This window comes from Papio anubis, chromosome 8, assembly GCF_008728515.1.
Source record: "Papio anubis isolate 15944 chromosome 8, Panubis1.0, whole genome shotgun sequence".
Taxonomy (NCBI): Eukaryota; Metazoa; Chordata; class Mammalia; order Primates; family Cercopithecidae; genus Papio; species Papio anubis.
Window position 1 is genome coordinate 18,146,818 of NC_044983.1, and position 144,179 is coordinate 18,290,996.

General features: G+C 43.5%; 2 protein-coding genes and 1 pseudogene across 3 annotated transcripts in view; 1 reads left to right on the forward strand and 2 right to left on the reverse strand.

Moving 5' to 3' along the window:
• Positions 1 to 55,050: 55,050 nt before the first annotated feature.
• Positions 55,051 to 64,262, reverse strand: LOC116276433 (annotated as a pseudogene).
• Positions 64,263 to 87,330: 23,068 nt separating this feature from the next.
• On the reverse strand, positions 87,331 to 120,927 carry SLC18A1 (solute carrier family 18 member A1). 2 transcript variants are annotated; one of them, XM_021942090.2, is made up of 15 exons: positions 120,276 to 120,927; positions 118,232 to 118,595; positions 117,540 to 117,598; positions 114,224 to 114,307; positions 112,890 to 112,982; positions 111,285 to 111,374; positions 110,983 to 111,026; positions 104,405 to 104,465; positions 104,227 to 104,322; positions 92,783 to 92,861; positions 91,798 to 91,849; positions 90,191 to 90,254; positions 89,787 to 89,906; positions 89,442 to 89,575; positions 87,331 to 88,349 (listed from the first exon to the last, which is right to left on the reverse strand). In XM_021942090.2, exons 1-15 carry the CDS (start codon positions 120,397 to 120,399, stop codon positions 88,236 to 88,238), a joined length of 1,578 nt encoding a protein of 525 aa, XP_021797782.1. In that variant the 5' UTR covers positions 120,400 to 120,927; the 3' UTR covers positions 87,331 to 88,235. The 2 variants fall into 2 exon arrangements, with proteins under 2 accessions (XP_021797782.1, XP_021797784.1); XM_021942092.2 differs by lacking the exon at positions 89,442 to 89,575.
• A 16,351-nt stretch (positions 120,928 to 137,278) lies between these two features.
• The window catches only part of ATP6V1B2 (ATPase H+ transporting V1 subunit B2), a 24,081-nt gene continuing 17,180 nt past the window's right edge, over positions 137,279 to 144,179 (forward strand). The window contains exon 1 of the mRNA XM_003902489.4: positions 137,279 to 137,495. Coding sequence (XP_003902538.2) covers positions 137,360 to 137,495 — 136 coding nt within the window. The 5' untranslated portion in view covers positions 137,279 to 137,359. The remainder of the gene's footprint in view (positions 137,496 to 144,179) is intronic.

Sequence of the window (144,179 nt, forward strand, 5' to 3'; positions counted from 1 at the left end):
CGTGCCATTGTTTTGTCCCTTGTGAATCACAGACTCACCTGGCACTTGGCCTGATAATGTCTTATTAATACGAGGTATGAGCATCCACAGCATGTGAGGTTAAGGCGGGATCTGCCTCCCATCATTGTAATCTTGACAGGAAGTGGCTTTGAAAATGACTAACTGCCTCTAGAAAAATGTTGGCATGACACTGTGTTTCCCTCTGGCCACCCCATTCCCTCCATTGCCCTCTGGCTCAATTCCTATCCCCTGTGTCATAAACATGTTGTCCTTGCTCCCTTTTGAGTGCAGCTGGTGTCATCTCTGTCCAGGTTGCCTTCCAGGGCAGACATCCAAGCTTCAAGGACTCACAGTCTGCACTGGGACCATCTTGTGGGCAGCTGGGGCACATGCACATGGATTCCCCTGGAGTGGAGTTCTGTTGACCTTGAAGGATCGGCATATCAGAGGGGTATAATGAAACTTGTCTTCTCACAGCACGTTTGTGAGGCAAACCACAGTGTTAGCCAAGTAAGCCAATCACAGCATCAAAGACAAATGTGTTGCAGAAGAGAATGTGCACATTAGAGGAGAGAGAAGCTACTTATCCAAAACTCAACAGAAAATGCCTCATTATATCATCTATCCCATTATTCTAATTCTTTCATCAGGATTGGTGGAGGCAAAAAATTCTTACATACGGTTCAAGTCAATAAATGATGAATGAGCAAGAACCATCTACCAGTAATGTGTAACATGCCATAGGTGTTAAGAAAAAAAAAAAAAGATAAAGCCAGGTCCATCGTCTGTCTTGAAAAACAGCCCAGCTGCTCCAGTCGCAATCCTGCCTTTAGAACGCCATTGGCAAAAGCTCACATGGGTTTTCTCCCTTCACCTAGAGGTTATCCATTTCTTTAATGAATTTAGTTCCCCATGTCTGGACTCTTCCCATCCAGTGCTTTTAAGACTTCCTTGAGGTGCATTCTAGAACTATATACAGTCTCTTCGAGGTTTAGACAAAACATACTTTTCTATAAGATGGAGTCATATTTGCTGCATATTTCTCTTGGTTTCTAGACAATACCTAATGGCAGGTTGGCCCTTGTTGACTGTAGGAGCATGTTAGAATGATGCATTCTAGGCTGTACACATTCATTTCTTGGACTATATCAGGTATAGTCTAACAGCTTCAAATCTGGTTTGCATTACTTAAGACTAAATGTGATAAAAGTGTATTGACAAAGCCAGGCGTGGTGACTCATGCCTGTAATCCCAGCACTTTGGGAGGCCGAGGCAGGCAGATCACTTGATGCCAGGAGTTCGAGACCAGCCTGGCCAGCATGGCGAAACCCTATCTCTACTAAAAAATACAAAAATTAGCCAGGTGTGGTGGCACATGCCTGTGGTCCTAGCTACTCACATGGGAGGCTGAGGCATAACAATCACTTGAACCTGGGAGGCAGAGGTTACAGTGAGCCAAGATCACACCACTGTACTCCAGCCTGGGCGACAGAGCAAGACTCTGTCTCAAAAAAAAAAAAAATGTATTTATACATAAACACACTGAAGCTCTTAGGCCATTCTCCTGACTACTTAAATCACTTTACTGAGATACTCCTACACTGCATCCCTGTGTCTAAGAACTGTCTACTTAAAATCTCAATAATTTAAAGATAATTGTATTTTTTGATGAATGTCCTGATGAAAGATTTTTTGAAAAAGACAATGCCATGGTGAGAAACTGTAATCAAGAAATGTGGTATGCCAGCCTGGGCAACATGGTAAGACCTCATCTCTACCAAAAAAAAATTAAAAATTAGCTGGCATAGTGGTACACATCCGTAGTCCCAGCTACTTGGGAGGCCGAGGTGGGAAGATCACTTGAGCCCAGGAGTTTGTGGCTGTAGTAAGCCATGATCATGCCATTGCACTCCTGCCTAGGTGAAAGACTGAGACCTTGTTGAAAGCAAAGAAAGGAAGGGGAGGGGAGGAGAGGGGAGAAAAAGAGAGAGAGAGATGTAAAGAGAGGTAGAGGACCTTAGGAACCAGCCCAATTTAAAATCGAGCCCTACCTCTGCCAGGTACTCTGTACACGAACTTGGCCAAGTCACTGAATCCCTGTGAAATCGTTTCCTCAGCAGCAAAAATGGGGTAATAATACTGACTGTAGTGAGGTGTGAGAATTAGGAATAATGCCCAAAATATATTTAGAGAGTGCTCACAGCACTGTCTCATAGAACGTTCCATAATGACGAAAATTCCCTATTTTGTCCAGTTTTACATAGGTGGCTGACTACTTGAAATGTGGCTAATATGAGTGAGGAATTAATTTTAAAATTTAAGTTTAAATTTAAATAGTCCAATGTGGCTACTGTATTAGACATCACAGGTCTAGGCTGTGGTAGGTCCTCAGAAGATGGCAGTCATTGATACGATTAATAACGGGAAGTTTGGATATCCTGCCCAAGGATGGTCTAAAACAAAGAACAAAGCAAAACAAAAAAAAAACAACTCCAGAAAACCAAGAATTCTCACTAATGTTTCCTGAGATTATCTATGAGACCTTATGCATATTAACCTGAGAACATCTAGATACAGCCTTTTATTTTATATATTTACTTTTCGGAGACAGAGTCTTGCTCTGTTGCCCTTAGGCCATTCTCCTGACTACTTAAATCACTTTACTGAGATACTCCTACACTGCATCCCTGTGTCTAAGAACTGTCTACTTAAAATCTCAATAATTTAAAGATAATTGTATTTTTTGATGAATGTCCTGATGAAAGATTTTTTGAAAAAGACAATGCCATGGTGAGAAACAGGTTGGAATGCAGTAGTACAATCATGGCTAACTGCAACCTCCGCCCCTCAGGTTCAAGTGATTCTCGGACCTCAGCCTCCTGAGGTGCCTGCCACCGTGCCTGGCTAATGTTTTGTATTTTAGTAGGAATGAGGTTTCATCATGTTGCACAGGGTGGTCTCGAACTCCTGAGCTCAGGGAATCCATTTGCCTTTGTCTCCCAAAGTGCTATGATTACAGGCATGAGCCACTGTGCCAGCCTAGATATAGCCTTTAATTCCTCACTGTCTCAGGGCTCTGGGTCCCTCCCACACTCCTGAGCCCAGCAGTAATACCAGGACTTCCCTCCATTCTCACCACTGGTATGCCACCTTTGCTGCTATTATGTCAAATGTGACATAAGAAAGTGTCCTCCTATGATCCTAAATTGAGAACCACATAGTCCCTAATACTGCAACCCTTAAGTCAACCAAAGATACCATAAAAGTCCCTTAGAGAGAATGCGTTTTGTTTTGTTTTGATTTTTTGTGCTTTGTTTGTTTGTTTGTTTGTTTGTTTTTTGGTATTTGGGATTAGCTCTACCTAAAAGCTTATGGAAAAAATAAAAAAGGATCCCTGAATGCGTCAGATCCCATACTCCCATGCACTTTGTTCACCCTGTCATCAGATATAAAGCAGGCTTCAAGACTGTTCAGTTCAGCCAACAAATACTGCTGGAAGTAATTTTATCACACTCACATTTCTTAATAGAACTCTGTATCAGCTTCTAAAAATACCAGCCATTCTGGGCCAGGCAGTCTCATAGACACTGACGTCTAAGTGATTTGAGTCTCAATAGTTCCAATCTCTCTGATCTCCAGTGAGTGTCTGTCCAGGAAAAATATGATTTAAATTACGGAAATTCTTTTGTTTATCTTATAGTCTGGATCTTGATCTTATAGTCTGGATAATTAGGGTTGATTTTAAAATACAGCAAATGAAACAGTAAACTCAAGATTAGTCCTACGCTTTATAAACCAGACATAAAGAGATTGATATATTAGAATTTGCCAAAATCCCAGAAGGATGCAGAAAATAATAAATTAGCCTGAATCTTGAGAAAGTATGAGGGTATAAACAAGTTAGACATAGTGCTTTCAGGCAAACATCTTCTTTGTTACATGGAGACTGATAATAAATAGGCATAAAAGCACAGTGAAATCACAAATAATAGAATGTTAAAGCCGGAAGGATTTTATAAGCTGGACAAACTGTTCTGTAGGAAAAAAAAAAACGAAGCCTACGAATTGTTGTGATTTTCCCATAGTCACACAATTAGCTAATGATGGAGCTCAGAACTGGAATCTCCTGGCTCTCACTCTAGTCTTCTTTCCAGTATATCCACAAGTTGCCCAATTTATGGGTAAAACGCTTTTTTCCTAATGAGTAACAAACCCCTGGGCTAGGGAAGTCACCATCCCTATTCAAGAAGAGGTCCTTTATTCAGCCCAGGGTTTCTCAGCAGTCCCAGAGCTCAAAGGAGGGCAGCTGTGTTGGTGGACTTGTGAATCACATTAGCAAAAGCATCAGGAGTTTGACCTACTGAGTTCTACAAGATCAAATTTAGGACCTCCAGGAGATACCAAATTGTTCAGCTCCCCAGGGATGCAGAGTGTGCTGAGCAGATGCCTGAGAATCATGAGATGATGCAGAGTATGTTGTTTACTCTCTAAGGGAAGCCAGATGCAGTCACCACGACAGAATTCCAAATGCCCTGTGCAGGAGGAACACACTCCTCATGCACTCTATGCAAAGGGAAATTCCTGCTATAGAATCAACTAAGTTTCACAGACTTTAGAATCAGGAGTGCCCACCACATATCAGGTGTATTCCTGGCCTGTGAGGCTGGGATGGCATTAGTTCAGATGGCACTAGAATTGGAGAGTTGATTCGTCAGCCCGTGAATAATTTTTTGAGTATGTATCAAGTTCCAGTCTAGTTACTGTAAAAAATAAAAAAATCTGGATACCATTTAGTCCATCAGAAATATTTACTGAGCCCTAGCAGTGCTCTGGATGCTGAAGGTACAGCTCTCCTGGATGCTGTTACATTGCTCCCACCTCTGTGATCCTGTGGCATATGGCTTGTGCCTCTGCAAGGGCCTAGTTTGACTTTCGGTATTTAACTTGTGTATATTTACTTTCCTTTTTCTAGACTGTAACTCCTCCAAGGCAAGGAGTGGAGACTTTTTCATGATAGCTAAATAAAAGATAAGTAAATCTGTTAGCAGTTGCCAGATACCAACAAAACTGATGATACCACTGTAGTTCAATTCAACTTAACAAGCACTAGTTGCTTGTGTATTATGTTGGTAGCAAAAGTAATACTGGTTTTTGCCATTAATGGCAAAACCATGCTAGGTGCTGTGGGGCATAGACAACCACCTAAATTTGCATGTCTTTTCTTCCAGATATTTGCAATATTTTCTGGGGAGCAGAGAGGGAGAAAATATAAATATCAATGCAATCCAAGGTTATTTAACTAAATGAGAAAATGCAATAATATAACCAGGTAGATGGCAAAGGGGGAGAGAACAGTGTAGCTAAAAGGCTTTTCAAGGAAGAAAGAACCTCAGCTGGGCCTTGAATGCATCAGTGAATTACAAAGAAGGATGGGTAATTTAGGTAATAGGGAAGGCACAGAATTAGGAATGAAGAGGAACTGAGTCTAACTAATGATGTGACGGCTATGTATTAAGCACTGATTGAGATTTGATTGTTTTCACCACGGTTGCTAATTTCTGAGATGCAACAAAAGTCAAGTTAGAACCGTTTTCTAAATCTACCTGCATTTCTGGTTGTCTACATTTTTCAATAACTCATCTGGAAAATTCTAGTCAGGACTCTATCAGTCAAGAGAGTTATTTGAAGGATTATCTGTGCCTTCTATAATTCAGGAAATTGGGGAAATGTCTTAGTCTTCTATAATTAAAGCAGTGGTTCTTACACTTTAGCTTAATCTTAAAACATAGATTCCTGTGCTACTCCCTGAGTTTCTAGTTCAATAAATCTACGGTAGGGCCTGAAAATGTGTGTTTCTAAAAAGTTCCCAAGGATGCCAATGTTGCTGCTTGGGGACCACACTTTGAGTAGCACTAATTGAGAACCAAACTGAAGGGGGGTTCCCATCCCTGCTTATGAAACTTTACAGAGATGCCAGACACAGCCATGAGGAAACTGTTCATATCAACAACCTCAAATCTAAAAAGTATGTATGTGAAAAAATGAACTGCATTTACTGTTTGAGATGATGGGATATAAAATAATAAACATTACAGCCTGACTTCTAGGAATAATAAGCCTTTTAACTCAATAGTAAACAGAGTCATGTCAACTAAAGCCGGAAAAAAAAAAACAAATAATGTTGTCACCACTGGCTTTGTGGTTGTCCTTTAGCATAGCATAGATATATTAGTCAAGGTTCTCCAGAGAAAAGGAACCAATAAGATGTGTGTGTATGTAGAGAGAAAGAGATTTAAGGAATTGGCTCATGCTATTGTGGAAGCTTGGCCATTCTGATCATGGAGGTTAGCAGCCTGGAGATTCAGGAAAGAGTTGGCATCTTCTGGTTGGGTGTGGTGGCTCACACCTGTAATCCCAGCACTTTGGGAGGCCACGGTTGGAGGATGACTTGAGGTCAGGAGTTCAAGACCAGCCTGGCCAACATGGTGAAGCCCTGTGTCTACTAAAAATACAAAAATTAGCAGGGAGTGGTGGCAGGCGCCTGAAATCACAGTTACTTGTGAGGTTGAGGCAGGAGGATTGCTTGAACCCAGGAAGAGAAGGTTGCAGTGAGCCAGGAAAGAAAAGAAAATGGAGATAGAGATAGAAGTGATGTGGCCACCGGCCTAGGGATGTCTGGGGCCACTGGAAGCAGAAAGAAGCAAAGAAGAATCTCCCCTGGAACTCGTGGAGGAAGCACAGCTCTGCTAAATTTCAGACTTCGGGCCTCCAGAAATGTGAGAAATAAATTCCTGTTGTTTTATACCACCACGTTTGTGATTATCTGTTCTGGTAGCCTCAGGACTGACAAGAATTTTTCTACATCTGCTCAGAATACCAATTGGTGTTGGCTTCTTGGGGTCCTGGGAGGTGCAGCACTGAAGCTCAAGAGAGGTGTTGTAGAGGTGACAGACAGAGGCAGAGGCCATTGGCCACAGCGGCCTGGCAGTGGGAACCAAAAGCAGTGGTGAGGCCCCCATGCAGCTTCCCAGGTAGCAGGTGATCCAGTAGCTCATGTGGCCTCAGCACTGGAAGGCAACTTCCAGGAACCTTTGAAGTAATACTAAAAGAGAAGCATAGGCGATTCCAATTCCCTCTTGAGTTCCATCCAGGCCAGTGACAGAGGAAAGCCATCACTCCTTTCACCTGGGGCTGTATCAGTCCACCTAGAAGTGAGTCAGCTGCTGTATGTCTGAGTGCATAGACTCACATCTATTTGATCTTGGCATCCTCTTGCCAACTGCACATGAGTAATAGGCCACGTGCCCAGGCCCAGGTAAGCCTTGCTGAATGCATTCTCTTTACCTAGTCCTGCACACTCTGGGCAACTAAGCTTTGATTTGAATAGTTGGGAAGAATCCATTATACCCAGCCCACAAATGTACATACAATGCCTGGGAGGACTTGATGAAGACCACAGTCTATAATAAGAACCAGATACATACACTATATATAGTCGCATGTTGCTTAATGCCTGGGATACTTTCTGAGAAATGCATCATTCGGTGATTTCATCGTTATGTGATTATCATAGACTGAACTTACATGAACCTAGATGGGATAGTCTCCTACACACCTAGGGTGCATGGTCTAGCCTATTGTAATAGGCTGCAAACCTGTAACAGCATTTGACTGTACTGAATATTGTAGGAATTGTAACACAACAGTAGGTATCATGTATCTATACATACCTAAACATAGAAAAGATACAATACGGTCATTTTCACTATATTGATTCTACCCATCCATGAGCATGGGATGTGTTTCCATTTGTTTGTGTCATCTACAATTTCTTTCAGCAGTGTTTTGTAGTCTTCCTCATAGAGATCTTTCAACTCCTTGGTTAGGTATATTCCTAAGTATTTTATTTATTTTATTTTTTTTGCAGCTATTGTAAAAGGGGTTGAGTTCTTGATTTGATTCTCCGCTTAATCGCTGTTGGTGGATAAAAGAGCTACTCATTTGTGTATATTAATCTTGTATCCATACATTTTGCTGAATTCTTTTATCAGTTCTAGGAGCTTTCTGGAGAAGTCATTAGGGTTTTCAAGGTAAATGATCATATCGTCAGCAAACAGGGACAGTTTGACCTCCTCTTGACTGATTTGGATGCCCTTTATTTCTTTCTCTTGTCTGATAGCTCTGGCTAGGACTTCTAGTACTATGTTGAAGAAGAGCGGCGAGAGTGAGCATCCTTGTCTTGTTCCAGTACTCAGAGGGAATGTGTTCAACTTTTCCCCATTCAGTATTACATTGGCTGTGGGTTTGTCATAGACGGCTTTTATTACATTAAGGTATGTCCCTTGTGTGCCAATATTGCTGAGAGTTTTAATCACAAAGAGATGCTGGATTTTGTCTAATGCTTTTTCTGCATCTCTTGAAATTTGATTTTTGTTTTTAATTGTTTATGTGGTGTATCACATTTATTGACTTGTATATGTCAAACCATCCCTGCACCCCTGGTATGAAACAGACTTGATTACGGTGGATTATCTTTTTGATACGTTGTTTTATTCAGTTAGCTAGTATTTTGTTAAGGATTTTAGCATCTATGTTAATCAAGTATATCAGGTTTTTTTTGTATGTCCTTTCCTGATTTTGGTACTAGGGTGATGTTGGTTTCATAGAATAAACTAGGGAGGGGTCCTTCTTTCTCTATCTTATGGAATAGTGTCAATAGGATTTGTATCAATTCTTCTTTGAATGTCTGGTAGATTTCTGCTGTGAATCCATCTGGTCCTGGACTCTTTTGTTGTTGGTAATTTTTAAATTATTTCAATCTCACTGCTTGTTATTGGTTTGTTCAGGGTATGTAATTCTTCCTGATTTAAGCTAGGAGGGTTGTATTTTTCCAGGAATTTATCCATCTCTTCTAGGTTTCCTAGTTTATGTGTGTAAAGGTGTTCACAGTAGCCCTGAATGATCTTTTGTATTTCAGTGGTGTCAGCTGTAATATCTCCCACTGTGAAAATGACCATACTGCCAAAAGCAATCTACAAATTCAATTCAATCCCCATCAAAATACTACCATCATTCTTCACAGAATTAGAAAAAAAAAAATTCTAAAATTCACATGAACCAAAAAAGAGCCCTCATAGCCAAAGCAAGGCTAAACAAAAAGAACAAATCTTGAGGCATCACGCTACCTGATTTCAAACTACATTATAAGGCCATAGTTACCAAAACAGCATGGTACTGGTATAAAAACAGGCACACAGACAGACCAATCTAACAGAATAGAGAACCCAGAAATAAACCCAAATACTTACAGCCAACTGATCTTCTACAAAGCAAACAAAAACATAAAGTCAGGAAAGGACACCCTTTACAACAAATGGTGCTGGGATAATTGGCTAGCCACATATATGAGAATGAAACTGGATCCTCATCTCTCACCTTATACAAAAATCAACTCAAGATGGATTAAGGACTTAAACCTAAGACCTGAAACTATAAAAATTCTAGAAGATAACACTGGAAAAACCCTTCTAGACATTGGCTTAGGAAATAATTTCATAACCAAGAACCCCAAAGCAAATGCAATAAAAACAAAGATAAATAGCTGGGACCTAATTAAACTAAAGAGCTTTTGCACAGCAAAAGGAACAGTCAGCAAAGTAAAACAGACAACCCGCAAAGTGGGAGAAAATCTTCACGATCTATACATCTGACAAAGGACTAATATCCAGGATCTTCAACAAACTCAAACAAATCAGTAAGACAATCCCAACAAAAAGTGGGCTAAGGACATGAATAGACAATTCTCAAAAGAAGATATGCAAATGGCCACCAAACTTGAAAAAATGCTCAGCATCACTAATGATCAGGGAAATGCAAATCAAAACCACAGTGCAAGACCACCTCACTCCTGCAAGAATGGCCACAGTCAAAAAATCAAAATGCAGATGTTGGTGTGGATGTGGTGAACAGGGAACACTTCTATACCACTGGTGGGAATATAAAGTAGTACAGCCACTATGGAAAACAGTGTGGAGATTCCTTAAAGAACTAAAAACAGAACTACCATTTGATCCAGCAATCCCACTACTGGGTATCTACCCAGAGGAAAAGAAGTAACTATTTGAAAAAGATACTTCCACACACATGTTTATAGTGGCACAATTCACAATTGCAAATCATGGAACCAAGCCAAATGACCATCCAATCAATGAGTGGATAAAGAAACTGTGGTATATATATACACGATGGAATACTACACAGCCATAAAAAGGAATGAATTAACAGCATTTGCAGCCACCTGGATGAGACTGGATACCATTATTCAAAGTGAAGTAACTCAGAAATGGAAAACCAAATATCTTATGTTCTCATCGATGTGTGGGAGCTAAGCTATAAGGACACAAAAGCATAAGAATGATGCAATGGACTTTGGGGACTTGCAGGGGTGAGGGATGGAAGACTACAAATATGGTGCCGTATATACTGCTTGAATGATGGGTGCACCAAAATCTCACAAATCACCACAAAAGAACTTACACATGTAACCAAATACCACCTGTCCCCTGATAACTTGTCGAAAAATTTAAAAATGAAAAAGAAAAGATACAGTAAAAATACAGTACAAAAGATAAAAAATGCTACACCCGTATAGGTTACTTACCATGAAAAGAACTTGCAGGACTAGAAGTTGCCCTGAGTGAGTGAATGTGAAGGCCTAGGACATTACTGTCCAACACTGCAGGCTTTGTAAATAGTGTACACTTAGGCTACACTAAATTTTTTTCTAATTCTTTCTCTATTATTAAATTAACCTTCACTTGCCATAAAATTTTTACTTTATAAACTTTAAAAACTTTTTAAACTTTTTTATTCTTTTGGAATAACACTTAGCTTAAAACACAAACACACTGTACAACTGTACAAAAATATTTTATCTCTTTATATCCTTATTCTATAAGCTTTTCTCTATTTTTAAATTTTTTATTTTATTTTTTACTTTTTAAAACTTTTTTCTTAAAGCACAAACAGACACATAACCCTAGGCCTACACAGGGTCAGGATGATCCATACCACTGTCCTGCCCCTCCACTCCTGTTCCACTTGAAGGTCTTCAGGGACAGTAACAATCACAGAGGTGTCACCTCCTAGGGTAACAATGTCTTCTTCTGGAATACTCTCTAAAGGATCTACCTGAAGCTGTTTTACACTTAGCTTTTTTTAATAAGTAGAAGTATGCTCTAAAATAATGAGACAATGTATAGTACGGTAAATACATAAACCAGTAACATGGTCGTTTTATCACTATCAAGTATTATGATGCAATGTACATAACTGTATGTGCTATACTTTTATATGACTGGCAGTGAAATAGGTTTATTTACACCAGTGTCACCACAAACATGGGAGTAACGCATTGCACTATGACATTTGTTATGACAGCTACAACATCACTAGGAAACAGAAAATGTTCGGCTCCATTATAATCTTATGGGACAATCATCGTATATGTGGTCTGTCATTGACCAAAATGTCATTTTGCAGCACGTGACTGTACAATGACTGAGATATGGATTCATGGATTCCATATTTGTGAATTTGCCTACTTCCTAAAATGTATTTGTAACCTCAGAATCAATACTCGTGCCACTCCTGCAGTCTTTGTGCACAAGCACAGAGTAGCAAGACATTTGAAATACTGACATGATCACCCTGCCTGTTTCAGCTCTCATGATATAAACGAGTGTCCTTTTCATGGTATCATGGGTTTTGTGTGTGTGTGTGTGTGTGTGTGTGTGTGTGCTTTTTGTTGGTAATTTTGCTATTTAAAATGGCCCTCAAGTGTAGCTGCTCAAGTTTTGTCCAGTGCAGGGGTCTCCAACTCTTGGGCCTGGTACTGGTCTGTGGACTTTTAGGAACTGGGCCCCATAGCAGGAGGTTAGTGGTGTGTGAGCAAAGCTTCCTCTTTATTTACAGCTGCTCCCCATTGCTCACATTACTGCCTGAGCTCCGCCTCCTCTCAGATCAGTGGTGGCATTAGATTCTCATAGAAGCGCAAACCCTACTGTGAACTGTGCATGTGAGGGGTCCAGGTTGCACACTCCTTATGAGAATCTAATGCCTGATGATCTGTGACTGTCTCCCATCACCCCCAGAAGGGACTGTCTAGTTGCAGGCAAACAAGCTCAGGGCTTCCCCTGATTCTACATTATGGTGAGTTGTATAATTATTTCATTATATATTACAATGTAATAATAATAGAAATAAAGTACAAAACAAATGTAATAGGCTTGCATCATCCTGAAACTATCCCCATCCAAGTCCATGAAAAAATAGTCTTCCATGAAACCAGTCCCTGGTGCCAAACACTGCTGTCCTAGTGTTCCTAAATGCAAGAAGGCTATGATATGTGATAGAGAAATACATGTGTCAGATAAGTGTTTGCTCAGTCAGGAATGACAGTGCTGTTGAGTGTCAATGAATCAACAATGTTAAATAAAGCGTCTTCCAACAGTGAAACACATCAAACAAAGTTATGTACTGACCACTGGAGGAAATATTGTAACCAAAGGCTTGCAGATGCCTGTATTTCCATTAGGAGCAATGAGTCATTATTCACTAATTCAGTGTTACAGCGACTTTACAGACCATAGCTACCATGAATAAGAAGCAGCTGTATGCGACTATAAGAATTATTCAGTGTGATTCTGACATAAGTTTCCACACGTTCTCCTGAAACAGCCTTAACCAACCCCAGGCCAGATTCACTCAGTGCCCCGCTGCCTCGTCTCCCTCCTTTACATCCTCCTGCCCCAGAAGCAAGAAAGTGAATGTTGCCCACCTGAGGGAAAAACTGTTTTTATACTTGCAACACCTGTGACACCTAATGCAGAAGGTTTTTTTTTTCCTCCCCCACACACCAATCACCAATACTCCGACTCTCCAGATACCAACCGGGTGTCCAGTAATTCAACTCAATTCCGAAACTAACGACCAGGAGTTAGATCAGACCCCACTAGTGAAGGGCTCCGTCCCACACACAAGCCCCCCACTTCAGATGCCAGTAGTAAATCTGGACCTCCACACTTTTGGCCAGCTGGCTATAAATAAGGGGCCCCCACGACCCCATGCTTGGATTTCATATTTTGCCAGACTGCCTCAGAATCCAGGAAAATAGTCTACGCGTTTATTATAAAACACACGACTCAGGAACAGCATAAGGAACAGATGCTGTATTAGTCCGTTTTTACGCTGCTAATAAAGACACACCCGAGACGGGGAAGAAAAGGAGATTTAATTTGACTTACAGTTCCACATGGCTGGGGAGGCCTCAGAATCATGGCAGGAGGCGAAACACACTTCTCAGGTAGCGCAGGCGACAGAGAATAAGAAGCAAAGGCGGAAACCCCGATAAACCCATCAGATCTCAAGAGACTTATTCACTATCACAAGAAGAGCACGCACGGGAAAGGCCGACCCCCATGATTCAATTACCTCCCCGTGGGCCCCTCCCACAACTCATGGGAATTCTGGGAGATACAATTCAAGTTGAGATTTTGGTGGGGACACAGCCAAACCGTATCAGACGCCCAGGACAATGTATGGGGAAGGGCCGAAGAGCTTCCATGCCCTCTCCAGAGCACCACCATCTGGAAACCTCCACGTGTTCACCAGTCCAGAAGCTCTCCAAACCCCGTTATTTAGGGTTTTTTATGGAGGTTTTATTACATAAGCACAATTGATTAAATCATTGCCCGTTGGTGATTAACTCAATCCCCGGCCTCTCTCCCCTTCCACAGGTTTGGGGGAGGTGGGGTGATGAGGCTGAAAGTTCCAGCCTTTGATTCCTCTGGCAACCAGCCCCTAACTTGTTAGGAAAGACAAAAGAAGCTCCTCCCACTCCCATCACTCAGGGAGCTCCAAGGGATTCTTAGACGCTCTTGTACCAGGAACCAGGGGCAGAAATCAAATATATAGTTCTTAATTTCTTATAACACCCCTCCCAGAAATTCTGTCTTGTGGCACTATTGAGAGAGTCAGCGTGGCCTGCTTTGTGAGGGTTTTTTTTGTTTGTTTGGTTGGTTGGTTGGTTGGTTTGGTTTGGTTTTGGTTTGGTAAGCCAGGTGCGGTGGCTCACGCTTGTAATCCCAGCACTTTGGGAGGCCAAGGCAGGTGGATTACAAGGTCAGGAGTTCGAGACCAGCCTGGCCAACATGGTGAAAACCTGTCTCTACTAAAAATACAAAAATTAGCATGCGGTCCTATAGTCCCAGCTACTTGGGAGGCTAGGTGAAAGAATCGCTTGAACCCAGGGTGTGGAGGTTGCAGTGAGCCGAGATCGGGCCACTGCACTCCAGCGTGGGCGGCAGAGTGAGACGCCATCTCAAAAAATAAAAATAAGTAAATAAGAAAGCAAGAAAATTTTCTGTTCTATTGTGGGGATTTCCTCTGACAGCTATCCTTGCATGGTGCCATACTGGTACTGCATGTGCTCATATACTTATATACTGTATGTATTTCATAGGTTAAGGGATAAAGGGTGCCTCCGTTTCTTCCAAAAACTTCCTGGCTGTGGGTTAAGAGAACTATGTGATCAAAGGGAATCCAAGATTGAAGGGTTAGAGAAAGTGAAAGGAAGTTTGAGAAAGGACAAGGCATCCTTAGTGAAGAATTGGGATGCGATGTCAGAAGTAAGCTCTCCTGATGATGGAGAAACCAGAAGCAGTCTGTTGCCTGAGCTCTCCGTTATGTAACTTCAAGGATTCTCACACTCACTCGCACACCCGAGTCAGGAGGTGGGGCGTGGGAAAGTACATGGCCGTGGTCACTCCTCTGTAAATTGCAGCAAGGGCTGGGGACACAAAGGCCCTTGAGAAAGCAGCTGATTTCCTCCCCAGCACAGCCCAGCCAACACAGGGAAGATTCCAGAAGAGGAAATTTGCTCAGCTCATAACAAAGTTTATCAGCTTAGCAGATCTGTTTGTCAAATAAGAGTCGGCTTCTGAAGACTCCATTCATCAAATTGGCTCAAGCTTAGTCATCTGTGAAAAAAACTGCCAAAGACCCCACAAAGACAGCATACAGAAAAAACTTGTAGCCCAAGGTTTGGGAGGATTGGAAATAAACACAAAAATCAGAGATAAATACCAACTCTCTAAGACTACGAGCTGATTTCCTCAAGGGTGGACAGTTAGATGTAGAAGGAAACTGTCATTGCCCCACGGGTTCTTCCTGCTCACTGCCCAGACAAAACCAATTCATTGCAACCATGACACTGCATTAAGGAAGTTTGACACAAGACCAGCCATGCCACGTGGGAGATGAAGTTATTACCCAAATCAATCTCCCTGACAATTCAGAGGCTAGGGTTTTTTAAGAATAGTTTGGTAGGCAGGGGGCTGAGGGAATGGGTACTGCTTGATGGGATGCAATCACAGGAGTGTGGACAGTGGTCCTTATACAGAGTCGCTGCAGAGCCACAGGAGCAGAGTCCTGGGTCCGAGTCGGCCATCTGTTAGATAGAAATGCAAAAACCTGAAAGGACATCTCAAAAGGCCAATCTTTTTAGGTTCCAAAATAGCGATGTTAGCTGCAGGAGTAAATGGAGAAGTTGCAAATCTTGTGACCTCCGGAATAATGGCTGGTAATGGTTTATTACCTTGTTTATACGTAACAGTTTATCCTGCCTACATCTTAGCAGAATTCAGGCTCCTCTCATCTTCCTAACCTGGTAGTCTTTCATTAGTTTTAGAAAGGTAGTTTCATTTTGGGGAAGGGCTATTATTATTTAAACAATAAACTAAATTTCTCCCAAAGTTAGCTAGACCCAAGCCTAGGAATGGCCAAGGGCAATCTGGAAGTTAAAGGCAAGACGGAAACTGGTTAGATCAGATCTCTTCGACTGTCATAATTTTCACATTGTTAAAATTTTTGGAAAAGTGGTTTCAAAACTGTTCCATCTCTTGTTGGGCATGACGGACAGGAGGGAACAGGAACAACTGAGATACCTTGTAGGCAGTTAATGACAGAAGAGGTCTCAAGACTGGGTTGGGTCTAGGTCAATTATTTGCAAAAGTGTGAGTGCAAACCATGTTCTATCTAGGGACTGCCAAAATGCAAAACTGGGGAGATAAAATTCTGCAACAGAGAATTCAAATGTGAGGCTAGAAATAAGAGATAAAGTCAAGATGAGCAAAGACGGTACATCACAGCAGTGCCTGCACTTGGGTCAACACCAAGGGGTACAATTCACACTGCAGTCTGTACGAATGGTGCCCAGTACAGCTGAGCTGAGTGTACCCCACACCACTCCTTTGTAGCTGTGGATAATGAGATAAACAAACTGAGAAATGAAATGAGAGAGCCCTTGGATCAAAAAGATCCAAGATAATTGCTGAGGATAAGGCTTGAGCTTCCTCCTTTTTATTAGCTCTCCATTTTAAAAGCACAAATAGCCTGAAATAGAATCAAGATGCAGTAGAAAAAGCAACAGTCTAGAAATTAAGAGACGGGAGGTCAAATCACCCTCTGAGAAGTTGGTAATTTATTCAATATTCTTTGAGTCTGGTTTATCTCTAAAGGGGAGACAATGAGAACTGGTCTGCTTCTCTTCCTCTCGGTGTAGGACAAAGTTTGATCAAGGGTACAAGCAAACACTGAAAACGAATGCTTTGCAAATGTCAGGGGTTACAAATGACACAGTTGTCATGGTTTTAGCAGGGTGCTGAGACCTATCAATGGCCTACAAGACCCTGCAGTATCTGTCTCCTCTTGCTAGCCCCATCCACTCCACCCACACCGGCCCCTTTGCATTCCCCCAGTACCTGTCCCCAAGGGCCTTCCCTAGGGGACAGACGGTGGCTCTTCCCTCTGCTTGGCACACTCTCCCGCAGAACATCAGCTTGGCTGGCTACCTTCCCTCCTTTAGGTTTTATTCAAACATCAAGTTCTCAGTGAAGATTTCCCTGACAACACACTATTTAAAATGCTCACCTCCTAGCATTTTCTAAACCCTTCCCTATTTCATTTTTTCTCCCAAACACATCACTGTCTAATGCACAATTTAATTTACTTTTTCCTTTGTTTATGTTTTCTCCTCCCCCATCAGAATAGAAGCTCCTGGAGGGCAGTGATTATAATGTTTTGGATCCTAAACCAAAAATAAAGTCTAGAAAACTGGTAAAAATCAGATGTATGAAAAATCAAAAAAAAAATCAGATGTATGAAAGGGAAAAGGCTGTTCAAAGACACAGGCTCATCTCCTTACCAGGATGCCTTTTGCAAGTCAGTTGAAATGGCTCCACCCAATAAAACGTCTGTTTCAGCACTTTGCTATCAGTCTTGACTTTTGCTCCGATTCCTTTTGAGACTCCAGGACGTTTCAACGAAGTTTTAATTCCCCTTGCTTGCTGCCCAGGAAAGAGTATTGAGAAATGCAAGGTCAATTTCAAATAGACAATTTGCCAATTTGCCACATTTGCTGACCTACTAGTGAAATGAGCCATATTTCAGGGAAGGCTGTGAGTTCCCTGAGATGGGTTATAAGAGCCCCACAGGGGAAAGAACATGCGGAGAGTCCCATGTCAGACAATGGAATGTTTAATAGGCATTCAAAAAATATATGTTGCTTAGTGCAAAAGAAAAAACAAGCTCTCTCTTGAGCTTTCTTTGCTGTTGTTTGTTTAAACAAAATACATCCTCTGAACTCAGTAACTTGGAGAAATCTGCTGTTGCTGCAGAACTGGGAAGCATATAGAGTTCTGCCAACAAGAAATCTATTCCCCTTTGGGGGTTATATTCTTATCTTGAGTTATTTTCTCTTGGCCTAGAATGTAGTGCTAAATTATTCTCAAATGGCTTGCTTCTGGGTCAGTTCTTTATGCAAGGACACAGTTACCTTACTGTGATCTGGTCAAAGTCAGTCTCCGACCTGCTGGGAATAGAGAGGGGATGGAAAAGAGGCCACCTCTCTGCTATCTGAAAACAGAGGCTTGTAGATTATTTGCTCAAATTGGTTAATATAACGATGTTAGGACTTGAGTATATATATATAATTTTGAGACAGAGTCTCACTCCACAGCCCAGGCTGGAGTGCAATGGCACAAGCAGTTTACCACAACCTCTGTCTCCCGGGTTTAAGCGATTCTCCTGCCTCAGCCTCCCGAGTAGCTGGAATTACAGGCATGGCTAATTTTTGTATTTTTAGTAGAGACGGGGTTTCACCATGTTGGCTAGGCTGGTCTCAAACTGCTGACCTCAGGTGATCCACCCATTTCGGCCTCCCAAAGTGCTGGGATTTTAGGCGTGAGCCACCACACCCAGCCAGGACTTGAATGTTTTCACCATATGAAATTATCTAGAGGATTCCAAATACACTCTGCAGAAGCAATACATCACCATACTAAAGACTAGGCTTTAGAATGAAATAGTCGTGGTTCAAATCTCATTCGTTCTGCTTATGAGTTATGTAATTTTGAGCAAATTACTTAAGCTACCTGAGACTCAGTATTTTCCTCTCCAAAATGGCAATAATAATATATACATCAGTTTTTTCTGGGATGATCAAATGAGATAATGTATTTAAACAGCTCAACAAATTGTTCTTGTTTATAATGATTATTCGGAAAACACAGGAGCATAGTTTTGTTAACCAAGACGATTTACCCTTAATTGACGAGAGAACACAGAAGGCAAGTAGTGAAGACAACATAGTCCATCTGGTGAAACTTGGCCAAAGTGATCAGATGATGTCACTCTCCTGTGTAAAGCATCCTGCAGCAAACCAGCATGTCAACATCAGAGCTGTTGGTCTGCAGATGGACGAGAGGCCAGTGGGAAGGAGGATCATACACCCTGGGACAAGGAAAATGATTCTTCCTCCTTCTCTTCCCTTTCCTGCCCTCCTTCCTTCCTTCCTGATACATCTTTCTAATTCTGTCATTTGTGGCTGTCCTTTCCACACAGTCCCTATTGTGTGTCTACACTGGATGTCCTCAAGATTTGTATGTTCTAGACCCAGTTTGGCTCACTCACTAGCTGAGTTGGACAAATCACTTTTACCACAGAGTTGAACGGTTGAGAGCATGAACTCAGAATTAGTCTATCTGGATTCTAAAAGCCTGCTCTACCACTTACTGGCTGTGTGACCTTCAGTGAGTTGCCTAAACTCTCTGTGCCTCTGTTTATCCATCCATGAAAAGGAGATTTACAATAGTGTCTATTTCACAAGGTTGGTGTGAGAATTCAATGAGTTACTAATGTGAACCACTTTAAACTGTGCCTAGCACGTAAGCCTAATATCTCCTCATTATTCTAATAGATTCCTATTACTATCCGTAAAATGAGGGGATTATGCCATCTCCAAAGTTCCTGCTATGGTAGAACTAACACTCTGTGAGTCATCTGGGATCCTCCCTGAAGGGACTGAGTTTCCCACTACCTGCCTGCTCTTTCCCCATCCATCCTACTTCATTCACTTTCAACTTTCACAGCTTCCCTCCTTGGCAGAAATTATGGAGCTATTCCAATGTGCCATTGTTGGTTCAGTTGGGTGACACAGATGCCATCTGCTAGGAGTGTCCATTTGGGAAATCAGATGTTTAACAGATCACAGCGGTATTGTGTTCAGGAAAACAACATCATGTTCCTGCACAGGAAGGAGACTCCAGGAGGCTTGGTTTGGAACAGGGCTGGTACACATGTCTGTACAGTGGTTCCCCCACCCCTTATTCAAGGTTTTCTTTTCTAATGTTTGAGTTATCAGTGGCCAGTGGCCAACGGCAATCCAAAAATATTCAGTGGGCCGGGCGCGGTGGCTCACGCCTGTAATCCCAGCACTTTAGGAGGCCGAGGCAGGTGGATCACGAGGTCAGGAAATCGAGACCATCCTGGCTAACACTGTGAAACCTCGTCTCTACTAAAAATACAAAAAATTAGCTGGGCGTGGTGGCAGGCGCCTGTAGTCCCAGCTACTCAGGAGACTGAGGCAGAAGAATGGTGTGAACCCAGAAGGCGGAGGTTGCAGTGAGCTGAGATCGCGCCACTGCACTCCAACCTGGGCGACAGAGCGAGACTTCATCTCAAAAAAAAAAAAAAAATTCAGCGGAAAATTACAGAAATGAACAATTTCTAAGTTTTACATTGTGATGAAACCTCGTGTCACCCTGCTGTGTTCCACCTGGGATGCAAATCATCCTTCTGTCCAGCAGATCCACACTGTAGACACCTTCCACTGTAAGTCACTGGGGTGCTGCCTCAGTTATCAGATCAACCATCACAGTATCCACAGCACTGTGTTCAAGGAACTCTTATTTTACACAGTCATAGCCCCCAAACACAAGAGGAGTGATGCCGACAATGAGGATCTGCCAAAGGGAAGCCATAAAGTTCTTCCTTTAAGTGAAAAGGTGAAAGTTCTCGACTTAGTAAGGAAAGAAAAAAACAACGTCATGCTGAGGTCACTAAGATCTACGGTAAGCAGGAATCTTCTATCTGTGAAATTGTGAAGAAGGAAAAAGAAATTTGTGCTCGTTTTGCTGCTGCAAAAGTTACTGCCACAGTACACGGTAAGTGCTGGAGGTGGAAAAAGCATTACATTTGTGAATGGAAAACAGGAACAGAAATGTGTTCCCATTGATTACAATCAGGTTTGGTACTATCTGTTATTTCAGGCCTCCCCTGGAGGTCTTGGAACATATCCCCCGTGGATAAGTGGGGGAGATGCTGTGTTATCACCCCAGGGAATCAGTATGTACTGTATATTCCACCGGGCAATGGGAATGCACAGAGTACAGCCACCCAGCCACCAGCTGAGGCCAAGTGCCCAGTGGCAGCATGTCAGGGTTGGAGGTCAGTCTGGAGCCAGGAGACTCCAGCTTATGCTTCAGCTCTGTGTCAACCTGTGAGATCTGGGGATTGTCGAACTTCAGAGGCTCAATTTTCTCAGCTACTAAATGGGGATAACAAAACCAACTTCATAAGTCACTTTAAGAATTAAGGGAGCAATCGTGCAGTTTAGAGCTATCACGGAGGAGAAGAAGATACTTTGTAAAATGTATAGGCTTACACTGTAAGAGTCATAATTTTTCTCATTAGAGCTTCAATACATGGTAGGACTGGAATTCCTGAGTCTTCCTTAAAAGACAATAACCTAATTTGTTTCCTTGTTTAATTTCAAAATGTTTACTATTTCTTAGCTAAACAATACATTCAAGAAGTTGGAGAAGCAAAAATAATGGCAAAAGATGTCCCTTCCCCATCTTCCAAATTCCCACCGCCTCCTGTTACTAGGTTTTTTTGGTTGTTTTTGTGAGCTCTCAGATCTTTTGGATAAATATAGAAGGCAAAGGTATTTGTCCATTTCAAAATACATTATCCCCTGCCTTTCCGCCTTTTAACCACAAATGATGTCACACTATGCCCGTTGTTCCATACTTACTCCCTTGAAATCTTAGAGGAACTTCCACATCAGTACATAGAAAGTTTTCTCATTTCCTTTTCTTTTGCTTCTTTTTTTAACCACTGAATGAGTTCCATTGTATATATATATTCCATAATTTAACAGTCCCCTATTGATGGAAATTTAAATTACTTCTTAACTTTGTTGTTACAAGTTATTTCATATGTATGTGAGTGTATTTGTAATAGAAATTCCTAAAACTATAATTCCCAGGCAGAAAGCATACGTATTTACAATTTTAGTATTTATTGACAAATTGGCCTCTGACAGAGTTGTGCTAATTCACCCTCCCAAAAGAAATGTCTGAAAATACCAATTTCCTCCTCACAGCCTTGCCAACTATGAGTGGTATCAAATCCTGAAGATTTTACCAATTTGAGAGGTGAAAATGTTATCTCAGCATAGTTTTAAGTTGTGTGTGTTTCCATATGTGTGTTTAGCAAGTTTATTCCCAAATGGACAATGTGTAGGAACTTATTATTTCCTTTTTTCTAAATTGTCTCTTATTTTTCCATTAGGTTGTTTTTTCTTATTGATTTTTAGAGATTTTTTGCGTATTCGGGAGATTAACCTTGTGTCCGAGATATGGTTTGTAAAATATTTGTTCTCAGTTTGTCATTTATCAATTGGCTTTGGTTATGGCATGTAGTGTGTGTGTTTTATTTTGAACAACTCTTTAAATTGATGTGTTGCCAACTTTATCAATCTTTTAGGTCTTACTGATTTTGAGTCATATTGAGAAAGGCTTTTCCACCACAAAGACATAAAAAATAATTCTTCTGTATTTTCCTGTAGTCCTTTAATTAATCTTTTTAAAAAATATTTTAATATTGGATTTATGAGAAGTTAGTGGTTGAGGCATTTACCCCTAAATGATTCCCACAATCGTCACTCATTGAGTAGTACTTTTCCCCACTGATGTTGAGATGCTATTTTAATAATCGTATACTACATTCCCATGTTACTGATTCTGTTTCAGATTTTTAAAGACCAGATCTCCCAAAGAGTGAATCTGCCAGAGAATGTAATCTCATTGGCAGGGGAACAAGAACAGCATACCTGGTCTGGATCACTATTGTTAACATGTTCTTGCTTTAATGTCTTTTTTAGCCGTCTGAAGGAACTGTGATACAGAAAGTGGCAGTCTCTCAGCAGACACTTATTCTCTTTTCTAGAGAGTAAATTTACTATGAAATCTCTAAAAATAACAGTAAAGCCTCCCAATGACTGGACTGAGGCTTTTTGTGCCTGTCTGTAGAAGTCATAAAAAAGAGTCCAGGCCGTGCACGGTGGCTCACACCTGTAATCCCAGCACTTTGAGAGGCCAAGATGGGCAGATCACAAGGTCAGGAGTTCAAGACCAGCCTGACCAAGATGCTGAAACCCCGTCTCTACTAAAAACACAAAAATTAGCCAGGCATGGTGGCGTGCACCTGTAATCCTAGCTACTAGGGAGGCCGAGGCAGGAGAATCTCTTGAACCCGGGCGGCAGAGGTTGCAGTGAGCCGAGATCGCACCACTGCACTCCAGTCTGGCCAACAGAGCAAGACTTCATCTCAAAAAAAAAAAAAAAAAAAAGAGTCCTGGCCCGCATGTGGTGCCAGACACAGTGTCACCACCAATGCTCATGGTGTCCCTGGGAGACAGAGCAAGACATTTTTTTTTTCCTTGCTCTGTCACACAGGCTGGAGTACAGTGGCAAGATCTTGGCTCGCTGCAACCTCTGCCTCCCAGGCTCAAGCAATTCTTGTGCCTCAGCCTCCTGAGTAGCTGGGACTACATCCCTGGCTAATTTTTTTTTTAATTTTTAGTAGAGACGGGGTTTTGCTGTATTGGCCAGGCTGGTCTTGAACTCCTGGCCTCAAGTGATCCACCCACCTCAGCCTCCTAAAGTGCTGAGATTACAGGTGTTAGCCACCGTGCCTGGCGTTGATCAAGACTCTTTTTAATGTCATACTTCTTTACTTATACCTTTCTTTCTAGTCACCCTTTCAAAGTTCAAAGCACTTTAATTTAATTATAATAACTAAATGTCTTAAGTGCTTTTTATGGACTTAGACCTTACTAAATACCTTATTTACATTATCTCATTTGATCCCTACAGTACCCCCATGAAGGAGAATTTATACTAGGGTTCACTAAATGTAGGCAACAAAACCAATCTATCCAAGTCAATTACAAAAGGAATTTATTAGAAAGATATAGTAGAGTTCACAGAATCCAAGGAGAAGCCAAAGAAACAGGGTTGGAAAGCACAGGAAAGGGCATCCAGGGTCTGGGTAGCAGGAACTAGTTAATATACTGTGTTATACTGTATAGTTAATATACTATATAGTTAATATACTGCATAGTTAATATACCGTGATATACATGGTGAATTAACTTCAGCAATTTTCTCATGATTTTTACATCATTCTGTGTCTGATTTTGAGTCCAGGAACACAGTGGCTTGATGTGGTAGATGACAAATGGTCACAGTTTCTTTTTAGCTCCTCCCATCAAAATTGGGTCAATTTTCCCACCCTTTGAAACCGGGCTATGACTTGCTTTAACCAATAGAATGTGGGGAGGTGACATTGTGTGAGTACCAGGGCAAGGCCTCGAGAGTCTTGCAACTTCCATCTTTACCCTTTTGAAATCTGATAGCACTAAACTCTGAAAAGGTTCTGGGTAGCCTCTGAGTATAAGAAATCCCACAGAGGGAGAGGTTCAAAATTGCACAAGCCAGGGAAAGGCCTCTAGAGACCTTGCAACTTCCACCTTTACCCTTTTGAAACCTGAGACCACCAAGTTGCAAAGTGACCTGGGAGAGGCTCCCTGTCTATAAGAAATCCCAAGGAAGGAAAGAGGGGTCCAACCATCCCAGCTGAGGCCCGGACACTTGAGTCACACTGTCCAACATAAGCACAAACTTTATCCAAGAGAGATTAAGGCTTAGGGCAAGATAGAGACCTTGTTAAAAGCATCCAGTGCTGGAATGACTGCTTTAAGTTTGGCCGATCATGTTGATCCTTGGGTCCTAAGCTTTACCAGGGACACCCAGGCGAAGGGATGGAAAGCAGTAATGTTCCACCGAACTCCACCATCTCTGATGACTGGCAGTGTCATTTGTACAGCCTATAAACTCCCATTGCTGTTCCATCAGTTGACCGCAGGGGTCCCCTGGGGCAGTGGTGACTTCCTCCAGCACTGTCTCCTTAGATCCAGACTCCTTTCTAAAGGCAGCACATCCCAGTCCGCATGTCTCCGCTATCAGAGTCCAGCGAGAATAGGTACCTTAGAACGACAAGGTACATCCACATGACTCCTCTCTTATCCCCACTGTTTGGAATCTTTGCCAGCTTCCCTGCTGGCTGACTGGGCCTCCTGATGTGCTTTTCTGAACCCTGCCTGACCTTGACATCTATCAGGACCGTGCCTAGGGCTCTCTGGCTGTATGCTGGCTGGCACTGCCTCCACAGTCACATTTGTTTCCCCAGCTGCTCTCTGTCCCCAGCTCCCCCAACTCCTCCTGCTACCGGGTTCTTTCACTTCTCTCACCTGAGTCATGTGATTTTCCCTGAGCAGAGCCTAACTTCTCCTTGGTCCTGCGCCCAGCCTGTCTCACGTGTTCCTAGGGAGATGGCCAAGGACTGGAAGTCCCTCATCTCTGTGTGTTTCAGACAGACCTGCAGGCAGGTTGCAGGCAGGCAACACCCCCAGAGCATCAGGTTTACCAGGAAGCCTCTTTTCACAGCAGGGATTGGTGTGTGGGGGGATGGGTGGGTCAGGGCAGGAATGGACAATGACTTTCACTTTCTCACTCACTCTTCACTTTCCAAACCTCTCTTCTGGAATGCCACCATGCCACCAGCAAAGGCTTCTAATGACTTCTGTGTATCCAAGTCTTATCCAGCTAATATTCAGTCCTAGTTTTTAAAAATCTGCTCTGTTAGTTTTCTGGTTTACACTGGGCTTGCGGAAGCATCTCTCCAATCTCTGCCTCTCTTCACACGGACTTCTTTATAAAGCTCTCTGTGTCCTCACCTTTTCTCATGGGAAGAGCAGTCACTGGATTTAGGCCCACCATAATCCAATATGATCTCACCTCAATCTTTAACTAATCACTTCTACAAAGGCCCTATTTCCAAATAAGGTCACATCCTGAGTTTCTGGGTAGACATGAACTTTTGGGAGACGTTAATCAACCCACTATACCTTGTAAGCAACATTTAACAAAATTTCCCCATTCCGTTTCTTCATCTTTCTGACCACTCCAATATTTTTTCAATCCGCAAGAAATGTTTGGGAAAAAAATTCACATATACAGTTTCTCTTGAAAAATCTGAGCATTTCATTCCCCATGATTGCCTCCTTTAAATGGGGGCTATCCTCTCATTTTCAGTACCTGCCTGACTTTGGGAGCATTTGAGTTTGTGACTCCATTACATGTAGAAGCCTTTCTATAATCAGTATAAAATTTACTGAAATAGAAGTGACAGCATAATAAGATTTCTACCATGCTGGGCAAATCTGTTTATTAATTTCATTTGTCTATCAGATAACACCTATAAAATGAGTGTCTACTATAGGTTAGGTACTATTCTTGGCACTGGGAATACAATTTTGAGCAATTATAAATTCCCTTGCCCTTATGGAAAAAGGATATGAATCACATGAATAAAAATAATAATTATGACAAATCTTATAAGTGAGAGGTCCACAATGCTTTGAAAAGATAGAATGAGAGAGATTTTCATTAACTTTAAAAGCTAGGGAAGGCCGAGATATGAATGACGAGGGATCTAACTAGATAAGGGGAAGCAGTATGTGCAAAGGTCCTGTGGCTGTTGGGACTATTATATGGAACAAGAGTAAAAGAATGCTGAAAGAGGCAGGAGAGCTGCAGAGGCAGGACAAAGTCATAGAAACCAAGGGCGTGGCAGAGGCAGCAGCCCCATACAGAGCCCTCCTCACTAAACTGAGTTTTGTCTTTATCCTAAGAGCAGTGGGGACTTGTTAATGTGTGTTTAAAAAGAGAATATGTTAACATTTGTCTTATTAAGGAGATTATCTTCGATGCAATTTAGAATTCAAGGAGTGCAAGGCAGATATGGGTAGACCAATTAGGAGGCTTCTGTCAAAATCTAAGCATGAAAATGATGGTATTTTGGAATAGGGTAGTCAGGTAGAGAAGTGTGGATAGGCCTGAGAGAAACATAGGATTCCATAAAATCCACAGAATTTGGTGATGGATCAGAAATGGGGTACTAGGGAGAGGGAGGAGTCAAGGGTAACTCCTCAGTCTAGGTATTAATAGATGCTGTTCACTGCCATAGGGGACACTGGGAGAGTCTGGGATGGGGCAAGGCAGCACAAACTTCTGTTAGGACACGTTGAACTCAATGCGTTGTTGAGACACTCAACAGGAGATATTGAAGTGGTGGGTGGTGATCTGGGACTAGAGCTCAGAGGAAGAGTTTTGGTTAAATAAGGTAACATGTGCAAAACACTTCTGTCAGCATCTGGACATGAGCATTAGCCAACGCTATGATTTCCCAGCAATGTCTTTAATGTGGTCATGATTAAAGCTATATACATGATTAAATGCCTGAACTCAAGTTTAAAGTGCTAAAGCAGTGCCCAGCCCACCATAAGACGTTATAAAGGTTACGGAAGAAATAAAAGGGATTATATCTCTGAAGACATTTTTTATTTCTATGTATCAGTGTAAGAAATTATATCTTCCAAATTTGGTCCAGCTTTGGGAACTTCATAGCCAAGGGGAGTATCTCCACCTGTTATTTAGAAAACTTCACATTGCTTTCCAAGTAGAAATTTCTAGAAATTGCCCTTTATACTGTTATCAGAAAAAGCACTGAATAAAGAGTCAAGAAACCCAGTTCTAATTATTAGCCCTGCCTTTGCCACCTGGGCTGCCTGAATGAATTACGTGTTAAAATTCCATATTTGATTGACTTTTAAACATCCCAGGAAGCAACAGCCTCTTGGCACTCAGACCAAGGAACCCACAGAAGAGCCACAGAGAAACCACACCTCAACAAAGAGACTGGCCCGGCAGGCTCCCTTCCTTTGTCCCCAGCATGGAAATAGCCATCTGGAGATGGCACGATCATCTGATTAACAGTCATCTTGTATGTGCTTGTTATTCTCTCAGCGTTTCCTCTTAAGTCAAAGGTCAGTGATTTCCCCACTTCCTATCCCTGCGACAGACAGAAGGAGATGTGGAATGCAGATACACCAGGGGTCAGGACACTGGCGCTGGACACAAATCAGTCTAGGGAGCGAGGACGTGGGTGTCCTGAGGCACCTCTTTGTGCTTCCAAACCCTTGGGACCCTTGAGTCTTGGGAAACAAATGGGGCCACTGATGTGAATGGCTGAGAGCAGATCTAATATAATCTCACTTCCCACTGGACAGCCCGTTCCAAGAGGAAGCAAGTACTTAAGGGGATACCAAGGGACATTTACTGCCACAGAGGCTTACTGTATTCCAGGACAAAGCTGTGGGTCACAGCACTTAGGGGAGAAGAAAGATCTGTTGGGGAGGGAGGTGATGAATTCAAATCCCAGCTTGGCTACCAACTCACTCCATGGCCTTAAATTCAGAAAGACCCGCAGCTTTCTGAATTTAAGCTTCCTCGTCTATAAAATCTCTATGACTCCCCTACCCTACCTCACAGGATTGCCATAAAGATCATGAGATTACAGGAATGAGAGCAAGCACAGGTCCCAACACACAGTAAGGAGTGAGTTCTCAATACATGTTCCAGATGATCTCCGAAGCAGACGTACACTCTTGCTTCATAGCACTCAACAAGAAACTTCAAAGTGTGAGGGGCCCATCAGAGTAAATGGAAGACATATTGTCTTCCTACTCCTCTCACAGAATTCTGCTGGGATCAATTATGGAAAAGAAATAAAGGAGATAGAGAGAGACACAGCCTTTGGACCAGTAAATCCCAAACTCTGGAGACTCCAAAAGGAGCTGAGCTCAGTGGAGCATTTCCTCGCGTATTCTGCCTGTGTTTTCAGCCATGCAGAGCCCTGGAAATGGGTTCTGGGTCATGGGTCTTCCGGAATGTATTTGCAGGAAACTTTTTGCCATCAATCTCGAGAATGTGCCAAATCACAGACTCTACCCTAGGTCCAGGAGATGCAGGAAGAGAGATCGGATGGGTAAATGCACTGACGCTGTCAACTACATTAGTTCTTTGAAGACATAAACATTCCTTACAAGGCCAGGGGCGGTGGCTCATGCCTGTAATCCCAGCATTTTGGGAGGCCGAGGCCTGTGTATCACAAGGTCAGAAGTTCAGGACGAGCCTGGCCAACATAGTGAAACCCCGTCTCTACTAAGGATACAAAAAAATTAGTCGGGCGTAGTGGCGCGCGCCTGTAGTCCCAGCTACTGGGGAGGCTGAGGCAGGAGAATCGCTTGAACCCGGGAGGTGGAGGTTGCAGTGACCCGAGATCATGCCACTGCACTCCAGCCTGGGCAGCAGGGCGAGACGCCAACTCAAAAAAAAAAAAAACTTCTTACACTGATACCCAGAAAGGAAAAACATTTTCAGAGACATCTCTTTTACTTTCTCCTTAGCCTTTATTAAGCTCTTGCTATGCCGTAGGCACTCCTTTAAGTACTTTAAATGTGCAAATGTATTCAGCATGTAAATTTAACCTCGTTGGGGATGACCACATAGAGAAGATCTTTCCATAACCCCACTTTCCTCTCCCATTGTCAGAGGAAATGGGTGGGATATTCCCCTTGTCTCACATCCTTTGTTGGTTGTTCTGACAGTGAGCACCCACCCCCTCCCTGCACTTCCCTTGTTGACTGCATAACTGTTAGAGCAGCTTAGGGAAGATTCATAAAGTTCTAGTGCTTCAGTCAAGACCCCTGGCCCTTCCCCAACCCTCATAGCCTCACTGCCACAATCCTCCAGAAGACCACCAGGGCTAGTCTTTTTGTGCCCAGTGAGGGTCAGCCTGCAAATCCCCAGACGGCCCGTCCTGGCAGACCCCCATGCCCAGAGTGCCTGCACACCCTGCCAGTCTGGCGCAATGCCCTCTGCAGCTTGCTGTCATTCATCAGGAAAATACCACTTAATCTAAAACTCTTCCTGAATTGTGCCTTCACTGTCTTGATTGAACTCATGCCTTTTATCTTTGGCTGCCTATTATAACTGCCTGTAAAGCACTTTAAAAATGAAAAATATATAAAAAATCCATCTTCCTCTCCTCCCCAATAATTGAGTAAGGATTTGGGGGCGGGGGTGGGGGCTGGGTAGAGTTTAAGCGTGGGTATTTTTAAAACGTTTCAAACAAGAAAGGGGTTGAGTCAAGGCTCTCAGGAGATGTGCAGGATCTCCAGAACAGCCAGAACCCTGGCTGGGCCAGCCAGGCAGCAGAGGGGACCCTCCATCTCAGGGCAGCCCTGGAAATGGGGGAAGGGGGATGTCTCCATTGCCACCTTCACCAAAAATTGGAGTCTGCCCACCACACGCTCCCCCAGGGTACTTGCTATCAGTAAGCATTTTTTTTTTTTTTTAATAGAGACAAAGTCTCCCTACATTATCCAGGCTGGTCTCAAATTCCTGGGCTCAAGTGATCCTCCTGCCTCGGCCTCCCAAAGTGCTGGGATTACAGGCTTAAGCCAGCATGCCCAGGCTGGCTCACACGTTTGTGGAAGCTGGCAAATCTAAAATCTTCAGCATAGGCTACCAAGCTGGAGACCTGGGAAAAAGATAATATTGCAGCTTCGATCCAAAGGCAGTCAGCTGGTAGAATTTTTCTCTGTCTTGGAGGAGATCAGTCTTTCGTTCTTAAGGCCTTCAACTAATTAGATGAGGCCCACTCAACCACATTACAGAGGTTCATCTGCTCTACTCAAAATCTACCCATTTTTTTTTCGAGACATGGTCTTGCTCTGTCACCCATGCTGGTGTGCAGTGACACAATTTTGGCTCACTGTAACCTCCACCTCCTGGGTTCAAGAGATTCTTGTGCCTCAGCCTCCAAGGTAACTGAGACTACAGGTGCCTGCCACCTTGCCAAGCTAATTTTTGTATTTTAGTAGAGATAGGGTTTTACCATGTTGTCCAGGGTGGTCTCAAACTCCTGAACTCAGGCAATCTGCCCACCTTGACCTCCCAAAGTGCTAGAATTATAAGCATGAGCCACCGCGCCTGGCCTAAAATTGCCTTTTTAATTGAGGTACAATTGTATGAGTTTTAATACATGAATGCAGAATAGTTCCCTCATCCCAAGTTACCCTCTCAAGCTACCTCTTCATAGTGAAATACTCAGTTCCACTGAAACCCTGGGTAGCCACTGGTCTGTTCTCCATCACTGTAATTTTGTCTATTGGCAATGGGATGTAAATAGAATCATGAAGCGTGCGGCATTCTGAGACTGGATTCTTGCACTCAACGTAATGTACTTGAGATCACTCCAAGCTGCTGTGTGGATCAAGAGTTTGTTCCTTTCCACTGCCAACTACTGTTCTTTTGTGCGTATGTACCAGTTTATTTATCCATTTGTCTGTTGAAGGATTTTTGAGACACTCCCATGATACCACTAAGCCAGCAGTGCTGATTGTGGAAGAACATTTGGATTGCTTCTGGTCTTTAGTTATTTATAATAGAACTCTCAGGTCCATACTGTAGGGTGAAATTGTTTGGCCACGTGGTAAGAAACTAGCAAACTGTTTCCCAAAGTGGCTGCACCGTTTTGCAATCCCAGTAACCTTGTGTGGCCATTCTAGTCATTCCAAATCTTCATCGGAACTTGGTATTGTATTTTTTCATTTTATCCATACTCACAGGTATGTCTTATTGTAGTTTAATTTGCATTTATCATTGGTATTTTTTAATGTCACCATGTGATTTTAGTTATTTATTTATTTTTGAGATGGAGTCTCACTCTGTCACCCAGGCTGGAGTGTAGTGGCGCGATCTCGGCTCACTGCAATCTCCACTTCCCAGGTTCTCGCCATTCTCCTGCCTCAGCCTCCCGAGTAGCTGGGACTACAGGTGCCCGCCACCACACCCGGCTAATTTTTTTAAGTAGAGATGGGGTTTCACTGTGTTATCCAGGATGGTCTTGATCTCCTGACGTCATGATCCACCTGTCTCAGCCTCCCAAAGTGCTGGGATGACAGGCGTGAGCCACCACGCCTGGTCCACCACGTGATTTTAATATGTAGCTGGAGTTGCAAACCACTGAAAAAACTAGATCTTGTCTGCCCAGCAAGGCCAGCTTTTGCCATCAAATCTTCTACACATGTGTGCTATGTCTCTGCCTGTTACAGTGGAGTTACCTGTCCATGTTCCCACAAACTCCTTCATCTGCACTCCAGCTACACATAGGATTTTTTATTTTATTTTATTTTATTTTTTTAATTTATTTTTTAGAGGGAGCCTTGCTCTGTTACCCAGGCTGGAGTGCAGTGGCATGATCTCAGTTCACTGCAACCTCCACCTCCTGGATTCAAGTGATTCTCCTGCCTCAGCCTCCCGAGTAGCTGGAAGTACAGGTGTGTGCCACCACGCCCACCTAATTTTTGTATTTTTAGTAAAGACAGGGTTTTGCCACATTGGCCAGGCTGGTCTCGAACTCCTCGGCTCAGGTGATCCGCCCGCCTCAGCCTCCCAAAGTGCTGGGATTACAAGCATGAGCCATCATGCCTGGCCTCCATGCTAGATTTTCTTCCCTCTCCCTTGCCCAAGGGCATTACTTGTGTAATTATTCCTTCTATTTCTTGCCATCATCATTTTTCCCACCACTAGATCATTATTATCAACAGCATACAAAGATTCTGTAATTAAAATAACTTTTTCCCACATCCGTTCCTAGCCACCACTCCACTTCTCTGTTCCCCCTTACAGCAACAATCAAAGGGAGAGCAGTCTGTAAGTAGTGTCTGCAAGTCCTTCCCCAACTCCATCTTCCCTGCCTTTTCTTTTACATCTGCTCCAGTGAACCTTTCATCTACTCCAGTCCATGGACAATGCTCTTGTCAGATTCCACAACTGCTTTCATGTGCCAGATCCAAAGTTCAGATACTCTGAGATCTCAGCTTGTTCAACTATCCTCAGCAGAAGTGATCTCTCCCTCTCTTCCTTAATAGTCTTTTGGCCTGGCTACTGTGGGGGGTAGTTTTTGACCCCTTAGCTCCGTACCTACTCTGTCTCAGCATCCTGTGCTGATTCCTCATCATCCTTTCTCTGGCCCTGGGCTCAGTCCTCAGATAACTTATCTTTGCACTCATTACTCAGCTGATCTTACTCCATCCCTCAGCCTCCAATACCATCTACAGATCGGTAACTTTCAACTTTACCTCCCCAGTTGAGACCTCCGCACTGAACTCTAGACTCGCATAGCAAGCTATCCACTAGGCATCTGCACTTGTACGTCTAATAGACATCTCAGACTTAGCATGTGCATCTCTGAATTCTTGAATAATCTCCCAAGTGTGTTTCCCATCTGATCTTCCCCAACTCAGAAAACAGTAACTCCATTCTTCCATTTACTCAGGCTGAAAACCTTGATATTGTGCTGCTTTTTTCTTTCTCTCATATCCCACATCCATCCAACCAGGAAATCTTGTTGGCTCTCTCTTTGAATATATCCAGAAGGTGAATAATTCTCTCTATAATCGCTATATCCTTATGGCAGCCACCATCAGCTATCAATAAATTATTGCAATATCCAAATGGTCTCCTTGCTTCCACCTCTCTCTCTCATTTTATTCTTTATACACCTCTAGAGTTAATATTAAAAACATTTAAACTTAAAAAAAAAAAAAAATGAGCCAGAAGCTATCACTGAATATGTTCCTGGGGCTCCCCATCTCAGAGTGAATAAAATCCACAGCCCTTTTCTCCAGCCTTCAAGGCTTTCCACAATCTTACTGCAACTGTCTTGCTGACCTCATTCCTCCACCATCCACCTTCTCCTGCTCATCCTATTCATTCATAAGCAATTCCCACATCTGGGAGCTGACAAAAGATACGATTGCAGTTGTGTTATTAGAGGGTGTGATTTGGGGGAGCAAGGATGTACTTATATCACGTGATCATTGACCATCCCCACGAAGCTCCCTCTTGTTCTCCTCTCTGCCCGAATGTTTTTCCCCTGGATATCTGCTCTACTCCTTCCTCGGGGATTCAGGCTTCTGCTTCTCCTATTGATTAGGAGTATTGATTAGGGTCTACCAGTGAAGATGACGACTCTGTCAAAGGGGCTTCCTTGAGTGCACTTTCTAGAATCACGTCTCTCTCTTGTCACTCTCACCCAGCTGATTCCTCCTTCAAGGCACCTCTCACCCCCAGAATTATCTCATTTATTTATCATGGATCTCCCCTCTACCTCCGATGTGAATGGAAGCCCCATAAGACAGGGATCATTCTAGGTTTTGTTCACTGATGGAGCCCATGTGCCCAGCACAGTGCTGAGTTAGCACTTTGTAAGGGTTCAATATTAGTTGAATGACTAAATGAATACATCCTCCCTTACCTAGCCATTTTAGGATAGTTTTTCTTTCTAAAGCTTCCCTAACTTTCATCTGAGCTGAGTTTCAACCAGATGATAACTCCCAGAGGGCCCCATATGATGTGTTTTTCCTAACCAAATTTTCTAGTGATAACTCTGAGACTCTGAGGCTCTCTAAGGATGCACCCACTCTAAATTAGTTTACAATGGCATCACTTCAGGGGAGAATCCTATTTGGAAAATTCATGTGAGTGGAAATTAACCATAAATGAAATCTCTTGGGACAAAGGATTCGCACACACTTGCACATAAATGATTTGGTCTCTTTGGTAAATATTATATTTTGTCTCCAAGCCAAAGTTAATGTTCTATTTGTCTTCTGGAACATGTCTTTTGGCTTTTAAAATGTCTTAAATAAAAACCACAGAAGTTCATCTCCCTAGGGATTCTTACAGAAATTATTTGTCCAGTTCCATTTTTGAAACTAGGTCATCTGCAATTTGGAAATGACTCAACACAAAGCATAATAAAACAGAACCAAAATTGCACGCATTCACATAACAAAGAAATTTATACTTTTAGGATATCATTTTATAAAATGTTAGCTATATTGATTTTTTAAAATTTTCAAAGTTCTGAAATTTTATTTACTCATAATTATTTTAATAAATACAGAAGAACAAAATTATCTGCCTGCAAACATGTTCTGTGTAGGTAACAACTCCATAATTCAACTGGTGTTATCATTTTGATATATTTCTAGTTATATTGTATAAATTTAGTGCATCTTTGAACTTTGCATCGACTCCATCACTAAAGGAGCTAATCTACAAATAAAATCACTGCACTTCAGAGGGGCAGGCAGGCAGCAGATGTTCACAGAGTGCTCACCACTCTCTAGGCTACATAACACCTACGAAGAATACCTTGCATCCTACGAAGGAAAGGCAGACAATGATCAACAGTCAACACTCACGGGGCTTCTTACTGGGTGCAGGACTCTAAGTACTTTCTAAATATCGACTCATTCAATTCTCATAATGACCCCATGAGACGCATGCTATTATTTCCCCCGTTTTATAGATGAGGAAATTGAGGCTCAGCAAGTTTAACTGAAGGCATCCAATGTTACACAGTTAGACTTACTCCCGAGTCTACTCTTTTACTCACCGTGGGACACACATGAACAAATGCACAAGTTATCTTTAAGAAATGAAATGATATTCTAAAGTGTAACTGGAATTGATGCTTTCAAGACGTTAGAGAAGGGTCCCCGAGAAGCTGCCATCTGAATTGAGAAGGCAGCCCCCTGAAGACCTGAGGAGAGGTATGTGGTTGAAGAGTACAAGGGTCCCAAGATGGAAAGAGCTTGTTTGGGGAAGAAACAGGGAGCCAGTGTGTCTGGGAAGAGTGGAGCAGGTGGCTTAGCATGAGTGGGGATGGGCAGGTGGCGGCAGGATTCACAGGGCCTTGTAGGCCTTGCAAAGGATTTTGGATTTTATGCTGGATATAATTGGAACTCATTAAAAGGTTTAAACAGTGGAATGCTGTAATCCAACTTATGCATTAGAAAGGTCACTCTGTAAAGGGTGGATTGTTATAAGGGTCAAGAGTGGAAGCAGAAAAATAAACGAAGGAGCTACTGGGTTAATCCATGTGACAAATGACCATGGCAGATTGAACTAAGTATACGGCAGCAGAAATGGGAAAAGTGGTCAAACTCAGGATGTATTTTGGAATAGCTTTACTGATTCACTGGAATGTGTGCTAGCCGAGCCCCAGGACCTGGGCCTAAGCAACTAGGCGGCTAGCGGTGAAGCCAATGATTGAGAGGGGGTAGTGTTGATTGGGAGTAAACCACATTATTTAATTCTTGCTGTTTTGGGGCTAACTAAAAAAGATGTCATGCTTTATATAGTTTGAGAACTTGCTTCTTCTTTCCTCTGTAACATTATGTTATGAAGAGGAATTCATATTGTTGCATTTAGCTACATATCATCGTTTTTATTACTGTATAATATTCTATCGTATCCACAAAATGTATTAATACATTCTCTTCTCACGGATGTGGAAAAGTGGAACAACAGCTCCTCTGAAGAAGCCATGTGCTTGTCCCTGGAGCCTGGGAATATGTGAGCTGGGAAAATCCAGCATGTAGGCCAGTGCATTTTGAAGAGGAATTAACATTGCAGAGGGAATTAAAGTTGATAATCAGCTGACCTTGGAATGGGTTAATTATTCTGGATCATCCAAGTGGGCCCAATGTAATTATAAGAGCCATCGTGGAAGAGGAAGACAGAAGCATCTGTGTCAGAGGGATGCAGGATCACCAAGACTGGACCAGCCATTGCCGGTTTTAAAGATGGAAGTGGCCCTGAGCTGAGGAACATGGGTGGCCTCTATGAGCCAGAAAAAGAGAGGAAACAGATTCCCTCCCATGGAGCCTTCACACTTGGCTCTGCCAACACCTTGATATTAGCCAAGTGAGATCCCCTTTGGACTTCTAGAACTATAAGTTAACACGTTTGTGTTGTATTGAGTAACCAGGTTTGTGGTCATTTGTTATACCAACAATACAAAATTAATACAAAGGGCATTTTGATGTTTTAATTTTTTAAATGACTACAGGCAGAGCAGCTATGAACATGTTTGCACATTATCTTCTGATTTACATGTGCAAGAGTTTCTCTTGGCTGTATACCTAGGAGTGGAAAGGTTGAGTCCTTGCATACATGAAAGTTCAGTTCTATAGGATAATGCCAAATTGTTCTCCAAAGTGGTTGAACCCATTTACTTCCTCACCAACAATGTGTAAGAGCTCTGATTGGGTCAGATGCGGTGGCTCACGCCTGTAATCCCAGCACTTTGGGAGGCAGAGGTGGGGGGATCACAAGGTCAGGAGATCAAGACCAACCTGGCCAATATGGTGAAACCCTGTCTCCACTAAAAATACAAAAATTAGTTGGGCGTGGTGGCACGTGCCTGTAGTCCCAGCTACTTAGGAGGCTGAGGCAGGAGAATTGCTTGAACCAAGACCCGGGAGGCAGAGGCTGCAGTGAGCCAAGATCACACCACTGCACTCCAGCCTGGGCTACAAAGCAAGACTCCATCTCAAAAAAAAAAAAAAAAAAAAAAGCTCTGATTGATTAAAAGATCTTCTCTGGCACTTGGTAATGTCTGATGCACTGATGTATCAATTTTTAATAACCAAATAAGTATAAAATTATATTTAACTGTAACAGAGAATATATGGCCTGCAAAACAAAGTATTGATTTCTATTAAGGAGGGCATTGTTATATCTTTACTGAACAAATGTCTTCCTTTCCTGTGAAATGCAGGTTTATGATTTTTACATGTTTTCCTATCGTTTGTCATTTTCTTAGGAATTAGTAGATCTTTTATATTTTTATATTCTTCTTTTTTTTTTGAGACAGAGTCTGGCTCTATCACCCAGGCGGGAGTGCGATGGTGCAATCTCAGCTCACCGCAGCCTCTGCCTCCTGGATTCAAGCCATTCTCCTGCCTTAGCCTCTCAAATAGCTGGGATTGTAGGCAGCCACCACCACCCACAGCTAAATTTTGTATTTTTAGTAGAGACAGCATTTCACCATGTTGGCCAGGCTGGTCTTGAACTCCTCACCTCAAGTGATCTGCCCATTTCAGCCTCCCAAAGTGCTGAGATGACAGGCATGAGCTACTGTGCTGGCTATATCTTTTATATTCTTGATATTAGTGAATCCTTTGACTATTCAATGTGTTAAAAAAAATAAAAAAAGTCTTCTCCCAGTGTGTATCTTTTCACTTTGTTGAAAGCAGAAGTGTGCAAACTACAACTAGCTGGTCAAATCTAACCCACAGCCTGTTTCTGTATGGCCTTTAGGTAAGGACAGTTTTTATGCTTTTTTTTTTTTTTCTTTTTTTGAGATGGAGTCTCTCTCTGTCACCCAGGCTGGAGTGCAGTGGCTCAATCTCCACTGCAAGCTCCGCCTCCCGGGTTTACGCCATTCTCCTGCCTCAGCCTCCCGTGTAGCTGGGAGTACAGGCACCTGCCACCGTGCCTGGCTAATTTTTGTATTTTTAGTAGAGATGGGGTTTCACCGTGTTAGCCAGGATGGTCTCGATCTCCTGACCTTGTGATCCGCCCATCTCGGCCTCCCAAACTGCTGGGATTACAGGCGTGAGCCACCGCGCCCGGCCTTTTTATGCTTTTAAACAGTTGTAAAAACAAAACCACTACAACAAAAAGAAGGTAAGACAGGGACCATGTGGCTTGCAAAGACTAAAACTGTTGCCATCAGATACTCTTCCTGCTTTAAATCATGTTGATGAGCATACTTCTTTATTTGGTTAAACTTTCAGTCGTTAAGTGTCTTGTTCAAGAAATCCTTTGCTCTATGAAAGGAAAGATGTTGACCTATATTTTCTACTAAAAGCTTTAAAGATTTCCTATTGGCATTTGAGTTCTTAAATCACTCTAAGTTTCATTTTGTGTATGACATAAGGTAGAGATGCAATTCTATGCTTCCTCACCACCATTGAATAATTATTTAATTTTAGCTCCATTTATTTGCCTTTGGTCTTTCATCCCCTTCTGTCATATATCAGCTTTCTGTATTGGCCCTATTGCATGACCTTCTGTCCCATCATTCAGTTTGTCTATCCCCTATCTCTGTCCCAGTATTATACTTTGTTACTTAAGTTTCATAATAAGTTCTGAAATCTGGTAGGATAAAGTCCCTGTTCCTTATTTGTCTTATGCAGAAGCATCTCAAATATTCTTGGCCATGACTCCCTATTTTTATTTTCAAATCAGTTTGTCAAGGCCCATGAAAATCTCATTGGGGATTTCCACTGTAGTTGCATCCAACCTATAGTCTGTAAGCCTATCTAGAGACAATTGGCATCTTCATTGTATTAGGGTTCTCTAGAGGGACAGAACTAACAGGAGATATATATATAGAGAGAGAGATATATAGATATATAGATATATAGATATATGTAAAGGGGAGTTAATTAAGAATTAACTCACACAATTACAAGGTCCCACAATAGGCTGTCTGCAAGTTGAGGAGAAAGGAGAGCCAGTCCGCGCCCCAAAACTGAAGAACTCGGAGCCCGATGTTCGAGGGCAGGAAGCATCCTGCAAGGGAGACAGATTTAGGCTGGGAGGCTAGGCCAGTCTCTCCTTTTCACGTTTTTTCTGCCAGCTGATGAGATTGTGCCCACCAGATTAAGGGTGGATCTGCCTTCCCCAGTCCACTGACTCAAACGTTAATCTCTTTTGGCAACACCCTCACAGACACACCCAGGAACAATACTTTGTATCCTTCCATCCAATCAAGTTGACACTCAGTATTAACCATCACATTTATGATATTAAATAATACTACCTCTGAAGACCGAAAATCTCTCCATAACATAGATCTTCTTTAGTGATTTATTTTGGTCTTTAATATTCCTCCAGCCTTGGGTCTTCTCAAGCTGCCTCTGAAAATGGCTTTCAGGGTGGAAATCCCTTTTGCTATTCATTCAGTTTTCTCTCCTTCCCACTCATCACAAGGGTTTAAAGCCTTTCCAGGTGGTTCAGACACCTTACTCTTGTCAATGTCATTCTAAATAATAAATATTTGATAGGTACCTGTTTTTATAATACACTATTATGGGTAATACCCAAAGGTCCAGTGCACAGTCCCTTCTTTTAAGGAGATTTCAGTCTAATTGCAGAAAAAAGACATGTGAAAAAATCACTAACAATTTAAGACATTAGGTACTAAAATTTTTTTAAAAAATCAACTGAAAAGAAATGGCACATCAACTTAAAATCATCCCATTTTTGTGCCACAAAATGAAACTTTTTGGTCTTTATAAGGCCTCTGGTGTAAATAAACTCATGCCCAAACAAACAAATAAAAATACTCAGTTTTAGCTTAGGGACAAGAAGGTCATCTCAAAATTTCAAATGTACTTCCTCAGGCTCTGCCTGGGATCACTACAGTTATAGCAACCTACCAGGACTGGTATTTCTAGTGATGCCCCTTAATCGTTATGAAAAAGTTAGACTCTGCTCAGTATAGTCTGTACACGAGGCTACCGAGATGTATTTTAAGTTGATTTCTATCCTAAAACAGCTAGCATGTGTTCAGATGTTGGTGCTCAAAGGCACAGACTCAACTATTAAAATACAAAATAGCCCTGAGAAATAACTAATTTCCCAATGGTTCTGAGTATCTAAAATTCAACTATACTTTGAAGTTGGGGCAAAAATCCACAAAAGCTACCTTGTGGGGAAACGGAAGGGCGTTTCCTCCAGTGTAGGTCACCCTGAAAAAGCTTAGCTTGTAGCCTCTTTCCTATGTCTGGTGGACACATGTGGGTTCAAGGCACTGCTTCCTCTTTTTTCTCTAAATTATTTTTGGCCGGGCGTGGTGGCTCATGCCTGTAATCCCAGCACTTTGGGAGGCCAAGGTGGGCGGATCACGAGGTCAGGAGATCAAGACCATCCTGGCTAACGCAGTGAAACCCCGTCTCTACTAAAGATACAAAAAGTCAACCGGGCATGGTGGTACATGCTTGTAGTCCCAGGTACTTAGGAGGCTGAGGCAGAAGAATTGCTTGAACCTGGGAGGTGGAGATTGCAGTGAGCCAAGACTGTGCCACTGCACTCCTGCCTGGGTGACAGAGCGAGACTAAGTCTCAAAAAAAAAAAAAAAAAAGAAAGAAAAGAAAATCATTTTTCACTTTTTTCTTTCTTTTCAAGACAAGTGGCAGCATGATTCATGCAACTACTTCCTCCTCCCCCATTGTCTTAGAAAAGGATTTCTAGTGGAGAAAAAATAATGATTTAGTGGCAAGTCAGAATTTGCTTGCCAACTTGCAAAATTCCCCCTTCTCCCTTTTATTCTGTGTTTTTCTTCTAAAACAGGAAGAGTTGGGTAGAATCTATGTAAGCATCTAGGTTCTGGTTTATGTTCACCCTCAGTAACCTTCATTTCTTGGTGCTTAAAGAAGAGAGTTTCATCCAGTGGTACATTGATCAATGGCAGACTTAATTAAGATGTGGATATTCTAGCATTCATAAAATATTTTTGCTTTCTAACTGCTGAAAGTGAACAATTATTGGAAGTAAGACTACAAAAGAAAGAAATACATATTTAGAAAAGAGAAATGCTACAGTTCAGAGATGTTACTCTATGATTAGGGGGAAGACACTTAAACTCAGTGAGCCTCAGTCTCCTTATATGTTAAACAAGAATAAAGAGTCTATGTTTTACTTACCTTAGTGGCTTGTTTTGAGAGTGAAATGAGATAAAGCAATGTTCTGTGTGGTGGCTTAATTATAAGATTTCCTTGAGTTGCCTGTTTAAAAAAATGTAAATTTTCTAGATTTCTATGCTTTTCAGAGAATTGGGTAATTCTTCTCACAGGTAAGTTTGGGGAATGTGAAATAACAGGAGATCACAGAAATACAAGATGCTCACTTTTCTGATACTATCTTACAAGTATACACAAATTTTCTTGTAAAATTATTTTTCATATTTGTCCTTTGTCAGGGTAGAGACTGTTTTGCTGCTATCATTGTTTTTTGAGACCTTGGTTCTGATCTCAATTCTCCTAACTAGTTGGTAATTGGGTGACTCATTTCTCAGAGCCCACTTATTTGCAGAGTAATTGGAAGCCTTCCATTTTTTTTTTTTTTTTTTTACTTTTTTTTGAAATGAGGTCTCACTGTGTTCCCAGGCTGGTCTTGAAGTCCTGGGCTCAAGCAATCTTCCCACCTCAGCCTCCCGAGCAGCTGAGATTACAGGCACAAACCAACTCGCCAGGTCGGCTTGCATTTCTGATGTTCTCTTTCTTCCCTTGACAATTTCCCTTCCAATTTTCCATCTGTAAATGCCTAATATGGTGAGGTATTTGATCATTTCAGAATTTAACACATTTATATTGAATAAGGAATCATAGTCTATGCCTATCATTTGAAAACTTATGATTTTTATAACTCTACACCAGTATCATAGGAAAAGCAAAGGAGTTAAAAACATTCAACAATGTAATTTGCTGATAGAGATTTGTGGATAATTACACCTGAGCTCACAAAAGGTCACTTGACAATTAAAAATGAGAGATATGAGTGACATGTGCTGTAAAGACAGATAATAAGACGGCTTTCTTATTAGTATTAATGATAACAGTTTTATTTTTAAATTTAAAAAACCAAACACGTATTTTAAAACCTAATGGTATTTACATATTAAATGTAATATATAGCATATTACATATTATATAATATGTAACACATTATGTATTAAATGTTACATATTACATAGTATGTAACCTATTCATAAGTAACATATTACATATTACATAAGTAACGTATTACATAATATATAATATATCTTAGCTAGTATTACATGTATACATCTTATATATTTTTTTTAAATCCAAGATTAAGCAATGAAAAGCAAATCCTTCTTCCCTATTAAAGTCCCAGTCATTCCTCCTTCAGACGCCAACTTAGTGAATTCTGCATGTCATTTTCCAGAAGTATCTCATGCACAGACGTGCACACACAAAGACAAACACAGCCACACACCCTCACAGACACACCCCACGAACATGGCTTTACAACTTACGTTTTCTCTCCTAATACACCTACGAACTCAATCCAATCCATTTCAGCTTATATAAATTGGCTGCATTGCATTTCACATCCAAAGAGTGTTCAATCAATTGCCCAATCATTTACTTTACCATTTCTCATGTTGATGGACATTTGAAGGCTTTCAGATTTTTTGCTCTTAACCAATTACTAAATACTCCAATGAATATCTTTGCTCATCCCTCTTTGCACATTCATGCGGGTGTACCTGTAGGATATATTCCTGGGCATGGAATAACTCGATATGTGCATTTAGGATTTGGAAAGTTATTGGCAAACTGTTCTGCCTTTAATTTGTAGCAGTGTAAGGGTGCACTACGTCCGTACATTCATAAAAGCTTTATTAATAACCTTTTGACCTTTGACATTTTGATAGTAAGAATGGACACTTGTTTTCATTTGTTTCTAATAATGAGACTAACTTTGAAAACCTCAGATATTTACTTTCTTGTTTTTTGGAGTTCTTGACCTTTTTTTGCATTTGATTGGATCCTATTTTATTTTCTATTGCTTTTTTCTATTTGATTTTTTATTCATAAACTATATTATAAAAATTAACACTTTGTTGGATCACATGTCTCATAACACTATTGTCAATTATTTTCATCTTTTAGCTTTGTTATAGTATTGATAGGGTTTAACTGTGTCCCCACCCAAATCTCATATTGAATTTTAGCTCCCATAATTCCTACATGTTGTGGGAGGGACCCAGTGGGAGTTAATTGAATCATGGGGGCGGTTTCACCCATACTGTTCTCGTAGTAGTGAATAAGTCTCACAAGATCTGATGGTTTTGTAAGAGGAAACCTCTTTCGATTGGTTCTCATTTTCTCTCTTGCCCCAGCCATATAAGAAGTGCCTTTCACCTTCCACCATGACTGTGAAGCCTTCCCAGCTACGTGGAACTGTGAGTATATTAAGCCTCTTTTTCTTTATAAATTACCCAGTCTTGGATATGTCTTTATGAGCAGCGTGAAAATGGACTAATACAGGTGGGTTTTGTGAAGCACTATTTTTTATTCAATAAAATTTAAAACAAAAAAGTGTAGAAGAAGCTAGTCTACCTACTAAAAACAGTTCTGACATTTTTACTGGGATGATACTAAATTATAGATTATTTTAAGGAGATCTGATCTCTTTACAATGTCAAGTTTTTCTTTGCAAATTGTATCTTTCAATTTATTCAAACCTTCCTCGGGTAGCTGGAGAGGAGAGAAAAGAATACATAAAGAAGGTAGAATGATAAGATCAAAGAGCTGTGAAAGAAATGCTCTGGGAACTCTGGACAGATCCTTTTTTTGGAGTCAAAGAAAGAGTGGACAACAGTGGGATGAAGCTTCTGGGAGGAGTCAGGTTAATGAAGACTTTTGAATGCCAAGCTAAAGAAAATGGATCTCATTCAAGCAGGTGAAAGGCTTCCTTCAGGAAGTTTCTTTAGAGCTGCAGTTTGGTTCTCAACCAGGAGTAATTTCATCCCTGAAGGCATATCAACTTCTGGAGACATTTTGGTCAGCAGAGGGGGAGGTGTACCTGGTATTTGGTGGACATTGGCCATGGGTGCTGCTAAACACCCTGTGAGGCACAGGGAAGCCCCCACAACAAAGAACTATCCAGCCCCAAATGTCCATAGCGTGGAGGTGCATAGTCCCTCTACTAGAGAGACTGAAGGGCAAAGAGACTACCGTCAAGGAAACAATTTAAGTGGCCAGTGCAGGTCCTGTGGGCTCTGACCATGCCCCTACGTCAGTCATTCCAGTTAGCATCTCCCCTCCCAGCATCTGTGGTGCAAAAGCAGAAAAGAGCCAGTGAAGCCCGGGAGGTCCTGAGTTGGCTCCCAAACTCACTTCCTGCAAAGGAATTCTTCCTTAGTGGTTTATAGACTTCCTGTTTATTCACATGCAAACAAACACACAGGAAAACCTCAGTCCCTCCATTCAGAACATGTTTTGAGGAATTCAGGCTGCACAGCTTTCTTCAAAAATGAAAGCTTCTTTGTGTAAATGCTCAGAATTCATAAGCAATTAAATGAGGGATGGCGGGAACGAGGGAGGGTGGGAACAGGGGAGAAACCACATGGGGCTGACTTTAGAATGGCCATAATTCAAGGGAACATGGGTGGCTTTTCTGCTCGTGAGAGAAATAAACAGCATTTCCTCCCAAGGAGTCACATCCCTGAAAGCATTGTATCTCCCCACTCCTCAAAGCCGTCATGGCTCCTGGGCCTCTAATGCAACACTCGGCATCATACATACAAATGGTAGGCACTCAATAAATAAAGTGAGTGACTGTATAGTAAAGGAAAAATAAATATATCACTGTTTTATTACAGAGAAAGTAATTCAACAATATGAGTTTGTTACAACTAACATTTACTTTTACACATAATATGGGCAAACCCACTGAGCAGATTCTCTCATTGACTCCTCCCAAGAGTGAGAAATGAGTCAATAAATGTTGCTTGTTGTTTTGATTAACTCATTGTTAAATTACTTTAAAATTGTCAGTGAAATAGGTGGCATCATTATACATACTGAAGGTGCAAAACCTGTTATTAGTTGACAATTTCCACCGTCTGTCTTATTTGATCCCAGCCTTGAAAGATAAGCACATAAGACTCCGTTTTGTAGCCATGAGAGTAGAGGCTCAGAGAATGAGACCTGCCTGAGGCCATATGTCGCTGTGCTGGGCCCAGAGCCCAGCGTTCCCTGTAAAATGCCATGATCTGCGTCAGTTATCAATTTATTGCCTCTCAGCTCCAAATTCACCCTTCATTGTTCTGGGTCAATGGAGCTGGCCCTGTGTTTCTCCTTTGCTAGCTGGCACAACGTGGACCCTTGTTAGCAGAGGATGTTGGAAGGATACTGCTGCCAGAAGGGGTTTCTCTCTTTCGGGTTCCAGAGCATTCTCCTCTCTGGGCTTTTGCAATACACAGTCTGTTCAATATCTGAGCCCAGCAGTGAGTGACCACAACCATCTCCTGCAGAGCACCCAGCTCCTGCAGGGCCTCGGCGCCTCCTCAGGAATCTTTGCAGTGAGTCCTGAGACCTATCACCTACCTGGGACAGTTCTCCCTGGCACCTCAGAGGGAAGATTTCCAGCAAGTTCTGCCACCATGGCATCTCTGCAGGTTGGTGTCTGAGCAGTGAGCCACGGCTGGGCTCTCAAAGAGTTCTGGGTCTCAGCCTTAGGGACAGCAATTGCTCTCTATAACTGCAAATCCTGTATTCTTTGGGATTTTCTCTCCTTCGTACTGATCAGTTCCCCATGACTTCAGTATCTTGTTCCAGTGAATAATTCTTTATAATAAACTCTCCACATTCAAATATCGGTATGGTTTTTGTCTCCTGGTTGGTCCCTGATTGATACCTGTTGCTTCCTTTCTGAGCATCTTATTGCAGAGATTAAGGCCTGAAAATTACCTGGCATCCCACAAACATGAACAAGAGATTCAAGAAGCTTGGACCTGGGGAAAAATTGCTTTTATCTTATCTTCTTAGTTTCTCATCTAGGTTTCACGGGATGCAGGAGAAAAAGATCGACCACAACGCACTTTTTGGAAGTGGCACCTATGAAATACACCCATCTCTTTTCATGATCTAAAAACATTTCAGTCTTTTTAAAATTTCATACTTCTGTTTCAACTATAACCCACGTACAATAGCCAGCATCCAATTCTCCATCCCATTGGATTGATTTTAATCAGTCTTAAAAGCTCAGTGTAATTCCTCCCCCAGGAATGAGTGGACTCAATTATCAGCTCTCAGGACAGTAAGGCCACCTCCCATGCACACAGCAGCTCCATGTGTGTTAAGTCATTCAACTATCAAAGCTCTGGGATATCCAGGAGAAGTTTTACTGTCCTCCCCCTTAGGCAAGCAAACCTGACCCAGGAGGAGTTAATGGGTCTCACAAGGGCAAGTAATAAACAGCCAAAGTGTGTGCTAAGACTCAAATCCAGTCCTCTAACTTCATTGTTCTTTGAGCCATGGCTTCCTCCCCCACATCTCTCTGTTTCCTGGACAAAGGCTTTATCTTCTGCTAAAGAATTTCAAAGATCAGCAAACAGGAGTGTGCGGGAGGTTATTTTGAGGGGGCGACAGTGGGGAGTGTTCAGGACTTTTCTGGTACCTCATCTCTGCTGAGTAGACGCCATCTGATACACTGAACTGGCTCCAAGCCAGCCCCAGACAGAAAGGCAGGAACCGAAGGTAGGCGAGGGCTGATGTGGGGAGGGAGGGACAGTGGAAATGGTGTTGCACAATCAGACGGGGACTCGTGAGGTTGGCACTTCCCTAGCAGGGAGCCAAGGCTGCACAGAGGGAGAAGGGGGTGGGGTGGGGTAAACGGTGGCTCTGCCCATCCTGTTTGGACACTAGCTGTACGAGAGCAGTCACCCTATCTGAGGGTGCATGCCAGCGGCCTTCACATGGTGGCTTAGAGCTGGTTCGTTAGTAGGGAAATAACCCCGCTGTGTCCCTGTGTAGATGGGGTGATGGAATGGCCTGCTTCACAGCAGACTATCTCAGTGTACACCTGCTCTGGAGCCCTTAATTCCTGCTGATTCTTTCTAGCACTGTTTTTACTCTCAAAATTAAGTGATGTGGTCTCCCTAGTAAGTCTACTGCAGACAGCAGACACTGGAATGTGGGACTGGGGGCTGGGTAGTGATGCTGCCACCTCAAGTGTGGGTGTTTGAACTCCCTAAAGAAGCCCAGTCTGGGGAGAATGATTTGATGTTTTTTGAGTTACCTTCATTTTTCTGGAAAATTTCTCTCCTCTTTTCACCACTGATTTAACCGTGTCTCTGCGCACAAGCCCCTCCATCCAAGGTTTAGTAAAATCAAATTCATTTGGTAATTCTGGAGTCCTAAGATAGTTCTAAGGACATATTTATTTTAACAAAAAGAACACATAAATAACTCCTATTTTTAATTTCCTAGCAAATTGTGGTGGCGTTGAGTAAAAGTTTGCATTAGTCCATTTTTGTGCTGCTGATAAAGACACACCCAAGAGTGGGCAATATACAAAAGAAAGAGGTTTCATGGACTCACAGTTTCAGGTGGCTGGGGAGGCCTCACCATCATGGCAGAAGGTGAAAGGCCTGTCTCATATGGCAGCAGAGAAGAGTGAGAGTCAAGCTAAACGGGTTTCCTCTTATAAAACCATCAGATCTCATGAGACTTATTGACTACCAGGAGAACAGTATGGGGGAAACTGCCCCCATGAGTCATTTATCTCCCACTGGGTCCCTCCTACAACATGAGGGAATTATGGGAGCTACAATTCAAGGTGAGATTTGGGTGGGCACACAGCCAAACCATATCAGAGTCAAACTGAGTGTGTACCTAAGGGGAAGTAAGTGCAGATGGAACATTTCCAAGTGGAGTATGTGTGTCACCAGAGTACCCCTAAGCTTCAAGAGCTTATAACAACCCAAGATGACAACCATGGAGATGACAAAACAGTGGCTAGAATTTATTAGGCACATACTGTAGGCCAAGGACTGCTCTATATTCACCATTCTACTTAACCTCAAAGTAGCCACATAAAGGAGATGTGAATGGCAAATACTGTATTTAACTTAGTACCCAGTGATAATAGATACCAGCTTCTCCCTTTGGCACCTCTTCATTCTCCCACACATCACTGAAGACCTTCTCACCTTCTTCCACCCAACTCCCAGTTATTTCTGGAACCCCGGAAATCTCATGAGTACTTGTGTGTGGGGAGGGGTGTACATTTTTTTTAACTTTTTCAAGCTTTTCATTTTGAAATAATTTCAGACTTCCATAAAAATTGCAAAAATATTACAAAGAATTCTAGCGTACTTTTACCAACCCCCCAAATGTTAACGTTTTATATAACCACAGTACAATGATCACAATGAAATTAACACTGGTATAAATAACAGTGATAGAATCTACTAATGTCACTCTTTTGGGTTTAGGATCCAATCCATAAACATGTATTGTACTTTGTCATTTCTCCTTGGTTGTCTTTAGTCTGAAACAGTTCCTCAATCTTTTTGGCTTCCATGATGCCGATACTTTTCAAGAGTACTGATCAGTTATGTTGCCCAAGGTTCCTCAGTTTGGGGTTGTCTGATGTTTCCTCATGATTTGTGTTCAGGCTTTCTATTTGGGGTAAGAATAGCACAGAAGAACTATTTTGTCCTTGTCAGGGCATCATATGAGACACACGATTTGTCCCTTTACAGGTGACAGTGACTTCCCCTTATTAAGGTTGTATCTGCCAAGTTTCTCCATAGTAAATATTTTCCCTTTGGTGCTTAATAACTAGATCCTTTAAGAACATGCGAAGACCATGTTCTCATCATATCTTTGTCAATTAAGTTTAGCTTACACTGATGACTCTTGTCTGCAAAAATAATCGCTATTTTGTTTCCCTAAAGGTGATGTTCTATTTTATTAGCCCTTTTGTAGTTACTCATCAGAATTCTACCCCAAGAAAAAGCCTTTTCTTTTCCGTCATTTATTTTATTTTTTGAGACCTAGTCTCTCTCTGTCACCCAGGCTGGAGTGCAGTGGTACGATCTCCGCTCACTACTACTGATCTCCACCTCCTGGGTTCAAGTGATTCTCCTGCCTCAGCCTCCTAAGTAGCTGAGATTACAGGCATGTGCCACCATGCCCGGCTAATTTTTGTATTTTTAGTAGAGATGGGGTTTCACCATGTTGGCCCAGCTGGTCTTGAACTCCTGACCTCAGGTGATCTGCCTGCCTCAACCTCCCAAATTGCTGGGATTATAGACATGAGCCACAGCGCCCAACCTCCCTTCATTTATTTAATTATTTGTTTGTTTATTTGTATTGACATAGACTCAATAATTCTTATTTTATTCCATGAGTTCCAATTATCTCAGATGTGGTCATGGAATCGAAAACCAGTTTAAACTCACTCCTGTAATCCCAGCTTTTTGGGAGGTTGAGGCGGGAGGATCAGTTGAGGCCAGAAGTTCAAGACTAGTCTGGCCAACATGCATCTCTGCAAAAAAAAAAAAAAAAAACACAAAAATTAGCTGGGCGTGGTGGTGCACACTGTAGTCCCAGTTACTCAAGAAGCTGAGGCAGGAGAATCTCTTGAACCCGGGAGGTGGCAGTTGCAGTGAGCAGAGATCATGCCACTGTACTCCATCCTGAGGGACAGAGTGAGACTCCGTCTCAAATAAATAAATAAATTAGCTCCAGTAAGACTCATGTTCTCTCTCTGTCACCCAGGCTGGAGCGCAGTGGTGCAAGGATCATAGCTTACTGTAGCCTGAAACTCCTGGGCTCAAGCAATCTTCCCATCTCAGCTTCTCTAGTAGCTGGGCATGCATCACCACCCCCGGCTACTAGTCTCTTGAGGCCATCTCCTCCTGGAAGTCTGCGTCCGAAAGCCACCTTTCCAAGAGGCCCTTGCCACCACTCCTGCCTTTGCCACTGCCTGAAAACGGCCTCTCTAACCCTTCATCCTATGGGGTGTCCCTGCTGACTCTGTGTTCTGGTTTTCTGAGGGCCTGGGGCGCAGGGCAGGAAGAGAGACATTGCCCTATTCTGTGTGGTCCTTTGGCTCACCTGGGCCTCAAGTGGCCTTGACCACAGCCCGCAAGCGCATATGTTTTCAAGTGACTTTATCCACCTCTAAGTTCTTTACCTTGTGCTGAGAATTTTAGGAGGCCTAAGAGAGAAGTACATGGTGAGTTTAGGGGCTTGGGAAGCGCCGGAGCCACAGAAAGGAATCCAAAACAGGGTCATAGAAAATTGATCAACTATAGGGTGGGGGAAGTCTCCAAAATCAAATGTACCAGGAACCCGTCTATTGGAGAAACAGTTATTTAATCCATTTCTTCTATTAGAGTAACAGTAAGCATCCTTCATTCAGGAGCAGGTAATCCACTACTTCCACAAATAGCTTTTATAACCATGACATGTCTTGATCTTGATGTAATTTTGTAAAAAGAAGCAAAATTAAGGCTTTTTAAAAAACAGCTATTTCATGAATGAGAAAACAAAGGCCTTTAGGAGGTCCTACAGGCTCAAGTGAGTGTCTGTACCTGAAACTCAGGTGTTCTGATTCCCATTTCAGGTCTCTATTGATCACACTGACCGTCGCGTCACCTCCCTTCTCTCGGCTGCTTTCCTCTATGATACAAAGCTGGGCTGGGCCACAATTTTGTTATCCCAAGAGGCATAGAGGTGACGAGAGGTATGAAAACAAAGCAGAGCTGTCATCCGTTGCTTTGATCTGTTTTTTATTTTTATTAAATTTGTCATTAATAGCAATAATATTTTTTAATTTTCAACTAACTTAGAAGCAGATTATAAGATCATTATACTCCCTTGTCCAAGGGGACATGGAGAGAAGACACTGAGAAACACAGGAGTGGGTGGCCTTAAGTTCTTATTCAGCCTACTGATCACTGATTCCAATTCCATTAACTTGCTGATGCCACCAGGAAGTTAATTTGCATATGTTGACCCACATTCTCAACAACTCACAAATGTTTGTTAGCTTTTGTTTTCTAAAATTGTATTTACCTATATATGTATGTACTTATGCTAACATACCTCAAAAAGGGGAGTTAAATGTTTAAAGACAAAACCTGGTCCAGACATAGCTGCATGACTTGAATATTTTGAGTTTCTTCCACTTGCAAATTTTAGAAGAAAACAGATACCATCCCTGGAAAAATGTCACTGTGACAACTCTAGAGTATCTATGATTTGTTTTTGGTAGAAGTGGAACATGGATTGCTAGAACGTATTTCCAGGTTGGAGATTTAAGCAGAGCTCCCTATACAGAAACAAATCCAGTGGTCTCAGCAAGGGAAATGAGATGAAGGGGCACCCATTCTCCCTGCCAGCCCTTCTTCCTCCAACATCTCAGGGCCCCAGGGGGAATGTGAATGAGCTTTCATGTAGGTAAATGATTTAGAAACAATTCGAGGTTCTTTTGCATGTTTAGAGTGGAGAGAGGGAGTTGCAGGATAACTTTTGCTAAAAAATAAAGTGGTAAAGTAACAAATGAACTTCGCTTCAACCGAGCTCAGAGCTTGTCTCATTTCCTCATCTCCCGCTTGCATTGGAAGTAGCATAAAATCAGGCGTCTTTTGACTTTAATCATAAATGGTGATTGTCAACTGAATACAAATCAGGTAAAAATTTATTATAAATGGCTGTTCTAACCACCTTTTTATTTTTATTTTATTTTTTGAGATGGAGTTTCGCTCTTGTTGCCCAGACTGGAGTGCAATGGCGTGATCTCGGCTCACTGCAACCTCCGCCTCCTGGGTTCAAGCCATTCTTCTGCCTTAGCCTCCCAAGTAGCTGGTATTACAGGTGCCCGCCACCACACCCAGCTAATTTTTGTATTTTTAGTAAAGACAGGGTTTCACCATGTTGGCCAGGCTGGTCTCGAACTCCTGACCTTGTGATCTGCCCACCTCAGCCTCCCAAAGTGCTGGGATTACAGGCGAGAGCCACCACGCCCAGCCCATAACTACCATTTCTACAGGTTATTTACTCAGACAAGGAAATAGGTTCCTTTCACAGGGCCTTCTTTCTGGTGTTCAGAAAGTACTGTGGACGGAGGTCAGAAAATGGGGATTTGCATTCTGACTCTGCTACTCACTAGGTATGTGACCCAAGCAGGACGCTGAGCCTCCTGAAATGTCTGCGTCTTCATCTACAAAGTGGAGTGAATGATACCTGCCCAGTTCATATTGGATCAAATGAGGGGGTTTCTATATGTTGTAAGGTACCACATAAATTTAAGATGTTATTAGTATTATTTCCCATTAGAGGCTTCCACCTACATAACCTGTACAAAATTTCCATCTTTCTCAAGGCCAAAGGAGACTCTCTGGCTTAAAGTTTGTCTTTGACACTTGAGAAGACAGGAGGTTCCAGAATGTGCTATGGCTCTTCTTCCCAAGACTAAATGTGGCTCAAGCCCCCTCTGTAGAGATTGCCAGAAACTCACTCTTTGTCTGAACACAACTCGATGCGTAATAGAACAGGCTATTACAATGCTATTCCTCAAATAGACCCAGTTGTGAGCTGTACCCAAGATTTGGGCTGCAGGTGTCTTGTCAGCTAGCTTTCTGTCTTGGGGCTTTGCAGAACAAGGCTGACTTGACTATGGACCACATTCCAGGGACATCAGCTTCAGGGTCAAAAGCCACCATATATTTTTTTTTTTTTTTTGAGACAGTCTCACTCTGTCACCCAGGCTGCAGTGCAGTGGCGTGATCTCAGCTCACTGCAAGCTCCGCCTCCCGGGTTCACGCCATTCTCCTGCCTCAGCCTCCCGAGTAGCTGGGACTACAGGCCCCTGCCACAATGCCCAGTTTTTTTTTTGTTTTTTGTTTGTTTGTTTGTTTTTGTATTTTTTAGTAGAAACTGGGTTTCACTGTGTTAGCCAGGATAGTCTCGATCTCCTGACCTCGTGATCCACCTGCCTCAGGCTCCCAAAGTGCTGGGATTACAAGAGTGAGCCACCGCACCTGGCCAAAAGCCACCATATCTTTTCCATATCTAGGACTCTGAAGAAACAGACTCTGGTGGGAAAAACCAAAGCAGACACTACTTGCCAATGGCTTGGGATTTTTCTTGATTTGGGCTTACAACCTATATGGGGAGTTTGGCTCATACAGTTTTATCAGGCCCTCTTTCACCTACAAGGATGTGTCTCTAGATTTCTTTGCCAAATGTAATCAAATTCCTTTACCAGGGCTGTCAGAGGAGAAATAGTCATATACTTTAGGAACATTTGGCCCAGGAATGTGAATTGTGAAATGATTTTCAGAGAACTATCCAGAGATACCCTGTTTGGATAGAAAGCAAGCATTGTTTTGATTTTTTTTAGTGGAAAAGTGAATCTTACAAAATCAGTTCAATTCCCTATGCTTCCTCTAGTTCACTTTCCCTGTGTGTGGGGTAGAAGGACTAGGTATGTCCATGCTTCCTGATGGTCAAGAGAACACAGATTTTCCCCAGCAAATGCTTTTGTAAATGATCTTATCACAATCTCTCATTCAATCTTAGTTCATTGTAATTTATGTCTCTAACACCTTCAGGTACGCGCTCATGGTCTCTCTGGGCTTGAGGCTTCTTCTTGGAACTCTTCCTGCCATTCTATGATTTCGTTAGTCGAAACAAGACAAGGATTTTGAAAGAGGCCCTTGGACTTCTGCACATGTCCCCAAATTATGCAACATCTTCAACAGAGAGAAAATGAAGCCAGGAATGGCCAGCTACTTAGGGCAAAAGCAGTGGCAGGCAGGATCCAAGACCCTGACCCGGGCTCTGACTTGCTTAGGTTTGGTACACTGCTGCAGCCTCTTTAGCAGTCCACCTGTCTCCTGCTGCCCCCTTCATCTACACCACATGGCCCTGGCCAATCATCTTCCTGGACGACCGCCTCTGTATGCTCCCTTCCCTTCTACCAGTAGGATGGAAGCCAGCTTCCTCTGACCCATTACAGGCTCTGAGGGTCCTGTAACCCAGACCCAGCCACCTCTTCCTCCTTCGCTGTCTTTTCTGCTCAACCTGACACTTCTGTCCGGCTGGCTTTTCACCCTGCCATTCCTCCCCCTTCTCTGTCCATGGCCTGAATGTCCTTAGCATACCTGTGCTTTCCTCAACATGCCTGCTCCTCTCTTTCCCCAAATGCGTTCCTAGGCTTCTTTGCCCAACTGAAACCCAATCCCTTCTAAGGAGTACAGCCCAAACTCTGACTTCCACAGCACTTTCCTGCGCCCACTTCTTCCCTTTAACTGTTTCAGAAACGTTCGCTCTTTGTCGCTTCAATCAATCTCCTGCAATTGTAAACTTTGATAACGCTAGGAGCTGAATGCTTCCGCCTCCCACTCGCCAAGTCTATATATTGAAGCTTTAACACCCAAGGGGATGATATTTGGAGATGAGGCCTCTGGGAGGTGATTAGGATTAAACGAGGTCAGGAGGATGAGACCCTGGTCTATGGACTTAGTGCCCTTAGAAGAAGGGATACCAGAGAGCTTTCTCTCTCCCTTTCTCCAGGAGCCTGCACTAAAGAAAGCCCACAGGAGTAGGTGGAGGGGTAGCAGCCATCTGCAGACCAGAAAGGGGACCCTTGCCAGAATCCAGCCTGGCACCTTGCTCTTAGCCTTCCAGCCTCCACAATGTAGGCCATCCAATCTACAGGTTTTTATTTGGTTTTGTTTTGAAGACAGAGTCTCGTTCTGTCACCCAGGCTGGAGTGCAGTGGCACGATCTCGCTCACTGCAACCTCCACCTCCCAGGTTCAAGTAATTCTCCTGCCTCAGCCTCCTGAGTAGCTGGGATTACAGGCATGCACCATCATGCCCGGCTAATCTTTTTGTATTTTTAGTAGAGAATGGGTTTCACCATGTTGGCCAGGCTGGTCTCGAACTCTTGACCTCGTGATCTGCCTGCCTTGGCCTCCCAAAGTACTGGGATTACAGATGTGAGCCACTGTGCCCAGCCTCTTTTGTTTTTTTAAAAAAATAAGCTCTGGCAAGCTTTTTTCGAGAAAAATTTGGCGTGATCTACCTTTCACCAGTCTGTTCTGGCACATTACTGATGATACTATGATCACCCTGATCAATGGTGGCCAGTATGCCTACTCTGTAGTATTTTCCACGTGCTGTGCCCAATTGGATATTATTGCCAACATAGTGATGGACAAGTTTTGGCCAACATCATGTTGTTCTCTATTTTGGATTTCCTTGAAGTTGGGCAATTGTTAGCAGGCACAGACAGTTTCACCTTGCCTCATCTGATCATCTCTGGAATCTGCTTATACCCCCAGCACAGATTTTCCACTTTTCATGTGTTAGAGTCTAGAGTTGATGCATTCCAGTGAGTTTTTCTACAAAGCAAACGTTAAACACAGACCTGAAGGCCTCTTTTGCCACCACCTCAAAACTATGTCCACGGTAAAGGGAATTTGAGGAGATATAAAATTAAAAACAAAAATAAAATAACTGGATCTAGCTTTCTGAACCTGAACCCATTAATAAAACCTCCCCAAGTCATTGAGAGGGCCTCTGGGGTCCCTTGGGGCCCTCCAAATGCCAGTGGCCATGCTGTCACCCCAGCAGGCTCGCATCTGCCCACCCCGGCCGAGACTCACCTCTCCACGTGAATCCCAGTATTTTGTTATGGCAGCCTGAGCTGACTAAAGCAGATAATATTTCAAGTCTTTTGCTAAGTAACTTCTTCTCTTGTTTTACTTTCTAATTCCCAACAGGATAGTGCCCTCTCCTGGAGAGCAAGGTCGTACCCACCTTAGCATCCTTCCCGGGAACTGACACTCAAATAGGGATTCATCTCATTCAATCCAGTTCAGCATTTTGGAACAACTGAGGAAAGGCCTGTCTACATTTGTGAGAAAGTATGTTTCTGAATATAATCCAAAAGATCTAGTTTTATATTTTTTCAATTGTATTCTAACTAAAATCATTTTCTAAACATATCATTTGAGAGAACTCCTTTTGAGGCTTTAAGGTATAAATAGAAATTGTTGACTTAGTTGGATTTTAATGGGTTTTTCTTACTCTTGACAATGCTTACGAGGGCTTTTCATGCCTCTGAAGTATTCTGAATCTCCAACCTGCCATCGTGTTTACATTACTTCTTCCTAGTGTTGAATCAAGTTTAGCCTAAAGCTACCTCCTTACATATTTTATGATTAGCGTAAAGGTTTCTCTGCACATCGTCAATTATAACCTAAATGGAGGTATAAACAAACTGTAGCCTACTTTGTGCCAATCACTGAGTTTTCGCCAATCAAACGGGGCCATCTATTGAAAGTGTTCAAGTAATGCAAACTCCAAGGTGTAACCAATCCACCTACTTGTTCCTCACTTCTGTTCTCCGTAAGTCACTTTCCTGTTTCTGTCCATTAATCTTCTTCCACCACGTGGCTGCGCTGGAGTCACTGAGTCTATTCTGGTTCCGGAGGCTGCCCAATTCACGAATCGTTCTTTGCTCAATTAAAACTCTTTTAAATTTAATACGGCTGTTTTTCTTTTAACAACAGCAAGAACCACCCTTCCTTTATAATCAATCACAAATCAATTCATCCTTCATGTGATCCACTATGATTTCTCAGGAAACTAAAACAGAATTAGTGAGGTTTAACAATATGTGTATTTTACAAAACAAGGGTTCTTCTCCAATCAGTTCACATCTGCAAAAGCTTTATCTTTTGTTAGCACGCTTACTACAACGTGGGAAAGAAAAACACCCCAAAAAAGTTGAGGGCTGGTCTCCCACTCCTGTCCTCCATCTGAGATGGGATGTTGACTCTGTCTCTGAAATTTATAGCAACGAAGCTCTAATAGCAGATAAGGAAAGACCTGGCTTCTTAGGAACTCACTGTATCTCCACTTAGAAATGTAGGTGGCCCAGAGATCACAGCAGTGATGAAAATAAGGATGTGAGATTGTTAGACAGGATACCTAACTCAGTGGGGCTGTTGTGTCCTCATTGGGAAAAAGAATCACAATGCATTTCCTGTCCTCCAGTGGATATTAGTTCGTTATCTACAGGAAGCACTCAGCAAAGCTTCTTACATTATTGAAGCAGCAGTTGAAGAAGTCTCATAACTATACTCTGAACAGCACAGTCTATTAAGCCTGAGGCCCTGAAGTCTCTTATAACTATACTCTGAATAGCACGGTCTATTAAGCCTGAGGCCCTCTGCCTGGTTGGGAGGACTCTTCCATTTCTCCTGCTCGATGACAGTGGCTGCTCCCTCCAGCAATTCTCTTTCCTGCCTCACCCTCTCCAACAGAGGCTCCCTACTACCCGCAGACTGGCCTCAGGTATGTTTGCGCCATAGACTGGCCCCAGGTGTGTTTATGCCTACAATCCTTGTTCAAAAACATTCCACGGGCCGGGCGCGGTGGCGCAAGCCTGTAATCCCAGCACTTTGGGAGGCCGAGACGGGCGGATCACGAGGTCAGGAGATCGAGACCATCCTGGCTAACACGGTGAAACCCCGTCTCTACTAAAAAAATACAAAAAACTAGCTGGGCGAGGTGGCGGGCGCCTGTAGTCCCAGCTACTCGGGAGGCTGAGGCAGGAGAATGGCGTGAACCCGGGGGGCGGAGCTTGCAGTGAGCCGAGACCGCGCCACTGCACTCCAGCCTGGGGGAAAAGCGCGACTTCCCGCCTCAAAAAAAAAAAAAAAAAAAAAAATTCCACGGTACCTGAAGCATCCACACTATTAATTCCAAACATCTTCAAAATGGTATTCAAAGCCCTTCACAATTTCACTGCTTCTAAATGTTCCAGCCTACTCTCTCATTACAACTTCCCAAGTTATGTGATTCATAACCCCCGTGGGTCTGGATCGACCGTAGTGTCTCCTACCTTCGCTCAAGCTATTCTCCTTCCACGCGGCCTCATTTTTTTACCAATTTGGCCAGTGCTGTGTTGAGCCATGTTGGAGTCCAGGAAAAAGGAAGGATGCACACCCCCACATGCACTTCTTATATTTGGAATCAAGTGTATTCATCTGTTCTCACACCGCTAATAAAGACATACCTGAGACTGGGTAATTTATAAAGGAAAAAGGATTAATGGACTCACAGTTCTACACAGCTTAGGAGGCCTCACAAATTATGGCGGAAGGCAAATGAGGAGCAAAGCCACATCTTACACAGTGGCAGGCAAGTGAGAACTTGTGCAGGAGAACTCTCATTTATAAAACTATCAGATCTCACGAGACTTACTCACTACCCTGAGAACAGTATGGGAGAAACCACCCTGATGTTTCAATTATCTCCACCTGGCCTTACCCTTGACATGTGGGGATTATTACGATTCAAAGTGAGATTTGGGTGGGGAGACAGCCAAACCATATCAAGTGTAAAAGCTAATAAAAGCTATACAGTTTCTAAAAATAACTATATATAAAGCTCTAGGTGGCCCAATCTGCTCACAGGTGCTGATAACCCTTATAAAGGCTCCTGGTAGGGGACTAGGAACCAAGGGCTGATTAAAAAGAACAATTCCCTTTTATGAGAATGCAGGCTCATTCAAAACATCCTGGACTTATTGAAATAATGGATGTTCTATTACTCATGGGGTATTTTGCATTTATTTTGATTTTAAAATATTTCATTAACACGTTATTAATCTTGATTACTGAGTTTTTTTGGCACTCCTGGACATGCAGTAGCCCACTCAAGTGTCCCACTCGTTTTACCCTAATCCCCACCTTCAATCTGGTAAAAGTCTGTGAGATCCCCGTTTCAATTCCATTTCCTCGAATGAGCTTTACCAGAGCTCCCTAAATGAACTAGATCTCTCCCTGTCTTCTACTTCCACAGCACGCTGCTTGGGTCTCAGTCTTGGTCTTAACTACTCTGCCCTTTAACAGGTAATTTATGTAGGTCTTACTCTCTTCCCAGCCTGAAGCTCCTGTAAAGCAGAATTCACACCTTTTCTTTTCTTCTCTTCTCTTTTTTTGAGATAGAGTCTTGCTCTGTCGCCCAGGCTGGAGTGCAGTGACACAATCTCAGCTCACTGCAACCTCCACCTCCTGGGTTCAAATGATTCTCATGCCTCAGCCTCCCAAGTAGATGGGATTACAGGTGAGTATCACCACGCCCAGCTAATTTTTGAATTTTTAGTAGAGACAGGGATTCATCATGTTGTCCAGGCTGGTCTCAAACTCCTGGCCTCATGTGACCCGCCTGTCTCGACCTCCCAATGTGCTGGGATTACAGGAATGAGCCACCGCGCCCAGCCCCACATTTTTCATTTCTATATTCCTTGCTATATTTAACACAGTGCTCTGCACACGTAATTTTTCAATGACAAATCTTGGCTTGATTAAATGACAACTCTAAGCCCCTTTCCTGGAATCTCACTCAGATGTTATTTACTGTAAAGCAGGACTTAATATAAGTTATTCTATTGTGACTGTGGAGAACTTCACTCCTGAAGCTCTAAGGATACGAGTTCATCATACAGAGGCCAAGGCATAGTCCACTGAAACCTCCCTGATGATTTCCTAATCTCCTTCAGTGTCTCTTACAAATGGGCCTCCTCGCATTTTCCCTGATTAGATCAATGTGGGTTTCTCCCACAGTGAGGGCTGCCTAAATTCTTTACTCTCCCTGCTGTAGAACTAGAACTAGACATTGGGTCAAATGCTCTAAATGTTTTTCATATTTGTGAGTATACTTGACTGTTTTCCATCAATCTACCTCTCATTCTCCAGGCAAAGCTTCTCGAATGGGGGAAGCTGCTGCTCCCCCAGATTGCTGGGGAAGAAAGGGAGTTCCTGATCTTTCTTATAGGCTCACTGAGTTTCTGGTCTGGAGATGCACTATACTTCAGAAATGGCTCTGGAGAAGAGAACTCAGGATCCTCAAGACCCGATGGCTCCTAATAATAAAAGCCTTTGGGTCTACTGACATTTTTCCTAAGTAATCGAAGACATGTCTGCATGCATTTCCTGGCATACTTTTCCACACTCAAAGCAAGTTGCTATGTGTTAGTATTAAAGCAACTCATAACAGTAAAAATGAATTTCTGCACCAAGAGAATGAATTAGCAGCTGAGAAAGTCAAAGTGAAGAGCTCTCAGTAATATCTCTACCACCTTGAAGTTTAAATATTCCTAAGACTCTAGGAGGAAAGAGGAGAGAACGTGGGCCCTGTTCTTTCCTCCAGGATGTAAGGTTTTTCCAGGCTACTTTGAGAAGTCTCAATTACTCCAGGCTATAGAAGAATAAAATCGGAGATGAGTTCCCTGAAATCAAGGACACCGCCTTATCTAAGGGTGCTGGGAGCCCAGTGAACTTGCTGGGGACAGTTTGAAGGATCTTCTTAAGTTGTGAAACGAGGTTGCTGCTGCCTGCTACAGACCACCCACAGCCAATGTCCTTGTCTGAGCGACACAGCTTCCCAGTGATCACCACCGATCCAGCCACCAAGTATGCAGCCCAACCTATGAAGCTGAGCCCAGAAGTGGCTCAAGAAAAACAAGCCACAACCCAGAACTGAAACACAACAGCCTTTTCCCTTAACACCACACTTGCTCTATTCAACCTCCGCCACGGCCAATTCAATAGATTCACAGAAAATATCGCCAGGATGCCTTGGTTCTCAACACCAAGTTTGGAAAGCCAGGTTTACACGCCCCAGCTGAGCAAGCCCAATCGGTGATTTTGTTGGGCTCATTCCTCGCTTGGCCTCTTCAAGCAGAGATAGGCCCTGCAAGAAGTCTCTCTAGGAATTGTTTTCTCAATATTCTCAAATCCACTTTTCCTATATCCTATCAATGGGCATGGAGTGAGAGTGATACTGGCATGTGGAATTTCACAAGGCAGGATGTGCCAGCTTCAAGGCTACTGAGCTTTAGGTATATACTTGCTATGGTTTGGATTTGTGTCCCCACCTAAATCTCATGTAGAATTGTAATCCCCAAAGTTGGAAGAGGGGTCTAGTGGGAGATGATTGGATCATGGGGGCAGATTTCCCCTTTCTTGTTCTCATGATAGTGAGTGAGTTCTCATGAGATCTGGTTGTTTAAAAGTGTGTAGCACCTCCCCCTTCTCTCTTTTCCTCCTTCTCTGCCGTGTAAGACATGCCTGCTTCACCTTCACCTTCCACTATGATTGTAAGTTTCCTGAGGCCTCCCCAGCCATGCTTTCTGTATAGCCTACAATAGAGTGAGCCAATTCAACCTCTTTTCTTTATAAATTACCCAGTCTCAGGCATTTCTTTATAACAGTGCAAGAATGGACTAATACAACAACACTGAAACATACGTGCCAGCCAGTATTCGCCCTGTCCTGTTCTCGACATGGTGACCTACCAGTATCACTCTTTCCAAGCCCATTTCCACTGCTCCTTCATGTTCTTCTTTGCCTTTTGAGTAAACAAGTCAAATCTATCCATTCATATCCCCATGTATTCACTTGCTTATCCAACATTTTCTGAGCATCTTCTGTGTCCAAGCCACTGGCCAGGTGCTATGGGGGCTGGGGATGCTCAGAGATGACTCTCAGAGCAGCAGAGAGCCCTGCTAACTCATCTCCCTCCCCATCTGCTCCCTACATTGCCAGCATTTTGGAAGCTCAGACCTCCCCATACCCTTAGCCCTAGCCACCATTACGTGGATGAACCAAAATCAAATTCTTCAATAGGGAAAGATTTCGAGATCTTGTCCTCATGGAAAAGGTAAAAGCAATGTTCCTAAAATCAACAGTATGGTGTTTCAATTAGAAAAATAAAAGTTCAGGTTAGTCGAATATTGCTGGGTACCGGGAAATCTGTGCAGGCAGAGAAATTGTCTGTCGGGCCTGTGCCAAGATAATCTTCTGTCCAGTCTTCTGGGAGGTCAGGGCGGGCCAATGCACTGACTCACCAGGGAGGGCTTTCTAAGAAAGAAGTCTGGCCAGGAATCTTCTAGTGGGAAATATGCTGTTTTTCTTGTGCCTGGTCTCCCTGACTCCCTCCTATACCTGTTGAATGAGGGAGTTCATCCGCGTGGTGTTTGAGAGCTCAAGTTGTCCAGCATTGTAGTAAACATCAGGCAAATAGCAGTAAACAGAGCCTCCCTGTCCCAGCTGGGAGGAGCCCAGACATTGATGAGCACAGCGGAGAGCCACAGACACATAGAAAAACAAAAACAAGCACCGGGGCAGTGGCTCATGCCTGTAATCCCAGCACTTTGGGGGGCCAAGGCGGGCGGATCACCTGAGGTCAGGAGTTCAAAACCAGCCTGACCAACATGGTGAAACCCCATCTTTACTAAAACTACAAAAAATAGCCGGGCATGGTGGCAGGAGCCTGTAATCCCGGCTACTCGAGAGGCTGAGGCAGGAGAATCTCTTGAACCTGGGAGGCAGAGATTGCAGTGAGCTGAGATCGCACCATTGCACTCCAGCCTGGGCAACAACAGCAAAACTCTGTCTCAAAAAAACAAATAAACAACAACAACAACAAAAAGAAAAACAAGCAAACAGAAGCAGGGCTGCCCATAACCTCTGAAACGAAAGAACTCTCGTGTTCAGTAATCTCCTCTTGGGCACGAGTGTGAAAATAAGGACTCTTGAATTTGCTCGCCACATCAGAGGCAGAATTGTAGGGGAGCTTTTACATGTGTATGTCATCCAGCCTCAGGGCAGCCCCTTGATGATAGATTGTGTTACCCTCATTTTCTCCAGGGGAAAACTGAGGCTCAGAGGTCATCTTGCCTACAGTGACTATTGGCAGGACTGAGGTTGGTACCCAGGTCGGTCTGACTCCTCTGTGCAGGCTTTCCCAGAAATCAAAGCCTCACGTGACCCCCTCCTCTAAGGCATGGCGGAACCCAGCTGTCTGTTCAGGCAACGGGAAGGAGGCGGTGGCCCACCTGGTGGATTTCAGGGGTGCTGCCACCTGGAAAGTGTCCCTCAAGAGCTCACCAGCAGTGCCTGGAACTCAGACCAAAATCAGTCTCTTGGGTGTTTAAATTGTAAATATGTTTACCCGTATTCAGTCTCATCCTGTTTATTGTTTGCTTCTCTTCAGTCTACAAAGCATTCAACACTCACCATTCTAAAAATAATAAAACTGGGCTGGGTGTGGTGGCTCACGCCTGTAGTCCTAGGACTTTGGGAGGCTGAGGCAGGTGGATCCCCTAAGGTCCGGAGTTGGAGACCAGCCTGTCCAACATAAAGAAACCCTGTCTCACTAAAAATACAAAATTAGCCGGGCATGGTGGCACACGCCTGTAATCCCAGCTACTCAGGAGGCTGAGGCAAGATAATTGCTTGAACCGGGAAGGCAGAGGTTGCGGTGAGTCAAGATGGCACCATTGCATTCCAGCCTGGACAACAAGAGTGAAACTTTGTTTCAAAATAAATAAATAATAAAAATAATAATAATAAAACTGGCTAGGCATGATGGCTTATGCCTGTAATCTCAGAACTTTGGGAGGCTGAGGCAGGAGGATTGCTTGAGCCCAGGAGTTCAAGACCAGCCTGAACAACATAGCAAGATCCCATCTCTACAGAAAGTAAATAAATAAATAAATAAATAAATTAGCTGGGCGTGGTTTTACCATAGTCCCAGCTACTGGGGAGGCTGAGGTGGAAAGATCGCCTGAGTCCAGGAGTTTGAGGCAGCCGTGAGCTATGGTTGCACCACTGCTCTCCAACCTGGGCAACAGAGCAAGACCTTGTCTCTTAAATAATAATAACAATAATAAAACTGAAAACGTTTCACACCTCTGCCTGCCCCTCTATTTATAACCTTATCTTTGATGTTCCAGCTCTTTGGAAAAGTGGGATCACAGCACCACTGCATTTTCTTATCCCCCTGTAACAAGTTCTGGAGTTGCTAAAACAATGTATTCCTAAAGTGACTAGTAGGTGACTGCTACTTGTCATCTGTAATGGTATCTTTCAGTCTTCTGCTTACATGACCTTTCTGTGGCATTCAGTATCTACAGGTCACCACTTCCTTGGACAGTCTTCTTTCCCATCTTCTGACAAACTCATTTGTTCTGATTTATGGCACTCCGATGATTCTCCGTCTTCTTTGCCTGCATGCTAGATTGATCTCCAATTTGCAATCCATCCCTTCTTCTGTTCCTCCCTCTTTACCTCCCTCTCAGCCAAAGATCTCTCTTTAGAAACCATCACCGAAGGTAGAGGTACCAATCTCTATGCTTTGACACCTCCTTCTGCTCCTCACTCTCCACATTCATTTTCACAAAGTTTTTTTTTGTTTTGTTTTGTTTTTTTTTGTGAGATGGAGTCTCACTCTGTCACCCAGGCTGGAGTGCAGTGGCATGATCTTGGCTCACTGCAGCCTCCACCTCCAGGGTTCAAGCGATTCTCATGCCTCAGCCTCCCAAGTAGCTGGGACTATAGGAACCCGCCACTATACTTGGCTAATTTTTGTGTTTTTAGTAGAGACGGGGTTTCCCCATGTGAGTCAGGCTGGTCTCGATCTCCTGACCTCGAGTGATTCACCCATCTTGACCTCTCAAAGTGCTTGGCCTCCCAAACTGCTGGCATGAGCCACTAAGCCCAGCCACAAAGTCTTATAAATTCTGCCTTTTAAAATTCATCCTGCCACCTCCATTATCTCTGCTCATACCTGCTTTTAGGTCACTTTTAAGGAGAAGGCTCCTAGCTGGTTTTCCTGCTGACAGTATTTCCCCAACCTCCACATGGCTGTCAAAGAGATCTTTTAGAAGAACAAATACAGCAAATACAGCCACGTTAAGACATAAATGCAGGTCTGTCTGACTTCTCCTTACTTACTGTAAGTTCAGGTCTGAATGCCCCCTGGCTGGTGTGTAAGCCTCTTTTTACAGGAATCTGACTGTGCTTTGCCAGACCTGCCTACAGCTGCCACTGCCATTATCTGCCCTGAGTACACCTGCCACTCCTCCCTGTCTTTACTGCTCAACTCCCATTTAGTAGAAGCTACTCTTGTCTATGCTTCAAGGTCTAGCTCACATGTCACCTCCTCTGACCAAGTTTCTCTCTTCTACCCTTACTCCCTTCCCCCAAGAATGGCAGAAGGCTGGGTAGGTCGCTTTGTGCCTCCACCTCACTTGAGTCCTCCCACTTCCCAAAGCCCCTCTATTATATGGAGGTGTTGGGCAGGCAGAGCCAGGTTTTATCCGACTTTGTTTTTCTGGTAGAGTAACTGAAACACCGTAGGTGCATAATGAATGATCGTGATGACCATGGAAATAAATGAATGAGTGAGTGAGCTACTGAGTTACAATCATTCTTTCAAGGACTTTCAGAAAGGAGGCAGGGAGAGAGACAGGGGTGCATATAGAAGGTAGTTTACTGGGTCACCAGCCAGAGTTCGATGAAGGACCAAGTCAGTTTCGTTGGACAGAAGCAGGCTCGTAGCTTAGAACCAGAGAGCTGCCTTGAGAACCCCAGGAGAGGTGAGAAGCCCTGGTGAGCGGAACACAGATGAAACAGAGCGAGGGGTGCATTGGGCTCTGGGTGGCCTGTGCATTGCAAACTGAAAGGGGGCAGAAAATTGACCAGAATACACCACTTCACAATTTTTCCTTGAGTCTTTTTGTAGAGTGACAGTTTTTCATGCTTGTAGAAAACTCCCTATACTTAGAAAGCTAGATGCCTCTGAGAAGAGGAGTCAGATTTCAGCAGTGTGATAAGGGCTCCTCCTGGTGGATCTACATAAAATGAGAAAAGAATCTTTTATTATTATTATTATTATTATTATTTTGAGACAGGATCTCACTCTATCATCCAGACTGGAGTACAGTGGTGCAATCAGCCTCAACCTCCCAGGCTCAAGCGATCCTCCCACCTCAGCCTCCCGAGTAGCTGGAACTACAGGCACATACCACCACACCTGGCTAATTTTTAAAATATTTCGTAGAGACAGGGTCTCACTACATTGCCCAGGGTGGTCTCAAACTCCTGGGCTGAAGCAATCCTCCAGTCTTGGTCTCTCAAAGTGCTCAGACTATAGACATGAGCCACCGTGCCTGGCGTAAGAATCTTTCCTATTTCTCTTCCTCTTATCCAGTTATTGAATTTTCTCTATTTTTGTGGCTGTGTTAGTTTTCTCTCACTACCGTAACAAATTATGACAAACATAGTAGCCGAAGGCAACACACAATTATGATCTTACTGTTCTGTAGATTAGAAGTCCAAAACCAGTCTTACTGGGCTGAAATCGCGGGGCTGGCAGGGACGTGTTCCTTCTGAAAGCGAGGGCTCTGGGGAGAGCTCTTTTCTTTGCCTTTCCAGCCCCCAGAGGTCACTGCATGCCTTGGCTCATGGCTCCTCTCTTCACCTGCAAAGCCAGCAAAACGGCGAATCTTCCTGGCCCTTCTCCAGCAGTCGTGTTGTCCCCTAACCACGACCTCAGCTGGGGAAGCTTCTCCTCTTTGAAGGATTCGTTTGATTAGACTGGACCTGCAAGAACACCTCAAGATCACCTTCTTATCTCAAGATTCTTGACCCGAATCACATCTGCAAACCCCTTTTGCCATATAGGGATCATATTCACAGGTTCTGGGGATTGGGTTGGGGACATTTTTGTTGAACCATCATTCCGCTATCACTGATTGCCACATTCCAAGTGCCAGAGTAAATAATGAATAGTATGTTCCCTCCCTCATGGAGCTCTCACTCTATCAAGGGAAATGGGCTTGGAAACAGCCTTGGCATCATGCACCTTATATAAGGCAGAGACACCGTGGGAGCACTGAGGGGGAAACGCTATCTATATTGGTTCTCTCACTGCTATAAAGAAATATCTGAGGCCGGGCCCAGTGGCTCACACCTGTAATCCCAGTACTTTGGGAGGTTGAGGCAGGTGGATCACTTGAGGTCAGGAGTTCGAGACCAGCCTAGCCAACATGGCAAAACCCCATCTCTACTTAAAATACAAAAATTACCCGGATGTGGTGGCACACCTCTGTAATCCCAGCTACTCAGGAGGCTGAGGCAGGAGAATGGCTTGAACCTGGGAGGCAGAGGTTGCAGTGAGCCGAGATCATGTCACTGCACCCCAGCCTGAGCAACAGAGTGACACTCTGTCTCAAAAAGAAAAAAAAAAAAAAAAAAAGGAAAAAGAAATATCCGAGACTGGGTAATTTATAAGAAAAGAGGTTTAATTGGCTCATGGTTTTGCAGGCTGGACAGAAAGCATAGTGGCTTCTACCTTTAAGGAGACCTCAGGAAACACAGTCACGGCAGAAGGCAAAGGGGAAGCAGGCACATCTCACATATCCAGAGCAGGGTGAAAGGTCTTGTGAGAACCCACTTACTATGGTGATGAAGGACGATGATGCTAACCACTCCCATGATCCAACCACCTCCCACCAGGACCCACCTCCAACATGGGGGATTACAACTGAACATGAGATTTGGGTGGGAACACAGAGCCAAACCATATCACTAGCTCTGCCTAGAGACCTCAGAGACAGGTTCCCAGCAGGGAGGCTTCTTCAGCCCAGAGATGAATCAAGAACAGCAAAGACAGGATGCTGCTGTGGCTTCAATGTCCCCCGCCAAACTCACGTTGAAACCTCATCACCAATGTGGCAGTATTGAAAAGTAGGCTCCTTGAAGAGGTGATGGGATCACAAAAGCTGTGCCGTCAGGAGTAGATTAATCCATTCATAGACTAATGGGTTAATGGATCAGTGGGGTATAAAGAGAAACTAAGACCTGAGCGAGCATATTAGCACACTCAGTCCCTCCCTGTGTGACACCCTACACCACCTCAGGACACTGTCTAGTCCCCACCAGCAAGAAGCGTCTCACCAGATGAGGCCCCTTGGATTTCTCAGCCTCCAGAGTGGTAAGAAATAAATTCTTATAAGTCACCCACTTGCAGGCATTCTGCTATAAGCAGCAGAAAACAAACTAATACGCATGCCTTATCTACAACTAGAGCCTACTCCACCCACTCTGTATAGACTGTTTTACTACTTGGCTTCCAGGAGGGAGGGAACAGTATGAAAAGAACACAAACGCATAACTACATTTAGAAATGGTTCTCGGCCGGGCGCGGTGGCTCAAGCCTGTAATCCCAGCACTTTGGGAGGCCGAGACGGGTGGATCACGAGGTCAGGAGATTGAGACCACCCTGGCTAACACAGTGAAACCCCGTCTTTACTAAAAACACAAAAAACTAGCCGGGCGAGGTGGCAGGCGCCTGTAGTCCCAGCTACTCGGGAGGCTGAGGCAGGAGAATGGCGTGAACCCGGGAGACAGAGCTTGCAGTGAGCTGAGATCCGGCCACTGCACTCCAGCCTGGGCGACTGAGCGAGACTCCGTCTCAAAAAAAAAAAAAGAAACAAAGAAAGAAATGGTTCCCAAGGGGCCTGGGAGCTGTGTCAAGTGTAGCTTTAAATGTTTCTAAATGATTTTTTATCCTCAAAAAACTTGGTTCAAATGCAATCTTAACTGGATGTGCAACAAGTCAAACAAATTAAAATAATGATTACCCTGGGACTTCACTGACTGGGTGTGAAGGAGGCTTTGGCTGCTGGAAGTGTGGAGGATCCCAGAGACCATCTGGGGCAGTGGTTCCCAGTGTTTTGTCTTTGCTTTTCAAGCAGCATAAGCATTCCTTTAAACAAGATTTTAGGTGAACATGTGAAGCAGGGTAACCCCAAACTCTGGCCACCCATTTCCAGGGACAGTCTAGAGCTCTGGGGGCCTGGGTGAGCATCCCCGACCTAGACCAACCAAAGATCTTAACCAGACCCAGAGAGCAGCCAAAGCTAGTATGGGAAGGGTGACAGAGAGGACAACCTGTCACCTGCATGCTTCCCCACACTGAGGCTCCGGCACGCATGAGAGAGCCACGAGAGGCATGTTATCCTGAAACAAAAGAGATGCAGAGAACTTATTCCAGATGTCACTGTTAAACGAACCATGGTGGCAGTTTCTGCCCATCAGATTCCTGTACGTAGAGACTAATGAAATTCCCCAACCGGAGACTCTAGAGAAGTTCAAGATCCCCACCATCCCGGAAGGGTGAAAGCTGCACTGGAGTCCTGTTAGGAGCAGGAGGAGCCCTCAGCCCTCGGGGCCCAGGGCTGAGGAGAAGACAGGGTGCCCCGCTGGCTGTTTCACCTCAGCACACCCTGGGTTTCCAGGAACAGGCAGGGAGCTAAAGATGATGAAGTTTAGGGGCCTTTAGGGCTTCGAAACTACAAGCTATTCCTCAAAGACCAAGCCTCACGTGCCTCTGGGTCCAGAGGTGCAAAGGCGGGGCTGTGCTTGAAGGGTTTCTAAGGCAGTCTTTCTCTTGCCCACCTCAAAAATCCTACCTGGGCAGGCACCTCTGGGTCTTCTACAGTTTGGGGCATGTATCATTCATTCTCAGTGGAGAGTCATGCAGATGCTAGAAATCAAAAGCGTTTTTATTTATTTTTAATTTTGAATTTTTGTGAGGTGGATTTTTGCTCTTGTCACCCAGGCTGGAGTGCAATGGTGTGATCTTGGCTCACTGCAACCTCTGCCTCCCAGGTTCAAGCCATTCTCCTGCCTCAGCCCCCCAAGTAGCTGGGAGTACAGGTGCCTGCCACCATGACTGGCTAATTTTTGAGTATTTTTAGTAGAGAAGGGGTTTCACCACGTCGGTCAGGCTGGTCTTGAGCTCCTGACCTCAGATGATCCACCTGCCTCGGCCTCCCAGAGTGTTGGGATTTCAGGCGTGAGCCACCATGCTCCGCCAAAAGAGTTTATTGACTGAGGCAGGACGATGGAAGTAAGAATGCAGGTCAGACTCAAATAACAGCCTTACCTCTTTTACTTAGATATCCAGATGTTCTTTTTAGCAAATTAAATTTTCTAATTTGCTTTTACTTTGTAAAACTAAAATTACTTTGATATTCTGAGTATAAATGCACTGTGCTACATTTAAAATGTCTCAAATCAATAACATAATTTTAAAATGTTTTATGAGAAATTCTGAACTTCCAATAGACAACGACCCTTCTCCTACAAACTACAGTTATTCCAAGGGCCTTTCACTCTGTCTTCCACATGCAAGAGCTTGTAGCAGGAAAAAAAAAAAGACAGACAAATGAAAAAGAGAGAAAGAAAAAAAGAGAGAGAAGGAAGGGATGGAGGGAGGAGGGAGGGAGGAGGGGAGGGGAGGAGGGGAGGAGGGATGGAGGGAGGGGAGGGAGGGGAGAGGAGGGAGGGGAGGAGGGAGGGGAGAGGGAGGGGAGGAGGGGAAGGAGGGGAGGGAGGGGAGGGGAGGGGGAGGGGAGGGGAGGAGGGAAGGAGGGAAGGAGGATGAGATGGAATGGAAGGGAGGAGGGAGAGGAGGGAGGGTAGAGGGAGGGAGGGATGGATGGAAGGAGGAGGAGGAGAGAGGGAGGGGAGGGGAGGAGGGGGATGGATGGGAGGGGGGGGAAGGTGGAGGGAGAGGGTGGAGGGAGGAAGAGGAAAGGAGGAGGGAAAGAGGGAAGGAAGGAGGGAGGGAGGGAAGGAGGGAGGGAAGGAAGAAGGATGGACCATAAACAGGAATGGCTGGCACAAATAGATAACATGGATATGGAGAATGGAGGGACATGGAGGGGAGATGGACAACAGCACACAACCAGCACAAAGACAGCAGAGGGAAGAAATGGGATGAATGGAAATATCTGTGGTCCATTTGATTGGATGGATTCGAAGCACAACTATAGTAGCCTTGTAGGAGAAAGAAGCACCATAGAGAGCACCTAAGACCCACAGCAGACACTGATGTTCTCTGTTCTATCATCTCATGCTCTGTCTGAATTCTGCACCAGGATAAGCAGAAAACCAGCAAAACAGTTGTCATCTTCCATGAAGTCTTCCTAGATTTATGCCACACGGCTCCCCGTCTGCATCCCCAGAACACTGAGCTCTTTCCTCTGTTATAGCAGGAGAACATAATGCAGCAGTTGTATTTAAGCGAGATCTTGAAGGACGACCGCAAGCTTTCTGTCTAGTGTTAGGGAAACTCATTTCAGACTGCAGAAACAGTGTGAGCTGGGGTGTGGAGGATGAGGAGGGATGACAGCTGGTCCAGGCAAACGAGAGAACCAGGGAGAACAGCGGGCGCTGCTACTGCATCACCCTCCGCGGCAGCAGCTTGGCCCTGACTGCGGAGGGGCAGGTCAGCTCAGGTGCATCTCAACTCCCTGAACCAGTGCTGAACATTCCCTCATCAACCTGGTTACCAAACCTTCTTCTGAAAATGAGAAGTAACTTGTTAACTATCAGAGCTTTCTCACAAAAGAATGGGCTTCAGGAGTGGTAGTGAGGTCCCTGTGAGAGGAGGTATGTAAGCAAAAGTGATAGGATAGGCCTTTTTTTCCAGGCTGTAGTAGAAGGGAGGTTTGGGACTAGAGAAGACTGGCCTAACAGACCCCTCCCCCTCAGATTTCTTCCAGAGCTAAGGGGCCATGATTCCCTTTCAAAGTAGAAGTTCCTGCTCTCCTATGGGGAATGGAAAAACATGTCCAGAGAGGTTAAGTGACTTGCACCAGGGTACACAGAAAGTTGTCCCAATCATTCTCCAAACATTTCTTTCTTTTTTTTTTTTTTCCTTTTTTTTTTTTTTGAGATGGAGTCTTGCTCTGTCGCACAGGCTGGAGGGCAGTGATGCGATCTCAGCTCACTGCAAGCTCCGCCTCCTGGGTTCACGCCATTCTCCTGCCTCAGCCTCCTAAGTAACTGGGACTCAGATGCCCACCACCACGCCCAGCTAATTATTTTTGTATTTTTAGTAAAGACGGGGTTTCACCGTGTTACCCAGGATGGCCTCGATCTCCTGACCTTGTGATCCACCCCCCTCGGCCTCCCAAAGTGCTGGGATTACAGGCACGAGCCACTGCACCCGGCCCAAACATTTCACTTTCTACGATCTGATCTCAAGTGGACCTTTAGACAGCTGAGAACAGATGCTGGCTCTTGTCTCTCTGCATCCTCTTTACCAACTTTGCAAGTATCAGACAGCAGCTGGACCATACATAGATATGCCTCATGTATGCAGCTTCAGTTCTGCCAAGCAGGGCCATGCCCAAATGTGAGAATAATATGTTTATGTGGACCTTGAGCAAGACACTGTGAGTTGAGTCCTGACTTCACAACTGCAAGCAGGAGGCTTCCCTCTGCAAGCGGCACTTGTTGTGACTAATTGAGGGGTTTGTAGTGAACATGTCCCTTTGCCTCCTGCTGGTCCTGGCATCCTAAAGCAAACCTTAGGTCTATCAACACCAGTGATACTGAGAAGCAGATATTCTCTTCACTCTGTTCTCCTTCCCAGCACCCATCACGCCGCTGGGCTACAATCCTGCCTCCAGAAGTCCCAGCTGAATTCACAAAGATGTTCTGGAAAGGAAGGCAATCTTTCCAAAGTTCTTGAGAGCCAGGGACATCCGTTTGTGCAGAACTCTAGAATATATAACGTGGCTTCACACAGGTCACTCCACTCGGACCCAGGGCTCTGGCACAGGTGTCATCCAAACCTTCTCCTGCACACACGCAGCAAAGCGAGGCCCAGGGGTGACGCCCTCTTGAAGTCACGGAGAGAATAAGCAGAGCACCAAGATATCGCAGCTCAGTTTTCTGACCCTGAAGCCTGGGTTCTCTTCCACATACACCAGATGGCCTGCTGAGCAAGGCTTGGGTATTCCTTGACAAGGGGTGAGCAGGGCTGGGATCCAGGATGAGTTGAAGTGGGTTGAGGATTTTCCAGGGCTCGCAGCTCTAGCCGGAATGCGAGCAGGCCACAGGCACAGAAATCAGTCTTTAGAGCTCGCTGGGGCCACACGTGGGTGCTGGGCTGAGGTGGTGGCTTGTGGTTGTGAGTGCTGGAGATCACTGTTCAATGCAGGCCAGGTCCCATCCAGGCAGGAGGACCAGGCACTAACTGGCCTGCTCTGCCCTCGATCTGGTGCCTGTGCATCTGCCCGGCAGACACAGCTCAGAGGCCACCAGGGCTGAGCCGTGGCCCCGGGGCCACCCTCTATGAGGCTGTCAGGAAGACAGAAAGGGCCACAGGGCAGCTACAGGGACAATGAGTGGCTTGCTGGTGAGGGACAGTAGGAGGCCGAAACCAAGGGAACGGACGAGAGCTTACAACTCCAAAAACAGATGGTGCCTTGTAGCAGACAGACACCGAGAACCCACGGCCAGGGCTCTGAAAGGGGAGGAGGCCTGCCAGGATTACCACTAGTTCCCACACGGGCCTCCCTGCTCCCCGTTCATCCTGTGTGCCAGCCACACCAGTCTTGCAGACCTGTCTCTCTTCCTTTGGTTTGGGTGCCTTAGGAGACAGTTCACACACCCTGGCCCGAAGACCACCTGCTTTTAGAATCCAGCCCACCCCATCCTCCCAGCCTCGCTGCCTCCTCCCGCACCAGCTCCTCACTCACTGCCCCACATCCTGGCCTTTGATCACTGCGGCCCCTCACTCCGAATGACTCCACCTGTCATCCGGTCATTTGATTGCCTCCCATCCTTGAAGACCCACTTTTTGGGACCGCAGTTGTCTATAAAGACCTCCCTGGCCCCTCACTCTGAGCATCCCTCTCTATAATCCCTCCAGGACTTGCCTGGCCCCACCACATACTGTGCTTCTCCTGCACTGCCTGCCTAGGCTCTCCCAGCCTCTAGAGGATGGGCTGGCCATGCCTTGTCTACACCTCCCATGTAAGCTGGGTTTAATAGCTTAGCGGTAAATATCTGTGGTCCATTTGATTGATGGATTCGAGCTGCAACTATAGTAGCCTTTGTAAGAGAAAGAAGCACCATAGGGAGCGCCTAAGACCCACAGCAGACACCGATGTTCTCTGTTCTATCATCTCAGGCTCCGTCTGAATTCTGCACCAGGATAAGCAGAAAACCAGCAAAATAGTTGTCTTGCCACTCACTCCACAGGTGCAGTGGCCTGCAGACTAGCAGTCATAACTGGCGTATTGTCTGGTTTTCGCAGTTACGAGCACACACTTCTCCTCCTTTGGTCCTTGCAGCATTCCTGGGGAAGGCAGGGTAAATATAGTTAGCAAGTCTTACCACACTCCATGAAATAAGATTCAGAGAGGAGAAGACATCTTCCCAGGGCCTCCCAGGGCGGGCAAAATCCAAACCACGTCTTTGACTTGGAAGCCAGACCTCCATCCAGTATGACATGGTTATTTTAGAAAACGAACATGGCAGAACTAATTATTTTTCAGGTGTTTAGTACCCATGACGTGTGTCCAGTGCCTGTAATGCCTAATCTCTGACTCTCATGCCTTTTAATGGTCTTCCATGCCCAGCATTAAACCTCATTTCAGGTCTGATCAACGAGGAAAAGTTAGGTTTTGTAATGGAATGAAAGTGATGTGGAAGAATTGAATCAACTGTAAGATAACATTTCACGCAGGATTTGCAGGGCATAACTGTATTTCATCAACAGAGTTACTCAAGTCATTCATTCGAACGCAGAATTTTTTCTTTAATTCAGTCCTATGCCAAGGAAAGCCCTGCCAGTTTCTGATTCTCAAAGAACATAGAAGGCACGTTCTCCCTTTCTCTGCAGCCTTTCAGTGATGCTATTTGCAATGCTTCTTTTGTTTCTGAAGAGGCAGACAGAGGCCCAAGCCTGGTGCCATCAGGGAACTGAAGTTTTATCTGACGTGGTGGAAACTTCCCAGGGATCTCCGCAGCCCAAACTCTGTCTCTCTTTCACTACTGAGCACTGATCTGAGGAGTCCCATGAGAAAATGTCAATATTCAAAAGTCTTAGAAAACAGGAAGTAAACAGATTTGCCAGTCAGAGGTGAGTAAAGCATTCCACTGGTCCACCTAAGGAACTCCGGCTGATTCCAGTTTAGTGTTTCTCTCTCAGGTCCTAATAAAAGGTAAAAGCAGGATATGCAGAATCCTAGAATAGTTGGGCTGGTAAAGACCAACCTCCCTGTTTCATAGATGAGGATGCTACACCCAGATTAGGGAAATGACAGCTAGTGAGTACTCTCAGTGGGATTCCCTCTCCAAGTTCCAATCAACCAAGATTTTCCAAGCTCATATATTGTGGAAAGTTCTGAGAAGGGCAAGAGAAGTGTGTGGCACAGAGGTACCCTTGACCACACAGTCTGGCCTGGGGAGATACCATTCCTACACCCTGAATAGTAAGAATGACACTGGCAGTGGCCATGGCTATCTGGGTAAGTGACTCTGGGGTCTTTTTTTGTTTCTTGTTTTAGGAGGCAGGGTCTCACTCTGTCGGCCAGGTTGGAGTGCAATAGTACCATCATAGTTCACTGTAGCCTCTAACTCCTGGGCTTAAGTGATCCTCCTGCCTCAGCCTCCTGAGGAGCCAGAAGTACAGGCACATGATACCACACAGTAAGTGTTTGTTATTATTTTTGGTCTTTTTCTTTACGGAATCACACATAGATTTGACTAGTATCAGCCAGATGGTAGGCAATGTTTGTTGCACTGAAGTCAGTCATTACAATGTTGTCACTTTGAGGTAAATCATTGACACATCCAGTAAGCTACTTTTTAGGATTATCCTGTGGGGGAGGGGGAACAGACCCTGAAGAAAACAGAATTTTCACCCACTTATTTTGAGAGCTGGGAGAAGTTCAGAGGCAAGACAGAGCGAGAGGCAACCACCCTTGGCTCAGGAAGGCTGGAGTTGGAAAGGAAGACAAGAATGTAGACAAAGGAAAAGCAGGGAAGGGAGAAGAGAAAGCAGAAAATAAACTGTATAAGTCCGTTTTCACACTGCTGTAAAGACATACCAAAGACTGGGTGATTCATAAAGAAAAGAGGTTTAATTGATTCAGAGTTCTGCGTGGCTGGGAGGGCCTCAGGAAACTTACAGTCATGGCTGAAGATGAAGGCGAGGCAAGGATCCTCTTCACACGGCGGCAGGAGAGAGAAGAGTGAGGGAAAAAGGAACTTGCCAAACACTTGTAAAACCATCAGGTCTCACGAGAACTCCCTCAAATCATGAGACCAGCATGGGGGAAATGGCCCCCTGATCCAATCACCTCCCACCAGGTTCCTCCCTCAAAACTTGGGGATTCCCATTCAACATAAAATTTGGGTGGGGACACAGAGCCTAGCCATATCATAAACTTTACTTAAAATGTGTAAAGGTGTTACTTAAAATGTGCAAGCCAGTGTGTGTAAGGCCCTATTACTTTCTTTAATAGAAAGTAAAGTGCATCAAGTCTCAAGTCTCAGAATTTGGTCCAGGCAGATCCAATCTACCAGTTTGGTGTCTGAGCAATTTAGTATGGGCTCTACTGCCCTCTTCTGGAAATTCTGGGAATTGGTCTTCTGGTTGTCAGTCACAAATACTAGAAATCTGAGGCCAATTTCATTGTCAAAGTTGAGACAGAATTCGGCAGGTGGCTCAGAAGGAAGGAGAAGCAAGGTGAAGGTAACATAGCACATTTCTTAAAATATGCAGAAAAGTTTCTACAGCCCATTTAAACATTAATAATAAAATTCACTGTTGCAAAAAAAAAAAGAAAAAAAGCCTTGTGTTGAGTTTTGTTCGTGAGCAAAAGGTGTTGAAAGACCGATTACTTAAGGAAAGGCCTCAGACTTTGGAGTCAGACCCACCTGAGTTCAAATCTGGGCTCTGCTGCTTGTTGCGTAAGTGACTATGTGACCTCAAGCTGATTATTTAACCTCTCAGGCTGTTCTCAGCTGTAAAATGGGGACCACAATGCCCACCCCAGGGGGAGGAAGTGAAACGATGCATTTAAGAGAACCAACATGTCATAGACTTTCAAGAAATTCAGGTAGAGAAAAGTATGCAATCCTGATGAGAAAAATGAGGAGAGACCCGCGTAAGTGGAGAAGCACTTATTACGGTCAAGAATAGGCAAAAGTAATTGGTGGGGAGAGAAGTCAGAACAGTGGTTACCTCTGGAGGTGGGTGGGTGTTGACAGAGGAGGGATGGAAGGAGCTTTCTGGAGTGCTGGGAGTGCTCTTTATTTGGGTCTGAGTGGTAGTTACACAAACACATACATTTGCCAAGCACATACTTAAAATTTGTGCACTTTACATACACAACCTTTAAAAAGAGGGGAGAGGAGGAGAAAGAAGAAGGAGGAGGAGGAAGAGGAGAAGGAAAAAAAACAAAAAGCCTTTTTTTTTTTTTTTTTTTTTTTTTGAGATGCTGGAGTGCAGTGACACAATCTCGGCTCACTTCAACCTCCGCCTCCTGAGTTCAAGCGATTCTTCTGCCTCAGCCTCCTGAGTAGCTGGGACTACAGGCATGAGCCACCATGCTCAGCTAATTTTTGTATTTTTAGTGGAGACGGGGTTTCACCATGTTGGCCAGGCCTGTCTCAAACTCCTGACCTCAGGTGATCCACCCACCTCAGCCTCCCAAAGTGCTGGGATTACAGACGTGAGCCACTGTGCTCGGCCCAAGAAAAAGGCTGAAAACAGTGTTGGGGCAGGGGAGATTCTAGAACTTGAGTCAGGATAATTATCTCAGCTTTTTAAAGTCTGCCCCATCTCTTCTACCTGTTCATGACACGACCTGTATTCGTCCTGAAAATTATGGGAGGAGACATCTGCGTGCAGATTATGAAGAATTTCCGCTGCCACAGCCATGAGCAGATGGCGTGAAGGCGAACTCACCTGTGATTCAACCCAGATGAAGGCAAAGCCTGTGAGACGTGAGTAAGTGGACGTGATTTCCAGAAGAAACCCCTTGGCTCAGGGTGGCAGGGGCTGGACGCCAGGACGGGCTGAGAGGCAGGGGCTGGAGGCCAGGATGGACTGAGAGGCAGGGGCTGGAGGCCAGGATGGACTCAGAGGCAGCCAGAGTCGAGTTGAGGGATGCGTAGGTTTTGCTGCTATAATTTCTGGAAAATGTTTCAGGTGCGGGGCGTCAACAAGAGTGGAAATTCCCACATCAGCTCCCACACCTTTGCATACCAAGAGTACTACACATGCCACAAGCAGTTCAGCTAGGGCTCTGCCCCAGCTACTTGCTAAGAAAAGTTGTCATGCCAGATAGAGAAGGAGAACCCTTCACTTCAGCCTCTTCCTGCAAGCATGACAAACAAACACAGGCCCACAGGCCCATAGGCCAAACTCTCTTCCACAGTGAAGGAGCTCAAAACCGGATCATTCCAATGTCCTTATGAGCAAATTAAAACTCTGAGGAATTTCCCCCCATTTTCCTTCAAATGAGCTGGAAAGATTTGAAGAAAGACTCTTGTAAGCTCTGGTAACTACTGTATGAAAAGATTTAAAAGGAAATAACTTGGGGAAGTAAACAATAGCGCATGAAAGATAGAAATGCTTTTTAGACACTGTTGAAATGAAAATGTTGGGTGAAAACTGATAAGAACATTAACAAAAGTAAGCTGTCTGAATACCAAATTACACACAAGGAGATGCCAGTAAAAAGAGTCAACTTTTACCACAGAACGCAAGACAGAGGAATTGAAGGTGGTGTCAGGTATGGGGCTGGGGGGAAATAAAGGCAGATTCATGAGAAAAAAGAAAAAGTGTAGGGAAGGACACCTCAGTCCCATCCACCACGCCCTGAAGTCAGCCAATAGCCCTGTCACCATGCAGGTGGAAGGGTTTATTATGTGGAAAACTTGAAGCAGAGAGGGTACAAAGTGAGGACTCGCCATGGAGGCAGGGGAGCGGCACCACACTTCACACAGTGAGAGTGACCTGGCTGAGAGTCTTCTCCCCACCCTGAGCCCCCATTAGCCACTTTGTTCCAAGAAGTTTGACTCTACCCATCCTCACCACCAGGAGGAAGAGTCTCCACTGGAGGAATTACAAGAAAAGTCCAACAGACACTGATATTGGGGAGTTCTCCAACACAAGAGCCAATGCCTACCAGTCACCCTAAGAGCTCACAACCTCAGTCTTGCATGTAGACTTCCAGAAGCTTTACAATGCATGCAAGATATTTGAAGACAGTCTCAGAGTGAAAGAGCTCAAAACAAGCAAAGATTGGAACTGAGGGCTGAGCGCAGTGGCTCACGCCTGTAATCCCAGCTCTTTGAGAGGCCGAGGCAGGTGGGTCATGAGGTCAAGAGTTCAAGACCAGCCTGGCCAACGTGGTGAAACCCCATCTGTATTAAAAAAATACAAAAATTAGCCAGGCGTGGTGGCGGGCACTTGTAATCCCAGCTACTCAGGAGGCTGAGGCAGAGAATTGCTTGAATCCAGAGGCAGAGGTTGCGGTGAGCCAAGATTGCACCACTGCACTCCAGCCTGGGTGACAGAGGCAGACTTCATCTCAAAAAAAAAAAAAGATTGGAACTGAAGAAACATAAACATATGGAGAAAAAATAGCTTGACCCACCCTCAGAGAGAGAAAAAATATCTCAACCATAAAATGAGATTAGGAGGCCATGAGGAAATTCCGAGAGCTCTTATAAATTAAATTACGATAGCTGAAAAAAAAATCTGAAGAACAGCTAAATGTAGAATTGAGAAAGTCTCTTAGAGAGTGGAATAAAATAAGTTAAAATGATTGAATAGTAGGAAAAGGAAAGATTAATCAATCAATCCAACATCCAGCCAATAGGATTTCTGAAAGAAAGCAAAGATGTAGCACAATCAAAGATAATAGTACAATAAAATTGCCAGAACAGACAACATGAATTTCCAGATTGAGAGGGCCCACTGGGCGTGCAGCACAATGAATAAAAAAGACCCCAACAAATACTTATTGTTGTGAAATTTCTAAAGACCTGGAATAAGATTCCAGTAGCTAAAAGCAACCAAAGACCTCATTCAAAACATGGAGAATCAAATGGCACAGGGCTTCTCAACAGCAATGCTGAGACCGTGTCCAAAGAACAAGCATTGGATATATGAGGGAAAATAATATTCAGCTCAGAATTCTGCACCCATGCAATTATCAGTCAAGTAGGACATTTTCACACACATCTGATGTCTCAGATTATATGCCGCTCTTGCACCCATCAGAGGAATTATTGGAGGACATACTCCACCAGAAGATGAAAATGTACCAAGAACAAGAAACCAATTCCAGGAAACTAAAGTCCAGTTTAGGAGAACCACACAAGAAAAACCAGCCCAAAGCCCATGCAGGTGGCTTTGAGAATGAATCCAAAGGACACAGGGCTGGAAACAAATCAAGCCAATAGATGACCTGCTATGCTCAGAAACGAATAGTCAAGAGGCTTCATAAAACAGTTAGTGGACTTGAGAAGAATGGGTGAGAGCAATCTGGAAAATGAAGTAAACAAAGCAACTCCAGAAACAGCAAAGTAGATATCATCAGCTTCACCAACAACAAAATATAGAGCAAGGTGGTGAAATCAGACACCATCCCTGGTTCTGCAGCAAGCATTGCTAATAAGGTCGTTATAATGCAAATACTTAAGTGACTAAATAATGAAATAATTAAGTTTGAAGGTTGAAGGACGGGAAGAAGCCAGTAAAGATACTCAATCTCCACCTATCATTAAAGAAAGACAATAGGTATGACCAAAAAAAAAAAAAAAAAAAAGGCAAATCAAGAAAGAACTGAGTAAGCAGACTTTGTAGATGTAAAAAAGTAAAAATAATAAAATAGATAAAAGTGTGAAAGTGGAGGACAGGATTCGGGAGTGGGAAAAGATGACAGAAAAGCCTGCTGTTTTCTGTCATATACTTGAGGTATTATTACTTTTTAACGATGTGATTTTAAAACTTACTAGACAGTTACATTAAGACATGAGATAGTAGCAGAAACAGAAAGGCTGACAGATAGATGACTAGAACTGAATTGAGAATCCAGAAATAAATGTTTACATTTATAGTCAATTGACTTTCAGAAACGATGCAAGTAAATGCAATGGGGAAAGAATCGTCTTTTCAATAAGTGGTGCTGGGGCAACTGGATATCTACGCGTAAAAGAATGAAATTGGGTCTCTACCTCCCACCATATACAAAAACTAATACAAATGGATCAAATATGAAAATGTAAGAGCTAAACCTAAAAACTCTTAGAGGAAAGCGTAAGTGTACATCTTCATGACCATGGGGTAGGCAACGGGTTGTTAGATGTCATGCCAGAAGCATAAGCAGTAAGAAAAAATAGACACATGGAGGACTTCATCAAAATTAAAACCATGTGTGCTCCAAAGGACACCATCAAGAAAGCAAAAAGACAACACACAAAATGGGAGAAAATATTTGCAGACCACATATCCGATAAAGAATTTGTATGGAGAATATATATTTTAAAATTCTTACAATTCAATAATAAAAAGACAACTTTTTTTTTTTTTAGATGGAGTCTCATTCTGTCACCCAGGCCGGAGTGCAGTGGCACAATCTCAGCTCACTGCAACCTCCGCCTCCCGGGTTCAAGCGATTCTCCTGCCTCAGCCTCCTGAGTAGCTGGGACTACAGGCACACGCCACCACCCCTGGCTAATATTTCTATTATTAGTAGAGATGGAGTTTCACCATGTTGGCCAGGCTGGTCTTGAATTCCTGACCTTGTGATCCATCCTCCTCGGCCTTCCAAAGTGCTGGGATTACAGGCGCGAGCCACCAAGCCTGGCCAAGACAACCACTTTTTAAAAAATGGACAAAGGCTCTGAATAGACATTTCCATAAAGAAAATATATACATGGTCAATAAGTACATGAAAAGATGCTCAACATTATTGATCATCAGAAAAATTCAAATCGAAACCACAAGCGACCGTTTTGCACCCCCTAGGATGGGTATAATTAAAAAGACAGACAATAACAAACGTTGGCAAGGATGTGGAGAAACTGGAACTTTCATCCACCGCCTGTGGAAATATAAAATGGTGCAGCTACTTTGGAAAACAGTCTGGCAGTTCCTCAGAGTTTTAACATCAAGTTGTCATAGCACCCAACAGTTTTTTACTCCTAGGTATATACCCAGGAGAAATGAGAACCTGTGCCCACACAAAAACTTGTACATAAATATTTAGAGCACCATTATTCATAATAGCCCAAAGGTGAACACGACCCAAACGTCCATGAGCTGATGAATGAAATAAGATGAATAAATGAGATGTAATATATTCATATAATGGGACATTATTTAGTAATTAAAAGAAACGAGGTACTGATACATACCACAACACAGATGAACTTTTAAGTTTTTTTTATGTTTACTTAATCCCAGGTGTGGGATTACTTAATACAGATAAACCTTGAAAACATGCTTAGTGAAACAAGCCAGTCTCAAAAGACCACATATTGTATGATTCCATTTATATCAAGCATCCAGAATAGGCAGATCTATAGAGAGAGAAAGATTAATGGTTACCTGGGACTGGAGGGTGATGAAAGAAAACTCAGGGATAGTTAATGGGCACAGAATTTGTTTCTGGGCTGATGAAAATATAAAATTTATAGCGGTGATGGTTGCACAGTCCTGTGACTATACTTATAGCCATTGAATAGTACACTTTAAATGGATGAATTGTATGGCATGTGAATTGTATCTCAATAAAGCTGTTATCAAAAAATGGCTTTTGGCTGGTGGCAGTGGATCCCATTACTTTGGGAGGCCAAGATGGAAGAATCTCTTGAGCCCAGGAGTTCAAGACCAGCCTGGGCAACGTAGTGAGACCCATCTCATCTGTTTCCTCTTCTGTGGGATAAGATAATTGAATTCACTGATAAAAGAAAGTAGCACTTAAACAGGATTTTTTTTTTTTTTTTTTTTTTTTTTTTTTTTTTTAGGCAGAGTCTCACTCTGTTGCCAAGGCTGGAGTTCAGTGGTGTGATCCTGGCTCCCAGCCACCTCCACCTCCCAGGTTCAAGTGATTCTCCTGTCTCAGCCTCCTGAGTTACTGGTGTGTGCCACCACACTCAGCTGATTATTTTGTATTTTTAGTAGAGATGGGGTTTCTCCATGTTGGCCAGGCTGGTCTCAAACTCGTGACCTCAGGTGATCTGCCCTCCCCAGCCTCCCAAAGTGTTGGGATTACAGGTGTGAGCCACCGCACCTGGTCTTAAATAGGGTTTTATGGTTGATAAAGTATGTTCTTTCTCTATATCTTATTACCTCATTCATCTTAATTACACTCCTGTTACAACCCTGTCATTGTTATTCTCATGTTACAAATAAGAAAGTTTTCACTGTCACATTGTTTCTATGTGATGGAGATGCCCCAGAGGACTTTGCTTTGCAACACTGTAACACTGCTCCCCCACCTGCTCCCTGTCATTCCATGAATATCATGGCAGATCTACTTTGAGCACCAGGCCACCTGCACATTGAGTCACACCTGAACACACAAAACTTCCTGCTTTCCTGTGATGATTTGTTCAGCAACCTGTTGTGACCTGCACCCTGATCAGCTGCCCCTCAGCACACCCTAATTCTACCTAATAGGTATAATTGCTGGCTGGGTGCGGTGGCTCACGCTTGTAATCCCAGCACTTTGGGGGGCCAAGGCGGGTGGATTGCCTGAGCTCAGGCATTTGAGACCAGCCTGGCCAGCGTGGTGAAACCCTGTCTCTATTAAAAATACAAAAAATCAGCCAGGCATGGTGGCACATGCCTTGTAATCCAACTACCCCTTGGGACACTGATGCAGGAGAATTGCTTGAACGTGAGAGGCAGATGTTGCAGTGAGCCGAGATCGTGCCACTGCACTCCAGCCTGGGCGACAGAGCAAGACCCTGTCTCAAAAAAAAAAAAAAGAAGAAAGAATAGAAGAAAAATTGTCAATTACTGACCTACGGTCAGTAGTCAAAACAAGCAGAGTATGATCCCCAAAATGCACTCTTCTCCCTTATGATTTCCAGAGACCACATAATGACTCAATTTGGATGACAAATCCCAAAAAGATCTGGAACACGCCCACATGCCTCTGACTTACTCATCTGAGAATAGCTGAAGAAAGGAAGAAGAAGCTATGAGGAGGGAGAGGAGGACAAAGGGGAGGAGGAGAAGTGGGGGAGGAGGAGGGAGTGGGAGGGAGAGGAAGAGGAGGGAAGGAGGGAGGAGTGGAGGAGGAAGAGGAAAGGGAGGGGGGGGGAAGGGAGGAGGAAAGAGGGAAAGGGGAGAGGAGACGAGAGGGGAGGAGGAGGGACAGGGAGGGGGAGGGGAGGGGAGGAGGAGGAAGAAGACAAGGAGAGGAGGACAACAAGGAGGGCAAGGAGGAGTGGAGGGGAACACAACACACTTTACTTCTAATAATTTCTTGATAGCAACAAATGAAAACCTGACATGACGTTTGTGTTTCTGGGGTGATGCTGGCTCTCAGCTTTGTGTGACTGCTCAGATTTGTCTTTGGTTCCTCGCTCAGGTCCTGCTCCTGGGCTCACAGAAGGCCATCCCAAAATGGGCCAGTGGCAGATGGAGCCCCAGAAAGCCAGAGCTACAGAAGTGGATGCCAAAGCCCAGAGACGTGAAATGACTTGTCCCAGGTCACACAGCTAGTTAATGTCATAACTAGGCTAGGACCTCAGGATTAGGTCTGTTTATTCCTGATCTGGTCCTCCCTCAACCACCTTGTGACTTGACCATTTCTCTCTTCAGCCCCTCCCAGCAACAGCAGAGAGCGCTGTGTACCAAAGCCACCATGCTCCAATCCTGCCCTGCTGCAGAGAACATTATCCTGTCCCATACACGAAATTGTAGCGGTGAGCTCAGCAGAACTGAATTGTGTACTGCAGCAGCCATGGGGTGTCAAAGCCTGCAGAGAATCGGCCACACATCCAGGGAAGGTGTGTGGAAGGGCTGCACCGCCCTTTCTTCAAATAAGCCTCAGAGGACTGACTCCTACAACCATTACAGAGCTGCCTCCAGGAATAGGGAGCTAAGTTACTAGTAAATTTATTTAAGGCTGGGCAACAAAGCAAAACCCTGTCTCTACAAAAAGTAATAACAATTTTAAAAATAAATAAATAAACTAGGTGTGATGGCATGTGCCTGTAGTCGCAGCTAGTCTCAGAAGGCTGAGGTGGGTTGAGCCCAGGAGGTGGAGGCTGCAGTGAGCCATGACTGCACCATTGCACCCCAGTCTGGGTGACAGAGCGAGACCCTGTCTCTAAAATTTTTTTTAAAAATGATTTTAGGTAGTTTAGGCTTTACCTTGGAAAAATTAATTCCATATGTAAGACAACACAGTGGGGGAAACTATTTCCTAATATTCACCCTAGAGTTAGCCCTCTAGTGATTTCAGGCGTCCTCCAGTGGTGTTCTGAGACTGTGGCCATCACAACAGGCCTTCTTAAAGGTGTAGGCCACCTTAATAGGATTAATACCTTAATCCCCTTGAGTTTGGTTCCCTCCCCATAAGAACTTTCCTGTCACTTGCCACACTGCTGTTTCTGCCACCCATTCATCATCCCATGCGCTCTCTGCATTTCTGCTTAATTTAAGGTGCTGTAGCTGCCACTCTAGTGTGGAACTGCCATACTTCTCCTGCTTTTGCACTTGGGAAACGATGTGTCTTCTGATTTGTTTCTAATGCTCTGATAAACTCCAACATTTTCCTAGCTTATTGAGCACCATGGCTCATTAGTTGCACTGTCTTCTTTGCTACATGGTAATTGGTGTTAGAAAGCCCATCTTTCTGTAAAGAGTTTTATAGTCTCTGCACCTCCTCCCTTTCACCAGGGAAAAATGCATCTCTTCAACTGCCCCACAGTGGAGTGGAGTGCCATTCTATGACACTTTCATAGGAAATTTCTTGTGGCTCATCCTTGCTGTGTGGCATTTTCATTGTTAGAAGAAATTCATCTGACCTGTGAATATAGGAAATTGACCATGCATTCTCTTCTTTATATTAGTGGCCTTCTTTATAAGGCCACTAATAAAGGCTAATTCCATTTCCTATTTTTGTGGAATTCTCCTTTTCATACTCTTCCATATGTAGGCTACATTTATGATCTTTAACCTACCCTCTGGTCTATAATTTTAAAAAGTTTCCTGACTTACTTTATAGTGTTAGGTGTTGACTGTTTTTTTGTTTTTGTTTTTGTTTTTGTTTTTGTTTTGAGACAGGATCCTGCTCTGTTGCCCAGGCTGGAATGCAGTCACACGATCATGGCCCAGTGCAGCCTCCACTTCCCAGGCTCAAGTGATTCTCCTGCCTCAGCCCTTTGAGAAGCTGAGACTACAGGAACACACCATTATGCCTGGCTAATTTTTCAATTTTTTGTAGAGAAGGAGTTTCACCATGCTGCCCAGGCTGGTCTCGAACTCCTGGGCTCAAGTGATCCTCTTGCCTTGGCCTCCCAAAGTGCTGGGATTATGGGCGTGAGCCACTGTGCCTGGCCTGGTGTTTACCCTTGTCAAGAATTGTTTTAAAAGTCTCAAATTGTATCCATTGGCTTCCCTTTATCCACATCTTTGCATATTGTTCAAACAACGTTAGCTGGCAAGCCAGGAATCAGTTTCTCCGAAAAAAAAAAAAATTGTTCCCATTGTTTAAATGCGTTCATTTCTGTAACAAGCCCAGTCTTTGTTATAAACCCTGCCCCAGGTGAATGTCAGAGTCAGCAGGCTGTCATTGCCAGAGCTCCGCATCCCGCCCCACCCCACTCCCACCTGTGTAAGGCATCCCAGTGGTCCTTCACTCACTCTGCATGTGTACTTACAGTTTATATATTTCGACAAACAATTTTCTAATTTCACCTTTGGGCTCCTTCAAAATCTGAGAAAGATGTCATCCTGACCGAAGACGAATATAATGCATCTGGTTTTGGAAATCAGGTGAGTGTAGTTAATGCCAGCCCCCTAAAAACATGTCTGTAAGTCAGGTATCTACCATGTGCATGATAAAGATTCATTGAAAGGTTCAGCTTGAATGTGCTCTGGTGATTCAGGGTTTGTGTTGTAGCCAGCAGACTCCTACAGAGCAGTGCAAAAATCAGAGCCAGGTGTCATTCCAGATAGAGTCTGAAAACCCCAATCTGATATCCAGGCATCCCAAAGCCTGTCTCTGTGGGTCTCTCCATCTGCTTCTACCTCTATCTCTGCCATTATTTCCTACCCAGCCTGTGAACATCCCACCTCGTTGTACTTGAACACAGAATGTATACTAACTTGCAGCATCAATCATTTTTTATACTGTCATACCCTGTGTGTCCAAATAGATGGGGAGCTACTTAGGTGGGTGCCATGTCTCCCACCTCTTTGAAATCCCATTACCCAATCAGTGTTTCAAAAAGGTAGCAAAGTATGATAATATTTATAGTATTTGCTCTATTTGCCCAATACTCTCGTGCTATAAAACGACATCTAGTTTATCAGGTCTGAATTAGGCAATAACGTATTTATTAGCAAGTATGAACAATGTCTCATTACACTCCTCCTATTAGGAAATCTACAACTGGGAGGGATTTCAAGGCAGTTTCTTTTCACTTCTTCCCATGAAATCATGGGTCTAATCAATTATTTTTTCTGTCTGTCTTCTACTTTTGTTTCTAAGAGTCTAAGAAGTTCAGAAAACGTAGGAACACACAGGGAGGTCAGGAGAATGTCGATAACTCCAACAGAAGAGAAATGGGCTCCTCCTCTTTCCCAATGATAATGAAAATAGAAGATGCTTTTCACTGAGGGTAAAGCCCTTTTAGCAGCTGTAGATTTAGCCACAGAAAAATCGCTCACTTTATTAAAGAAAAATGCAAAAAAAAAAAAAAAAACCTCTTCAAGCTGGCACTTGGCAGCAGGACAATGCTGAGAACATTTTCTCAACTCAGCTGGGATACTCCAGGAAGGAACATGTTGAGGAACAGAGGGTAACACTCTTCCAATCTGTTGGGACTACGCCAGAGAAAATCAGGCAACAGATAAACGAGGCTTGTCAGTCGCTCCACTGGTTTCAGGGGCACATTGCTCACTACCACCTCCACACAATGAGTCACCCCTTGCAGAACCCGTCGCAGCTCAAGTTTAATCAACCTCACAGCAGGGGGAAGGTGCATCACTCTGTCTTGCCATAAAAGTTGGGCCACTGCAGCACCAAGGCGTAGAGGGAGAGCTACAGGTTACACAGGTGAGAAGAGTATCAGGGACAGTGTCCATGGGAGGGGAGGAAAGAAGATTCCCAGGAAGAGGTATGTGAAGCCCGCTGAGCCGTGCGCTCAGCCATGGTGATCTGGTCCCAGGGAAAGAGGTGGTCACTGAGGCGTCATGAATTCAGGGAGCACTTTCTGCAGCTACTCCTCATGGTCAGGCTCATCATCACTGTCCTCCCCCAGGGGAAATTCCTTCGTGGGCTTCTGGGTTGCGTACATTCGGGTCTCCATGGGGCAGTCCTGACTCAGAATAGCCTGCAGAGAGAGGCAAGAAGAGAAGCCACTGCACATGGTGTTTTTTTTTTTTTTTTCCCCCACCAGTCTCCCCATTCTGTTCTCCCACTAGTTCATCCAAGTCTGGCATTGCTAAGTACTCAAGAAACATGCACAGGACCCCCTGCCTGTGCATGCACCAGCCTCCCAAGGTACCCAATATATCAACCCTTGTCAGGACAAATATCTCATACGCTTTTAACTGAATCTAACGGTGGTAGTGGAAGTTACAGCAGGAAGACAAATGGAATCAACATCATTCCCTATCACACCTTCCTGTCTTCTTTTGTTCCCTTGAGCAGCCTCTGTCGCCATCCCAAACCCATCAGGCCCTCAGGATGCCTGTGCTGCAGTAAGAGGGAAGTGCTTTATTAAAGAAAATCCTATGGTATGGATCTCTTCCCTGGGATTTTTGTACTTTTAAAAAGGTGACCTGCTGACCAACATGGAGAAACTCCATCTCTACTAAACATACAAAAAGTCAGCCAGACATGGTGGTGCATGCCTGTAATCCCAGCTACTTGGGAGGCCGAGGCAGGAGAATTGCTTGAACCTGGGAGGCGGCGCTTGTGGTGAGCCGAGATCACACCATGACACTCCAGCCTGGGCAACAAGAGTGAAACTCCATCTCAAAAAAAAAAAAAAAAGACCTGATAAGGATAGAGTGAGTGAGAGGATGAATGGATGTGCCAATGGAATTCTGCCCACTTATGAGGGAGATAACTTGGTAATTCACATCTTGCTAGTAACTAGCAAGTTTGGAACAGTAACTACAGGATGTCTTTGATGGTCTTCTGCCCCCATTTCCCTTCTCTACTGCAGACCCTTCCTGATAGCCCCAGAAAGAGAGGAAGTGGTGACTTAGAGAAGGGAAATTAAGGAAGTGCACAAAAGAAATATGAAGATGAAAGGGGATTGGGAAACATGGCAAAGCAGAGAGAATATTAATAGAGCAACAGAGGGAGGAAATAAAAGCCTAGGATGAAAGGGAATGAGAGAGATGATGGAAAGAAACAGAAGTGAATTTTTTTTTTTTTTTTTTTTTTTTTTTTTTAAGCAGTCGGCGCTCCTTACAAGCTTCTCCTCCTTGGCTGGGGGACTCCGCAGGTAGTAACAGAGTGGAGCATAGACGATGTTGACGACCCCAATGATGACCATGAGCCAGGGGAAACCGATGGCCTGTACAATGGCACCCCCGGTGGATGGACCTGGGAGGGATATATGAAAGTCACAACTGTCTATGGAGCCTCCATATGGAGCGTCCTCCACGTAAGATGCTATGCTAGGGGCAGTGGGTGACCCAGAGGATGTCTCAGGATCACAGATCTCCAGAGCCCTAGGAGGATAGCTTCCTGGCTGCACTTCCAGCTGGAAAACAGTAGATAGGGGAAAGTGAGACACCAGGTCCTGCCAACATACCTATAGCAAAGCCCATGCAAAAAGCCACATCGGCGATGGCATAGACACTCCCATACACCGAGGTGTGGCGTAGATCCACCAGGTGCCCCATGATGGGCATCATAGAGGAATCCACCATGCCTGTGGCCAGAGCAAACAGGACACAGTCAGCACCACCCATAGTCAGTACCATCCCTCCTCTGCTCCTCCATTTAATCCACTCGCTTTGCTTGTTGTCTTCTCCCTCGGACCCACACCTGTTCCAGGTGGGAATTACGAGCTCATCTCTCCACACCCCTGCCAGCTGCCCTCCTCCTCCTTCTGCCTCTCCACCTACCTCTTCTGATGAGAAAAGGGGGAGGAAAGGCAACAGACCCAAAGCCAACATTCAGGGGCTTCTCGTTTTCTTCGAGGGTACTTCTTACCTATGGCAAGGCCAAGCCCTGCATTGGGGCCAATGAGACCAAAAATATTGTGAGCCAGAGGAACCTGCAAGAGGAAGGAGGAAGAGTCATCAGGACTCCAGAGGGGTCAGGTGGGAGCAAGGTTCAAAGAGTTTTCACATGAAATGCATTTATTCAGAGTGCACTATTGGCCACATACATCATCCTCCTGCACTCTCATACTTCCTCACTGAAAAGAATCCATACCTCCATTTTAAGGATGTGAAAACTTGACCAGCGCCATTGTGTTTATTGCTCTATCCAAAGTTACAGATCTAATGAATGGCAAGATCAAGTTTGGACCTCAGACTTGACTCCATTATGCTCTAATGAGGGTCTTCCTCTGTTGCATGGATACCTTCTCCCCTTCCTCTACCCCCTTCCTCTACCCCCTCCACCTAAACATACACTCCTGGCCTCATTCTTCATGAAATAAAGTTGCCTCTGTTTTCCATTATGGACATCACCGAAATGTTTTATTTAGACTTCTAACTTGGTAACTGTTGGAGAAAGAAGACGGAGAAGAGACCCCAAAAGCCAGTTAGCTGTAAGCTAGAGAGGGCAGGTGGTGTGGCTTGAGTGCCGTGTCAGAAAGCTTGTGAGACTCATTCCTGTTGCCCTCCCAATCCCCCAACAAAAACCCTTTCTTCCCTCTTTTGCAGGTTCCTCCCCTCCCTTTCTGGGCACCTGTCATTCAAACCTGCTACCCCAGGACACTCACCCCTCAAGGGTTTAGCATACTATTTAGATGTTACTGGCTGATAACAATTTTTCAGGTTCATGCCTCAAGAAATGTTTATAATTTATCAATAGTATTGACTGAGATTCACTATGGACTCACCACATGCCCGACACTACACTATCAGAACCCTCTCTACACAGATGAGGATGCTGAGCACACAGAGATGAGGCAACCTGCTCAAAGTCACATGCATAGAAAGTGGCAAACCTGCCATAGAACCCGGATCCCATGCTCCTGCTCAGGACCTCCAGCTGGTCTTGAGCACAGTGTACAGTGCCTTGTAGCCCTGTTCTTCTCTCCCTCAAGCCTAGGATATTTGTGTGTTTCTCATCTTCACTGTGGAGAGGAGGAAATGAAGGCTTTGAGAGCTTGAGGGGCACTCTTGGAAATGGAAAAGTCCTTCTTTCTTTCTTCTTCTATCAAGCCTCTGGCGCCAGAGACTGGAGCATAGGTGATGGTTCCCTGGGGACTTATGAGGATCTCTCAGGGTGGGATGAGTAAATGAAGTCACAAAATGCACCATTTTGCCATTCCCAGAAATGGACACCAACATGTATCACTTCATGTGCCCACACATACAGCCTCAGACCTCTGGCTCCAGCTGCCCTACAGCCCTCTCCCTCTCCTTTCCCACTTCCTCTCAATGGAAAGCCACTGCAGCTGGTGGCATCTCCCCAGTGCTAAATTCCTGCCTACTCAGAAACACTCTTTCTGACAGTCCTTGCCAAGCCAACTCTGCTCATTTTAAAGGAAAGTCGTCTTTAAATGTCTGGGTCGGTCTCTCTCTCTCTCTCTCTCTCTCTCTCTCTCTCTCTCCTTCCCCTCTCCCAGGTCTTCTTATACTTACACAGAGCAAGCTGGTACCTACTGCCAGCATCCCGATTAGGGAACACAGCCACCTGGAAGAAAAGGGCCATCATCAAACACCGATAAGGGAGAGCTCCCTCCACCTGTACCCCATCACCCCCATGCTGACCTGTTCCACCAGCCCTAATCCCAGCAACCCCTTAGGAACTGAGGATGGCACCCCATATGACCAGTTTGTACCCAAGTGAGCTCTCTCCCTGCCATTTCCTTGTCCCCCCCGGCTCCACACCTTTTTCTATAGGCAGAGGAGGTGCCATGGGACACAGTCTTCCTTCCCTTACAGGAGGAATCAGCTGACTCAGAAGGCACTTCCTCCTTAGAAAGAGCCCTCAAACTTAACTCTTGCTGTTGCCCAGCTCAGACTGCCTCCTACCTGTCCATATTTTATTTGGTCCTTGAGGTCCGTCTCAAAAACCACAGAAAGTACCAAACTTCTTTCCTTCTCTGATGTCCTATGGCAGTGCTTCTAAAATCTTGGTGCTGAACTCCAAAGATAAAATTAAAGCTGTCCTTATTGTGGTGGAGGGACAGAATCTAGACTTACACCTCTTGGCCCCCAACCCTTCCTCCTCAGTGGCCTCTGGGGTGCCTCTGTAGAACTCCATAGGGTTCCATGGAACATAATTTGAAAACCACTTTCCCAAAGTACTGCATTTTTCATAGCTGTTCTCTGATGTGGTTATTTTATCTCTTCAACTGGACAGCAAATGGACGGAAAGTAAGGGGTGCCCCTCATGTATCCACTGCCTCTTCCATACCAATCAGCTTAGAGCTCAGGACTATCCATTCTCCATACCACCCTCACCACCTACCACCCACCCATCCTCCCGGTAGGAAGTTTTTATCAGTGTGTACTTGTCCTAAACTTTCAACCATGGGGAAGCTGTTCGTCATTCCAAGATCAGGGACAGGCGCTCTCCCATCTTACATTTCTATTGTTCTTCCCAGATCCCCAGGCTACATACCGACCCATCTTGTTGGCCAACACACCAAAGAGGTTGGTGCCAATGAGGTAGGACACGCTGGCAGGCAAGAAAGCTAGACCTGTGGAAGGACACAGATCCTTACCTTAGGACATGCCCAGTTTATTCTAAAACGCCTTGTCTCCTATGAGACAGTGAAATCCAACCCTGTAACTTCCAAGATCCCCAAACCACTTTGTTTTATGATTTGGGAATCTTTGTGCAAACCCACAGTAGTTGCCATAGGACCCCCACACCTCTCCTTTCTTCAGGAGCAGGGTTTTGTTTAGCCTCAATCCTTTTTTTTTTTTTTTTTTTTTTGAGACAGGGTCTCACTCTGTCACCCAGGCTGGAGTGCAGTGGTATAATCTCAGCCCACTGCAGCCTCGACCTCCTGGGCTCAAGTGATCCTCCCAGCTCAGCCTCCCAAGTGGCTGGGACTACAGGTGAACACCAGCACACCTTTTTTTTTGTACAGATGGAGTCTCATCATGTTTCCCAGGCTGGTCGTGAACTCCTGCCTGCCTCGGCCTCCCAAAGTGCTGGGATTAGAGATGTGAGCCACCGCACCTGGCCTAGCCTCAGTACACTTAATGTGCTTCCAGCTTCCCTCTTAGATTCCTCATGAATGGCCCTGATGAGCCATTCTCAGGTATAAAATACCCTTGATTATCAGCATGAGAGTGTGAGCTTCAGAGGTGGCATGTTTGGGTGCCACATACCCATACATAATTCCTGGGAAGTTAATTTCTGCTTTGCTATTCACCTGCCCTTCTATTGCTCTGAGAGGGATCTTGGATTAATTACTAAAGCTTTCTGAGCCTTAGTTTCCACATCTGGAAAAAGCAAAGCTACGATTATATCATACCAGGTTACAGTGTGGAGCAAATTAGGTAATGCGTGTAAAATTGTTTTATAAATTGAAGTCCTGACCACACGGCTTTTTGTGACAGTAGAGGCAAGTGTTCTGGAAACGTGGGCTTTGGAGACACACAAAGCTCCAAATTTTGCATTCAGATCATGGCTTGACGACTTGTTAGCTCTGTGACCTTGGACAATTTACTCACCCTCTCTGAGTCTCATCCATCCATCCATTCATTCATTTTAACAAAATTTTACCATGTATCAGGTACTCTGGGGTCTGGGAATACAGCAGTGAACAAAATTCTAGTTCTCAGCTAGCTTATACTCCAGGGCAGGGAGACATACAATAAACAAGTAAACAAATATACATGAAAGAGAATTTTGAAAAGTGTTATGTGCAGGAAATTGAATGTGGTGATATGGCAGAGCGACTCAGAAGGGCTACCTGGGTTTTCAGGGTTGGGGAAGGCTTCTCCGGGGAAGTGACATTCAAGCTGAGACCTTAATAACCAAAAGAGAGCATTTCAAGCAGAAGATAAAAAGCACCTAATGCAAATTGAAAGGTCTTAAAGAAATCATTTAGTTTGCTCTATAAGTAGAAAGGATATCTCTGTGGCTGAAACATAAGAGGAAAGTGGAGGGTGACAAAATGAAGGTCCTAGAAATGAATCTGGAATTTATTCCAAGAGCAATGGAAGCTTTGGAAGGAAATGACATAATTGGATTTATATTTTCTAAAGTCCCTTAGAAGAATGGGTTCATGGGACAAGAGTGGAAGGCAGACTATTTGCTGAATCTAAGAGAAAAGTGATCGTGTCTCAGATTAGAAGTCATGGAGGAGAGAAGTGAATAAAATGGGAGGTTTTGGAGGTAGAGTTGGTGACATTTTCTGTTGGATTGGGTACAGATGTAGCAGGAGTGATGAGGCGAAGTGAGAAATCAGGGATAACCTAGGTTTTTATGTTAATCAATTGGGTAGCTGGAGATAGGGAAGACTGGTGGAAAAGCAAGAGCATGGGGGGAACACGAGAGGTTTGAAGTGACTGTTAGATATCCAAGCAGAGCTGTAGGCAGTAGGACATACAAATCTAGAGCTCCAAGGAGAGAGAAATTTGAGACATTGGTTTACACATGGTTCTTAAAGTCAAGCGAATGGATGGGATTGCCTATGAAAGAATAAATAAAGAATAGAGATCCAAGGACTGAGCCTTGGGGGACTCCTATCTTTAAACGTTAGCACAGAAGGCAGAGATAGCACAGGTGATGAGGAGTAGCCAATGAAGTAGGTGAGGGGAGATGGAATGGATAAGAGGAGTCTGGCCTTTGATCAGGGCTGGGATGCTCCAACCATAATTAGAGAGAAGGCTGTGAAGGCGTGAAGTAACTCCTAGATACTAATGCTGCAGACTTTCACTTCCTCTTAGAGCAAGTTGTATCTCCAAAGGGGATCTAAGGAAGCTCTACACTGCATCCTTAGGCACCAAGGCTATGAACCCAGGGAGTCTTGCCCCTGGTTTCCCTCCCAATTTAGGTATACAGCTCTCAACATGGGCAGTTACGTGGGACCCGTTCCCCACCACACTTGCCAGGGCCTCAAGTTTGTAAATGGCTAGGAGAATTGCTCTGCCATTGTGTAAGATGCTCTCCTCCCCCAATTTCTACCCAGCTTACCCACCCTGTGCAATACAATCTCCAAGCCTTGGCTCCTTGACCAGGGCCTTAGAACTGATGACCCAGTACTTTAACAATTGGAACTGCAACAACATGAAAGCGAATTGAGTAAATATAAAGGGATGGCCCAAATGCATTCAATCTGTAGCGTCAACTGCTTTGCTAACAGAAGAAAGTAGAAAAATAACTTTTGGAGGAAACCTCATTGTGAGCACACCTCACCAGTTCATAACTATCCTAAGTCCAAAAAAAAAAAAAAAAAAAAGGGTAGCTTACTAACTCAAAAATCTTAAAGTATGGGGCTATTCTGTTTTAAAAAAGATGATTTAACATTAACCACTGAAAATTTCCTTAACCCAGCAGATTTCCTAACAGGGGATTTAAATCTTAATTACCATACAAAGGTCTGACCAGACCTAGGAGGAACTCCCTTCAGGATAGGAGGATAGATGGTTCCTCCTGGGCGATTGAGGGAAAAAACCATAACAGGTATTCAGTAATTGATAAGGAAACTCTTGGGTGATTGAGAGAAAAAAACCATAATGGGTATTCAGTAATTGATAAGGAAACTCTTGTAGAAGTAGCTACGAAAATTGCCTAATAATTGGTCTGCTCAAAGGTTCTAGCTGTTTGCACTCAGCCACGCCTTAAAGTACTTAAAAACCCAGCAAGCCTATCTTTTTCTCCTCGCTCTCCTTCTTGTAGGAAAAAGGCACATAGGATAAACAGGATCCATCTCTCATATTTCATACCCAAAAGGACTTAATCCAGGGCAACCAAAAGTTTAAGATCGATAATTAGGGCATATTCCTACAAAGGAAAAGAAGGACAAAGGCCCTAGTGGGCAAAAACTATCTTAATCCTGACTCAAAAGGTTACCTACACCCTCTCTGAAATGAATTTATATAAGACCTGTTGTTTATGGGAATGCATCTTGATGGGGAACTGGGTTGCCCAGCCCAGCGCTAGAACTCATCACTGAGCGCAAAGCCAGTGTTGGGCACGCTGGTAAAGGACCACTAGAATCCGGCCACCTGGACCCCTTTCTTTGTGTTCAAGAAAGGTTTGAAAACAGGTGCAGGACTGCTACACGGGTGAGAGTAACTAATCCGATAAGCAGAGGTCCACGGGGGGTTCCGCATCCTGGAAAGGAATAAGCATTAGGCCCATAGAGGATGCTCTAGGACTAATGCTCACTGGAAAATGACTAGGGGTGCTGGCATCCCTGTGTTCTTTTCTCAGATGGGAAACGTTTCTCCCCAAGGCAAAAACGCCCCTAAGAATTATTCTGGAGAGGTATAATGTTACTGCTGGATCAGACACTAACCCCAAATGAGAGAAGTGCCACCATAACTGCAGCCCAAGAGTCTGGCAATCTCTGGTATCTCAGTCAGGTCAACGATAGGATGACAACAGAGGAATGAGAACCATTCCCCACAGGCCAGCAGGCAGTTCCCAGGGTAGACCCTCACTGGGATGCAGAATCAGAACATGAAGATTGGTGCCGCAGACATTTGCTAACTTGCAGGCTAGAAGGACTAAGTAAAACTAGGAAGAAGTCTATAAATTATTCAATGATGTCCACTATAACACAGGGAAAGGAAGAAAATCCTACTGCCTTTCTGGAGGGACTAAGGGAGGCATTGAGGAAGCATACCTCCCTGTCACCTGACTCTGTTGAAGGCCAACTAATCTTAAAGAATGAGTTTATCACTCAGTCAGCTGCAGACATTAGAAACAAACTTCAAAAGTCCACCTTAGGCCTGGAGCAAAACTTAGAAACCCTACTGCACTTGGCAACCTCGGTTTTTTATAAGAGAGATCAGGAGGAGCAGGCGGAACGGGACAAACGGGATAAAAAGAAGGCCACCGCTTTAGTCATGGCCCTCAGGCAAGCAGACTTTGGAGGTTCTGGAAAAGGGAAAAGCTGGGCAAGTAGAATGCCTAATAGGGCTTGCTTCCAGTGCCGTCTACAAGGACACTTTAAAAAAGATTGTCCGAAGAGAAATAAGCCACACCCTCGTCCATGCCCCTTATGTCAAGGTAATCACTGGGAAGGCCCACTGCCCCAGGGGACAAAGGTCCTCTGAGTCAGAAGCCACTAACCAGGCGATCCAGCAGCAGGACTGAGGGTGCCCGGGGCAAGCGCCAGCCCATGCCATCTCCCTCACAGAGCCCCGGGTATGCTTGACCATTGAGGGCCAGGAGGTTAACTGTCTGCTGGACACTGGTGAAGCCTTCTTAGTCTTACTTTCCTGTCCCGGACAACTGTGCTTCAGATCTGTCAGTATCCAAGAGGTCCTAGGACAGGCAGTCACTAGCTACTTGTCTCAGCCACTGAGTTGTGACTGGGGAACTTTACTCTTTTCACATGCCTTTCTAATTATGCCTGAAAGCCCCACTCCTTTGTTAAGGAGAGACATTCTAGCAAAAGCAGGGGCCATTATACACCTGAACATGGGAGAGGGAACACCTGTTTGTTGTCCCCTACTTGAGGAAGGAATTAATCCTGAAGTCTGGGCAACAGGACAATATGGACGAGTGAAGAATGCTAAAGTTAAACTAAAGGATTCTGCCTCCTTTCCCTACCAAAGGCAGTACCCCCTTAGACCCGAGGCCCAACAAGGACTCCAAAAGATTGTTAAGGACCTAAAAGTCCCAGGCCTAGTAAAACCATGCAATAGCCCCTGCAATACTCCAATTTTAGGAGTACAGAAACCCAACGGACAGTGGAGGTTAGTGCAAGATCTCAGGATTATCAATGAGGCTGTTTTCCCTCTATACCCAGCTGTGCCTAACCCCTATACTCTGCTTTCCCAAATACCAGAGGAAGCAGAGTGGTTAATAGTCCCGGACCTTAAGCCTTTTTCTACATCCCTGTACATCCTGACTCTCAATTCTTGTTTGCCTTTGAAGACCCTCCGTACCCATACTTGCCTGGTAAGCCGATTTAATACCACCCTCATAGAGCTCGATGAAATCTTGGTCAAAATCCTACTAACTGTTGGATATGCCTCCCCCTGCACTTTAGGCCATACATTTCAATTCCTGTATCTTTAACCTCCTTGTTAAGTTTGTCTCTTCCAGAATCGAAGCTGTAAGACTACAAATGGTTCTTCAAATGGAGCCCCAGGTGCAGTCCGTGACTAAGATCTACCGCGGACCCCTGGACCGGCCTGCTAGCCCACGCTCCCGTGTTGATGACATCAAAAGCATCCCTCCTGAGGAAATCTCAACTGCATGACGCCAGTACGCCCCAATTCAGCAGGAAGCAGTTAGAGTGGTCGTTGGTCAACCTCCCCAACAGCACCTGGATTTTTCCGTTCAGAGGGGGAACTGAGAGACAGGACTTGCAAGATTTCCTAGGCTGGCTAAGAATTTCTAAGCCTAGCTGGGGAAGGTGACTGTATCCACCTTTAAACAGGGCTGTAATAAACCGACCAATCAGATAGTAAAGAGAGCTCATAAATACCCGGGCCATTTAAAAGCAGGAGATAAAGAAATAATCAAATCATCCATCACCTGAGAGTACAGGGGGAGGGACAATGATCGGGATATAAACCCAGGCATTCCAGCTATCAGTGGCAACCGCCTTTGGGTCCCCTCCCGTTATACGGGAGCTCTGTTTTCACTCTATGAAATCTTACAGCTGCAAAAAAAAAAAAAAAAGAAAAGAAAAAAGAAAAAAAGAAAGAAAGAAAAGAAAAAAAAAAAGAAATCTCTGAAATACGGGGATAATCATAATTTCTACTGGCCATAGCAGACAGGCCAGTTGTGAGGTTTAAATGAAATAGTGCATATCAAGCATTTTGCATAGTGCCTGTCGCAGAGTAAGGGCCCTACAAGCACTGGTCTTGATTATTATCATCATAACTGGTGAGTGACAGTGTCAGGACTGGAGTCCAGGCCTTCGCACTCTAACTCCAGGCGTTTCCACTACACCACATCCCCAGTGTGGTAGCACAGATGGCTCCGGTATAAGGGACTGCTTGAGATCAGCAGAGTGAGTTTCTCTGGATCTCTCCAGCCCTTTTAATCCCTCTCTGCACCTAGAGAAAACAACGCAGCCTAACAAAAAATACCATGGCAATTACAATTAAATTAAAAGTCAACAATCGACTAGTTATTGGCTGACAACTTGTTTGCTTTTAATATTCTCTTCTATGGAGTAGAAGTAAACACACCTTAGTGTATTTGTGTAGGCTATCTGGACAGGTGGCAATCTGTTGCAAACTGTACCCATTCGTTTATATTTAATTGCTTAAAAAAATTAAAACTACTCAATTGTTTATCTAGTATGTGGAAGTAAGCACCTCTAGGAAGCCTACAGCCTCCTGGATACAGCTCCTTGACATCATTTTAAATGGTGTGAAATTTCCTGAATCAGATTTTTCTCAATCCATGTTGCTTGTTCTTTAGGATCTGATTATAGCTTACATTTTAGCAGTACTTTGTGCAAAATAGATGCTCCAGAATATGTATCTATGGATCCACATCTGTTTTTAACAGTGAATCTTTAAGGGATGAGGGATTACACATTTTGTGACTACCAAAATGGTTTAAACTAAAATAATTATTAAAATTGTACAAAGAATTTTTTATTTACTGACAGTATCCTGTATTCCACACACTGGGCTAATCCATTTAGGATCCCAGATCAAAATGACCCTAAAAAATATCTACATTTTTATAAATTAAAACACTGGAGTTTATCTTAGTCTGTTTTATTTTTGCTGCTGTAACATATTACCACAGATTGGGTAATTCGTAAAGAAAAAAGATGTATTTGGATCACAGTGCTGGAAGCTGGGAAGTGCCAGGGCATGGCACCAGCATCTGCTTGGCCATCTGGTGAGGGACCTCTTGTTGGGTCATCATACGGCCGAAGGGTATCACATGGAGAAAGGGCATTTGAGAGAGAAAGGAAAAAGGGGCCAAACTCCCCCCTTTTGTAACTAACCCACTCCTGTGATAATTGTTTTTATCTACTCATAAAGATGGTGCCCCTAGGGCTTCATCGCCTACTAAAGGTTCCACCTCTCAACACTGTTGCATTGGGGATTAAGTTTCCAACACACAAATTTTGGAAGACATAGCATTCTACCCCTGACCTCCAAAATTTGTGTCCTTCTCACAATGCAAAATGCATTCATTCCATCCCAATAGTTTAAGAAGTCTTAAGTGGTTCCAGTATAAACTCAAAAGTCCAAAATCCAGAGTCTTGTCTAAATTAGATATGGGTGAGATTCAAGGTATGATTAATCCTGAGGCAAATTCCCTCCAGCTGTGAGTCTGTGAAATCAAAACAAATTATACTTGGCCCTTTGTATTTGCAGGTTTCACGTCCTTGGATTCAACCAACCTCAGATCAAAAATGTTGAGGAAAAAAAATAAAAATAACAATACAACGATAAGAATAAAACAAACAAGAAAAAATACAGTATACCAACTATTTACATGGCATGATAGAGATGATTATAGTACATGGAAGGATGTGTGTAGATTAAATGCAAATACGACGCCATTTTATGTAAGGGACTTGAACATTCTTGGAGTTTGGTAGCCATTAGGAGTCCTGGAACCAATCTCTTATGGATACCAAGGGATAATTTATCTACTTTCAAAAACAGTGGTGGGACAAGGATAGAACAGACATTCCCATTTCAAAAGCAAGCAACAGGGAAGAAGAAAGGGGTAACAGGTCCCATGAAAGTCCAAAACCCAAAATGGAAAACAATATTAAGTCTTAAAGCTGGAGAATAACCACCTTTGACTCCATGTCCAAAATCCTGGGCACACTGGAGTGGAGATTGGACCCCCAAGGCATCAGGCAGCCCCACCCCTATGGTCTTTTTGGACTCAGTCCACCCAGCAGCAATCATGGGTTGGAGTCTTATGCTTGCAGGCCACCAGGCTGGTGCCCCTACAGTTCTGTGATCTTGGAAGTGGCTGTCCATGACATCTTTTGAAATTTAGGTGGAAGAAGTCATGCACCCATAGCTCTTGCATTCTGTACAAGTGCAAAATTGGCACCACATAGACACCACCAAGGCTTACCACTTCCACCCTCCAGAGTGGGAGGCCAGGCCACTTCTGGGCCCGCTTGAGCCATGGCTGGCACAGTTGAGGGGCACTGCACTGAAACGCAGAGAGCAGAGTCCCAAGGTGGTCCTGGGCCGTGAGCCCATGGAGGATGCCCCAGGCTTATTCCCAAACCATTCTGCCCTCCTAGATCTCTGGGCCAGTAATGGGAGGCACAGTTCCAAAGATCTCTAAAATGCCTTTGGGGTCTTTCTCCCACAATCTTAATAAACGGTACCTGGCTCCCTTTTATCCATACTAATTGCTTTAGGTTGCTTGGCCACACTCTTGGTGTGCTCTCCTAAACATGCCTTTTCCTTCTTTCCAAGGCCAGGCAGCAAATTTTCCAAGTCTTTCTGTTTTGCTTCTCTTTTAATCATAAATTTCACCTTTAAATCATTTATTTGCTCTCACATGTCACTATATACGCAGTTAAAACAGCCACATGCAGCCTGAAGCTTTGCTGCTTAGATATTTCTTCTGCCAGTTATCCTAGTTTATTGCCTCTAAGTTCTTCATTCCATAAAGTCCTAAGCTATGGATACAAGTCCCCCAAGTTTTTTGTAACTGTATAACTGTATAACAAGGATGGCCTTTACTCTAGTGTCCAATACCTTGTTCTTCATTTCTATCTGAGACCTTTTCAGAATGACCTTTACTGTCCATATTTCTATCAACGTTCTGATCACAACCTCTTAACCAATGTCTAAAAAGATTCAGTCTTTCTCTATAGCTCTCCTCTTCTTCTGAGCCCTCACCAGAATCACCCTTAATGCCTTAATCACAGCAATACAGGCTCTTTCTAGCCTGCTCCTCCAAATTATTCCAGCCTCTACCAATTTCCCAGTTCCAAAGCTGCTTCCAAATTTTCCAGTATTTGTTATAGCAGCAGCCCTGTTTCTCAGTACCCATTTTCTGTCTTAGTCCATTTTCTTCCTCTATAATATAACAGAATACCGGAGTGTGTGATTTATAAAGAAAAGAGATTTATTTGGCTCAGGGTTCTGGAGGCTGAGACATTCAAGGGCAAGCCTCCAGCATCTGTTTGGCCATCTGGGGAGTGCCTGGTTGCTGGATCACAACATGGCCAAAGGGGATCACATGTAGAGACAGCACCCACAAGAGAGGTGAAGGGTACTGAACTTCCCTTTTATTATAACAAACTCAATCCCATGATAACGGTCTTCACCCATTCATGAGGGTGCTCCCATGACCTCATCATCTCTCAAAGGTCCCACCTCTCAAGACTGTTGCATCGGGGATTCAATTTCCAACATACAAATTTTGGGGGACACACTCAGACCACATCAGAGGTCAAAGAGGTTAAATAACTTATCCAAGGTCACCATCAGGAAGTGACGTGGTCAGGATTCAAACCCAGGTGGATCTGGGCTCTTTCCTCTCCTTGGTGAAGCTATCTAGCATACCGTGGGCCACACAGCAAGCACTCAGAGGCAGACTACACATTACTTTCAAAAGCATGGACTCGCTTGTTCCTCCCAACACACTCGAGGGGTGTTCTTCATGTACAGCAGCAATTTTCTAGGTGTGATCACTGACCAGCTACATCAGCATCACCTGGAAACTTACTAGGGATGAAAACTTGTTTTGACTGAATTGCTCACTGTCTTTTGACTGAATTGCTCACTGTCTCCCAGCAATCAGAGTTTTAACAAGCTCTCTAGGTGATTCTGATGTAGTTGTTGGATAATCTTTGATGTCAGACTTTACAGACCACGTAGCATTGAGGAAGCTGTAAAAGATGGTGGTAACTGAGTGACTGGTAACTGAGTAATTGGTAACTGGCAACTGAGGCTGGTGCCTAGGCTGCTGGGGAGGAGCTACTCTGTGTTGCAGCTGCTCACCAGTATTGAGAGCCTGAGAGGCCAGAGCCTTAGGGCAGGGGATGCATTATCTGCACTGAACACCGACTAACTCAATTAATCGTCATGGTCAAAAGCACTTGCAACCCATAAAAATTCAATTTGGCACTAGGAGTGCAGCTGGGAGTCTTGCTTAGAATTGTCCCCCCCAAAATTAGATTTAGTGCTTTTTATTGCATGCTGAACTATATCAGGTTCTTATCAGCTTCCCTTCTGGCCCCGTAAGCCTCTCCTCCTGGCAGTGACGGAGCAATTTGCACGTAGCCTTCCCCATCCTCTTTCCTCAGGGTTCCTGGGAAGGGCTAGAGCCTCATCCCCAAGCTCCTCTCTAAGTCTCTGCATGAACGAAGGAAGCTGGAACCCTTTCTCCTGGGCCCATAGCTTTTCCTAAGTGAGGGCTACATAAGCACCTTTATAGAGGTAAAAAATAATAATAATAATAACCAAATGATAGTCTTGAGGATGAGGAGCTGAAGGGAGAAAAATATGGATGGTAACGGTGCACATGAATATTGTACATGGAACAAAGCATTTTCACCTCGTATGTCATTTATTCATCCTATTTCCCTTGAACTAGATAGTATTTTGATGCTCATTTTAGCAATGAGAAAAGTGATGCTCAGAGAGTTTAAAGTATTTGCACAAGTTTTCATAGAAAATCAAAGAAGCTGAAACCAAAACCTGAATCTTTGGACTGGAAATCATTAATCATTCTACTGCACAGCTAGGTATGTGACCTCTCCATAGCCCCTTTCATCCTCTCCCACCCTCCCCTTTCTCAGACTGCTTCTTTGAGGGACTGCACACCCGCTTGGGCTTGATTCATGGGTGTGGACATGGGAGGTCATTGTACAAAGGAAGCACATTGTCCCCATGTAACACTGAGCAAAAGGACTCATGGCACCCACCTCCTCCTGCCAGGCCCTGAGCGGGGCTGAGGGCACTTACCCAGCTGCCACTTGGGGGAGCACATGGTCTGCATCATCCAGATGGGCAGTGTGGGCTCCAGGATGGCCACTCCCATGTTGGCAAAGCAGATGGACCCTGGGGAGACCATTCTGTGAGCAGCCGTGGCTGCCTGAAGCCCAGACACTCCCCGCCCAATGGGAGGTCATCGCCAGCTTACCTGCAGCCACCAGGATGTAAGGGTCTTTGAGAAGCATAAAGAGTGGAGTCCCCTTGGCACTCTGAGAACATGGATGACAAAAAATGTCCATTTGTACAGTGCATACATCTCTCCTATTTTCACAGAATCTCAGAAGATGCAATTAGGGGCTTAGAGACCATCTATAGCAGCTCCTTTACTGCAAAGACCAGGAATCCCAGCGCAGGGAGAGAAAGTGACTTGTCTGATGCCACAGAGGAGCTGGAGGCAGGGCCCCTCCTGTGCGCAAGGTAGGCACTGTAGTAGTCACAGATAGAGAAGCAATATATTCCAGCTGTGATTCCTGCATTCACATGACCATCAACAAGGTCAGAGTGAACTGGTAGCAAGATTAGGGTTGGACATAGGTGTCTGGACTCATGGTTTCCACTAGATCTCCCTGGTACTAATGTTTGTCCTGGGAGAACCACAGGCAGAGCACCGAATCCCAAAAGCAAGCACAGAAGCCCATAACTCAGAAAGCCTCTCAAGATTTCTGAATTAATTCTGATAATTTTGAGCCACACTGGACTAAGATAGAAGAAGCAGAGTTAAAATGCAGCCTAAACATGCAGTACCCACTCTCATCAAGACACACTCTCATCTAAACTTGGTCACCCCACCCTCCTTCCATGCATCCCAGCAGTCCCTCAGCCATCGTTATTACCTTTGCCTGAACTACACGCCCTTTGCTTCTCCATAGTTCCAAGGTCTACCCACTCTTTAAAGTCAAGCTTAAATGGCTCCTTCTTTTCCAGAGTGCTCCCTGACTCAGTAGCTGGGGCTTCTCTCTCTTTCAAACATCCTGAACACTATGTCCTAATTCTTCACGGTGTTTACTACATTCTGTCTTGTAATAGATTTGATCATTTTGGTATGATAACCCTCTCTGCACACACACAATAGTGGATTGAGAAATTTAGAGATTCTAAAACTAAAAAGATCATTCTCTCACCCCATTATTATTCAAACTAAAGAAACTGATGTAAATCATTAAAATATATATTTAAAAATCCAATAAACCCTTTGATCCAACAGTGCCACTTCTACGAATTGACTCTAAAGATTAATGCTAACATTATAAAAATGCACACATGTAAATTACAGCAATATTTGTAACTACAAAATACTGAAAACCACCTAAACACAGGAGATGGAATAAAATATGGTGCACACACAATTGTGTACCGTTGTGTACACATACACAATTTTGTGTGTGTGTGTGTGTGTATCACACAGGTGTAAAATAATGAGGAAAGGTTCTATGAATTAGTAGAGTAATTTTCAGGACATATTATTGAGAAAAAAAGGAGAATGCAAAAAAGAATTCACAGTGTGCTGCCTTTCATGTAAGAGAAAAGGGAAAAATAAGAAAACACATAAGCTATTTATTTTGAGGAAAAAACACAAAGACACAGGAAAGACAACCCGGAAGGCATTAAGATTGGTTACCTACGCGTGGTAGGGGTGGGGGAGGGGAAGGGTTAGAAAGATTGGAAGGATTGATGCTTTCTGAGTATACCTTTTTGAATAATTTTGACTTTTAGGTGGTAATGTTTTATATATTCAAAAAATAAAACTATTTTAGTGTTTTGGGATGAATTGAGCCCCACCTTGGTCAAATTAGTATGTTGAAGTCCTAACCCCTAATATGACTGTGTTTGGAGACAGCATCTTTAGGGAGGTAATTAAGGTTAAATGGGGTCATGAGAGTGGGGGCTCTAATCTGCAAAACTGTTGTCCTTATTAAAAGAGGAAGGGACATCAGGGCTCTCTTTCTCTGTGCACACACACTGAGTAAAGGTCATGTGAAGACACCTGAGAAGGTGGCTGTCTGCAAGCCAGGAAGAGAGGCCTCACCAGAAACCAACCCTCAATAGTACCTTGACTGCAGACGTTCAGCCTCCAGAGTCATGAGAAAATAAATATGTGTTGTTTAAGTTACCCAATCTGTAGTATTTTGTTCTGACAACTTGAACAGATTAATATAATTAGCCAGAACGGAGGAAAAAAACTAAAACTAAATGCCAAAAAAAAAAAAAAAACCCACAAATGGATGCAAATGAATTTCAAATGCATTATGCATTATATAATCACACTAAAGGTGGAAAAAAGAACCAATGCAAGTACGGTAATTTCTAGATGTAGTATTTGGCTATATTCACTAAGTCTAAGGGAGAAAGAACTGAAAAAATCTTGAATATTTCTTGGTAGGTTTGTTTTTTGTTTTTTGTAATAGCATGGGTAAGTATACAATTATACAAATAGATAAATGTTTTTGTCTATTTGTATAATAGGTATTTACCTATTTGTATAATAGGGGGAGACAAATTTCTTACCTTGAAAGAAGGAGAATACTTGTATGGAATGGGGCAAGCAGGGAAAAATCCCGCGAAGTTGGGCTGGAAGTGGAGGTCTCAGTATGAACTCATGTGTGTGTATTAGCTCCATCATTAAGACGGCAGGGAAACAAAGTGACCCCAATGGCAAAGAACACATCGAGTGCCCATAGTTTGGTTTCTTCTTTTTCTTTTTTTTTTTTTTTTGAGACAGAGTCTTGCTCTGTCACCTAGGCTGGAGTGCAGTGCTGTGATCTTGGCTCACTGCAAGCTCCTCCTCCCAGGTTCTCACCATTCTCCTGCCTCAGCCTCCCGAGTAGCAGGGACTACAGGCACCTGCCACCACGCCTGGCTCATTTAAAAAATATTTTTAGTAGAGATGGTGTTTCACTGTGTTAGCCAGGATGGTCTCGATCTCCCGACCTCATGATCTGCCTGCCTCGGCCTCCCAAAGTGCTGGGATTACAGGCGTGAGCCACTGTGCCTGGCCCCACAGTTTGGTTTCTAAACACCATTCATACTAATAAGAACCTGGGCTCCTTGGCAAAATGATTTCAGGGCTGAGGCAGGGAAAGTACAAGATGAACGTAGGACATATTTTTGTATCAAAAAGTAAAACATTACTCAAAAACCAATGAAGGTATGTTAAAATGACACAGCAACCGGTTAAGGGGCTTTGACTTGTCAAATCTAAGACAATTTGAGCATCAAAACAATTAAGGACTGGAGGCCAGGAGTTCAAGGTGAGTCTGGGCAACACAGGGAGACTCCATCTCTATAAAAAGTTAAAAATAAGCTGGGTGTGGTAGCATGCCTATGTAGTCTCAGCTACTCAAGACACTGAGGCAAGAGGGTCACTTGAACCCAAGAGTTGGAGGCTATAGTGAGCCATGATCACACCTCTACACTCCAGCCTCAGTCACAGAAAAAGGCCCTGTGTCCAAAAAAAAATTAAATAAGTAAATAAATAAGGAGAGTGATGAGCTACAAAAATAGGACTCCATGATTCTACACTGATAATAATCAGATAAATTTTTTTTAAGTTTTTTCTGAACATAATCACATGTACATAAAATTATCATATACCTATTTAGGTATTAATATTTATAAATATATATGCATAAAGGCAATAAGAAAGGAATGTCTATTCTTTTTTTGTTTTTTAGGGGTTTTTTTGAGACAGAGTCTTACTTTGTCAACCAGGCTGGAGTGCAGTGGCTTACTGCCACCTCCGCCTCCCAGGTTCAAGGGATTCTCCTGCCTTAGCCTCCTGAGTAGCTGGGATTACAGGTGCGCACCACCATGCCCAGCTAATTTTTTTTTTTTTTTTTTTTTGTACTTTTAGTAGAGACAGAGTTTTGCCATGTCGGCCAGGCTGGTCTCAAACTCCTGTTCTCAAGTGATCCGCCTGCCTTGGAGGAATGGCTATTCCTTACAGCAAAGTGCCAACTGATGATTTGGACGAATTGGTAACCTAGAAAAACCAGTATTTTGTAAACATTATAGTAAAGGCTAGGTCAGTCAAGAATCATCAATGGATAACAAATATAGGCAGAAAGGAAATTTAAGGAGGAGTAGGAGATTTATATGACTTTACAATGTCTCCCACAAGTTATTTATTAGTTACAAGGTGAAGAAGTAATAACTACACAAGTCACCCAGACGACACCTTGACCCAGTGATCAAAATGGACATCATCACTGAGAGGTGATGGGCATTAAATACCTCCAGACATGACACTCAGAAGGCCACGGTATCATGAAGAAACATCAGACAAACCAAATTTAGGAATGCCCTATAGATAATTGTAGTCTTCACAAATGTCAGTGTCATGAAAGATAAAGGCTGAGAACTTTTCCAGATTAAAAGAGGCTAGAGAGGTGTGATGCACAAATGTCTTATGCAGTCCTGGACTGGACCGTGAACTAGAGAAAAAAAACTTCCATGGAAGACATTATCGGGATAATTGACACAATCAGAGTAGGCATTGCAAATCAGACTAAAGTATTATATCAATGTTAAATTTCCTGAATTTGATAGCTCTATTGTCATTACATAAGGAAATAATCCTGTTCTTAGGGAAAATGCTCTAAAGTATCTGGGGTAAGGGAATGATACAATCAATCTACTGTCAACTGGCTCAAAAAATTAGTAATAATAATAATGTATATTTGTTAGAAAGAGAGAGAATGGGCCAGGTGCAGTGGTTCATGCCTATAATCTCAGCCCTTTGGGAGACCGAGGGGGGTGGATTACCAGAGGTCAGAAATTCAAGACCAGCCTAGCCAACATGGTGAAATCCCGTCTCTACTAAAAATACCAAAATTAGCTGGGTGTGGTGGCGCATGCTTGTAATCCCAGCTACTTGGGAGGCTGAGGCAGGAGAATCACTTGAACCCAGGAGGCGGAGGTTGCAGTGGGCCCAGATTGTGCCACTGTACTACAGCCTGGGTGACACAGCAAGACTCTGTCTCAGAAAAGTAGATATTTGTGGGTGCCTCACTTTCCTGGAATCTCAAGCTGGATTTACTTGCTGAATAATTCTCCATGGCTGCACAGCTAATAATAAACAATGGCTGAATCACCTGGATGAGTGTCCCTATGCTTTGGCCAGGGCTGGAGGGGTGCCGGGCCCAAGCATATTCCAGGCCTGGGAGCCTGTGCAGAGGGTATTTGGTGCTTCTTGCCCTGAGGAGTCCTGGATGGGTGGTGGTTATGACCTCCCTCCCATGGACCCAGACATCCTACTCCTAAAGCCAGTTTGTAAAGAGCAGCAGCATCTCAGCAGACTGTGGGAGACTCCTGGTCGCTCTGGGGGAATTGGCACTCTAAAAGTATTGATTACGTCATAGTTTCTAATTCTTTCAGATGTTTCTCTGTTTACCCTCGATTTCATTATCCGTAGAGTGAGGCTAAAAATTGTACTTATTGGCCGGGCGCGGTGGCTCAAGCCTGTAATCCCAGCACTTTGGGAGGCCGAGGCGGGCGGATCACGAGGTCAGGAGATCGAGACCATCCTGGCTAACATGGTGAAACCCCGTCTCTACTAAAAATACAAAAAACTAGCCGGGCGTGGTGGCGGGCGCCTGTAGTCCCAGCTACTCGGAGGCTGAGGCAGGAGAATGGCCTGAACCTGGGAGGCGGAGCTTGCAGTGAGCCGAGATCGCGCCACTGCACTCCAGCCGGGGGAAAAAGGCGAGACTCCGTCTCAAAAAAAAAAAAAAAAAAAAAAAAAATTGTACTTATTTCATGGAATGTATAAGATGCAGCATAGATGGCGCACTAAGCGGAGCTCCTGGTGCATGAAAAGCCCTGAAGAATGATGAGGGGCCTCACGACTTGTGGAATACCTTGACGAATTGTGGAATGCAAAGTCAAGGCCTTTAGATCAAACTTTTTTACACTTGATGCACTTTCTTACTTTTTTTCCTTCGTGGTGGGATATGGATGTTCCAGAGCCATTTTTGGCTTAGAGTCAAACAAGTACCAACTCTGATACTTATTAACTGTGACAGAATGACAGTTAGGGATGTTCACAGAGGATATCTTTTATTGAAGAAGAGGCTGTCTAGGTGGCCCCCACAGCCTTCATCTCTGAGATGATGTTACAGCTCCAGATACTCAGTCCCCAATGTCATTATCTCCTAGCTATAATTATATGTGTGTGTGTGTGTGTGTGTATAGATATGGAAATCTCCAGATATACATGAATATATATGTATATATACTCCATATATGTGTGGAGTATATATACACTCCATATATATGTGGAGTGTGTATACATATAAATATACTCCATATCTATATTCATATATATCTGAAGATCTCCATATATATCTCCATATATAATATATATAACATATATAATATACACATATATATTATATATTATATGTGTATGTTATAAAAGCCTTGTGAAGAATCAAAGAAGCCATACAGAATATATATACAGAAGATATATATATATATTATATATATTATATATGGCTTCTTTGATTCTTCACAAGGCTTTTCAACCATCTTTGTCCAACATCAAGCCAAATACCTCACTATCCCCCACACTACGCGAAATGTAGCCCTATCCTAGAATCCAAACACAGTTCTCACTTCCCTGACTCTATTCCTCTTTACTTTTCTTCTGATGACTTGACAGGCATGCCTGGGTTTCTGCATTCAGCCATCCTGTATATCTGTTAGCAACGGAGCTTTGCGTCTGCTTACCTCAGGAGAGACTTTGGAAGGCTGTAGGATGCAAAGCTGGAGTGCTAAGAGAGAAAGAAGGCGAGACAGTTCAGCGTGTCTACTGAATAGCTGGGGGTTCCAATAGCAGCTGTAGTGCTACCACCCTATTATGTGCAAATTTAACTCTCTGAGTTTCTTCTCTCTTTTCTACAGTGGGGCAGTCCTTGATTCATCAAAGCATGTCCACACCACCCATTCTTAGTCAAGACGGACACCACAACATAACACATTCCCAACCCGACCTGGGCCGTGTCCTGCTGGAGGCTCTGATGGTGACTTACCTCCATCCAGTAGTGCCAGGAAGGCCAGGATGAGGAAAGGTGCAGACTTCCCAACAAACTCATACATTACACTTCCGAAGGGAGCTCCCACTGGAGAAGCAAAGCACACACAGATTCCAGAGGTGAGGGTGAGTCCTACCCAGTGAGAACTGTCCACATTTACACCGTGAGCATTTGCAGAAGGGCTGCTAGGGGCTAAGCTCCACCAGAGGCTCTGGGAATTCAGAGATGGAGACATGATCCCTGTCTCCAACAAGCCCACTTTCTAGTGGATGAAATGTATGTGTGTGGGGGTGTGTGTGGGGGTGTGTGTGTAGGGAGGGACCCAAATAATTAAAGCATGGTGAAAGTTTGACAGAAAATGTTGCATACAATGAACGCACAGTTGATGTCTCAGGAAGTCCAGGCAGCCACTAGGGCTTTGCCAAGTGCAGAGTATCTGGAGGGGAAGAAGCTTGTGTGAAGAACACAGAGGTGTCAGAAAAGAGTGTGTAGTTAGAGAAAGAAAGGAGAAAGTGGGTGTTAGCAGAGTATGAATATTTGAGAGGAGAAAAGTAGAGCCTTGCATATGCAGGAACCTTGTATACACAGATGAGTCATCTACTTGGCTTTGCAGCCTATGGAGAGACTTCAGGGGAGAAACACCACCTACTCTGGGCTCAGGAAGATTCTTCAGGTGGCATCGTGGTGGAAGGAGGGAGTACACAAGAAGGGGGCTGCTGCCAAATTCTAACCCAGAAGTGACAAGGAGCCAGGAGTGGCTGTTGAGGATCTAACAAGCTTGTTCATTTGGGAGTTCACTTGGGACATGATAAAGGACTTCAAGATGCACAGGTTTTAGATTGGGCGTTTGGTTTGATAGATACTAACAAATAACAGGGATTCTGTTTCCTGTGCTTCCCATGGGGCTAGAGGGTGGGGCGTAGGCCAGGGAAGAGATTTCAGGTGTTTTCTTTTCGATGCGCTTGTGAGCTCCTAGAAGGCAGGAACTATGCCTGGGGCTTCGCACCCTACAGTACTGGCACTGTGCTTGGCATGTAATAAGTGAAAGTATGTCAGTTGTCAGTAAAGTAGTATGAAGGATGAGCCTCAAAGAAAGGGTAATTTTATCATTTGGAGCTTGGGTTTCCAAGGCCAGAAAACTGGAGTCTGTATCCTGGCTCCGGCGTTTCCTGGCTGTGTGATCTTGGATGGCTATTTCGCCATTCTTATTTTCATCTCTATAATGGGGAAAATCAATCCTCCTTTCTTTCCTGGTGGTGAGGAATAAAAGAGATTATGCCTGTAACGGATTTAGCAGAGCATCTGGCAACAGCCATGCTCTGGTGGTGTGTGCATGGGAACTGAGACGAGGCAGTGGCCTGTAATGCGGGGAGGCTCACTTCCTCCAACAGGCTGGGCTTCCAGACCTTTCCCTGACCCTTATGTGTTTCCCAGCTTCTTAAGGAGAAGGAACTTTTACATTTTCTCAGTGATATTTCTGAAGGAGTTGAAATAGGATGAGGCCAACGAGGGAAGGAAAATACTCGTCTTCCACACCTCGGGAACACCTGCTTCCTGGAATCCCACCCTCCCGAACCCAGAGCTCCAGCTGGTGCCACTTACCCAGCAGCCCCAGGGCCAGGCCCCCCAGAGCAATTCCCATGGCTCGTCCTCTCTCATGGTCATCGGTGTAGACACTGGCCAGCATCCCAAGACCTGTGCAGAGAGTGACAGATGCAACTGGCCCCCAGGGGCTTCTATCCACCTCTCAGAGCCCTTGGTCCCACCCTGTTATCTCTTCAGTGACAATCTTAGCTAGAGTTTCGGTTTGAGGGGTTTTACAAAACTTAACCCATAGTATTTTCCAAGTACTGCCCTCCCTAGGCCCCCAGGCCCCCACATTGTCCGCTCCTGTTCAGAATATTGTTGAAAGTACAAGGCCTCTGGGAAGGATAACACAGAAAATCCATTGTCTGATTATACCATGTTTCATAGCATTTTCTTGTTTCTGAGCATGTTTCCCTAAACGAGGGGTTACAGAGCAGGTCAGGGAAAGGAAAACCTAGGCACACAGAGACCATTCTATTTAACAGGGATGCCCAGGGAAGAGCGGAAAAGCACTGGGGACCTGGAAGAGAGTGTGGGCTAGTGCTGTACGGCAGCTGGACTCTCAGGCTTTCATAGTCATGGGTAAAATGGCATAAAATACCAACTTCATGGGATTGCATTAGATATTGTATTCACCAGTACTGTGAAAACTGTACTGGTATTACCGGTAGTATTAACATGATTATTCCTATTAAGTACTAAGAGGGGGACAGACAAAGGACCATTGAGTGGCACTAAATAAAAGCCTGCCCTTCTTCATGGTTTTACTGGAGGCTTGTTCTGACCTGAGCTAGCTGCATCTGAATATTAGCAGAGGAAGTTATGTCAGGCTCAGGGATCTATGGACCCTGTCAGAAATTCTATAATTCCTTTTTTTTTTTTTTTTTTTTTTTTTGAGTAAGGGTCTAGCTGTCACCCAGCCTGAAGTGCAGAGGCACAACCACGGCTCACCGCAGCCTTGACCACCTAGGCTAAAGCCATCCTCCCACTTTAGCCTCCCAAGTAGCTGGGACCACAGGTGCACACCACCATGGCTGGCTAACTTATTCTCTTTTTTAAATAGAGATAGGGCTCTTACTATGTTGCCCAGGTTGCCCAGGTTGGTCTCAAACTCCTAGAATCAAGCTATCCTCCTGCCTTGGCCTCCCAAAGTGCAGGGGTTACAGGTGTGAGCCACTGTGCCCAGCCCAATTCCCTTATTTCTGAATCACAATTTCTACCTATCCAGATGATATTTTCCTTAATTTCTCCATATAAATATAGGATCTGAGGTAGTAAGAGATGTGTGTGTGTGTGTGTGTGTGTGCATGCGTGCATGTGTGTGTGCACGATGACGTTGCCAGGGTTACCTGCAACAGATGAAAATGAAGATCCAATGCCTTGAAGGGTTCGGGCCACAAAGAGTAGAGTATAGGTCCCAGAGAAAGCAAACACTGGGCAAAGAGAATAGCAAGATAACTGCATTAGCAAATTGCCTTTGCTTCCCTGGCTGCCAGAGAACATGCCCATGATACTGCAGATATGAGTCATGACGCATATGTTTTTAATAAAGCATGATGACTGTTCCCTGTTTTTTGAGTTGTCTTTTCAATCTCCTACTCCTCCATCAGAACCACTTTTTAAATGCAAGAAAACTGAGAAACCACAGAAGTATAAACCAAGTCACCACACAGCAGATGGAAGGCTGAGTCTCTACATCTCTTGCCAAGAACCCAACATTCTGTCCACTGAAATGAGGGATGTCCATGAAGCTCAGTGTCCTGGGCTGGAAACTGGTTCTTAGACCATACTCCTGGATTCTCCATGTGCGACACCCAGATCCGGTCTTTACCATTGCTGGGTCCTACAGGGTCATCTGGAGTACAGTGACAGTAACGGGGTGCTTCGAGGATTATGGGAATTGGGTAGAAAATAATATATTGTGATACAATCAGATCCTTCTTTATATCTTATATTGAATGATCTTTTAACCAGACAAAATCAGCATTTATTGAATTATACTGAATACGCAGCTCTCCTAGACTCTGTAGCAAAGGCAAAATAAAAATAGCATCTAGTTATTACCCTTGCAGAGGGTCAGTCTGTTGAGGATGAACACCCATGAAACTGAGAACCAACAGGAATATGTTACCAAAACCAAATCAGACGGTGCTGCTGGTCAGGGTACTTAAGTCCAGACATGTCTCACCTCCAATTCCAGAGTAATGTCTCCTAGAGTAAGAATAATCTCCTCAAAGTGTCTGAATCAGAAAAATTGTAATCCCTTTGCCCATTCACTACAGATGTCTTTGGTTGTGTTTTTAATCTTCTCCCATTACTTCCCGACAGACATGATCACACTGAACTTCTCCTTGTGTCCCAAAGATGTACATTCTTGGTCTCTCCTTTCCTGGCCACCAGCATCTTTTCTCGGGCTTTGTTATCTCCAATCTTTTCTGTCTACTCTTCCAATGTCCTTTGAGAACAGAGTGGCCCACTCATCTTGGTCTGCCCAGAACTTCCTTGTTTTTAAAACTGAAACTCAAAATACCGCCACAAAAACAGAAAGTCTGACATCCTGGGAAGCCCCTCGCTATAGTGTGGATATGGGTTGTTTGTCCTCACCAAATCTCATGCTGAAATTTGATCCCCAGTGTTGGAGATGGGGCCCAGTGGAAGGTGTTTGGGTCATGGGGGCAGATCCCTCATGAATAGTTTAATGTCCTTCATTAGGTGGTGAGTGAGTTCTCACTCTACAGTTCTCTCAAGAGCTTGTGGTTTAAAAAAGGCAGGCACCTCCCTCTCCTCTCTTTTGCTTCCTCTCTCATCTCTGCACAGCCAGCTCCCCTTCACCTTCCACCATGAGTGGAAGCTTCCCGAGGCCCACACCAGAAGCAGATGCTGGCGCCATGCTTCTTGTAGAGCCAGCAGAACCATGAGCCCACAGACCTCTTTCTAATATAAATGACCCAGCCTCAGGTATTCCTTTACAGCAATGCTAAATGGACTAAGACACCCCTCAATTCCAGGCAAACCAGGAGAGTCGGTCATTCTATTTAGGAAAACCAAAGCAGTTTTTTTCTTCACTTTGGACCCTTTACATGGGCCACCATTTCACTCTTGATTACATTAGGCATGGCGGATGGAGAGGTTAAGGGTAGTAATGGGCATCAACATTCTCTTTTAAGTATTTTTTTGAAACATCGGACAATGCTACAAGGATACCCTAAACATCAAAAGTATTTTCTTTTGGTTAGAATTAGGCCAACTCCATGTAGTCACACAGCTATCCTATGGAAATAATAATTATTTAACATATACAGTTTGGTATAAGTTAAATAATAATTATTTAACATACATAGTTTACTTTAAAAGTAAAGCTTTTAAAACATGAGTTCTTGGCAGAGAATCAGGCAAAGATATCCTGCTAAAACGTCCCAGATCCACTAGCGCACCGCATTGTCTTACTTCTCAGTGTGTGTCTCATGTCTCCCCAGGCAACCATCATACGCTTCTGATACCTGGAATCATGTCTTTTCATTCTTTATGTGACTATGGCCCTCTGGGCATTATACATGCACTGCATGAAATCGTATGGAATAAATCTTAAGCCTCATTTGATGAAATAGGGCATCTTATTTTTAAATTTGCTGCCTAGCATAGGCTGAGCTTCTAGAAGTTCCATGAACAGTGCTAACTTGAATTTCTGCATTTTCTTCAAGTCCGCTAAAATTTCACCAACAAGATGCAGTTCTCAGAGAGAACCTCACACCTCAAGTTCTTGCACTTTGCAGCCTTCCAGCCCAGAATGCAACGAATTCTTGTTAAAATTGGGTTGGTAGGAATCAAGTCCTGTGCTGGGAAAGAAGAGAAGCTGAGGAAGAGGAAGAGAGAAAGTAGATAAGAAACGGAAAGGTAATAAGAAAAACTCGAGGGAGAAGGAGGTATGTTGTTGGAGAGCAGAGGATCAGCAGGGCCATCGGGAACCAAGGCTGGATCCACAGGCTGCCTTAACCTGCAAACGCTAACCCCTTTTCATTCCTTCTTCCTTTACCTCTCAGCATCAATTTCCAGACTTGCTTTTCTCATGTACTGTGTTTTTTCCACCTCCATTTTATTAGAAACATTTAGCTGATCCTGGATAGACAATTTGTCTTTCTCTTTCTTATTTCTTTAGAAAATTTACTTTTCTAAGCTTAACCTTTAAAGTCCTTAACTGAAAAGGAGTAGGCTTTTTGGAATTTTCCAGATGTTATTGTCCAATTTCCATTTTTTTTGTTAGTTGCCCTTTACCATGGCATATCGAAATAATATCATTGCTTCTTGTAGATGGAAAGTTTGTATTAAACTTGCTCAAGAGATTACTGATACATACATAACATACACACACACACACACACACACACACACCATAGCATACATATTCAAACAGCTTTCATTATGTCCAGCTGAAGGGAATAAAATATCTGTTCTTGTATAGCAGAATAGACCAATTCCAGCTAGACTGAATTGTCACTACTGTTATAGTCCGCATACCAAAAAGAGCAGAGCATTTAAATCAGTATCCCACTCTGCTTAGTCAGATGCCTAATTACTTTCTAGGCTACCCTGCTATCTACATCACATTCACTTGATAAAATCAAAGGTAATCAGTGAAGGGAAGAAAAGAGGAAGCAAATTACTTACTAACTGTGGAGAGAAACATGATAACAAAGCCAGCAAACATGGGGATATGATATCCAATCCTAAAAGGGAATTGAAAAAAAAAAGATACAATTCCAACAGGCACTCATATACTTGGACTACATTTTTAAATGTAAGTGGGAGCAGAAATGCAGCTATTTGGGAGTATGGTAAAACATGCCTCTGAATGTAGCGTGGAGATGAAATAGTGGATGAGTACGAGCAAATAAACAAACATGCAAATATGACCATATGTTAGGGCCAAAATTCTCATTTCCAGAAAGGATAGCCTAGGTAGAGCATATAGGTAGAGTGTATATCTCTTGAAAATATCAGAATAATCCTAAATACAACTCCTGGGAAGCCAGTGCTCTAGATTACAACAGGACTGCCCCGTTCATACCCTTTTCCCATTCAAGCCACACTCCAGGTCACTGATATAACATCACAGCACACTGCTGTTCATGGTTCTCTTCTCGGTACTCAATACTCAATATATCGCTAAGAAAATCTGATCCTATGACGTTTCATCAGTAACAAGTTATTCTTTGCATAACGAGCTTTCCAAATAGCTGACTCCCCTGGGGAACCAGACAAGTGAGTATTTCTTCTTTTTCCCTTCCAACCCCCTTTGTATACTTTTCTAGTCCTCCTACTCCTATGTACCGTGCAGGGCTCTACACCCAGTGAGATACCTGTTGGTGAGAGGGCCCACGAAAGGGTTGACCAGAAGTTGCATCACAGCCTTTGAAGCAAACAGAATCCCGACCCGGGTATTCTCTTCCTCCAAGAATTCTGTGCCTTGCAAGCAGTTGTTTTTAGGAGCTGAGATGGCTTCAGTGGCTGGAGGTGGGATGGTGCTGGCGGTGTCATTCATCCATGCTATGCCACTGGGCACGCTTTCTTCAACAGCCATGGTGTTGTTGTCGAAGAAGGAGAAGATGGTGGAAAAGGGAGGAGAGGCGAGGGCATGTGGGGAACTTCCGGCAGGGCCGAGGTGCAGAGAAGAGTTGACTTCTTTGAACTCCATGTCATATAGGAAGGTGGGCACAATTGGTACTGAAAGTCAGAGGACAGGTTATGGGGGCTAAGGACAGATGTCATCTTACCACTGAAAGCCAAGGGGCTAAGGACAGATGTCAATTCTACTGAAAGTCAAGGAAGACAGGTGATGGGAAATAAGGGCAAATGTCGTCTTGCCACTACTAGGTTCAGGGGCACTATGACGAGGTTCAGCCTTATGCCCAAGGCTGGTGTCTGGAGTGGCATGGTTTAAAAGCTACTAAAAGACTGTGCCTACCCAAGTTATCCTGTTAGCTAAAGTAGCTAAATTCTGACCTTATGTAATTAGTTCTCATTCTTCATGGTTTCCACATTGGCTAACTCTCCTACTCACTTAGATTGACATGGAACCCTCCAAACCAACACGCACTGAGCTACCACAACATTTCGCAGACATGTCCAGCTCTCACACAGACCTGGCCAGAGGAGGGGATGGTAGGAGGCAGGGCAGGCTGGTCAGAGGAGCCTCAGCTCTGGGACCCCTGGACAGGGCTTTAATCCCAACTCTGGCACCTGTTAGTGCAGAGGCCTTGGGCAAGTCACTTAACACTTCTGAACTTCTTTTTCTCTTTTACAAAGAAAATAGGATTTACCGTGATATTTAAGATTTAAGATTATAATTGTGTGTGTGTGTGTGTGTGTGTGTGTGTGTGTGTGTTTCCCCTGGGAGCAATGATTCAGTATTCACTAATTCAGTGTTAGCAGTGACTTTACAGAGCATAACTATAACTACAGAACTATGAAAATGAGAAGTGATTGTATTAGATTAACAACTTGTCTCAGAAAGATCCTTATTTAAAAGCATATATTTTGGCCGGGCGCGGTGGCTCACGCCTGTAATCCCAGCACTTTAGGAGGCCGAGGAGGGCGGATCACGAGGTCAGGAGATCGAGACCATCCTGGCTAACACGGTGAAACCCTGTCTCTACTAAAAATACAAAACAAAAAATGAACTGGGCGTGGTGGCGGGCGCCGGTAGTCCAGCTACTCGGGAGGCTGAGCCAGGAGAATGGCGTGAAACCAGGAGGCAGAGCTTGCAGTGAGCCAAGATCGCACCATTGCACTCCAGCCTGGGTGACAGAGCGAGACTCCATCTCAAAAAAAAAAAAAAAAACACACAAATATTTTACCCGAGAGGAGAAACCTTTTAGTACCCATTTATACACGGGTATAACTTAATGTAATGATTAGGAGAGTAACAACTAAAAAAAAGCAGGATTCCAAAGGAAAGAAGCACATGGAAGGTAAGGTCTTGATAAGAAATCGGATATCCAAATAAAATATGCTATTTTTATAGAGCAGAGGCTGGAAAGGCACCGCTGTGAGAAGATGCTCACTGCCCCAGAGGCACTTGGAGTTATTAGCATCTTGGGGAGACAGTCTGGGGAGGAAGAAAAGCACAGCCAGTTCTGGCTCCAGGCCATCCTCTTCTCCAGTCAGACCCTCTCTGGACCTCCTTCTTTTTGAACCTCCTGAGTCTTTTAGCTATGTTTGACAAGTTTCAGACTCCATTTTCTGTAGGGTTTTTTTTCCCCCCATACCCAACAACCTCTGTGTGTTTTTGAGCATAAAAAGGAAAATTCTCAGATGAATTCGCTGTTGAACTCAAGCAGGGTGTACGCTGCTTGCTGGGGCCCAAAGCAAATTAACCCTCAGCACAAAGACCCCCAAACGTACCCACCACAGTAAGCAGCATGTTGTCCAGGAGCAGAGCGACGAATACCACCACCAGTACCAGCTGCCGGGACGCTCTCCCTTCCTTCAGCAACCGCTGGGGAGCAACCAGAACAGTCCGGAGCATGGCGAGGGCCAGGCTGGGGCAGTCTTCCCCTGCAGGCTCTTAGGGAAGGTCCTGTGACAGCTACAGGTCTCCTGCAGCCTTTACAGAAGAGGGGAGGGAGTCTGCCCGGGTGAATGAAACTCACTATTGAAATGAAAAGTGCAAAGGGTTGCAAGTAGTAGGATGATATTTGGAAACATCTCCGTGTCTGTATCACTGTTCACTTCTCATACAACTCAATAACTCACCGGGTTCCCAGAATGCCTTCCAAGTAAGCATAGCTTACTAAATTGCTTACTAAATTCGAGGGAAATTAATGCCTAGATATAAATCCAGATAAAAATAGATGCTCTACAGATCACTTAACCCTGTGTTTTTCAAACATCCAACACTTATTTGCCTATCACATTGATGGTTTATGTCATATCTGAGGACTACCTGTACTATCATTTACTTCATCTTTTCCTCTAAATCCACTCTTTTAAAATACTGAGATACTGCCAGGTATGGTGGCATGTGCCTGAAGTCTCTGTTACTTGGGAGGCTGAGGTAGGAGGATATCTTGAGCCCAGGAGTTTGAGTCCAGCCTGGACAACATAGCAAGACTCCTATCTCTCAAAAAAATTTTAAAACCAACATAGATATTGATATCATATTTCAAAAAGTAATTTTATGTAGCATGCAAAAAAAAAAAAAAAGTATGGTCTATGTTCTAGGTGCTACCCTAAAATATTTCACGCGGCACAGTGTCACTTGGGCTGCCCCCTGAGAAACACTGGTGTAGACCAACCTTCATCTCATAGACAAGAAACCTGAGCCTCTGGAGGTTAGGAGACTTGTTTGGGGTTGCACAATTAGTGTCAAACTGGGATGAAACCCCAGGCTTTTCAACTCGCAGGCTTATCCTCTCCCATTTTCCCTTGCTCTGTGGTTCTAGAAGCACTCTCATGCTTTTGTTTGAGCAGAAACCCCTGCTCAGAAAGATGCCTTCATCTGTGAAAGTAAAACACTGACTTTCCTGATTAGTTTTCTATTTAGGATTTCATACAATTAGCATTAAGTCACAGTACCTTGTCAAACTTCAAGTAAAAAGAATTTCTGGGAAGAATTTCGTTTTCTTCGATGTGGCTTCTGTTGTGGTATCAACAATACCAGTCATTGAAATTTTAAAATAGATTACCATCATGAAATCTATCGGGCCCTAAAAATTGTATACTCTTTGACTTAGTAACTCTAAGGAAGCCATCCTAAAAAAAAGATCAGAGAGATCAGAGATGTAGCCAAAGACTTATACTCAAAATGACCCATTGTAGAATGATTTTTATTACTGAAGAAAAGTCAAACATGTTAATGATGGATTATTAAGCAGCTCTTAAAAATTATATTTTCAAATAATTTTAGTGACGTAGAAAATACTATTACTATAATGTTAGGTAAAAAAGGGAAATTAAACAGTATTTTCAGCTTGATCTCTAATGTCTAAAAATAAATATATGGGCACGTTTTTGAGAGAGTGGAAGGATACTCAAATGCCAGTTATTTATAATCAACAACTTCAGTCATCTTCTGTGTATTTCTAAATATTCAATAATGAGCTACTTTCATAATTAAGGAAGTAAATAATTTTAAATGATTATCACTGGAGTTCAATAGTCAGCCTCAGATGTTGGGAGTATCCCAAGCACTGAGCTACTCTGTTCTAAGCCCAGGGCTGGAAGAACCCTCTCACTACTACAGATTAATGTGACCAAGGTTCTAAGTGAACCAAACTCTCAGTTAAGTTTTAACCAGTAAATGCATGCAATTACTTAAGATCCTTCATTTCTCTGTATAAATGAGATATTTCTGAATACAAATTGACTTACCATATGTATGGATAAGAATAAAAGACTAGCCAGAGAAAACTAAAAGACATAGGGAATGAAGGAAGTTCTAAAAAGAGAGAGAAACACACACACCAAAATCCCAAAACAAAAACAAACAAAACCAGGAATTTGCCAACAAGTCAATAGTAAACTTTACTTAACAGTCAAAATCCTCTGAGAGAGACATGAATCACAAGGAAAGCTTAAATTTGTCTGGAGAGAGAAAAATCTTACCTTGGAGCCCATCTTGGTGTGAGGCGCTCAGTGAGGTATTGGCAGCTGTTAGCAAGACAGCAGGGACACTGTTCTCTGAACGTGGATGTGCTGATGGATTTATTGCCTCCTGTTATCTGAGGATGCTGTGTATGTGTGCGTGTGTGTGCCCTTTGTCCACAAAGATTTAATTGCAACCTCCAACAGGGTTCATTCAGACCCTTAGCTCCCTGCGTCAAAGGCAGGAAGGCAGGGCTGGAGAGGATGAAGAGAGGGGAGATATTATCCTAAGCAAAGAGGCACTGGACTGCACTGCTTTGCATCTGTGCTTATCTATCATCGAACTCTTTAACTCTTGCCTAGGTCTGAATACAAACTGGAAGCCAAGATGGAACCAGTGCGCAGTTCCCATTCCTTGCTACTTAGTCAAAGAGGCTCCATGTACCAGAGTTCGCTTCCCAAAAAGAAACAATGCATGTTGTTCTCAAGTCATGGAACCCCAACATCTATGGCCTCGGTAAAGACTTAGATTGCGCACTGTGTCTTCACATCGCAATACTGGCTCAGTGCCTGATACATGGTAGCATCCAATAAATATTTCTTGCATAAATGACTGGACAGCTAGCTACAGGAGAAAGTGCCACTCATTGTGGGATCTTGAGAGGCTCTGTTGATCTATATTATTCTGACATTAAACCATGGGTGGCTCAAAGAACATAAACAATTTATGAAAAAGCAAATACAATTTATGAGCAAGAGCAGTGCAGAGGTTTCCTATTTGTGGAACTGGTGGGCCCCTCCTAATTAACTAGGGAACTTTCGATTTAATGCTAAAAAAAAAGGACAGGGTTTTTTATTTTATTTTATTTTATATTTTTGAGACAGAGTCTCACTCTGTCACCCAGACTGGAATGCAGTGGCATGGTCTTGGCTCACTGCAACCTCCACCACCTGGGTTCAAGCAAGCCTCTAATCTCAGCCTCCTGAGTAGCTGGGATTACAAGTGCGTGCCAACACGCTCAGCAAATTTTTGTATTTTTAGTACAGACAGGGTTTCATCATGTTGGCCAGGGTGGTCTCGAACTCCTGATCTCAAGTGATCCTCCTGCCTTGGCCTCTCAAAGTGCTAGGATTACAGACACGAGCCACAGTGCCCGGCCTAGATGGAACGAGTTTTAAAATGTAAACCTAGAGAGAGAAATAGGAAGCAGAAACAAAGACATCAGCAGAGAGTATTCATTCCTATAGTTTTCTGCTATAACAAATTACTACAAACTGGTGGCTTTAAACAGCCTGTATTTAGTATATTGCAGTTCTGGAGGTCAGAAGTCCAAAATACATCACACTGGGTTAAAATGAAGGTGTGGGCAGGGCTGCATTCCTTCTGGAGATCCTGGGGGAGGGTTGTTTCCTTGCCTTTTCCAGCTTCCAGAGGCCTCCTGCATTTCTTGGCTCCTGGCCATGTTTACCTTCAAAGCTAGTAGCAATGCATGTTCAACTCTGCCTCTGACTCTGAACCTTCTGCCTCCCTCTTTCATTCTGAGGACTCACGGGATGACCCGGGTCCCACCCAGATAGATACTCCAAGATCACCTCCCCATCTCAAGATCCTTAATCATGTCTGCAAAGTCCCTTTTACCATGTAAGGCAACATACTCACAGCTTCCAGGACTAGGAGATGGTCATCTCTGGGGTGCCACTGTCCCACTCCCTACAGAGAGCATGGCATACAGTCTCCCACTTACATGCAGGGCCTGTGGCCTGAGCCTCTAGGGAATGAGGGGGTTAGGGCCAAAAGATGGAGGAGCTGTATTAATAAAGATATTTGCAAGACTCTGGGCATAAGGCAGCATCCTTTATGGAGTCCAGGTGACAATTCTGCCACCATGCCCTCCACCCTAAGTACAGTGTTGGAACTCTGAGGGTTGACAGCCTCCAGCATAGTACAGCTGTGTCCAATAGAGGGCGCTAGAGGCAGAGGGCTTGGGTAGAGCAGCCTCACAGGGATATTCCGAGACGCCACCTAAGTGGGGATGCCTCCCAAAAATTGGGAAATCAAGGTTTTGGCAAACTGAGGGCCTGGGAAAGCAGGTATAGACTAACAATCATTATATGTTGGGCAATCATAAGAATAAGAGCAACAATAACAGTAGCTATCATTTATAGATTACCTACACTTGGCCATGTTTCTAACACATACTCATACATTATATGGATAATACATATTAGTTCAAATAGATATATTTTTTCAGTTTATTGTAACCATGCTACTATTCACAGGCTGGCCAAGTCTGGGGTCTCCTCACAAATGCCCATCACTATTAATAATCAATGTGTTGTCTATTAAAAATGAATAAGCACTCATCTTCCTCCCATTAATCATATAACGTAAAAAATAAATAAATAAGCTGTGAGTACGGTGGAGTGGAAATTCACATACACTGTTAGTAGCTAGGCAACCACCGTTCTTTTAGAAAGCAATGTGGTTTTCTATCTTTTGTCTTTGAAGTTATAAAATGTATGTTGCTTTTGACCCAGTAATTTCACTTCTTAGGAATCTATCTAAAAAGGTATGCTAAAATATGGGGGAAGGGAGGGAAATCATAGGTACAAAATTTTTATCATAGGATTTAGAGAAAAACTATAAACATCTCAAATGTCCAACTGTAGAAATTATTTCAGTGCATGAGCTTGAAGGACTGTCATGTTGCCCTTAAAACAGATTTTAAAAAGGTTATAATGAAGACTATATATCAAGTTGGAAAAAATTATATATATACACATAATTTATATTTATAGATTACATATATAATATGTAATTTATATTCTATATGTTATACATAATATATGTCATTTATATTATATGTATATACACACAGATATTGCAACAGAAAGTAAAAAAGTAGAATATAAAACCTTATGTAAATTGGAGCTGGGTGTGGTGGCTCATGCCTGTAATCCCACCACTTTGGGAGGCTGAGGCAGATGGATTACTTGAGGTAAGGAGTTCAAGACCAGCCTGGCCAACATGACAAAACCTTGTCTCTACTAAAAATACAAAAGTTAGCTAGGCGTGGTGGCGCACACCTGTAGTCCCAACTATTTGAGGGGCTGAGGCACAAGAATCACTTGAACCCGGGAGGCAGAGGTTGCGGTAAACCAAGATCACGCCACTGCACTCCAGCTTGGGCGATAGAGTGAGACTCTGTCTCCAAAAAAAAGGAAACTTTATGTAAATTCACAGTAGCATGATGCACAACAGCTAAAAGATGAAAGCAACCCACATGTCCCTCAACGGATGAATAAAGGAAATTCTGATCCTTGCTATAACATGGATGAATCTTGAGGATATTATGCTAAGTGAAATAAGTCAGTCACCACAGGACAAATACTATGTAATTTCATTTATATTAGGTAAGTTTTATAGTCAATTTCAAAGAAATACAAATACGATGGTGGTTTCCAGGGTCTGAGGGAAGAGGGAAATGGGAAGTGATTGTTTAATGGGTATACAGTTTCAGTTTTGCAAGACGAAAACTTCTGGAGATTGGTCAGTTGCACAATAATGCGGGTATACCCAACACTACTGAACCATACACTCAAAAATGGTTACAACGGCAAATTTTATGTCATGTATATTTTGCCACAATTAAAAACGTAAAAGCAATACTTTATGTACATTGTGATTATATAAGTGGTTAGGCCCAATGGCAAAATTATGGAAGATTTTTAATTTATTATTTAAATAATAGTGAACAAAACTTAAAAAGGAAGCATTGCCAGTAAAAAGTAACACTTCAGTCTATACTGGTGGACTCTGAGCCCTTGCAAATAAATAATAATTTCTAACCAGAGCATCCTGTTAAGAACCCTCTGAGACTGAAATTGAAGTTCGAGGGTCTTTGATAGCTGCTCTGTTATCTTCCTAAAGTGGTTGGCATACAACATCCTCAGACAGACGGCTTTTTCTCTGGGCCAAATAATATCTATAACCCAATTACATGTACCCTGGGCTGTGGTTGACATGGCCTGCTGGAGGAGACGGTCCTGTGACTCAGAGCTGGAGGGCGCTTTTGTTTCTCTTTGCTTCCTGTTTCCTGTGCTGTTCAAATATTTAACAATCAGTTCCAACTTCTTCCATTCAGCACGTGTCATTGTCCCAGCCCCAGCCTCGGATTGGAGGCTGACTTCGGTTCAGAAGTCACAGGCTTCTGAAAACAAAGCCTAAGAGGAGTCAGGGCGGATACTTTACAGCCACGATATACAGGGCGCTCTGGACCCTGTAGGAGTGGATATGTGTCCATAAAGACCGGGAATTGCTATGTCTGTAAAGCAAGGGAAGTGCTGGTTTCAGATCCAAGGGAAAAGGAGGTTCTAAAAAAGTAAAATCAACAACAACTGGAACCCCATTGAACAGTTCTATTGTAGGGACAGTGGTAGCAAACTCAGTAATAAATAAGTGATAGGGAAATTCAGTTAGGAAAATTCAGGACCTACCCCCAACCCACCACCAAAACTGGCATCCCTTCACAACATCAAAAATATTTGGAAAATAAAACAATAAAAAATAACAATACAGACTGGGTGTGGTGGCTGACATCTGTAATCCTAGTGCTTTGGGAAGCCAAAGCAGCAGGACTGCTTGAGCTCAGGAGGTGAGGCTGCAGTGAACCACGACTGCGCCACTGCACTCCTGGGTGACAGAGCGAGACCCGTGTCTCAACAACAACAACAACAACAACAACAAAATCCAATCAACCAACCAACAAAGCAAAACAAAACAAAACAAAAAACAATACAACCATAAAAAATAACACAAGTAAAAAACCAGTAAAGTACAACAACTACTTCCATAGCATTTACCTTGTGTCAGGTATTAACAGTAATCCAGAGATGATTGAAAGTATACAAGAGGATGTGCATAGGTTATGTGCAAATACCACACCATTTTATATCAGAGACTTGAGCTTTCATGGACTTTGGTTTCTGCAGGAGGTCCTGGAACCAATCCACCATGGATACGGAGAGATGATTATATACCATTTCAAAAACCCTCTCTAACTATCCAGTGTCAGCCTGGCCACTTTCCCCGATTGTCAGGGTGGATTAACTCTGCCTAGTTTGACTCAAACCTGCTTTGCATGGAAAATGCAGCCACAGTTACATCGACTGGCCAGAACTTCTGCCTCCTTCCCTTTGTTTCATCTTAGAACTATGCAGGAGATGGTTAAGAAGCAGACTGGCCAGATCCAGAATCAGAGATACCAAGTTCTATGACACGTGGAAGACGTTGCCCTGGATTACGGTTATCTGTCTCTGGAGCCTAAACTTTAAGGGCAGGGGTTTTATCCTACCCGTCTCGGTATTCCACCCAGCACCAGGCATCTGGCCCAATAGAGGTGATCAATAGCTATTGATGGTTTTTGTCGGTAATGATGAGGTGGAGTCATTCTCACCTCTCTGAGTATCGCATAAGACTGGCAAAGTATTGGAAGCTTTGAAGTAGACATGCACCTCCCAGAGCCCCCGGCGCTTCAGAATGGGAATAAGGACATTCCAGCTTTTACTTGGAATTCAGCTCTCAGACCCACCCATTCTTGATTGTGTGAGCAGAATTCCACAGGCAGAGCTGATGGGTTTAAAACCCACCATAGATTCTTGAGATCTTAGCCTTGGCAATGGCTCCTTGTTAAGTTTAATTTATATGAAAGATATAGAAAATTCTACCATCCCCAAAATCATTGTGGGTGACCAGGGAGTCTGTGGAAATATCCATAATTTCAATGGAGCAGGAAGGGCCAGTGTTAATGTCTCTCAGAGAGAAACGGCATGTTTTCTACAAATATCTTCTTAGAAATACTAGCACACAGAAAAGCAGCATCTGAATGATCAGTTTCAGTCCTGGGTCTGCCATTCACTTAGCTGTGAGACTTTGGACAAACTGCCTGATTGCTCGGTACTTCCATTTGCTGACTTAGAGCGTTCTTGTGAATATTCAAAAAAATAAATGAACAATAAACACTTAGAAGAGTGTCTGGCACAGAGTGGGCACCTAATGTTTATCCTATGCACTTACTTATCAGAAAAACAGTAAACTACTAATTCTGCTCTCACTGAACTCCTCTTTATGTTGAGGGAATTTCTAAACACTAAGTTCCCTAAAATAAATTCCTCTTCTAAGTGCAGCATTCACCGTGAAATGCTTCAGAACTCTTATCTCATGCTGACTGTGAGAATGCATAAACCTTGCTCAAGACTTACTTCCACCCAATATTGTTCCTCAAATCCAAATCCTTCCCAAGTTACGCCTAACTGAAAAAACCCACCTCCCCTCCCCAGCCCCCCGTGGAGAACCACCTGACCTAAGCCACTCCTCTTTGAGCTTTCTCTTACCAGGTAGACAACCCAGCATGCTCTTCCATACTGTTTTGGATGAAAAATCATGCGTGTTCATCTTATCTCTACAATTCAGCCGTTAGCTGCTTTGAAATAATGTATTATATAGTAATGTCGCCTTTGCTTTAAAGATGGAACCCAAACCCAGAGGCACAGAGCTAGTTAGGCGCAAACCTGAGGCTGCTCCTGCAACTCTCAGTCCAATGTACTCACCACTGAGAGCAGAAACATGTCCTGTGGTCCTTCTGCAGTTCTGCAGTTTTCAGCATCATGTTGAGTTTATGAGCAGTGCTCACTCAGTATGTACTTGTTGATAGAAAATGTCATTCAAGTGCTTTGACTTCTCTAATGAACACATCATAAACAAGCCAGGAATTAAGGCCCTTTCTGGCAATGGTCAGATTCAGACTTTGAGACAGTACTGCCACATTGCCATGACAACTGGTGGAAATGATCCAAATTAGAATACGTCCCTAGAATTTTTCCAGATACTGTCCGATGTTATCAGTCCAGTTGGTCCCCAGGTCATCCTTGACACAGAAAAGAGGCTTTAGGCAGATGTCCAGGTCAGAGCCCGGGCCTTAGATTTTTTATTTCAGAGGATCAGACACCTGCAACCGCCTTAGAAACAATTTGATCTTCCAAAGTGCCCTTAGATGGGGTTAGAATAGACCCTCTATAATTACTCTGCGTCAGAAAGGATCTCCCAGACTTACCCAGATTTGTACACAAGCACCAGGGCCAGAACTAGGTGATTTCAGAGGCCAGGGAGGGAAAAAGGAATGGTCTGTGGTCTAGAAAGCTTAGATGGCTGGTATCTCACTTCCAGAACTTAGGAAAATCACTTTACTTCCCTAAGATTCAGTTTCCTCATCTGTAAATTAGGGAGTTAAGTCTAGTTGAGTGCTAAGATCTATTCTAGGTTTTATAATCATTCTGGTCTTAGAGGTAAAACAATGAGTTCTCATCTAATGTTGACTCTGTCATCTGTTACTAACCCCTTTGACCTGATTTTTATCAGGCTTCTGTAATATAGAACTTTTTTTCTTTTTTTGAGACAGAATCTCACTCTGTCACCCAGGCTGGAGTGCAGCGGTGCAATCTAGGCTCACTGCAAGCTCCGCCTCCTGGGTTCACGCCATTCTCCTGCCTCAGCCTCCCGAGGAGCTGGGACTACAGGCGCCCGATACCACGCCCGGCTAATTTTTTGTAGAGTCGGGGTTCCACCGCATTAGCCAGGATGGTCTCAATATCCTGACCTCATGATCTGCCCGCCTCAGCCTCCCAAAGTGCTGGGATTACAGGCGTGAGCCACCAAGCCCGACCTGTAATATAGAACTTTTAACTTATGGGATTGCATGCTTATTTTACCACCAGCCATAAAACTTGCTCCCTGTTAAAGTGAAAATTACACCATTTTAAACAGAATCACCTTATTATTTCTCATTGTACTTTTGATTCAAAAGCATAATGAATGTTCATGCCAAAATGTGACAAATTAAAAAGGAAAGCAAAACATCTCATAATTCAGAGTAGTCACTGTTAATATCAGTATCTATTCCTTTACAATAAGTTCCAAGTGTATGTGTACACAAATAGATAATACAAATTATATTGTGTATGCCACTTCATATAGAATGCTCTACTCAGTACTGCATTACAAAAATTTTCCCATACTTAAACTATTTTTTTGTCCATCTTAATGTCTGAATACTTTTTCCATCAAATCAAAGTATCTGATTCCTTTTTGTTGGAACATTTGTGATGTGAAAAGGTTGTCATGATCTGGCAACAAAAGAGGGTCTTCGACAAAGGACATTTGGAGTTTCAAGGACAAGTATCCCATTTCAGACAGCCAGACAACAGGAAAGCAGCACTCGGTAAGTGACCTTCCATCCATCAGCTACTTCTTGGTTTTTATGTTTAAACATGTGCATCACTCTCTTAAGTAGCCATCGTTCTGATCATAGGAGGCCCTCTGCTCTCTCCTCTCTATTCTACAACACATCTGTGACTCCAGTGACAAGGAAAGTAATATGGGATATGGAAGAGAACCAGAGATCTCAGTCTTAGGAGGTCTATGTACAGTGTCCAGCCTATACACCTCACTCTGCATCTGATGGTCAGAATTTTAAAATAACCAACACGGCCAGGTGTGATGGCTCACGTCTGTATTCCCAGCACTTTGGGAGGCCGAGGTGGGTATCGCCTAAGATCAGCATGTGGAGACCAACCTGGACAACAGGGAGAAACCCTGTCTCTACTAAAGACACAAAAATTAGCTGCATGTGGTGGCAGGCACCTGCCATCCCAGCTACTCAGGAGTCTGAGGCATGAGAGTTGCTTGAACCTGGTAGGCAGAGGTTGCAGTGAGCAGAAATCTTGCCACTGCACTCCAGCCTGGATGACAGAGCACGACTCTGACTCAAAAAAAAAAAAAAAAAAAAAAACAGCCAACAACAAAGTATATAAAAAATGAATTAGCTTCCTCTACCATATTATGCTGAAAATTTTGTATTGACGATTTTATATTGGCATATGCCTTGTTACAAAGAAACACCTGAGTCTATTTATTTAATCTGTTGTGGTTTGTCTTCTTAATATTTTCCTTGATTAGAATTTTCCAGCAAATAAAGAGAGATACCCGTTATATGGGAAAATTTCAGTCACTGGCATGAGATTGTCTTACCCCCTCTTCTCTATTTTTCTTCCCCAATAATCATTTGTGATAAGAGAATAAGAGTTTGCATTTCTCTCTAACGTGTTGACTTCTGGAAGCTTCTTTTTAAATTCTTGAGAAGCAGGCATGACATGAAATCTTCCCAACTCACAGATGGAGATTCAAAGACAGAAGGAATTGAGGATTGGCCCAATTGCACTGTGCGTAAGGAGACAGTCAGCAATGAAACTGGGCTGGTGATTCTCAGTCTCATGTTTTGACCACATTCCCTACTCCTGGGGAATTCCTGGGATTTTTGCGTTCCTTGGGAGTAAAACAAGGGTATGATTTCAGCAAATAACAGGAGGACAATAGCCAGTATACAATATCAGTAGGGTGACTCCTCCTTGGGGCGAGGGGGGAACCCTGCGTACGGAAGAATAAGATCGGAGGACAACTGTTCATTTTTCAGAAAACAGCAACACACTTTCATTTATCTAATAGATATTTACTAAGCACTATGTGCAAGTTACCTTGCTAGGTACTTGAGATAGAAGACAAGAAAATAGGATATGGTCCCTGCTTAATACAAACTAGTCAACTAGTCCAGGAGACATGTCATTTCGCTTTTAGAAAAGAGCCGGCCGGGCGCGGTGGCTCACGCCTGTAATCCCAGCACTTTGGGAGGCCGAGGTGGGCCGATCACGAGGTCAGGAGTTCAAGACCAGCCTGGCCAACATGGTGAAACCCCATTTCTACTAAAAATACAAAAATTAGCTGGGCGGTGGCAGGCTTCTGTAATCCCAGCTACTCGGGAGGGTGAGGCAGGAGAATCGCTTGAACCCAGGAGGGAGAGGTGGCAGTGAGCCGAGATAGTGCCATTGTACTCCAGCCTGAGCAACAAAAGCAAGATTCTGTCTCAAAAAGAAAAGATAAAAGAAAAGAAAAGAAAAAAAGAGCCTGACACATATTACTTAACACATAGTCTATTAATCAATAAATCAAAGCAAGTGATAATAATGTTAGCTAAAACATATCTAGCCCTGCTATTTGCCAAATACTTTGCATTCTCTATCTCTTTTAATACAACAATTTTATGAAGATAATATTATTATTCTCATTTTATAAACTAGAAAGACAAGACCTAGAGAGAATAAATTTTGTTCAAAGTCATAGAACTAATCAACTCAGGACTTAAACTAAGTTTCTCTGACTTCAGAGTCCATACCCCAAGCCCCTGATAAAAGAAAATCTTCAGGTGAATTAAATTTAAAGGCGCTTAATTGAGCAATGAATGATTTGCGAATCAGGCAGCCCCCAGAATCACGGCAGATTCAGAGAGACTCCAGGGATGCCTCATAGTCAGAACAAATTTATAGATAAAAAAGGGAAGTGATGCCGGGCGTGGGGGCTCACGCCTGTAATCCCAGCACTTTGGGAGGCCAAGGCGGGCGGATCACGAGGTCAGGAGATCGAGACCATCCTGGCTAACACAGTGAAACCCCGTCTCTACTAAAAATACAAAAAATTAGCTGGGCGAGGTGGCGGGCACCTGTAGTCCCAGCTACTCGGGAGGCTAAGGCAGGAGAATGGCGGGAACCCGGGAGGCGGAGCTTGCAGTGAGCCTAGATGGCACCACTGCACTCCAGCCTGGGCGACAGAGCGAGACTCCGTCTCAAAAAACAAAAATAGGAAGTGATCTACAGAAATCAGAAGTGAGGTGCAGAGAGAGCTGGATTGGTTACAGCTGGGTGTTTGCCTTATTTGAATACATTTTGAACACTCAGCAGTGTATGAGCAGCTGAAGTACCAACTGCTGCGATTGACCAAGACTCAGCTACTGTTACATGCCCAAACTCCTAAGTTAGGTTTTCATTTTGTCTTCCTATTAAGTTAGGTTGCAGTTAATCCACAAGGACTCAAATACGGAAGTACAGAGTCCTTCTCAGGCCATATTTAGTTTATTTTAGCACCTCTTACCCTGAATATTGTGCAGGCCCACCCACCTCCAGGTGATACTCTCTCTGTGTGAGTATATGTGACTTTTGGATATTTAATACACATTTTAGAAGAGAAACATTTTTCTTTCCAAATTGCAGTATCAATTATTGACATCGCTGCAGAATTTTCTGCTTTTTACCAATGTACGAACGTGTTTTACACTATTGCAACTGGTCTATATCCGTGCTCAGGTTTCACTCAATATTATTTTGCATAAATAGTTCCATATATTTAAATCCCACCAGCTATATATCATATTCATATCAGTATCTATTAAATATACACTACTGGTGCAGTTTACTATTCTGGGATATTTAGGTTACTATTTCATTTTCACTGTGATGAATAGCATTGGCATAACAAGGTATAAACATTTATTCCTTTGGTTAATAATCCCGTCATTGAGATTACAGAATCAAATTATTGGATCAAACTGTGTGAACAAGTTTATGATCCCTAACCTATACCAGGTTTATTTCCAGAAGACCTGGCCAATTTCCAAAGCCATCAGAAATGAGCTGGTGCAACGCTTAGCCCCGAATCCTGCCAACACTTAAAAAAAATCATTTGGTCAGTTTTCTTAATTTAACAGATATAGTAGAACCTCGTGGTTATTTTAGTTTGGATTTCTTCATTACTAGAGAAACTAGAAATTTTCTATATTTTCCTAAATGTATTTTTCTATGCATATAACACTTCGTTTATCCTTTGTCTTTCTTACATATTAAGGGGATAATTTTAAAAAGAAAACAAAAAACAAAACAAGGAAAAGTGTTTATATAACGTTGCTGTAAATAATTCTAAGAAACTCTCAATTTCAGTTGACTAACAGTTTTGGGTTACCTGCACTTTGCACAGGTACCATCATAAGATCCAAATAAATTACACAATGTTTAAAAATGTAGTCGTCTGAGAAGTCAGAGATGGTGTCAAGTAATACCAACTATCTGACACAACTATTTGGCATTTGATTAACCACTTGTGATTCCATAAATGGGAATACCACTCTCCCAATTTGTCAGTGATGCTTACTTGATTGTTTTCTTTAAGAGTTTCAGGCTCCTTTGACAATCTGATAGAAGTCTGTGGGTTATTTCCATGGAAAATGTCCATATGCACACATTTTGCACAGGGTTTCACAGACTTCCAAGGGTCCCAAGTTAATAACCTCTGTTTTATAGCAATCTTGGACTTATTTCTATCATTTTTTTTTTCATTCGAAATGTTTCTTGCAGCTGCACTGTGCTCTACATCCCCCTTGCCAATCCCCCATTCCATATCTAAGGTTACAGAGCGGAAAAGTGAAGGAGAAAGATATATAAATGGTCACTCTTTAATGGTATTACTATTGCGACGAGTTCTGTGACAGAGCTGAGGCCAGCGTGCTATGTAGGAAAGCCATCATCTGGTTTGAGTCCGTGTTGCTCTCCCAGACAATCACAATAGCTTCCTAACTGGTCTCTCAATTTTTCTCTTGTCTTCTGCACCAGCTCATATTTTGCCCAGTAGAACAAGATGTCTCTTTAAAGCCTAATCAGATAATATTCCTCCTTCATAAAATTCTACAATCACTCTAAGAATATAATTCAAACTCCTATCCGCATAGCCTCCAGAGCTCTACATGACTTGGCCCTGCCCTCTCTCCTGCTGCTTTCTGCTTAGCTGTGTCCATTCTAGCCCCACTTTCCTTCTTCTGCCTCAGGACCTTTGCACTTGCAAAATCCTCTGCCTGCGCCACATGTCTCCTGGAGCGTCCCATGATCTGCTGCTTTCTCTCTCCATTCAGATCTTAGATGACTGAGAAGTGCATTCCCTGATCACATCATCTAAAATCTTATCTTCATCTTGATCACTCTTTTCTCCTTATGCTGTTTTATTATTTTTCATCGTACCAGGTACTTTATTTACATGTTTGTTTTCTGACTTTTCTCCCTCCAATAGGTGGCATGAGGACAGAGACTTTGTTTATTTACAAATATATCTCCAGGACTTAGAGCTGCACCCCATATACATGTGTATTTTCTCAACAGATGTTTATTAAATAAATGTTGGGGTTACCACTCTACTTATACACATTAGACCACAATTAATTTCTATTACCAGAGTAAAAAGTTTAAAAAGGTTTTTTTAAAGTAAAAGCCATGAACTACTCCTAAAATAATAAGATAAAAATTGTAATAACTAACGGTCTGATATTCATATATGAAATTTACCTACCACTGTGAAAAATTGACATGAGAAGACTAGATTTGTAATTTTTATTTCAAAAAGTTGCCATGCATTGTATTTGAAAAAATTAGTACAAACGCATGTTAAAGGAGTGAAACTACATAGAAAGATTATTAAATTAAAAATAAAATTTCTCCTGCCGTTTACATATTAATCTACTTTACATGGCATTTTGCAATTGTTTTTTTATTTTAAACCTAATAATGTGTCTTGGGCTTAAAAAAAAAAAATCTCAACATTTGAGGCTCCACTGAATTCTTTTCAAAAGTTTGAGAAATACCTTTGACTTAATAGGGTATAACTTATGAATGGACATTTAGATTGTTTCTAGGTTTATGCTATTACAAAAATGTTTCGTTGCATATCTGTGTGTATGTATACATAAATGTATGTCTGTAGATCACATATAATAATATATACCATATAGTGTATGATGTAATGTATTATATATAATGGAAAATATTTGTCACATATACTGAGTGGATAGATAGATATAGATATATCTACAAAGAGACAGAAAGATAAGTTCCTATAACAAAATATTTGAATGAGATAGCACCAAATTGTTCTTCTAAATATCATACCAATTGTGCTCTTCTCAGTACAGTATTACAATTCCTGTTTAATTTTACTCGTGCCAACTTTGGACATTAAACTTAAAAATTATAATCGGCTGGGTGCAGTGGCTAACGCCTGTAATCTCAACATTTTGGGAGGTCGAGACGGCTGGATCACTTGATGTCAGGAGTTCGCGACCAGCCTAGCCAACATGATAGAACTCTACTAAAAACAAAAATTAGCGGGGCGTGGTGGCGGACACCTGTAATCTTAGCTACTTGGGAGACTGAAGCAGGAGAATCGCTTGAACCCGGGCGGTGGAAGTTGCATTAAACCGAGACTACGCCACTGTACTATATCCTGGGCGACAGAATTAGACTCCCTCTCAACATCATCATCATCATCATCATCATCATCATCATCCATTCCGTTGCTCCGGTTTCCCCCCTGGGCCGTCACCCTACACTAGTCCCAACCCTTAGACAGCTTCCACATCTGTTCCTGTTTTTCACACCGCTTCGCACATCCTATAACAAGTCAATATATGTTTGTTGAATGGATACATGCGTGAACGAATTGGTAGGGAGTAAAGTGAACTAAATGATGCCACGTGTGTTAACAATCACTGAAACATGTTTTCCATTGCTTCTGTTTTTCAAAGCGGTTTTCACAGCTTGAATTCTCTCCATTCAGCGTCATGAAAGCCCATTCGAAATGGACATCAGCTGACGTTTGCCTGCACGCATTTGCCTTCCTCCCCTCCCGCTTGTCCGCCTCTCTTTTGGCTGGTTTTTCTCTTTCCTGCAATCTGCCCTGTTTCGCTTCCCTTCCCTCTGCGCCCGCGCCCGCCTCCCAGCACGCTGGTCAGCTCCTCTCGCCCGCAAGCCCGCCAGGCCCCGGCGGCGCGAAGTCACGAGGCTGGGGGCGGCCGGCGGCGAAGGGGGCGGGGCGAGGCCGGGGCGCCGCAGCGCGCATGGGCGGAGCCGGGGGCGCGCGCCGCTTTGGTATATCCGCGCGTGCGCGGCGTCGCTGCTGGGCCAGTCGGGACGGAGGAGACAAGATGGCGCTGCGGGCGATGCGGGGGATTGTCAACGGGGCCGCACCCGAGCTACCCGTGCCCACCGGTGGGCCGGCGGTGGGAGCTCGGGAGCAGGCGCTGGCCGTCAGTCGGAACTACCTCTCCCAGCCTCGCCTCAGTGAGTATCAGAGAGCAAGACGTCTCCGGTCTTTGCTCCCTAGCCTAGCCCTTTGCTCCCACTCACCTGCTTAGCCAGCGGGTAGGGTGCAGGATTTATTTTTCCCTCCCGCGTCTCCCCTCCGACCCTGACCCACTTGTCTCTTTAGAAGGAGATTTGCCTGTACCTAATATTTCCGGGAGGTGGGCTGAGGGCAAGAGCACCAGCAGGAACTTTTTCCTGGGGTTGGTGGGCTCCTGGCTATTGCCCTACACCGTTACCCCCTCCCCTCCCCAGCTTCCCTAGTGGGGAGCATTCTCAGGCACTTGCTTCCCGTCCCCGAGGGCCACTTCTTGTCACTCCGATCTTAATCTTCCCCTGACTTCATTTGGATATCTAGGGGTCGAGGGAACGCCCCTTCTTCTCCCCTTCCCCTGATGAGGACCTCAGTGGGGTTTTCAGCTACTGCGGAGGGCAGACGGTAGAGCCATCGCTGGCGTGGTCAGGCCTTTCGTGGATGGAGGTCAGGCCAGTTAGCCAGAGGGAGATGTGGCTTGGTGTTCGGTGGAGGGGCTGCTCCACAGAAGAACACCTAGATATCAGAAAACGCTAGAGCTGAAAAGTACCTTGCAGGTCATCCAGTCCAACCCTATCATTTTACAGGTGAGAAGCCTAAGGTTCTGGAAGGGGTAGAATTTGCCATGCTTCAGACACTTACTGGCAGAGCAAGGACTAAAAATCCAGGTTCTTAAATTCCCGCTGGGCCTTTTTCTACCCTTGCCTCTTCATTTACTGACCAGTTAACCGAACTTGGTTGAGTGCAAGGTTCTTTGGGGAAGCCAAGTGGCTTTGCCCATAGATGGTGTGTGTGCATAGGCTTGTTTAAGTGTTGTGATTATTTAAATAAAAAGGCCTTAATGAACTAGGTTTAAGTGGATAGCTCAGCAATTCCGAAAGAAATGGTTCTTGATTACTAGGGAATGCAGTTGTGTAGCATCTAACTTCACAGCGTTCTTGGGAACTGGCAATGAGCCAGTTCCCAGTTTTTAAAAAAGTCTCGAAATAGACTTTTTTAAAAACTGGGAAAAGCACATGATGTTTCCCCGGGTGGTGAGGCTGCATTTTCACTGGTTAATTGCCAGAGTGCCTGTCTGTAGGTGGCCGATTGGTTAAAAAGGATTTCAGATGAAGGGTGTTAGCCTGGGCGATCTGAAGCCTGACTAATCCACATCCTGATCTGTCACTGGGTCATGTGATGGCACTGCAGTGTGAAGAAAAAGGAAAACATTTGATTCGGTGGATTGCTGAGATGTGCCTTTTACCCTGGGAATTGTTCGAATTAGACAATGTATGTTGGGGCTTATCTGAGCTGAAGTAGCTACTTCAGGAAATCGGCAGATGTTGCATTCTTATGCAAACCTTGGCAATAAATTTATACCTACGAATTACAGATTCTCTTTTATTAATTACGTTTGTATGCATTGCTTTTCTTTGGGCAGAACAGATAGACGTTAGTGGTGCCTCTCTAAAGAGGTTATAAAGGTGCAGTAGTCAGTTTCCATATAATCAATAATTTCAGAGAATATCAACTGAAATAATGTTGCTTAAAGATACTCCATGATTAAGATTGTAAACCTTTAAGAGAGATGAATGTGATTTCTCCATAGTTCGTACGTACTTAGCCAGTTGCTGAAGAATTTTTCCAGACGTTATTCTTGACAAAACTGTTGTAGCATAGGGCTTCACACTGAACTGTTAGAGGTCAGGGATCCTTTTTATCCCCACTGCCCAGCACAGTGCCTGACACATAGCATGTGTCTTGTAATTGTGTAACTTGTATTTAAACTCCTTGCTCAAATAATTCAGTGGATAGATTGTGAACATGGGCGGAATCAGAGCAGGGAGTTGAAATGCCTGGTTGAGTTTCACTTGTATGTCCGTGTTATTCTAAAAAGCATAAATGATATCGTACTTAGGCTAACAACTAACAGTATTTGAATATCTTCTTCTTTTGCCATATTTTTCATTCTACGCAAAAGTTTTAATTGCTTCTGAGTAAATACTGATTAACGTCTTAATGTTTGTGGTTTGGTTTTGTTTTTTTGTTTTTTTTTTTTTTTTTGACGGAGTCTCACTCTGTCGTCCAGGCTGGAGTGCAGAGTGGCGCGATCTCGGCTCGCTGCAACCTCTGCCTCCCGGGTTCAAGCAATTCTCCTGCCTCAGCCTTCTGAGTAATTGGGACTACAGGCTCATGCCGCCACGGCCGGCTAAATTTTTGTATTTTAGTAGAGACCGGGTTTCACTGTGTTGCCCAGGCTGGTCACGAACTCCTGAGCTCAGGCAGTCTGCCCCGCTAGGCCTCACAAAGTGCTGGGATTACAGGCATGAGCCACCACGCCCAGCCAACGTCTTAATTTTTGTAAATTGATTGATGATATAATTTAAGGGGATATGTAATTATAGTTATTTTGTGTGTGTGTGTGTGTGTGTGTGTGTGTGTATATGTTGAGACAGGATCTCACTGTTGCCTAGGCTGGAGTGCAGTGGTGTGAGCTCAGGTCACTGCAACCTCCACCTCCCAGGCTCAAGCGATCCTCCCACCTCAGCCTCTCGAGTAGCTGGGACTACAGACGGACACCACTACCTCCAGCTAATTTTTTTTAATTTTTATTTTTTATTTTTGGTAGAGATGGGGTTTCCCCGTGTTGCCCAGGCTGGTCTCCAACTCCTGAGCTCAAGAGATCCGCCCGCTTTGGCCTCTCAAAGTGCTGGGATTACAGGTGTGAGCTACTGTGCCCGGCCTAAAGCTTCACACTGAACCTTTAGAAGTCACAGATCCTTTTTGTGTCCCCACTGCCTAGCACAGTGCCTGACAAATAGAATGTGCCTTGTAATTGTGTAACTTGTATTTAAACTCAAAAAGTGGTGGTTTTTGAATGAAGAAATGGAGTATGTTGACAGCTCCACCGTACAAATTAGATCCTTTTTAAAAATAGCTTCCAGATTATAGGACTTTTAACAAGAAATGGAAAACATATTCAGGCTTGAAATTAGGAAATTATCTTGAGCATTTTAGTTGAATTTCTGAAGTCACAAGGAATGAAATCTTGATTTTCTCTTAAAAGGAAAGGTTCAACAACATACGTAGAGCTTTTGAATGCTATATATTTTTAATTCGGTCGTCTCCATTTTTCCTGAGACCCTAAATCAACTGACCTTAAGTTTCTTATAAGGCAGAGCTAGCCCTGCAAAAAGTCAAAATAGGAATCTTCTCCTTGCTTTTTTTCTAGAACCTCTTCTTTAGGTACCCACTGCTCATGGTGTGGATCTTTACTCTTCTTTTACAAGAGAGGATGATTGCTCTGGGTTTTTGTTTTGCTAATAAGGTGGAGGCTAAAAGACTAGGACACATTATGCAATGGCTGTCAACTTTTTTTCTGAGTGTTTCATAATCATTAAATGGTGTTAGTAGTGTTGAACAGTCTCCTGTCCTGCAGGAGGAAGAGGATGTTGTCTGACAAAATACGTGCTCCTTAAAACCTGTGTAGATTTTGGGTTTTAAGTGTTACTTCGTAAATACTTGTTGTCTGCCTGATACGATAGTTCAGAATCAAAGCCAAGACATTTTGGTTGTAAAATATGTTAAGAATGTAATGTATCTTCTGTGTTGTCAGAAGTTCTGATTATCCCCCGTACACCGACCTACGGACTCAAATTCTTGTTCATTTGGAGAGGAGTGGTCAGTATTTTGGTAAATAGAAATATTTAGGTAATTTGCAAATCGGTTTTTGTCTTTTTTGAAGGGCAACTTAATGTCTTTTACAGCCATACTGTAAACTGGTATCTCTGTTTTGGGCTGTTAATGGTAATGGTGAGGAAGGCTGGATAAATACTGTCGAGAGATAAAAGGTAGTGTTTGTTATCATTCTGCTTGGTGTTCTCTCAGATAGTTTTAGTACCATGGAACAGAGCTGTAGTTTTATATAAATTGTCTTTTAGTTCCCACTTGTAGTCCAAGTGCTAGAAGCTGTATGATCTCCATACTTTTTAATTGTACTGGAGACCAAGGCCAGAAATAATATAAGGGTCATAGAGTACCAATCCTAAGATTAAAGAAAAACAAAACAGTTAGAAGCCTGGCTCCCCCATTTAAAAACAAACTTATCAGGGCCTTAGTTTCCTTAGGGTGCATCAGCCTTGCCTATTGTGTTAGCCATTTTCTGTTCCTTTTAACAGAAAACCTGAAACTGGATAATTTATAAAGAAAAGGAATTTATTTCTTAAAGTTCTGGAGTCTGGGAAGTCCAAAGTGGAGGGGCCGCATCTGGTGAGAGCCTTCTTTCTGTTGGGACCTGAAAGAGTCCCAAGGTGGTTCAGGACATCACATGGTGATGGGGCTGAGAATGCGGAGGCACTAGCTCAGGTCTCTCTCCCTTTTGTAAAGCCACCAGTTCCCTTCACAGGATAACTCATTAACCCATAAATGGATTCATCCATTCATGAGAGCAGAGTCCTCATGACCCAGTCCCCTCTTAGAGGCCTAACCTGTCAGTACTGCCACATCAGGGATGAAGTTTCAACTTGTTTTGGAGTTTCCGAGGGGATATTCAAACCCTAGCACCCACCTCGTTGTGTTTTGTGAAGGTGAAATCAGATAGCCTATCTGAAGATGCTCTGTAAAAACATGAAACTCTTTCCAGCTATAAAGCTGGGTCACATTTTTATCTTATTTGGATTATAACATGTCTTAGCTTCGTTTTTATATGTCAGTTGAATTTAAACCAAGCATGTTTAACCTCTGGTTTGTTTCGAAGTGTCTCCTCATCGCCTCATATTTTTCGTGATTTTCAATGCAGGAAGATGGCTGAATCACCTCCACCAGATTCTCCGTTCTCTACTTAAACTCTTCCAGTAGCTACGACTCCATTGGAAAAAGATTGTTTTGTGATTATGACAAAGCGTAGACACAGGGAAATATTCCCTGATGCGAACAGTAAAAACCTGTTTTTCATAGCTAAAATTGCAGGCTTGCGAAACTTTTGGGTGATATCGCTTCATAATTCTTAGAAGATACCATACCACAAAAAATGGACCGGTTCAGTTTTAGAATTTGGGCTACAGTAGAATCAAAGAATAAGTGGCCCTGGAGCTAGAGTGTGCACGTTCAGAGCCTTGGGCTGGTTGCTTGTGTCCTTGGGCAAGACACAATAATTTCTCTGAGAATAATTTTTCTCTTCTGAAACTTAGAATAATGATAGCTAACTCATATGTCCATTATGGAGATTAAATGAGAATTCCTGAAAAGTGCTTACTAAATGTATGCTGGTGTTATCAGTTAACCTGCAAGGTTACTTATTGGCTTTTTGAAAGGCTGGATACATTGTTGCAAATTTAGAGACTTTTGAGGAAGTAGAATCTTGCCTTCTGTAGTAGAAGCCAACTTGATTCACTGTTTCCAGGAAAAGCTATGATTAGTGTTTCTTTTTCTTGGTCATACTTTTGCTCGTGACTGGCAAAATTTCATGGTTTGGAATGAGCTTGAATTTTAAATATGAGATTCTGAAGCTTTATTGTTGTAGAAATTAGACGTATAAAGGAGATACAGTCTTGTCGAATAAAAGAGAATTTTAAGAACCTGATGTATTTTACTGATGTTTCATTTTATTCAAAACAGTTTATCATAAATCTCAACACCATATCCCCTCCCCGACCCCAGCTGTTTGGTAAAGGTTTTGGAAAGGTGTACGTTTCTGCATTTCTGAAAACTGGTTTCAAGAAAACATATTTCTAATGTAGCTCACTTTCCATTTCCACTTGGCAATTTTAGAAAGTCATTGAAAAACAATGTTGGGAGTCTTTTTAAAATGAGAACAATGAAGAAATCTTTTGGGGGTTGGAATTATGTTTTTTAAGAGTATTCGATCATTTTAAAACAGTAGGGATAGTTTTCATAAAAGTGGCAGAGTGGCAAATGGGGTCTTTCTAGTAATCTAGGGGAATGATTAATCCTTTCACATGACCATCCCTCCAAGTAACTTGCTTTTTATCTAAAGTGAAAAACAAAAAACAAAAAAACACTTCAGTTGGGGGCCTCTATTGAGACAGTTACAGTACAATTACTGATATATTCAAGCAAATATGTGATGTCTGGATTTAAACGTCCGGTTAGCAGGAAAGATGGAAGCCCTGACAGCGCTGTCTGCTCCGTCCCAGCGTTTGTACCAGGGCTCTGGCTTCCCAGCCTGAGGCTGAAGGAATTGTAATTTTAAATTCCGAAGCCCCTCGAGTGGACAGACTGGTTAGTAAATGGTTTCCTCATTCTTGGGAGTCCACATCTCTGCCAGGAATCTCTGTGCAAACTCATTATAAGACCTCAAAAGAAACCTAGCAAGTGACAAATTCCCAGTTGCTAGACAGCTTCATATTAATTATTTTAGGCCTTATAGTAAATTTTCTTCAAAACTTTGGTTCATGTATTTTTTTCAGTTGTTCTGCTTATGAAATTTAGTGAATTTTGTAGGTGTCTGGTAGAATTACTGTCCCCTGAGTGTTCTTATACCTGATCCCCCTTTCACTTGCCGTGCAGGTGTGATAGGTGAGGGCTTTGGGTAGGACCTGCTGGGGTAGAGTAGCAGTTTATTCTTAGGGCGCACTTTGCAGTGGAAAACAACAGTTTCTAACCTGGCAGTAACATTTGACTCTTTT

Excerpts from the sequence above, each read along its gene's own strand:
- SLC18A1 (XM_021942090.2), bottom strand. The coding sequence starts at position 120,399 with ATGCTCCGGACTGTTCTGGTTGCTCCCCAGCGGTTGCTGAAGGAAGGG. Across the intron at positions 111,027-111,284 it reads CCTGGCACTACTGGATGGAG|CACTCCAGCTTTGCATCCTA; the intron begins GTAAGTCACCAT and ends TTTCTCTCTTAG. Across the intron at positions 90,255-91,797 it reads TAGGTACCAGCTTGCTCTGT|GTTCCTCTGGCTCACAATAT; the intron begins GTAAGTATAAGA and ends TTCCTCTTGCAG.